At 46.3% G+C, this 144179-nt stretch overlaps 1 protein-coding gene and 1 pseudogene across 1 annotated transcript; both read left to right on the forward strand.

Moving 5' to 3' along the window:
- The first annotated feature begins 9945 nt into the window (after positions 1-9945).
- On the forward strand, positions 9946-29435 carry LOC147689352 (cis-aconitate decarboxylase-like). Its single transcript, XM_086942159.1, has 6 exons — positions 9946-10168; positions 19180-19234; positions 22259-22446; positions 24487-24579; positions 25215-25420; positions 27480-29435. Exons 1-6 carry the CDS (start codon positions 10148-10150, stop codon positions 28399-28401), a joined length of 1485 nt encoding a protein of 494 aa, XP_086798285.1. The 5' UTR covers positions 9946-10147; the 3' UTR covers positions 28402-29435.
- Positions 29436-46879: 17444 nt separating this feature from the next.
- LOC147689353 (uncharacterized) lies at positions 46880-100307 on the forward strand (annotated as a pseudogene).
- Positions 100308-144179: the final 43872 nt, after the last annotated feature.

Below are 144179 nucleotides of genomic sequence, written 5' to 3' on the forward strand. Positions count from 1 at the left end.
TGGAACTGGGAACCAGGTTCAGCCTTAATAACCAGCCAACCAGACCACTCTCCTGCAAGAGCACAATCCCATGCTAGACCTTAGAAGGCTTCGCAACACCTTAGAAGTCCTGGTGTCTTCGTACCAGCAGGTGGACCCTAGCATGACAAGTGTAGGTTAACCTTCAAGACTTGTCTACCACAATCCATACTGAAGTTCACCTTCAGTCTTGCGGGCAGGCCTATGAAGCAGCACACCCTAGAACAACAGTCACTGAGGTCATAGGACCCTTGAGAAGGGACAGCTCTAGGGCGGTGCAACCAGTGTGACCGCACCGGGTGCTGACTTTAGGTGAAGGCATCATGTTTAAAAGTATATTATGGTTTTAAAAACGCTTTCTGCCTCCTTCCTGGCTTCCAGCAATTTTCGGTAACAATAAAAATGTCTTGATGACTCTGGTGATTAATGTTCTTCCTAGAGAGAGATCAGAATTTTGTCTAGTGGAAGTTTTGACTCATGGAAAGGTGGCTCAGAGGGTTAATGTAACGGCTGCAAAGAACATGCGCCATGCAGATCACAAAGTGCACATAATGTAAATAGGTCAGTGGGCTACTGCTTTTGTCAGAGAGATCCTTTTGTTAATTGCAGTTTATAAGTTAAAATCCTACCTTAGAACAGTGAGCTATTAACTGTCATCTAAGAGCTGCATACAAACTGCAAGGTATAAATTTGAGTGTTATGTTTCCCCCTCATCCCCCAGTCTTTGATTATCCTAATGTCCCAAAAAGTGTTCTTTTGGACAGAAATCAATTCTGATTATTAAGGAGAACCCCCAACCATGGTATTACGTTTTAAATTCCGGGTATTGTGTTTCTCCAGATCAATCACTATAAAACTATACGGGCTACTAGTATGGCTGTCATGTGACTCCTACACCTTGTAGTCCTTAGTCTTATGTAACATTTTCTATACAGTGATTTACACACATATTGATTGTCTCTGTGTAATGTGTGTGATGTAAAGTGCTCTGCAATAGTATGAGTGGCGCTGTAAATCAAATTAAATGCATCTGAGAGAGAGTGGTTATGGAGACTTGGGGGGCACAATTAGAGGGGGGTAGTGAGGGAATCCATGGCAGAGGTGGTCATTGGGGGGCACTAATAAACATTAATGCACAGGACACCACCAGTGCTATGGCTGGCCCTGCCCTTGAGGCCAGTCTACTTCACCGATTGGTACCTCCATTGGCCTTGCTTCAGCAGCAGTAGCTGCAACTCACCAGGGATTGGCAATGCGGGATTTGCACGCACACCAAACTAAGTTCACAAACTTCACAGTCTCCCTGCTTCATTCACAAGCACTTTTAACATGTGCTGCCTGCTGTGGGGCCACTGGAATTAATTATGCAGCAAAGGATGATAACATTATGCCGTAGAATTGACTAAATTATGCATTAAAAAAAAAGGCTGCAGCGTAATGCAGTATATTTTCTGATATTTCATTATTTTGACATGTGTACACATGCTAACAGTCTCTGGAAAGATTTTGCCTTATTTGTACCAGTGTAACAATCAAACGCAGCAGTGACAAAGGTGACCAGTCAACCTTTACAATAGGCCATCCATCCACTCCGCAGCAACACAAGTCACCTTTTATATTAACTTTTGATATGTTTGAGCTATAAACAATTTATTAGTTTAAATGGTCAGATCATGCAGCAGATCTTGCATTATGAGGCAAATATGGCAGAGCCATAATTTTAGAGAAAACATTTGCAAACTAGGATATTTTGCTATTCATGTTTGAACTGCTGTTGTTGAAAAGGGGTGAAGTGCTGATGACAGAAACTCCATGGCTCGGAGACAAAGTGCTTGTGTTTCCACATTTTATCATATATGGTACATTCTGGGATTAGAAGCATATCCCACTTCGTGAATATATTTTAATGTCAATAACTCATTATAACCTTAAATAATCATGTGTATCCATTGGTTGATTAAACTGGGCAGTGAAATGCCAAGCAAATACTAAAAATTGGGATGTCTGTGCATTCTAGCCACACCTCTGGCTCCACCCACAGATCCAATCCTTGGGTTATTCCAGCCCTCTGATTCTCCGCCCACTGTTCCCCTACTTTTTTTCCCCCACTTCGATCACTGTGTAAGACTCAGTATCCCTGGACCTGTGATGAGGCGCAGCTGCGGGCGCCGCATGTGCCACACATTTACGGTGCCGGGCTTCCGCATAAGGGAGCTGGCCATTATTGTATCCCTAAAATTGCACACAATGTCAGTTTGACATTGACTACACGTAGAGGGACTCTAAGTTTCTTTTAATAAATATAGCTAACATTTGGACCTATACATTTTATTTTGTATAAATTAATTGCGTGTGTGTAAAATTTAGCAATGCCCGGGGAATTCTAGTAAAGGGAGCACCCACTGTCAAATTACTAGCGTGTGCGATTGCCGCATTATTTATTGCTAACTTTGACGTTGTGCTTTAACTTTGGATAAAAGTTATCATGAATTCTAGCACCAAGAAGCCAATATTGGTATATATGTGTGCTACAAATAATCCCTAACATACACTGTGCATACAGTATATTTAATCTGGTGCTTTAATCATAGGCTGTTTTAAAGTATTCTGATAAAAATCGAATCGTGCTGAAGACAGCCTTGATTGGTGTTGGATCGAGGACCCAGAAGTCTGCACACCTAGCAGACAGAGATAAAGCACCTTGTCAGAAAGTTTCGCGTTTTCCCTACAGGTGGTGTTTGTTGTCCCGTGGCAGGGTCAGTCACATGTCCTGGATTCCTGGCATTTAATTGAGTCTATCCTAGTTCTGCGCGCCAGTGTTTCGTGTGCCCCACCTGGCACACATCATGTCGGAGGATGGTGATGGCGTTAACATTTTGCCCCCCCCCTGGAAAAATTTCTGCGGACGCCCATGAGTCAAAGCGATGCCAAATGGTGGTAAATGAGTCTAGAGGCACTCGCGCTATAGCGCTAAGTAGTAATCAGGCGCTATGCTCGTTTAGGCAATGCTAGAGTAGGAGGCAGGGAGCGCGGGTACGATACCAGCCAGGAGCTCTTGTGGGGGAGCGACCGCTTCTGAAAGCGCCAGAGGGGTCACAGCGCTTGCGAGGCTGAGGAACGGGATGTGTAGTCCGTGGGAGGGAGGGTCAGCCGGGAGGCGGGGCGGGCTGTGGAGGAGGTGCTACGAGTCCACAACAACAACAAAGATGGCGGCCCTCGAGTAAGCTCGAGGTAGGCAGGGTCATCAAATGGACCTGAAAGGCTGCAAACTAATCAGGCAATGCAGCGTGCACTGCTTGCTCGAACACCAAGGGCCTTACAACAACTGGTGGATGGATTTGTCAAGTTTATGGCAGACCTAGATTTATCTGTTAATCTAAATAAATCTTTTGTTATGGTTGCTGGCAAAAAATCCATAGATAAGTGTGTGTTTAAAATAGGGTCACATACCTTGGACAAAGTAAACACTTTTCCCTATCTGGGCCTCCTATTTGATGGTGATATGCAATTCAGCCAACTGGTCGAGGAACACAGTACCAAGCTAGTTTCTTCGAATGGTGCTATATTAAGCTTTGCTCAGAGGCTGGGGCGATGGTGCCCGAACAAGTAATGACCCTTTATCGCTCAATCAGTACGGCAAAGGCCTTGTATGGTGCGGAGGTGTGGGGCTTCAGGGACTGCAGACAATTAAAAGTAGAGGAAGATAAATTTCTCCGCCGAATCCTTAAAATTCCACAATCCACCCCTGCCGAGATTGCTCATGTAGAACTTGGGATGCCACATATTTCAGACTATATTAAACTGAGGCCAATTAAAGCATGGATTAGAATTTGGACCAATCCGGATGCATCATTGAGCGGGGAAATTGTATCAGACTGTTTGCAAAGGGAGAAAAGGCTACAAATCCCTTGGTTAAAGTATGTCAAAAGCTCCTTAGTAAAGATAGACCAATATCACCTCTTTACTGACCCGTCTTTGATCTCTAACAGCTGTAAACCAAGGGTGAAAAAGTTGCTTTTAGAAAATTTTGAATCTGTTAGATGTGGTCTTGGTCCTGTAAAGAGATCAATAGCAGCTCATGGGTTAGTGACCAATGGGGTGGGAATGGAACCCTACCTGTTTCTGATGTATAGCCACTATGATAGATTTTTAATGTGCCGTTTTAGGCTCAATCTGTTACCTAACTTTTTAGCTTCCCCTGCTGGTTGAACTGTAACGATTGAGCAGAAGGGTACCTGCGGCTGCGACAATAGGTCTCCGCAGGACACCCTTCATTTTGTACTTTTATGTTCTTTTTTTAGAAATCCTAGGCGTTTATTTCTGGTTGACATCCTTAGAAAACAGAAATTTTGCCATGCAAGAGCTGCACTGTTTTTCTTACAGAAAGCCAGTGATACTCATACCTTATGTGCCATTTTAAGTTTTTTTAAAGTAGCCGTAAGATTGAGAAACACAAGAAATTAACTAATCGTTGTAAATAATTATCTCTGCTCATGAATTGTATCCTTGCCTCCCTATACTTTTAATTGTATTTTATCAAAATGTTCAGTAATGTAATTTAATGAAATTTTTATTATGCAATGTATTTTTTATGAGGATTTTTTATTCTTCGAAATAAAGATTTACTGAACTGAACTATTAGATGACCTGTACGGCGTGCAAGGTAGAGGGACATATGTGCGTAGGACAGTAGAACAGACATAGAACATATGCAGCAGTGGAGTAACCATGACCTGTGTGTAATACTGCCCTCCTTATAGGGTGAGAATGCGAACTTAGCACACGCCCATTATATACTCTGCTTAGTTCTTCCCTGAGGGTTATTACATCATTGGTATAAATGCATGAAGCCAGGGTTTCAGATCTGAAGAGCAGCTCGTATTCCGGAAGATGTGGACTGGGCCGGACATGAAATCGTGGTATTTGGTGACACCTAGTGGTCATTGGACGTTAGCCGCATTAGGAAGGAGGAAGTCGATCCTTCTTTTATTGTTGAAAAACAAGTTGTAAGAGAGGGGCAGCGTCCCAAAATGAGCAGGTCTAGTGGACCTTGAGAAATAGAGGACGTGGCATGTAATGAACTATGTGAAACCAAGGAAAGACTCCGCACACGTCCGGGCTTTGGGGAGCAAGAGTTTACGTTTACAATATACAGCCGCGTGTTTGTAACTGGTCGTAAAAGAGAGAGTTTTGTGGGGGATTCCTGCGGATATAGGACTGATGTAGACCACCCGCAAACATATTGCTGACTCTGAGTAACAGACTGATCACCCTTGAATATTTAATGCAAATACTGAAAACCTTAAACCCAGCCGGGTAGCCTTACTGGATGGGAGCCGGGATATTATTGTGAAAATGAACGCAGAGTGCTAGATTAAAGTAAATTATCCTCTTTCTTCAACAGGAGACAAATGGAATTATAGATGCAGGCACGATTGGCTCCTGTGAGCCTCCAATGCATGGAAGGAGGGAGATTATGAACCCTTCCTCCTATGGATATATAGATCTTTAATGGACCCTGGAGCAGTGGTGTGCTGGGGTCTTATCCTGCAATCCACTGGTGAGCGGGTTGAGGAACACAACACAACCCTGAATGAACCTGCACAGAAACGGGCTGATTGTGCTGCTGCCCAGTAGACTTTTGCACAATATTCACAAAGACGGGTGGGCGGAGCCTGTGGGGGATCCTGGGGCACCCACTGAGCCTATCGCACCCCTAAGACTTCTCCACACGTCAAACACCGCACACGCGCTGCTGGAGGTCTATGCACCCCAAAATATGTATAAATAACAGCTTCAAACAGGGTGTCCTCTGCCCCATCCTTTACATTATGCCGGAGTGATCAGAGTAGTTTCAGCGCGTTTGCATTACTCTTTTGATGTGAAATTACTGAAAACAATTTGATTACGCCCATTCACATATTTATGAGTAATTTGGCAGGAGAAAAAACCCGTAGTGAGCCGATTGGCTGCTGCTGTTCGTGTTGCATGAAGTGCTGTTTTCATTTCGCAAAGTGCATCTTCTGGCCCATTTTGTACACGTGACGGGAGTGCCTTTTCAGCGAAACCTGGCGTAATTTTGTCATAATCTCTAGTAATTACACTACAGAAAAGTATGTGAGTTACATCAGACCCTATTTTTACGTTTAGAGTTAGCAGATTGACCTCAGGGACTGAAAGGGCAGGGGGGTGTCCCCCCAAGACTGGAGGCCAGAAGATAAATGCATGCATGGATGGGACATTGAAAGGTGACTCTATCAAGCACAATCTGGCCTCCAGGTGAACCTCAGGGAACGTTATCTTTACGGATTGGGGATAAATGACGACAAACAGGGACTCATTGAAGCCGCTGCCGCAGGTGGGGCCCACTGGCTCGCATTTTTCGGGACTAACACTTCCCTTTCCTGATCAGACTTTGACCCAATGCAAGAGAGAGAAAAACACAGGAGGAGAGAGAGAAATAAACACAGAGACAAAGGGAGAAATCAGGGATGCAAAAGAACCTCCAAGAGTGACATATAGGGGCAGATGGTGTATGATGGAGGAGGAAAGAGGCATGAGGTAGAGCCAAGACTGCACAGCCTTGGCATTCTGCAGTCCTGACATTCATCAGCACTGGTTGCAGGTTTCTGAGAAAATGTGGCGGCCCCGGCAGTTATTAAGCAAAAGATTGGTGTGGGTCCTCTCCAAGTAGGGGGTGCAACTTGGGTGGCGCATTCATGGCACGACCTTAGAAGATGTGGGTACAAACATCCATTGTGCCAGGGTATCTACCAGAACACAAAGAGCCTCTTCTCAAGATTTCTATTATTTACGAAGGTAATATCACTGCTTTTAAACCCTGGTTGCACCTGCTGAAATCATGATTCCGTCAGGAAATTGTGAGCAATGAGACGCTGTGTTGAGAACTGCACGAGGAACTAAAGAAAGAAGGGGCATATTTACAATAAGTGGCGCATCCCTGCATACCAGCAGAGATGCGCCACTTATTGTGCGCCATGCCTCCGCCACCATGGATGCGCCGCATTTATAATGCGGCGCACCATGGGGCAAAAACGGCACAGATGCATCACGCATCTGTTCCGTAAAAGTGGTGCGTTGCTGGAGTTGCGTTGCATGCGCGACACAGCTCCAGCAATGCTCTTGGGGGCCCTATCTTGTTAATGCTGCATCAATCCTTACGCCTGCTTCAAGCAGGCGCAGGGTTTTGACGCAGCATGGACCCCAAAGTGACTGAGTGAAATCTTGTAGATTTCGCTCAGCCACTTTTAGGAGGCGTTCCTGCGCCAGAATGCCCCCCCTGCGCAGGAACGCCTCCTTCAGGCGCAGGGCTTTACAACGTGACGCATCTCCCAGATGTGTCACGTTGTAAATACCCCGCACCATGGCACATCTTTTGCGCCGCCGCTGCGTCACAAAAGTGATGCAGCAGCGGCCGATAAGAGGCGCAATGGGCTTGTAAATCTGCCCCGAAATATCTGAGAAGTACTTGATGACACTGGGAAAAAGTGTCAATAGGTTTGGAGAGCTGAACCTTGCCCCACATACGAAGGCAAGTTAAGGAAAGGGTTTTCAATCATGCTGCTCTTTTTAACAGTCGGTATTTAAATGTTTAACTAGAGTTTTGAACAAAATACAATGTAGGATAAATGTTGGAAAAATCCTTTGAATCTTTAGAAAACCTGAGTTAACCAGTCCATTAGACTTGAATATGGCGCCAGGGCTTTAACTATTTAAGCAGACATTGAAGGGGAGGTTGGTACTAGATTGTGAACCTATAAGAAGAGGGCAACATTAGCAGACAATTGTCTGCGTCAATTAATAAAAAGCTAAGCAATTGGACACCATAAGTATGTAAAAGAAATGTATAAATTGTAAATTCAATATTACATTTATTTCTTATGCCGAGCTGAGCCGGAATGACAAATTGAAGCACAGGAAGCAAACAGGAAGTGAGTGAATGCAGCGTCCCTGCGACTGGGATTCATTTTTCCCTTTTGCAAATTATATTGGCGATGATATATGAATTAAGATTGACAAAATGGTAATTGTAATATATAAATTCGTGATTAAGAGGAATGTAGTGGGTTGGCTATGAATGCACCCAGGATATTTCATCTTCTACTTTAGTTGTTACTAAACAAGCCAGGGTAAATATTGGAGTTTGCGAGTCAGATACCTTAGTTAACTATTCCCGGGGTATCAGTGACTGCGGCACTCTGCCTTTTGACAGATACGCAAAAATGTGTAAGAAAGGTAATTGGCCAGAAGACAACAACCTTGGAATAATAATAAATCACGGAGGTGTAAAAACCAGCAGAAAAATCCTCAAACTTATTTAGAAATTGGGGGAGTTGAAAACACTTCTCAGTTGACCTCATCCTGATCACTAAATGGGAAAAACTTTTCAAAGGAAGCTTAACTCCTTTCCAGGTGTCTGCTTTTGTTTCATTGTTGCAGATATATTCATCTAAATACCCCTAGACAGGGGTATTTTACTCTTACATTACATCGCTATTGCTTAGCAAAGCATGACTCGCATTGTTACCTTGATGGGTTTTTTTATTCCTGATTTGCATAAAGCCATGCTTCGTTCTAATCTTCTGATTGGTTCATACTCAGTAGGCAGTCCCTAGTTTAACTGGTGCATGCATTCACTGCAGATAATGACCTGATGCTGTTGTGATGTGTCTTAGGGTTTTGTTTCTTGGCGCTATGCCCAGGATCCCCACAGTTACCTGTCAATCCCCCAGGTTTGTGCCCGGTACCTTGTTATTTCACCCTGGGTATCTCATGATGGAGACCTAAGTGTCTGAATGAGTGTGACCCTTGCCAGATCTGTGCCACTCGCCCGATCTGTGCCACTCGCCCACACGGTGCACCTTCCCTGCCCTAACACTACCCAGCTCCCGGCAGACCCTTTTTGTCCTTCCACAATCTGAGACCCCGTATCCACTCTGACATCACCTTGGCATACACATCAGCCCTTTATGCCCCTTTAACACACTATGCCCCCACCTCCAACATAGGCTTCGCCCATTGCGCCTTCACCAGCTTTGTACCACATGTCCTTTCCTCTCGCCCACCCTTACTCATCCTGTCTCTGTCCCTCCACACACACTCTCCTTGTTTTCACTGTGGTCCCTACAATATTATCTGCCCCTTTCAACCATCTGTGTGGCACCCCACCCGCTGGGTGTCTCTCCTTCACCCACTCTGTGTCCTCTCACATACACTGCGCTTCCTCCTGTGGCCCTTCGCCCACTCTGTTGCCATTCACAAGACACACACACACAAGCTCTCTATCTCCTACATTAAGCCCTTGACACTTGCATATGTGTGTTTTGCTGTGGAGGTATATTGTTGGTGGGCAGCGTTTGTTACTGATGGAAGTCGTTCCCGAGATATGTCACCACAATTGGACTTTTTAAAGCATGTATTTCCAAAGACACTGGCCAGGTTTCTTTACTTTCTCGCACTTCAACTGTTGTATTCCCGTGGGTTTTAGAAAATGATTCCACTGGTTTCCCTGAAGCAGCTCCTTTGTTGAGTTTTGCATCAATGTTGATATTTTTTTAGAAAATGGATTATCTTATAAGAGATTGATTAATGTTTGAAGATTGAACTCAAGTCTAATTATTTTTTGTGCTTTGTAAAACGGTCCGATCATTTCTTTGTTTACATAAAGCAGATTTCAACATAAGTAAAGAAATAAAAACATGTATACAAACGGGTTTTTGGTCCGGGATTTCCTCCAGGAATTTCCCTGTTCTTTCAAGACTGTGGACCCACCATGCCCTGCCCCCTGCCGGTGACGTCACTGGGGATGTCCCTACCCCTAGAGCCATTCACCTGAAGTGAATATAAATCATGGAAGAGGCAGGCAGACACCAAGCATATCTGCCCTCTGCTGGCCCAGAGACATCAGTCTCCTGCTGACCCAGAGACATCTGCCAGAAGCAGAGACAGCAGCCGTCTGCCAGCACCAGAGACATCTACCCTCCAGCCCCAGAGACAGCAGCCGCCTGCCAGCACCAGAGACATCTACCCTCCAGCGCCAGAGACAGCAGCCTTCTGCCAGCACCAGTGACGGGCGCTCTTTCGGGATAAGAAGGCTTCGAGGCGCACGATGCTGCTGTCTACCTTCCAGGTGAGGCTCTGTCCCAACCCGCGTGATCTCGCATCGCTCATTGGCTGTGGTCGCTTGTTTCTCCTGTGCCCCAGAACACTTTAAAACACTTTCATCGTTTGCACTTCTTACCATTGCTGAGAACTAACTGAGGGCGGGCACGTTGTTTCCTTGCCTCACGCACGCGCGTTCCCACATCCCTTTCACTGAGAGTGTGCCTTGCTTCGTGTCCCACCACCGCTAACACTAGGGGTCCGTCAGTTTACACAGACCAGTGCTTGTTTCTATCCCAGCGGACCAGTCCGAATTAGATCTGGTGGCTGAGACCATGACCGGAAGTAGACAAGGCATTCAGCGCTCGGGTTTAGGGCAGAGATTCAAGCGCGCCTCTGTGCTGTCGGTGCGCACTGAAAACGAGGCTCCCGTGAGTCCACAATCATTTTACAATCACCTTCTCTCCCGCGCGCACACTCATACACACTCTTTCCTTCCTTCAGTTCTCACACTTCCTCTTATCCTACTTTCTTATCTCTTGTTGTTATTTCTGTTTCTCTTTCTCTCCCATTTCATAATTCTCTCTCTATTTTCTCTCTTTGTGTTTCCTCTCTTCCAGGCTGTCTCACACAACACCCACGTGAACACAGGTCGAACAGATCTTTCCCGCTTTCACGTGGTCTCGCCCCTCTCCCTCGCACGCACACACAGCACGCGCGTACACACATTTATTTGTTAATTACGCACCTCGCAGAGTAGCGAGACCCAATGCTTTCTCGTATGTTGTGCACAAATCGCACACACAAGCAAACATACCGACATACAAACACATACACACATGCAATAAAAAGCGTTGTTTTAAAAAAAAAAGTCTGCAAGCTGGATAAAACCTCAATTGTTTAAAAAAAAGTTTTTTTCAGTTATTTTATCCAACTACCAATGAATAAATACATGCATTTATTGTCTAAAAACATACGAAAATATTAAGCTCAATAATAAATACCTTGCTTTAATATTTTTTTCATTTTAATTTATATAATATATTTTAATAAAATAAAAGCATTTATTCAACTACCCGGCATGCTATTGTTAATTTGCCTCTTTTGCCAACCAAGAACAATATATATATATAAACAAACAACCCCATGGTTCTATATATAGGTATATTAATTTTCAGTGCTTTAAATGCGCAGGTACTCACCGGTACTGAGTACCGGCACTTCTTCATTTTCTCCCCTTGAGTACCGGCACTTTTTAGGTCTCGCCTGTCGATGCGCATGCGCATTGAGCAAGCAAGACTATGGGGGCTTATCCACTCTTTATCCAACTTGCAAGGAATCGTGGCGATTCCTTGCAGTGCCCGTGACTTTTAAGCTCAATGCGCATGCGCATTGAGCTTAAAAGCGCGTGCACATCAGTTCCCTCATCCGCACGTCGCATTTCTCCTCCCCCCTCGCCCCCTCCCCTGCCCGCCGTGTCGCATTTCTCCTCCCCCTCCCCTTATCTGCCTTCCCTGTCTGTTCCCTCTCCCCGCTCCGCCCCCTCCCCTGCCCGCCGTGTCGCATTTCTCCTCCCCCCTCCCCTTATCTGGCCTTCCCTCCGTCTGTTCCCTCTCCCCGCTCCGCCCCCTCCCCTGCCCGCCGTGTCGCATTTTTTTTTAAATCACCACTTACCCCCTACCCCCCAGCAATGCCAACACTGACGCCGTGCTCGGTGTTTCTCTTGTTATTGCATTGGTTTGAGTGGCAACTGCTATTACATGAGCCCCAGGGATTCCACATGGCGATAGGCCTCAATGGACTTACGCTTCAGTCTGAACCTCCCTGTCAGCCAATATGCCTACTCCGCTAGTGCCCACATATCCTGCCAAACACTGGCGTACGCATTCCTGTAACGAGCAGGGATCTCCTAGCAAGAGCCTTGTGCACACGTGGTGAAGGAAACTCTGCGACAGAGGCCCGACCTCGCAACTTCCAAAATGTTGGCCCCGGGAAATCCTCACGTCACCGGCCCCTGGCGGGCCTCCACAGTAAGTTACTTCACCCTGCAAGCCGGGCTTGGTACCTCTGGAGCGGATCGCTCACTACCTGCTCGCCGGCTCGTGCCCTACCAGATTGCGGGGATCGAGAGCAGGCAAAGCCTTGCATAAAGTGACGCTGTCTGGCCCAAGCAACCCCCGCTGAGCATACTGCGCCCCACGCTACATCAGGGTTACCTCAAGTACGCTTATAAATCCACCTCTTTCATACCCCGAGCTACTCTGCCTGCATCCTTGCCTGAAGCGCACTTTTCCTGTCACTCTGGGCTATCTAGGCCGCTCCGACACCATCGCAATTGTGGCGCTGAGAACTATTCCGCTACCCTGAACTCTGCAGTCTGGCGGGCAAAGTTTGGTGCTGAACGCCCATGGAGTCGTTTCCTCTACTGCGGAGGGGGCTGGGTGCAGCAGTTACACTGCATGTAGGGCATTTCACCAGCACAGTGCCACTTTCCTCTGAGCTTGACGCCCTGGGCCCTCTGCATTGTGGCTGCTGTAAGATATTAGACCTTGCCCCTACGCCATTGGCACTCGTTCGCACGTTTTCCAAGCGCAGTAGCGGATGCATCGTATCCACAACGCATGGGTAATAACTTGTTGAATTGAGACGTCTGATCATTGCTCCAGGGCCTGCGATACTGCACTACATTGTGCTTAGCTGCTCTCATTCTAGGCTGGCATCCCTGCACTGCTCATCTCCTGTGAACTCTACAGTGGTTGTGCATAAATTTAATGTACCTGCTGGACATGGTGGGGCATGTACTCCCTTTGTTTGAGTGGTTCGTACTTTGATCCTTAACGTCATTGTGCGAATCTCCCTTCTTGCAGGTGAGGGCCCCACCTTCCACCCATAGTAAGGACGCAGATACATAAGCACCCTTCACTTGTTGGGCTTGTGAGATGCACCACCGCTGCTGCTGATACTCGGATGCCATTCCACCTTCTGTTTGAGGAGCCAGCACGTGTGCGCTTCCCACTCCTGTTGGACACTTTGTCCCCAGTACTAACTGCTCCTACGATCATGGGTAAGCCAAATGGCCGTCAACCCAAACTTGTTTTCGAAGCCAAAAAAGCTGTTACATGCTCTGACTCTGAAAATTGGGGACAGTCAAGTGTTGAGCCCCTGCCCGCCGTGTCGCATTTCTCCTCCCCCCTCCCCTTATCTGGCCTTCCCTCCGTCTGTTCCCTCTCCCCGCTCCGCCCCCTCCCCTGCCCGCCGTGTCGCATTTTTTTTTAAATCACCACTTACCCCCTACCCCCCAGCAATGCCAACACTGACGCCGTGCTCGGTGTTTCTCTTGTTATTGCATTGGTTTGAGTTCGTTGATTGTTTTGTAAAGCTCTCTGGCGCCCTGTTCGCGCAATGGAAAATCACAAAGATAAATGCATACCCTGCTCCCCCCTACCCCCCCTCCACCCTAGCAGGTTCTCTTCGTGCACTTACTCCTATTTATAGCCCTGAGACAGAATGATGTTGCCGTCTTGTTATTTTTTGTGTGTGCAATTTACAGCAGTATATTAAATAACGCACGTCCATTCGGACCGGCGAATTTTCACCCAGTAAGCTGCTCGCGATAGTCCGAACGCTCACAGGAGGCTCGCGGATCCAGAGAAAGTGAATGTACAATTTGTCCCACAACAATATTTTGGCCTGCTCTAAATAACAGGCACTTTCCGCTTCTCGTGATGTAGTTTCCAGCTACACTATATGCTTTCCTGAGATCCAAATCTTAGATTATATTTTCTCACGGATGGAGAGCCTGTGTTGAAAAAAATATGCTACCGCGCCATTATAACCAGCGAATCCTCCAAGATTAAAAGTTTCAAAAGCCAACGGGCCATGATTTTGCATCGACCACGTGGAGGTGATAAACGTTTTCTTGCAGACAAACCAAAAAAAAAAAAAGAATCATGCCTGTTATATATTACACACGACTTCAAGGTCACATAACAAATCGGTTACCATAAAGTCTACAAACACGCTACGACTGTTCACGTTGCCTGCAAGACACGGCTTCACATACTCAACGTAGTAGATAGATACATTAACATGTATGAAGGTTGTCTAAGCGTGTGAGTGTGCTTGCAGGAAAATAAACATGAATGTAAACATGTATGTACACATATATAAATATATACACAGACACATGCATGCAACCCTAAATTGCATCAATGGGTATGCACGTTAAAAGTCGTGTGAAAAACAGATGTGTAAAGCAATGCATTTCGAAAATTAACTTTTTTATTCTATGTATTTTGCGACTCGTCCCATTTTAAATATTGGATTTTCAAGAAAACTACAGTTTTTCAAATGATAACTGCGTTCAAGAAGAATGAAACCATGCGTATCAGTTTTTGAACAGCTGTGTGGCACATACTTTAAAGTTTTTTTTCGGTCCCGGTTTCTTTCTAGCTTGTGAAAACAGAAAGCTCTCTGCAGAACAAGACACACTATCAACCCCCACAATGTTTGTTGCATTACAATTCGGCCTGGAATAAGACGTGAGTGGTCGGGCCATTACGCGGTTGGCCCGGGCTTTTGATTACAAGTGTGAAAGCACAGATGAACAACGTTTCAGCAGCTGGAAGTGTGTACACTGTGTGTGTGGCGAAGTGGCCTTTCATTTCAGAGCCAATTGGCGCTCCAAGGTCTGAGGGAGCTCTCTGGTTTGCCAGCTGATGCCCTCTTCCCGCCACACTCACCCTCACACACACTCACACCCCCTCACACTCACACACACTCACACACCCTCACTCCCCTCAAAAAATAACACCCCTCACAACAAGCTCACACTCACTACACCGGACAGCCGCACCCACTCACACCCCTCACACTCTCTCACCATCAACACCCCTCAGCCTCACACAGCCTTACCCTCATCCCCTCACCCTCACACACCCTCAATCACCCTCACACCATCACCCTCACACACCCTAACTCTCACCCTCAACAACTCACACACACTCACACTCCCTCGCTCACCCTCACCCTCACACACACACACACCCCCTCACCCTCACACCCCATCACCCTCACACCCCCTCACTCACACTCACTCACACTCAGCCTCACACACCCTCACGCTCACACACCGTCACACACCCTCTGCCTAACAACACCTCTCTCACCCTCAATCACCCTCACACACACTCACACTCACACACCGTCACACACCCGAAACCTCACACCCTCAACCCCTCACCCTCACTCACCCTCACCCTCACCCTCACTCACCCTCAACCCCTCACCCTCACTCACCCTCACCCTCACTCACCCTCAACCCCTCACCCTCAACCACTCACCCTCACTCACCCTCACCCTCACCCGCACTCACCCTCAACCCCTCACCCTCACTCACCCTCAACCCCTCACCCTCACTCACCCTCACTCACCCTCAACCCCTCACCCTCACTCACCCTCACCCTCACTCACCCTCACCCTCACTCACCCTCACTCACCCTCAACCCCCCACCCTCACTCACCCTCACTCACCCTCAACCCCTCACCCTCACTCACCCTCAACCCCTCACCCTCACCCTCACTCACCCTCAACCCCTCACCCTCAACCCATCACTCTCACTCATCCTCACTCACCCTCAACCCCTCACCCTCACTCACCCACCCTCAACCCCTCACCCTCACCCTCACTCACCCTCAACCCCTCACCCTCACTCACCCTCACCCTCACTCACCCTCAACCCCTCACCCTCACTCACCCTCAACCCCTCACCCTCACTCACCCTCACTCACACTCACCCTCACTCACCCTCACCCTCACTCACCCTCACTCACCCTCACTCACCCTCACCCACCCTCAACACCTCATCCTCACTCACCCTCACCCTCACTCACCCTCAACCCCTCACCCTCACTCACCCTCACTCACCCTCACCCTCACTCACCCTCAACCCCTCACCCTCAATCCCTCACCCTCACTCACCCTCACCCTCACTCACCCTCAACCCCTCACCCTCACTCACCCTCAACCCCTCACCCTCACTCACCCTCACCCACCCTCACCCTCACTCACCCTCAACCCTTCACCCTCACTCACCCTCACTCACCCTCACTCACCCTCACTCACCCTCACTCACCCTTACTCACCCTCACTCACCCTCACCCACCCTCACTCACCCTCAACCCCTCACCCACCCTCACTCACCCTCAACCCCTCACCCTCACTCACCCTCAACCCCTCACTCACCCTCACCCTCACTCACCCTCACCCACCCTCACCCTCACTCACCCTCAACCCCTCACCCTCACTCACCCTCACTCACCCTCACTCACCCTCACTCACCCTTACTCACCCTCACTCACCCTCACCCACCCTCACTCACCCTCAACCCCTCACCCACCCTCACTCACCCTCAACCCCTCACCCTCACTCACCCTCACCCTCACTCACCCTCAACCCCTCACCCTCACTCACCCTCAACCCCTCACCCTCACTCACCCTCACTCACACTCACCCTCACCCTCACTCACCCTCACCCTCACTCACCCTCACTCACCCTCACCCTCACTCACCCTCACCCTCACTCACCCTCAACCCCTCACCCTCACTCACCCTCAACCCCTCACCCTCACTCACCCTCACCCACCCTCACCCTCACTCACCCTCAACCCTTCACCCTCACTCACCCTCACTCACCCTCACTCACCCTCACTCACCCTTACTCACCCTCACTCACCCTCACCCACCCTCACTCACCCTCAACCCCTCACCCACCCTCACTCACCCTCAACCCCTCACCCTCACTCACCCTCAACCCCTCACTCACCCTCACCCTCACTCACCCTCACCCACCCTCACCCTCACTCACCCTCAACCCCTCACCCTCACTCACCCTCACTCACCCTCACTCACCCTCACTCACCCTCACTCACCCTTACTCACCCTCACTCACCCTCACCCACCCTCACTCACCCTCAACCCCTCACCCACCCTCACTCACCCTCAACCCCTCACCCTCACTCACCCTCAACCCCTCACTCACCCTCACCCTCACTCACCCTCACCCTCACTCACCCTCACTCAGCGCAACCACAGCATCTTCACTAAATATATTTAATAAACTTTAAGCTATTGGCAATATAAAATAAAATCCATTTTATTTACGTATTAATTATTAATTTTTTTTTAAAGCCATTGATTTTTTTTATATCAATACATATAAGTCACATATAAGTCCCGTTAATACAAAACATGTTGCTTTACAAATGCTAGAGGTGTCACATTTACAAAAATTATAACTATTGGCTTTGTAAAGAAGAAAGCTATTAATTTAGCTATTTAGAAAAAACAACACATAAATAAAAAACAAAAAAATAAATAACACCTATAGCTCAAACTTTACTACTGCGAGACCTATTGCATTTCCAATGCTTGTTTCTAGAAGGAAGAGAGTCATGGGGATCTGACTTTAACCGAGGCAGCCAGCGCGCTCCCTTTATCCCTCAAGTTATACTACGGCAGCACCTTTCAAGCACGTCACCAGGACCCAGCATGAGCTGCTTTGTAAATCGGAGCAGGGGGGTGTCTGCGGAGTCATTTGCTTATCCAAAGATCTTTCCCAGTGGGCGCTAAGAGGGGGCTGTACAATCTAATGGGTGGCGGTGGGAGGCACTATTCAGGACCTAACAAAAAAATGTATCTGAATTGCTTTCTTCCACTTCCCCTTCCACACTCGCTGATCCCTATTTCATCGACCTTGGACAGACCTTAAGACCAATCAAAAAGGTGGAGATACATACCAGGTTCCCCAGTACAGACGTTGCCAGCTCTGGCCCTAACTCGGGTTTACAAACTGTGCCGCCTCTCAGCTGCTGGCGAGCACGTGCAGGGCAGACATGCCAACCCTCCCGATTCAGGCGTGAGACTACCGATTTCAAGGTTAGTCTCCCGCCTCCCGATTCCTGCAAGCAAAAACCCGATTCCTCGGGGGTTTTAGCTGACAGGGTTTGGTATTGTGTAAGGTGCTAATTCTTCCTGCAATATTCAGAGTGGCGATGCAGGGGCTCTCGAAGGGGTGAAAAACCAACAAAGCGTCATTAACAAAGCAATGGTCTTTTAAAGACGTGTGAAGTACTGGGGCGGCTGTGTGTGCGCGGGGAAGCTGTTACAGCCCCGGCTGCCACACAGGAGGGGGAGGAGGAGTGCATGCACTGCAAGCAACCTGCCAGGCCAGTGCACAAAACTTGCATCACCCTCTCTGCCTGCCATTGCGCTCCGTGCATCTGAAAGTTTAAAAAAACACGTGCATTTACGTTTCAAATGTCCGATCCTGCAGCAGCCACTCCCAAAGCCCATACATGCCGTTAACCCGATTCAATGCCCCGTTCTCCCGATTTTTTTTTTAATTCTCCCACTTTGCTCTTCTGAAATGTTGGCATGTATGGTGCAGGGGGCAGCTAAGGACAAGCAGGGGTAGCAGTGGCCACCCCTGGATTCACGACCAAGCCTTGCACTCAGGCGCTAGCGCCAGGAAGACGCCCGTGCGAGGGTCACTTTCCACGCTGTGCGCAGCTCGTCCTCCGTCCTGTCCTCCGTCCTTAGAAAACCACCACTGAAGCCCCGGAAACATTCGTTGTACCCGACGTGCAATGCACACGAGCTGCACTGTCTGTCACTAGAGCATAACGCCCAGCTCGAGCCACCTCTCACGAGCAGCGAAGGGTGGAATCCATCAGGGAAGCAGAGTATTAGCGGCCTGAAAGGATCTGTGAACTGAGCCCTCAGGTGGGAGGGGACTTCCGGTTGGGCGTGGACAAGGAAACGTGACATTATTGTGACACTGTCGGTCCTGCCTCAGGCTGTAAATACAAATGGAATTATGCATGGGGCTCAGTGATGCGCGCGCGCTCCACTGTGTCCATCCGTATGTGTGCACAAAAGAGTTCAGACTCAACATTTGGAAGAGGCGCCCTTGCCTGACCCTCAGGGGTCCACAAACACAAATAAATACCTTTCTAACATCAAACACTTTCTTCTTTCAGAAATCGAAGCCCGTCCTCTCGCTGTCCAGACGGACTCACACTGCGGCCCTGGAAGGTAGGTGTCACGCATGTTCACGCTGGGGCTCAGGGAGGGGGGCTGTGTCCTAGGGTCAGATCACTGTGCCGGGTCCTGTGGTTTAATACATATTCTGTGGAGCCTTGCTAACGATCTGTGGAGGGTTTGTTAATGATCTGCGTCCAAAAGTTTGTTGAATGTTGTGTATCCTCAGCCTGCTAGTCCTTTTCTTCTTGAGTCTGTCCCTTGGCGCCGGGAAACCCACTGCGGGTAGCTGTGCGCCTTACAAGTTTAAATAAATAAATAAATAAATAAATAATGTAACTGGTGCTCATATAAAAGGGCCTCGATACCTTCGGGTGGAGTTCGAGCTGTATAAAACTGCAAAAAACAAAGCTTAGGCTACTTCTCAGTAAACACATTCTCACACGGTGGCAGCGAAAGTCATTTGCAGCTTTAAGGAATAGGCAGAGTGGAGATGCCGGGTCTCTAGAACGGGTAACATCAACTCAAAGCCTCATTTTAATGTAAGGAAGTGGTCTTCAAACTTTTTAATATCCGCCCCCCAGTGGGGGGGAAAAATCATATGCCCCCCCTCAGAATTTTTCACAATTATTTTATTAAATTGGCAATGTTTAAATATGTCTATACATATTTAAACATTGCAGTTATGTTCTGTTACGGAATTAAAAATATCGTTTTTTTAAATGTATTAATAATAATGTAAAAATAATTTTAAAATACATATAATTTTACAAATATTAAATACAAATATTAAAACAAAATTAAAACTAATACATATACATTTAAAATAAATAAAACACTTAATAATTTAATGTAATTAAATTTTTTTTAATGTTATTAAATTGATGTAATGTAATTTTTTTTTGTTTTTACCCTGTACGCCTGTACCCCAAAAACCCATAACTGACGCTGAACCCTAAAAATATCCCTGTACCCCAAAAACCCAAAACTGACCCTGAACCCTAAAAATACCCCTTTACCCAAAAACTGAAAACTGACCCTGAACCCTAAACATACCCCTTTAACCAAAAACTGAAAACTGACCCTGAACCCTAAAAATACCCCTTTACCCAAAAACTGAAAACTGACCCTGAACCCTAAAAATACCCCTTTACCCAAAAACTGAAAACTGACCCTGAACCCTAAAAATACCCCTTTACCCAAAAACTGAAAACTGACCCTGAACCCTAAACATACCCCTTTACCCAAAAACTGAAAACTGACCCTGAACCCTAAAAATACCCCTTTACCCAAGAACTGAAAACTGACCCTGAACCCTAAAAATACCCCTTTACCCAAAAACTGAAAACTGACCCTGAACCCTAAAAATACCCCTTTACCCAAGAACTGAAAACTGACCCTGAACCCTAAAAATACCCCTTTACCCAAAAACTGAAAACTGACCCTGAACCCTAAAAATACTCCTTTATCCAAAATTAATTAATATTATTTAATTACCAATTAATTATTAATTAACAATAACAATAAAGTAAATATATTAGCACATTAGCTGTAATTAATTTAATTTAATAATTAATATTATTTTTCCCAATTAATTAAGAATAACAAAAAATTATATATAAACAAATTACTATAATTAATGCAATTAACTAATTAATATTAATTAATTACCAACTAATTAATTATTAAAAATATGTACAAAATTATATTAATTAATTAACTAATTAATATAAATTAATTACCAATTAATTATTAATTAAAATATGTACAAACATATATTAATTAATTAATTATTATTAAATTACTTCCCACCCTATTCCCCTATAAACCCATAACCCGCTACAGAACATATTTATCAATTAATCAATTAATTAAAATTAATTAAAAATTAATTCTCAATTAATTAATTAATAATTCCTACTAATTAATAATTAATTTAACATAATTAAATTACTTCCCACCCTTTCCCCTATAAACCCACAACCCGCTACAGTAGTAAAAGACAACATTTAATTAAATTACATTAAAAATAAATAATAAAACATAATAAATACAATATAATATACACTAAATTTAATAAAAAATTGATATTAGTAACATCGAAGTTATTTATTTCGATATTATTGACATCGATATTTAAAACTTCGATATTACTGATATCATACTAATATCGATATTAAGACTGTCGATATTACTTACCTTCGATATTTTGTCCCATCGATATTTAAACTTCGATATTATTGTATATCGATATTTAAAAATCGATATTTTGTCTGTGTACCGTTCTCTGTCCTTGGGTTTATTAAATGTTCTGTGTCCTAGGGTTTATTAAATGTTCTCTGTCCTAGGGTTTATTGAATGTTCTCTGTCCTAGGGTTTGTTGAATGTACCCTGTCCTAGGGTTTATTAAATGTTCCGAATCGAAGGGTTTGTTAAATGTTCTGTGTCCTAGAGTTTGCTAAGTGATTTGAGATCTAGGGTTTGTTAAATGTTCCTTGTCGTAGGGTTTGTTACATATCCTGTATTCACAGGTTTGTTGAATGTTCTGTGTCCTAAAGTTTGTTAAATGTTCTATGTCCTAGAGATTGATAAATGATTTGTGAAGTAGGGTTTGTTAAATATTTGTGTCCTACGATTTGTTAAATGTTCCATGCCATAGGTTTTGCTAAATGTTTCATGTGGTAGGGTTTGTTAAATGTTCCATGCCGTCGGTTTTGCTAAAGGTTCCGTGTGGTAGGGTTTGTTAAATGTTCCATGCCGTCGGTTTTGCTAAATGTTTGTGTCGTAGGGTTTATTAAATGTCCATGTCCTAGGGTTTGTTAAATATCTGTGTCCTTGGGTTTGTTAAATGTTCTATGTCCTAGAATTTGGTAAATGATATGTGATCTAGGGTTTGTTATATGTTCCAGTGCCTACTAACCTGACGTAGGTCTTCGTACAGTCTCGTCTCCTTGTCCGCGCGATGCTGACTGAGATCCGCTTGAGCTCGTTCTCTTTCTGGTCCAGATCCGCTGGATTTCTTGTCTTACTCTACCCTGGTGAGCAGTAGGTCTTATCGTCTCTCTTCTTCCTGTGCAGCGCTGGAAGGCTCCCCCCTGGAGAAGGCCGTCACTAGCAGCTTTGCTTCCTTTATCCATGGAGCCCAGTTGGAACACCTGTCCCAAGTGGTGCGACACCGCAGCAAGCGCATGATCCTGGACAGCATCGGGGTTGGACTGGTGGGAAGCACAACGCATGTGTTCAACATCGCCCTGGGATACTGCCAGGTAAGATGAGGCCTGGAACACACCAGGCAAAGCTCGATGGAACAGTCATCCCTTTAGAAGGAACCCCTCGACCACAGGTGGCCAACAACTCCCTGAGATCCCACAATGTGTGATTGGGCTTCGACCAATCAATGGAGCATTGTGTGAAGTGTTTTGGGAGTCCAAGGACAGTCCCTCAAATTTGAGCAGTCAAAGCCTTTTATCACTTGTGTACTGAGTATTAACCCTACTACTGAACGCAAAACTGAACACAAAACAACTGGGCACAAAGTGCACCCCTTTAGCACTTCATCCCATTGGTAGCAAAGTTGTACAGTTTCAAGTCTTACTCAAGGAGGTGGTGTGGGACTGACATTCAAAACTCAATGAAACGTCTAATAGTAATCATTAGATTCATGCCAGCCAGTGTTTTTACTCAAAGAGAAAAAGTGCTTTACCTTAGCCACACAACATAATACTGCACAAACAATAGTAGAGTGCAAGACAAACGTGGTGCACAATAATTAATGTAACAATTTCTGATTGAGGATTTTCAGTCCTGAGACATTGTGTGATCTCTTCAGTGTAAACTCTGGCCCACTGCCCTATCGAGAAGCAAGTCTTTTGGCTCCTCCCATTTCTGGGTTCTCCTCCCCGTCTGCCACTCCTCACCAGAAACATTCCTAGGTTTGTGGCAGCGTCTATCAATTTCTCAAGTGCCAGTTCTGTTAATAATCTTCTCTTGCACTGTAGGAGTCAGTCAGCTCTTCCCCTCAAGGCAGGTCTCAGGCAGCTTCTCCAGGCAGATTTGTAGAACATCCTTGTTCCGGTTCTCAAGCCTTGGCGGAGAGGCGTTAGCAGTCAATGACGACAATCCTCGAGCACAGAAAAGTTTCTCATGAACACTGGTGTGAAACCCTGGCATTCTGGTAGAGAAATCCTCAAACATTGGCTAGAGGGGTCTAACCATTACTTGTTCCAAGTTTGCAGATAGTTTGTGCATTCCACATGTCAAGAGTTTCAGGCAGTTCAGGACTTTTGCACATTCCTCCTAGACATGTGCATATAGTCATTGCCTAAAATAGTGCAAGATAAAAGACGCCACAAATGAATGCAACCAAATACTCAATCATGTGTTAAGTCATATCTGTTTACCATCAGGGTGGGTGTTTGCTATGTCAGGGTATCCAAATTCTATTATGCAGGAGAAATTAGACTTCAATATAAGCAGCAACACCCAACTAAAGGCAGACGAGATGTTTCAGTTGAATATTTATTTGAGATATTACTAATTAAAGAAAATCAGATATTAATTCAACTAACCGGCCATGGGTCAACAATTTCACAACCAGTTTTTGCCGCTATTGATCTATAGACAAAAACGTACTGTCAATTACATCCTGGGCAATACCGTCTACAAAGTAGCACACAAATAGTTTGGTGTTTCATGTTCAACTAACTGGTCATGGGTCACCAGTTTCATATAATGCTTCAGTCTGCCTCCGCGTGATCCACAGACAAAAACGTACTGCCATGGATAGACCAGCTGTCAACTACATACCGTGCAATACCACATGCAAAGTTACGCACAATTACTTCTGTGTTTGAGGTTCTACAGATTAGACTTCATAGTTAGGCAACCTTGTACCATCAGACAACAGAGGTCCCAACAAGCCTAGGTTGGTCAATATGCCAATGGTATTTGGTTTTGTAAGATAAAGATGCATGTAACCTGTCTTTGACTAACTATGTTTAACAAGGTTTCCTGCTCCTTACAATGGGAGGTGAAGACCCCTGTTGGGTTGAGAAGGATGGGCTATTTACAATGTTCTCACCACCCATGGATGGGAGGAGTTTAGAGCTCAGTGCATCTTACGGGATAGTGTCCATAGGCTTTAAGGAGTAAGCCTTGCACTGGGATAGGTTGTTTCCCTGTACTATCCTGTGCATGACTCATGCAGGGGTGTCTATACACCCAAGTGGCTCCTGATAAACCCCACAGGAAGTATCAGTCGGTGCATTGTCCCCTCATAAGAGTTATCTTTCTTTCTCCTCTAACAGGACCTGTATCCCTCTTCTGCAACGAGCTCTGTTTACGGACGACATGGACTGTGGTTCTCCCCTACTCTGGCTGCATTCACCAATGGAGTGGCGGTAAGGCACTGGGCAGCTGCCAACATTCAATCAACTGATTAACCTATGAATCTGTGTGTAATGTCAGTGCAACTGTTAGACTGAGGTGTGAGGGTGGAGATCAGGCAGCTTTACACTTTGCCCGAATCCCCACCCCTGGTTCACATCAATATGGTTCAAGGCCAAAATAACCTTCCAGGTGTGAGCTGTTAGATTCTAGGATGAACATGCACCCTCCATGGACACAGTGATTGGACATGGATCTGGATCCCTACTTGTTGTGTGGCAAATGGACCATTTATTCTCTAAAGGATTCTAGAAGGCGATGACGTGTATTGTCAGCTGAATACTAGACCCTCCTTTCCTCTGCCCTCTTTGGAGAGGGATTCTCTCAGACAAGAGCATATCTGAATGTCCAACTGTGAATTATGAGGTCATCTCCCTTCTTTAAAATGTTTCTATAGGGCAGAGGAATAGTCAATCTTCTGAATGACATCATGTCTCCTCCGCCTTCTGTACTGAGCTCCTATTGGTCAATGGGATTGTTGCTCTGTTGATTGGCAGACCTTGGATCCTCCCTCTTCAGTACTGGGCAGCAGGGCTGTCTCAGAATATTATTTAATGGTCCTCTAACTCTCTCTCTCCTCTCTCCACAGACTCACGCTATGGACTTTGATGATACCTGGCACCCTGCCACCCACCCCTCGGGCGCTCTGCTGCCTGCCCTCTTGGCTACTTCTCAGATGCTGCCTATGGGTTCAAGGCCCAGCGGTGCAGACCTCCTGCTGGCATTCAACGTGGGCATCGAGGTGCAAGGAAGACTCATGAGGTTCTCCAGTGAGGCCAGCAACATCCCAAAGAGGTACGGTCAAGCACACCAAGACGATGTATGTATCGAGGAGCTATGTGCAATGCTAACAGAGGGTTTATGCTTAATTGAGGAGCTATGTGTGATGCCCCCAAATGGTATTTACATGTCAAGCAGTTATGCATGGTGTCTACAGATGGCATTTAGATGCAGAGGGTCCATGCATGATGCCCACAGAGTGTGTTTAAATAACCAGGACATATATATAATAACCACAGAGGACGTCAATCAAATTAACTTGCATGTATGATGCCCTCAAAGGACAGCAGCATCATTAGAGTGCACATATAATGCCCACAGAAGGTACCACTAGCTCTGTGGGATGACCACAGTGGGCATTTATATCCCTGAAAGAATGTGCGATGAGCACAAAGGGCTGCAATGCTGCCAAGGGGTGCATTTGATGTTCCCCAGACACCAAGACAATTTCCATGATGCACGTATGATGACGACCAAATAACACCTGCAAATGGCTCTTAGTAAGTTGTAAACATTTTATGTTCTTAACCCCTTCGCTGCGGCGGCAATTCCAGCGCAGCGCTAAGGGGGAGGGGGGGCCGAGCGGCGCTCGCATGCTCGTGACGGAGCCGCTCCATCACGAGCCGCGGTTGAGCTGTGCTCATGACGGAGCAGTACCGTCATGGTCCCGCCCGCTCAATGGAACGTCCAGCGCAGACGCGGAATTTGCGCCGCGCAGGCACGCCGAGCGCGCCATGACGGAACCGCTCCGTCATGAGCACAGCTCAACCGAGGCTCATGACGGAGCGGCTCCGTCATGAGCATGGAAGGTGTTAATGTGCCAATACCGCACTATATCATTGGTAATACATGTCTGACTTTACTGCATGATATACCTAGCATTTCATATTACATATCTGACATTGCTGTAATTCCTTAGAAATAAATGTCTCACATTAACCTGCATTGGCCACTGTTCACAGTGCATTAATCTCTGTTAACTGCCCACCTCACATGCAAGACACATAATGAAGGCAAAGGGCAACTAAAAGCAGTTAACACTTGAACGTACCTGGACAGGAAAGCTATTAGTAACAGTCCTCTCTAATGCCACATCACAGATAGATAACCACCCCCTGTCCCCTTCTGGGTGATGTTTCCACTTCGCCTCTGACTGAGAAGATGGATAAACAAAAGTAGTGAGAATCAGAATACGCTTTATTCGATTTAGGAAGTATTAAACCATAAAAGCAGAATACATAAAAAAATGAGTTACATTATAATAATTTAAATTAAAAAAATACAGTAGTCAATGCTAACATGCTTGGCATTCTGATTGTCAATCTTATCATTTCATCTATGGCGCAAATACCTCATTTTATCAGTCAGTCAAATATCTTTATTCACTATATTTCCGTACCATAAAAGTACAGCGAATAAATACAAACACAATACACATGCAATTAAATGTCAATGAATATGTCATATACATCGATCCTACCCACCTTGTGTGCTGATTGATAACAGGCACATTACCAGTAACAAATCAGAAACAACAGTAAGAACATCTCGACCCAGCATAAGAACTGAGACTGCTATAAACATTACCTTGCGCGTAACAGCCTTATATTATTGCACGTTTCCTTCATTTTAAAATCTGCCAAATGAAAGAGGCCACGAGCAGCATGTTAGTGGGCTCTGTAGCTGCTGTAAGAACAGCAAGACAGCTCTGTACTCTCTAAAATTAACAACTTTAAAAAGTAGCACCTCATTTTATCATTTTTATTAACCATCTGATATTACAGCTATCATTAAAGGGTCTCTTTAGTAAATGAACTCACGATATATTTAACCACCCGAACACGTTATCAAACAAAGGGACCTTCTGGGACCCTCACTGTTGGCCTCTGTTGATGATGTGTAAGATTGGGTAAGAGGATACTTGTTCTAAGATGGTTCCTTTAATATTCCACCTCTAATGTTACTGCCATACGTCATTACATGCCTGTCATAAACTAGTCGTGTTTTTACTCTTTACATTAATCACATTACTTCACTTGGCATAAATGTCTGATTTTTCTCTCTCCCCTTCCAGGTTCCACCCTCCCTCTGTGGTTGGCACCATGGGCAGTGCTGCTGCGATAGCCAAGCTCCTTTCCTTGAATAAAGACCAATGCGCCCATGCTCTGGCAATTGCCACTTCCTTGGCAGGGGCACCCATGGCCAATGCCGCAACCCTTGCCAAGCCTCTACACATTGGCAATGCCACCCGTCTTGGGATGGAAGCAGCGCTTCTAGCCGCCCGTGGGATGGAGGCCAACCCCCTCATCTTGGATGATGTTCCCGGCTGCTCAGGGTTCAGCGCTTTCTATGGTAACTACCAGCCCTCACCCCTGGAAATGCCAGGTGAAGTCTATAGTTTCCTCCTGGAGAAGCAAGACATCGCCTTCAAGAGGTTCCCTGCACACTTGGGCATGCACTGGGTCGCAGACGCTGCCATGTTAGTACGGAACCGACTCGTCAATCTCATGGGTTGCTTCAATCCCTCCTCCATCCAGAGAATTCTTCTGAGGGTCCCAGTGTCTAAGTACATCAACCGGCCCTTCCCTGAGTCAGAACACCAGGCCCGACACTCCTTCCAGTTCAATGCGTGCACAGCCCTCCTGGACGGAGAACTGGGCATCTCTTCTTTCACTGAGGACAACCTCATGAGACCTGGTCTGATCAACCTGCTGGAGAAGGTGGTGCTGGAGCATCCTGTAGACAATGAAGCCAACTTTGACAAGATGTACGGAGAGGTGGTTCTTCTGCTAGAGGACGGGACTCTCCTGTCGGGGCGGTGTGATACCTTCTATGGGCACTGGAGGAAGCCCCTCAGCCAAAACTCGCTCCGTGAGAAGTTCCGCTCCAATGCTCTCCATGTGCTGCACCAAGACCAGGCTGAGGACATCATTGAGATGGTGGAAGATATAGAGCGCCTGGAAGACAGCTCAAGTCTGGCCTCCTCCCTGCAATAGGCAGCTGTCAATCAGAAATATATGCAACAGCTGTCTTTGCCTTGAACTGTATCCCTTTCAATGCCAGCAGTGAGGTCCATTCCTTCTGGATTCCTGGGAAATGTGAAATATGTTGTTAAACATTCTTGTGTGAATTATGACAGGACTGTCATAGAGATATATTTACCATTTCAGAGAGCCCCCAAACAGATGAACCTTATAGAGCCCTGGCTCCTTGTAAATTCTCATTCGGGGACAGTCTGATGCTGTTTCTGAGTTGACTCCTTCCGACTAATCCGTTTTGAACTGAAGGATTTATAATTCGGTGCACTGCTAATCTAAGAAGCAATTTAGTATTTTATATTACTTATATTTATTTTTCTGTATTTTCTATTAAGTATATTTATTTTTCAATAATAGTGTGATTGACCTCTGTAATGTAACTTTCAATGTTAATATTGTCTGTCATTATTGTGTAGCTCGACTCAGGGCATTGGCTGGTCCAAAGCTTGTATTTTTGTAAATCATGCTGTCCTATTTATAGCGAAGGCCTAACCCATGTGAAGACTCTTAGTCCTGTTTAATTGAGTGATGAACAAATGAAGAATTTCCAAATGAGGGTGCTCATCACTGCTTGAAACCAACTGACCCTGCTAAGATGGGCTGTGGTGATGTGACTGCTGCATCACCAGGTGAAACCTGTTATACTTTACAGCCTCACCATGGGACACCCAGCAATCACATGCTAGCTGGTAGCACCGGGCATCACCCAGCCACAATATTTAATAATTCATTTTTGGGACTTAGGTTTTAGTGAAGCCCTGGAGCTGAGGTTTCTGTGAGCCTGTGTTTATCAGCTGGCCTCAATGAAGTCAATTATGTGACATTGAAGAGGACAAGCATCAAGTCACATGACTTTGCCTGCCAAGGGCAGCTCAATTTCAGCCTCAGAGCAGAAGCGAATCAGAACTGCAATACATTTGATTTGTGTCATCCGTTTGTACCATAGCAAGATTTTTTTGCATAAACTGAATAAACTTTCTATTAACTTTGAACATTTCATCTGTTGCATAAATAACAAGCATAACATCCATAACTGTGACTCGGGACTGACAAACAACACAGGCACCAACATGCATTCTGGTGTGCCTTATACTGAATATTTGTGATTTGCATTTTTCCAGCTATAAGAGGTAAAATGCCCACAGACCAGGAAGCGTTTACAAAGGCGCAGTTTTACCATGCAACTGGGTTAAAGAAATGTGAATTACTCACATGGGCATGTGAAGCCTGTCTGCTTTTCTCACCTTCAAACTGCTCTAGCAGAAGTGTAACTTCCCACCACTCTGACCACCAGGACCTGTTTTTTGTGAGAAGCCACAGAAAAGTCAGTCAGGTGAAGGGCAGCTTAGGGACTATGGGGATCATGGAAAGAGTTAGTCTTGTATGTTGGGTACTGAAGAAACCACCAGAAGGGAAATAGACATGGTTTCAATGTGCCATAAGAATCAAGCTAAACCCTACTGACGAGCCCCAAGTTGGGCAAAGCCATTCTGGGGTTGATTGAGCCCCCTTCCCCGAGGGGATCTTGACTGACAGTTCAGGAATCATTGTTCCCATAAGGAGCAGGCCTGGTACTGATTTGCACATGGTGGGTGTTTGTATAGAGTGGCATTGTGGGTGAAAAATGATGCACTGGAATGCAGCCCTGGTCATTCCATCCTAACCTTTTTGTTGTTGCAGTTGATGCCCTCTGTGCGATGGGGCTGAACCCCTCCCATTTAGTAGTAGATTTCCCCCATTTTCCCACCACACACTCAGTCTCTGCTATATCTATACTAATATAATAAAGAGAGAGCCCAAACCTTTGAGGCTGTTTAATCTCAGGAACCACAGCACCAATCACAACACCCAATACAGCGTTGTAAAGGGCAGTTGCAGCAGAAGGACATAGGCTATACAGGTGCCCACCATATAAATTTAAAAGGTAAAAGAACCGTGCCAGCAAAGTAGTACCTTGTGGGCGTGTCTGCGTTGTGCTGTGGGCGTGTGCTGGGGGCGTGACAAACGCTGGGGGCGTGTGGTATGTTCCGCCCTTCATGCCATGTCTCATATCGGGTGCTGTGGGCGTGTGCTGGGGATGTGGGCTTGTGCAGGGCGCGGGATTACGGAAAAAAAAGCGAGCGTTGTGCCCAATATTTCATTGGTTTTTCTTCCCAGGTTCTGTACATTCCAGCTCCGGGTGTGCTTGCCCCGCACTCCCAGTGACGTGCACCTGCTTTACTGTATGGAGGTCAGGCATGGGGCTATTCCCAAGGGCCAAAAGGAGCGCAAACAGGGGCCATTGTGCAGGAAATGTAATCTCGCATTAACTTCCGGTGATGCCTGAAGCGCACACTGGAGATTTTCCACTTCTGTTGCGCACAGGCCTCACACCACGAACATCCGGACACAAGGCCCACCTCCACGGAAATAGCAAGAAAGGGACAATCCCTCCCCCGGGAATATGTGATGACATTGCGCAAACCAACATCCCGCATACCATCACTCTGCAATTTTTATGACGCAGGACTATTACTCCGCAAAGACATCATTTCTAAAACTTTTACAACGCATATGACTTTATCACGCATGCCATTATAACGCAAATGCATGTCTGGTAAAGTCATATACATTGTAAAAGTACATTATTAAAACATCAAATATATGTTTGTATATGTGTGTACACCCTTAAACACTAACCCATCTTAACCCTATAAATATACCCTGTACCTCAAAACCCAAACCTATCCCTAAACCCTAAAAATACCCCTGTACCCCAAAACCCAAACCTAGCCCTGAACCCTATAAATACCCCTGTACCTCAAAGCCCCAAACCTACCCCTGAACCCTAAAAATACCCCTGTACCCCAAAACCAAAACCTAGCCCTGAACGCTAAAAATACCCCTGTACCCAAACCTACACCTGAACCCTAAAATACCCCTGTACCCCAAAACCCAAACCTAGCCCTGAACCCTTAAAATACCCCTGTACCCCAAAAACCAAACCTACCCCTGAACTCTAAAATACCCCTGTACCCAAAAACCCAAACCTAGCCCTGAACCCTAAAAATACCCCTGTACCCCAAAATCCAAACCTAGCCCTGAACCCTTAAAATACCCCTGTACCCCAAAAGCCAAACCTACCCCTGAACCCTAAAAATACCCCTATACCCAAACCTAGCCCCGAACCCTAAAAATAACCCTGTACCCCAAAACCCATACCTATCCCTAAACCCTAAAATACCCCTGTACCCCATAACCCAAAACTATATCTGAACCCTTAAAATACCCAAACACCCCAAAACATATACCTCAATACCCCAAAACATATACCCCTATACCCATACTTACCTTATCCAAACATAAAAAAAACATGCTTTTACTATTCATGCATTTACAACGAATTTCGTTGTAAATGTATGTGTGGTAAAAGCATATAAAAAGTAATGCCATGCGTTATAATGGCATTGCGGAGTTATGGTACTGTCGTAATGAAAGTATGCGGAATGATGGTATGCGGAAAGAAAGTTGCGGAATAATGAGTGTTTACCCTCCCCGGGTAAGTACATTGGTGGCACGGTGGCCCACATCTCCAGCAACATACTCATATTTTTTCACCACTCATTTGAAAAATGCACAGGTCTCTCTCATTGATGGCCAGCACCGACATACACTTTTAGACACACCTCCCGCCACAAGTTTTAGAATTGCGAACTTTAGAGCTGGGTAGCTACGTTCGAATCTCGGCATCAGCTCAACATCCTGTGATTCCATGCAAATCGCTTTGTCTCCCCGTGCCTTCCACAAATGAATGTGTTTTTCTGTAATGTAAATTGTGCTCATGCCATGTTGTCGAGTTCGCGCTATATAATATTGCAAGGAAAAATAAAGTAGGGAAACTCGAGTTCACACACTACTTAACGCGCACTCTTAAGTGCATCAGTAGTGCACTGTGAATCGGAGCGTTTCACAGGCCTGTCACAGATAAGAAATGCTATCAAAACGAAATCCTACAAAACAATATACTACTGGCCGGCAGCAATTCATACCCGGACAACGTCGGGATGGGCTGCTAGTTTACTACTAATTCATGTAGCTACGTATGTGGAGATCGCCACCACCGTGGAAACGGTCTCTACACTGAAAACACAAGGGAGACAGAGGTGGCGGTCCCTGGCTGCAAGTATGTGAAGTGTATCACTTACAGAGAGAGCCATTCTGGAGTGGCATTACGCCCGATATTAAGAGAATTATCAGGAACCCTATTTGGACCGAGACGGATTCATCGATCATATACCTTTAATACGCCCTGAAGTAGCCCCAGGCCAGATGGCCGTGTAAAGGGGTGAAACCCGTGTTGGCTGCTCTTTCACTCACTCTCACGGATAGAGTGACAACACCATTATAAATACCTAACAAAATGAACCATTGTTTGATTGGGATTTTTCCATAAAAAATACAGGAAACAAATCTTGCCCCGGCAATCCTGTTGAACCTTGTTTATATTAGGAGGCTAGGGGTTTCCACCTGTCAAGGGCAAGTATCACAAAAGAGAACTTTTGCTCAATATACGGCCAGTAAGGGATCAGGACCTTTTCAGCCCTTATCTCATGAAACATGTGAATTGTATGTAGTAACGGATCAGGGGGCATATTACCAACAACTAGCGATAATTTTTGTCTCTAACTTGTTTAGAGACAAAAATTATCGCCGCACATCGGCGATTTTTATCGCAGATAAACCTTGCTATTAGCAAGGTTTATCGCAAACGCGATAAAAAACGGCCGCAATGCATGAATATCGCTGAAAAGTCAGCGATATTCATGCATTATCGAGCAAATGCTCTTAGCCATGTTATCCACCTCCCATTGGATAACATGGCTAAGAACTGCTCAGGGCAGGTGTTAGCTTTTAGAGATATTCGCGCTTAGCGCGAATATCTCCAAAAGTTGGTAATAGGAGATAGCGATGTCAGGGACTGTTTCCAGTCGCTAACATCTTGGCACGCCCACTTTGCATGTCATTAGTGATAAATATCACTGACATGCAAAGCAAGGCCCAAGATGGTCGCTATCTCCTATTAGCTGTCACTAACTGGTGTTAGCGACAGCTTGGTAATAGGGAGATAATTTTATCTCCGCTTTCTTGGCTTTTAAAGCCAAAAAAGCGGAGATAAACCCCCTTGATAATATGCCCCCTGATTCATTGTTTTTCAGTAGGCTACAATCGGGAAACTGCCTGACTGGAGAGATTCCCCACCAGATCGTACACCTGTTCTTAATAATTTACAAGATTAGAAAAGCCCCTTCCAGGAGCTAAGGTTACAGCTGAAATGGCAGATTTGGGCCACGACCTGTTATAGGAAAATGGGTAAAATATAGTGCAGTGCCCTGCACGAGCTGTATACTTTTCACTGACCTATATAGGGAATTTATGACCTGACCTATAGCACCGGAGGAAATTCAAAGTCTGCACCTATAAAGGGATGAGACAAGGATGTGAGCCCATGGACCACCAGACGAGGTAATTCAGGATGTAGACAGTGTTACAAATTCTTATCTGAATATTTTCACTTAGCACATATAGTTGGATAATGCTCATGGTGTTTATATTAAAGTGCAGGAGCAATTGATTAACAAACTCTCTCAAAGTAAGGTTATTATTGACCGTCCCTTAGATGTGTTTTTGGCTCTTTAGAAGGTGTTTGAGACTAAGGATGACACTGTACAGTCTACAGGCACAGGGGTCATCTGTAAATCCTGACTACGGTAAACTAAAAATGGAAATCCAATAATTTAAGTGTGGCGAGGGAGTTCCTACTAAAAACAACCGATAATGCAGCTATTACCTCACTAGAGGCAACATCTGCTGAGAGTGAAAATCAAATAACAGTGTCACAGCTAAAGGAGACTCTTGATCTGTATATAGGGAACGACAAATGGGGGAGGCACAGGAGATGGGTGCCAGTGAGGCACAGCAGACAGGGATGCTGGAGAGGCACAGGAGACAAGGATGCTAGTGAGGCACAGGAGACAAGGATGCTAGTGAGGCACAGGAGACAAGGATGCTAGTGAGGCACAGGAGACAAGGATGCTGGGGAGGCACAGCAGACAGGGATGCTGGGGAGGCACAGGAGACAAGGATGCTAGTGAGGCACAGGAGACAAGGATGCTAGTGAGGCACAGGAGACAAGGATGCTAGTGAGGCACAGGAGACAAGGATGCTAGTGAGGCACAGCAGGCAGAGATGCTGGTAAGGCTTAGCAGACATGGATGCTGGTGAGACAAAGCAGAGAGAGATGCTGGTGAGGCAAAGTAGACAGAGATGCTGGTGAGACACAGCAGACAGAGATGCTGGTGAGGCAAAGTAGACAGAGATGCTGGTGAGACACAGCAGACAGAGATGCTGTTGAGGCAAAGTATCAAAACAATAATGGGTCTTGGCTCTCACTCAGCAAGGCTGAGCCAATACAATAAGAGAACAAAACGATTGCCAATACCGAGACTAACTGTTCAACTATTCAAGATCATTTCATGAAAGAAAACATGAAATTATGCCTTAAGGATTGCAATTTAGTCCAAAGTGCATTATTCAATAAACATTTAATTTTTCAATTGTTTTTTCAAAGAACAACATTTTTAGTTGTGCATTTCAGTACAAATAAATAAACACACATTTGTAAGAGAAAAATAATGAAGGCACGCTACAACAATTACAACACCATACATTTGGCCAATTACACATTCATATCACATTCATGCAAACATTCAACCTAAAGACAAAAAATAGAACAAGGACCCTTTAACACAACCACATGTATGTTTGAACAACCAAAGTATTGTCTGTTTACAGATTTCTATTAATTCAATTTTTCAGGGAAAATGTTTTCCAAAATACACAAAACATTTTTTTATGTGTGCAGGGACCAGGTTGGTCGACGTGTTTCGAACCCCCTCTGGTTTTTGGGTTCTCCTCAGGACCAATAACTATCTACAAAAAACGACAAAACAAAGTCATTTAGACTAACTCAACTGAAACCTGACCAATGGCCTTAGGTCTAATAGACGGCCCCCTTGTCGCTATCCTACCTTCAGTTCTCCAGCTTGTAACTACAGTCCATGTATGTCAAAATCGATGTGTCAAACATAGACAACACTACAAGAAGAGGAGAAGGAGAATAGAGAGTACTTAGTGCTCACAACATATCTAGAGGGAAAATTTCGCTAAATTCCGCATAACACTCCAGTCGAGTGACTTACTGTGAATAATAGGTATTTTGTCCGAATAATTCTTGTGCGGTGTATCATTTGCGGCCCATCAATCGGTTGAAACCATGAGAAGCGATCGTATTCTCAGACCCTGTGGTGTAATTAGATTGGGAATCGTTTAGCAGCGGCTGGTAGACAGGGATTCGCTTTTTTAGAAACTGAACTGTTATCGTGGATAATTTGTACTGAAATGCACAACTAAAAATGTTGTTCTTTGAAAAAACAATTGAAAAATTAAATGTTTATTGAATAATGCACTTTGGACTAAATTGCAATCCTTAAGGCATAATTTCATGTTTTCTTTCATGAAATGATCTTGAATAGTTGAACAGTTAGTCTCGGTATTGGCAATCGTTTTGTTCTCTTGTTGAGGCAAAGTAGACAGAGATGCTGGTGAGGAACAGCAGACAGAGATGCTGGTGAGGCATAGCAGACAGAGATGCTGGTGTGGCATAGTAGATAGAGATGCTGCTGAGGAACAGCAGACAGAGATGCTGGTGATGCACAGCAGACAGAGATGCTGGTGTGGCATAGTAGACAGAGATGTTGGTGAGGCACAGCAGATAGAAATGCTGGTGTGGCAAAGCAGACAGACATGTTGGTGAGGCACAGCAGATAGAGATAATCTTGAGGCACAGCAGACAGAGATGCTGGTGAGGCACAGCAGACAGTGATACTGGCGAGGCACAGCAGACAGAGATGCTGGTGAAACTCAAGCTCTCCAAACAAAACTCAAACACCACAATAATGTAGGTTCCCTGCAACAGTAGGAGGAAAATAGTCATAGAGATTTGAAGGCAGGTGCCATGCTTTGAAAAGAAGCAGAGAGCAGCTTGCTGGTGTAAAAACAAGGGCTCGTTTTAGAAAAATATGTACAAAAGCAATAACAAAATTAGACAAAAAAGAAACACCACTTCAAATCCATTTCCTCAGAAAGTTAAAATTGTAAATCTTTGGGAGGGTTACAGTTATATTGTACTTGATGGCAATTAACAAGTCACAAAGAAAATCTCGCCCTGAATGGGCATTCAGCCCAGAATGTATTAGGCAAATTACATAGATTTGGATAATCTGAGTGCTCACTGATCCTGAACACAGGACAATCACAATCACAGCCTATGGCCATCCATTCATTTGTCAAAACCACTATTAATATATACATATATTAATATATGCATTTTTTCCAATCAGTGAGTGAAATCAAAATGAATGCTATATTTACAATATTTGCAAAGTGACAGGGAACATTTCGGCAATAATTGATAAAAAAAATGATAATGTATCAATGAAGATAAGTGATGAAAGCTTAGTCAGTGAGTAGTTACAATATACTGTAAATGCAGTACCAGAGGACCACTAGCCTGGTTGTATCGCTAGCTCTTCTTCAGCATTACGAAATAGCAGAGCTCTGGTCTGTAGGTCAATAATAAATCTAGATTCCAATCTCCATAATTTTAGTTCTCTGTTCCCACCACGTTCATGTATTGGGACGTGGTCGAGACAATAGCATTTCAGTAGGTTCTATTGCTGTTTTCAAAACGGGCAAAATGCCTGGCTACGGGATAGGTTAGGTCGTTTCTTTCAATGGCCCTTGGATGTTCTAAAATCCTGCGTTTTTTTGGGCGTATAGTGTTGCCTATGTATTGTAGATTACAGGGGCAGACAAGACTATAAACACAGAACGGTATGTCGCATGTAAGAAATTTGCTTATCTTCTTAGGGCCAAACATACCTGGAGCTTGGTATGTTGAGATTTTTATACTGTTCCTATAAGCTTTGCATTTAGAACATGGGAAGAATCCAGTGACATTACTCAATCTGGGATTGTTAGGAATAGAGTCCAAATGACTCTGTACCAATTAGTCTTTCAAAGAGCGAGGACACCTTTATGTTGTTTTAGGGTAATCTAGTATGTTTTGCCCAATGATATAGTCAGATTTGAGAATGTGCCAATTGTGTGTCAGTACATGTTGTAATCTTTCTGAGTTTTTTAAAAGGTCATAATGAATCTGAAGTTATTGATATAATTATCACCTTGTTGCTGCTTATCTATTTAAAGACAGTGTCTGGGTATTTTATTTACTCTGTCAAAAATTTTCTGAAGCAGCTGAATAACCCCCTATCTTGAATCCTTCAATGGCATCATGTGCTGAAGATATGAAGTCACTGTTTCTTGAACAGTTTCTTTTCAAACCCAACAGTTCTCCATATGGGATACTGTTTTTCAGGGATCTGGGATGACTGCTACTAGCCTCAAGAATAGAATTTCCTGCTGTTTCTTTCCAGAACAATGAGGTGCAGATCAGTCCATCCAGAAATGTGACCTCTGTGCAACTAATCTGACCACTGAAATGTAGGATCACTGTATTTACATTGAGAGCTTGTATGTACAATTCTGCCTCTGATTTTGAGCCCTTCCAAAAGATAAAAAGGTTGTCAATGTACCTGTACCAACCATTAATCGAAGATACCCATCGGTTCATGCCTTCGGACCAGGCCATCTGCTTTTCCCACCAGCCCACGAACTAGTTTGTGTAGCTGGGGGCGAAGCAGGTGCCAATCGCTGTTCCTCTGATTTGTCTAAAATACTGTTTTTGAAACAGAAAGATGTTATTTGACAGGCAAATACTTAAGAAATCAATTAGCATTGCATTGTGCTCTGTAAATTTCAAAGAGCTCCCTTTCAGGAAGTATTTCACTGCATTGATGCCATGTTCATGTCCTATACAAGTGTACATGCTAGTCACATCCAGGACTATCATGTATATGTCTGGTTCTCATGTAATGTTTGAGATAATCCGTATAAAATCGGTTGTGTCACGAATGTAAGAAGGTAATGTTTTTACAAAATCAATCAAGAAGAAATCCAGATATTGAGACATTGCCTCTGTCAGACTGCCTTTCGATTAAATGATGGGACGACCTGGTGGTTTTATGGAGTTCTTATTGATCTTGGTTAAATGATAGAATGTAGGTGTCACTGGGTGCGTATTCTTTAGAAATTCAAATTCATTGGGGCACATCATTTCTTTATTCCGCCACTTTTCAATCATTTTATGGTAGTCACAGATGCTGATGTTATATTCATCCTTGTTGATCTAACTGTAACAGGTAGTATCGGACAGTTGTCTTAATGCCTCATTGCAGTAGAACTCTTGTGTCATGAGAACAATGTTACCCCCTTTATCTGAGGGCTTGCAGATTATGTTGGGGTCTGTTCATATGTTTTGCAGGGCTTGTTTCTGTTCGACAGACAAGTTGGGTTCTGATCCTTTGAATTTGACAGATTTTGTTGTCCTCATTTGTATTAGATCTTTCTTCACTGCTTCTTCAAACACGTTGGTTTTCGCTGTTTTTTGTGTTATTCCAAAACTTTTAACATTGGCTATTTGATCATCTTCCTCGTCACCGGGATGGTTAGTTGATTGGCTTGACAGCATTTGAAGCATGTGCAATTCCTCACCAGATAAGACATCTGTCAATTCCCCGGATCCTACCACCATTGGTGTGCTTTCACCTGGGTTCCGCGCATTTCTCATTTTGAAAAATTTTAAGAATTTCAATTTTTGGAGTGAAGTAGGGTGACGAACCGTCCGTAAATTTCACGGACCGTCCGTAAATTGGACCTCACATCCGTTGTCCGTGAGGATCCTTTTTACGGACACCTTTTGTCCGTAATTTTGGCCTTGCAGGGAACAGAGCTGCTCCCTGTGAGAGGCCTCTGCTCCCTGATGGGGCGCCTCGCACTCCACCTCGGAGCACAAGAGCAGCCCCACCCCCCCATTGCCATTCTGTATGAGTCTGATTGCCACATACAGAATGACAATGGGCACGTCTGAAGTGTTACTGCATGGTGGGCCTCCTCCTGCCTTGGTCTAGGGCAGCGTATTTTGTTAGATGATAGGAATGTGCAAACACGCAAATGTGACTACAGAATCCAGTTCATTCAAAGAAGCTGCTATCTGAGGAGGAAGAAACCTCTTTTTTCAGTGCCTTTGAAATGCTAAAAATAGGCTGGAGCCCAGGTGCCAATCGCGTGGGACAGGGCGTGGGGTGCTGATGGGCGGAGGAGGGCAGAGTGCCCTGCTGGGGAGAGAGGAGATCCGGTAATTCCCAGATCACCTTCAGGTACGTGACTCCGCGTCGTTAGATTGTGTATAAAAGCTGCCCAAGAGCACAGGGTGAGGAAGAGGGACACCTGTGTCTGCTGGTACAGACCCAAGGTAAGCTCCCGCCAGAGACAGCAGAGGCACAGCCGAGACATCCGAGCATCTACAAGAGACGACTGGGGCACAGCAGAGACATCTGAGCATCTACAAGAGACGACTGGGGCACAGCAGAGACATCCGAGCATCCACCAGAGACGACAGGGGCACAGCAGAGACATCTGAGCATCCACCAGAGACGACAGGGGCACAGCAGAGACATCCGAGCATCCACCAGAGACGACTGGGGCACAGCAGAGACATCCGAGCATCTACAAGAGACGACTGGGGCACAGCCGAGACATCCGAGCATCTACAAGAGACGACAGGGGCACAGCAGAGACAGAGGGTCCTTAAGACAGAAGGGACGCGACAGGGACATAGGACACAGCCGACATCCGAGCCGCCACCGGAGGCAGCAGAGCCGTAGGACCCACCACCACCCCGAGGCCACATCCTCCAGAGACCGCACAGGCACCGAGAGCTGCTGGCCCAGTCTTGGGGTGCACATCTGGTGTCCCTGCATCGTCCTGCCAGAAGGTGCGTACATTCATTTACATATATATATATATATATATATATATATATATATATATTACGCTCCAAACATCCCAGGATCGTCGGTCCTTCAGGAAAGTAGCACACACAGGGGAGGTTCCACAAAGATTTTATTGCAAGAACCAAACAGCAACGACGCGTTTCGCCTTGGGGCTTCGTCAAGTTGTGCAAAGAGCCGAGGCGCTCGTCTGTTTAAAAAGACGTCATGCAACATGAAGGAAAACAAGGTAGGACTGTGCAATGTATACATGGCCGCCATCTTAGAACGGCCTACAGTACTTGGCGTCTACATGCAAGAAAGTTAAATAACATTTTAACATTGCTGGAATCGCATGTTAAAAATCATGTATAATACATTAATCAAGAAATGCAATTGAAATTAGCAAATAAATCTAACTCAAATAGAGTAAACACAGTCACAGACCTTGTAATATTAACTAATCTAGCCCTGGATGGGCGTGCGTGTGGAACCATATATGGAATTCAAAATACTAGATAGTAGTAATGCAGAGGGACTATCGCGGTGGTATACCGCCACATATAAATGTCCCATGCATATACGTTAAAGTGCATGATGCCTAAGTGAATACATATACAGATATATATGGGACCACACTACAACTCAATCTCGCCCTGGATGGGCAAAAGCATAATGTTGCTTCAAGTTAAGCATGACTAAAACTAATTCATCCAAATGTCGTCAGTACAAAAAAAGTCAATTAAAAATAATTAAAAATAATTATATATGTTAACAATCTCACCAATATTCGTACTGACTAATCATGGTTCCAATAAAACATGGATGATCAAAGATGGGGGATAAGGAAAGATACAAGGTACAGTAAAGATATCAAAGAATTCATGTAATACAGGTGATACAGAAAGTTGATGCCCAGCCAATCAGCCTAAATGTACTGATAGCTCCTCATGCATATTAAGGCCATTAGGGTGCTTACTCTGTAGATCAATTATATATCTTGATTCAAGTCGTCTTAGCTTAAGTAGACGATCACCCCCTCTAATACTAGCTGGTACACTATCTATGCAAACATATGCTAACAGGTCCCTGTTGCTTTTATGCATTTTAGCGAAATGCCTCGCTACTGGGTAGGCATCATCCTTCTTGGCAATCGCACGCATATGCTCTAAAACTCTAAGCTTCACTGCGTTGGTAGTGCTGCCGATGTAGTTCAAGCCGCAAGGGCATGTAAGGCAGTAAATAGCATAGGGTGTGGAGCATGTCAGAAATGTCATGATTCTTTTAGGATTGGCAACGCCCGGTATCTTATAAGTAAGCGTCCGCTTACTATATTTACAGGCCTTGCAGCGACCGCAAGGATAAAAACCATTAAGTACAGGCAAATTGGGGTCCTTTCTGGGGCAGAGTAGTGACTGGAGACTAAGTGATCCCTTAGTGATCTGGCCTTTCTAAAGGTGACAAGAGGGTTAGGTGGTAAGTCTGCCTTAATGGTGTTATCAGACAATAAAATGTTCCAGTTCTTTTTTAGTATTTTCTTAATTTGACCGGCATTGTGGGAGAAAGTAGTGATGAGTCGGAAACTACCAATGTTCGATTTAATAATCTTTTTAGATTTAAGTAGCTCATTCCTTCTCGTCTTCATAGCTCTGCCATAGGCCTTAGATAATACACTGTCACTATAGCCCCTTATTCTGAACCTTTGCATGCTGGCATGAGCCGCTTTCTGAAAGTCACCGTCATTGGAGTTGTTTCTTCTTATTCTTAATAACTCCCCATAAGGGATACTGTCAATTAATTGACGAGGGTGACTGCTGGTAGCAAAGAGCGTGGAGTTACCAGCCGTCTCTTTTCTAAACAGTTTAGTCTGCATTTTACCATGGCTGTCAATATAGACAGTGAGGTCAAGATAGTTAACCGAAGTCTGGCTGATTTGTCCGGAAAATTTTAGATTGATCTCATTATCATTCAGAGCTTCTACAAAAATGTTGGCTGTTTCTATAGGGCATTCTAAGATAATGAAAAGATCGTCTATATAACGATACCACCCTATTATCCAGCTGTCCCATTCTTGATATTTGTCACTCCAGGCTGCCTGCTCCTCCCACCAACCTACGAAAAGGTTTGCAAAGCTGGGGGCGGAGCAGGCACCCATCGCGACTCCGGACATCTGTTTATACAATTGCTTGCCAAATAAAAATATGTTATTGTTCAGGCTGAACATCATAAACTCCATCAACATTTTGTTATGCTCGTAAAATCTTATTGGACGTTTTTCCAAAAAACTGGCCATAGCTTTTAGTCCATCACCATGTGCTATACACGTGTATAAACTGGTGATGTCAAGCACCAGCATACAATACGTATCTTTCCAGACTACTTCGTTAATGCAGTTCAAAGAGTGTTTAGTATCTCTTAAGTATGATTTCAGGGACATGACCAAAGGAGACAAAAACGAGTCCACATAAATAGAAAGATTTTCTGTCAAACTCCCATTGGAAGCTACTATGGGCCTGCCCGGAGGATTCAGTAAATCTTTATGAACCTTAGGTAGGTAGTAGAAAGTGGGGATCACAGGACTCAAACAGCGTAAAAACAGATATTCATCTGTGCTTAACATGTTGATGTTATACCATTTTGATATCATATCGTGATAGTCAACCACACTCTGATTATATGTTCTTTCATTCACAGTCATGTAAGTGTTGGCATCTCCCAATAGGCGACGAGCCTCCGTTTCATATTGGGTAGCTGTGAGTAAAACAATATTTCCCCCCCTTATCAGAGGGCTTACATACCAAGCCTGAATCCTCGCAAAGAGTTGTCAATGCAAGCTGTTGGGTTTTGGTGAAGTTGTCTTTTTTGGGCCCATATTTACTCGTGATCCGTAATCTGGTGAGATCCCTCACTACAGCATCGGAAAAAGTGTCAATGGCATCAGTGCCCATTATTGGCATAAACGTAGAGGCCGGTTTAAAGTCACTGGCCCCGCCTTTTTGTTGCACCTCCCAATTGTCTAGCATTTGGGTATTGGTTACCTCACCATCACCTCCTGTGTTGATTTCTAGGTTATGTTATGTTATGTTATGTTATAACCAATTTATAAAGCGCACTTAGACCAAGGTTTCATGGCGCTGTTTTGAGCAATTGTGAGTTAACTGTTCTGACGTGACTTCTGAAGGGATGGTTACTCATGTGCCTGTATGAACAGCCATGTCTTAAGTTGCTTTCTGAACCGAAGTAGATCGGGGCAAGAACGGATTTCCCATGGGAGTGAGTTCCATAGTTGTGGTGCCAGATGTCCAAAGCGACACCCACCATGTCGTTTGCGTTTGAATTTTGTGCTCACCAGCAAATTCTGATGTTTGGAACGGAGATCACGGGTTGGAACATACCTCAGTATCATATTGTTAATAAAAACTGGACTATAACAATTTAGAGATTTAAATGTGAGGCAGGCGGTTTTAAAGGTGGCCCGCTGAAGCAGTGGGAGCCAATGGAGTTTTTTTATCAGAGCTCTGGCCGATTGCCACTTAGGCTGCTGATAAATCAATCTAGCTGCCTGGTTCTGTACAAGCTGGAGCCTCTTGATCTGATAGGAGGGGAGGCCTAGATAGATTGAGTTTGCATAGTCTAGGTGGGATAAGACTAGGCCAATCACAACTTGTATCAGTGCTGCCTGGGAGAGTAGGTGGTGTATCTTTTGGATCTTCCGCAGCTGGAAAAAGCATTTAGATACAACCGAGCCCACTTGAGTGTTTAGGGACAGATCTTTGTCAATGGTCACCCCTAGGCTTTTTACGGAAGAGGAGGGTTTAGGGAACATCCCTAGTTCTGCTGGCCAATAGTGAGGCCCCCAGGAGATACAACTATCTCCTATCAGCAGTACCTCGGTCTTTCTGGGGTTCAATTTTAGATGGTTGTGATCCATCCAGTTGCGGATGAACACCATGGTGTCCTGAAAGTTGGAGATTGATTCAGTGGAGTTGTCTATGGTAAAGGAAAGCTGCAGATCATCTGCATAGTTGAAAGTCGTTACTTTCCTCTGTTTTAAGGCTTTAATTAGGGGGAGTAAATAGATGTTAAACAAATGTGGGGATAGGGAGGAGCCCTGGGGAACCCCACATGTAATGTTCAGCCCTGGCGCTGTAAAATTTGCCAGGCGAACAGCCTGTGTACGATCCTCCAGGAATGAGGTGATCCAACTTAGGGCCCTACCGTGGATGCCTGCGCGCTCGACACGGTCCAACAAGATCTTATGGTCCACCGCGTCGAACGCGGCAGACAGATCAAGGAGAACCAGAGCCTGGGGGGTACCGGTGTCGGCCTCCCTGCGGAGCTCGTCAAGGACTGCCAAGATGACCATCTCAGTTGAATGCCCTGGGCGAAAGCCAGCTTGATGAGGGTCTAGATGTTCGGTTTGTTCTATAAAGACCTTCTATTGATCTAAGGCCTCCCAGTTCGCTACATCTGAGTTCCGTGCAGTCCAAATCTTTGCTGGCCACATTGTGCTCACCAGGTGGTTTAAGTTTGAAAAATGTATGTAATTTCAATTTTCTGACAAATTTGAAAACGTCAATTCGTGTCTGCGCAAATTCAAAATTTCTGCGCGGACAAAAGGATAAGCCCAGTTTAAGTGTCGAATTTTCCTCATTCGTTAACACTTTATCCGTCAGATTAATGATGGTGAGATTATCGTTGGGATCTATGGGGTCTTGGTCATATCTCAGTTCTTCTTTTTGTAGAACTTTTTCATGCTGCGTGTTACAGGTGGGGAGCCTAATGGATTTCTTCCAGCGGCCCCCCCGCCGCGTCTTCCTCTTGCCGCTTGGTTGTCCGGAGGCTTTCCCCTGCCTCCCTCTAGTTGATTGTTGCGCATGACTTGATATTCCACATGAAAAGAAGAAGCCATCTTCGCTGATTACATCATAAGGATTGGCATCAGACTCTGAGGTAGCCGGTTCAACAGTTGTTGGCCCACTCATCTTTTTTCTTAGTTGCCTTCTAGTGTTATCATATTTTTTAGCGAAGGTCAATACTCTTCCCGTTCGATAATCATTTTCGTCCCTTTCAAATTTTTCTTCTTTTCGTTGTTAGATTTTTTGTTCGTACTTTTTCAAACGCTTTTTGATCAGTTCTCGTTTTTCCCCCAGGGTCACCTGGTCTTCCTCCTTTAATAATTCATCCTCGAGTTCTTTGATCTGTACCAAAGCCTTATCTCTGTCACTCCAGGCAAAGCGTACTTATATTTTCAGACTCCCTTTACATGATGCTGCAGTATGTTCTGCCCATGCATCTAACAACTTAGGGTCCGGGTTCTCGTACGCTGGAATGGTGTATATCCTCAAACCTCTGGGGACATGATCGACATCAATGTAATTTTGTAATGATGTTGCCTCCCACCATTTTCTGATCTCGCGTTCATACAAACGTTCCAGTGAGACCAGTTTGGTTTGTAGAGACATATTGGCCCCGTTGGCTTGACTTGTACCAGCCTTTTGTGTACCATCTGATTTTTTCTTATTCTTGAACATTCCTTGTTCAGCTTCTCTTCTCTCTGCCTCGCAAAACATGATATATATATATATTACGACGCTGATGACCAATGAGGTACTACTACTAGCGTTATTTGATAAATTGGAAAAGCTGCTGAAAAAAGAACTCTCCAAATGGTGGGAGGCGGAGTCTCTTCAGAAGTACATTGACGTGGGTCGTGTTCCAAGAGGTCTTCGTATATATACCATCCTGACGTACGAAGAACCAGACCCAGAGATGTTGGAGGAATGGGCGGGAAATTCAAAAGAAAGTTCGACGGTAATGATGCGCATATTGATTAAATACGCATTGAAAGACATAACAAAGATGGTGGAGGAAATTGAGACTACTATCGAAGAACTGTTGAAATTAACTACCCAGGAAAAATTGGATGCTTTTATGGAGAAGCTTCAAACACGACTCACGAAATTGGAAGAGGAGATTACAGCGCGCAAACAGCGCAAGTTTATAAGAGACTTCAAGGACTACCAAGCGGGAAGAACTTTAACGTTCCATAAGAAGTACGACCACCTGTTCACGACGGCGGAATCAGGTTGCAACAACCAAAAAGCTCAGAAAGCACCGGTGACAACTAAAAGGAATGAGGTGCAAACTGAAGACAGTGAGACATCGGATGGTAATCTGTCTGACATTTCATTGGAGAGATTAAGTCAAAAAGAACCTGTTGCAACCCCGAGCCGCAATAATTTCCTGAAGCAGTTTCAATTGATCAATAAAGCAAAACAGGATCAGTTGAATGCACAAGAGAGGGACCAGGATTTTCGGAGAGGCCGTGGACGAGGACAATACGGCAGAACGCGAGGACCAAAAGGAACAAAAAAGCAAGAACAAGGAGAAAAAAACGCATCGAATGCAGCTTCTCTAATGGTAACAAGAGCCAAGAGGGGAGCCAAATGACTGTCATCAATCTCTCAAACCGTGAGTTAACTAACATAGAGATCAATGTGTTATCATTGGGATTATCCTTCTGTCCAACTAGAAGCATAGATTATGTACAGACTCGCATAGACATTTTTTACTTTCTACAGAAACTCAAGTTAAGAAAGTGGTTTCACTTACATCCAACACCTGTGGGGGGCAACAGTAGGATTGAAAATATACCTCCAATTGCCATATCTGATATTGCAGATTTTCAAACTGTTTGTGAATTAGATGTGAATGTTGCACACCATGAGGACCCACTGCTCAACCTACAGGACACTGATATAGTCATTGATGATGCAGGTTTTAGCGGATTTAAACCCAAATCGAAATGTTTGCCCATGGTACATTGTGATGCTCTGGAAGTATTTGAAAAAAGTGTAACCAAGGAATTGAAAAAGATTCGGTACAAAAGGTTTGGTAGATCCAAATTCAACCTCAAAAAAGAGCAATTGGTGGCCATCGATAAATTAAAAAATGATCCCTCTATTATCATCAAACAATCAGATAAGGGGGGAAATGTGGTGGTCTGGGGAATCAAAGACTATACCAGTGAAGGGTTACAACAGTTATCTGATATTACCTGTTACAAAAGAGTTGACAAGAATGAAATGGTGAAATCTAATATAAAATATGATGCTATGCTGGAGGACTGGAAGGACAAGGGTTTGTTAACTTGGGACGAATTCAATAGCCTAAAATGTAAACACGCTAAAACACCAGTACTATAATTGTTACCCAAGTTGCACAAGGACCCTAAAAAGCCCCCCGGTAGACCCATAGTTTCCTCAATGGGGTCGAAACTGGAGATGACATCAAAATACATTGACTTTTTTTTTAGACCGTTTGTCACTACCTTGCCTGCCTACCTGAGAGATACCATGCATTTTTTAAACATGATTGACGGTATACATTGGGAACCTGATTTTCTATTGATTACACTAGATGTAACTAGCTTGTACACATCTATCAGACATGATTTAGTAATACAAGCCATTAGACACTTTTTGAAGGCTAGATCAATTTCTTTCTTAATGCATACCGAAATGTTGGTGGACATGGTAATGTACTGCTTGTCTAACAATTACTTCCTCTTTGATGAACAACTGTACGTGCAACTACAAGGGACTGCAATGGGCACTTGCTTCGCCCCCAGTTACGCCAACCTCTTTATGGGGTGGTGGGAGGAGCAAGTGTCCATCGAGGTCGAACAGTTCAATGAACATATTGTCCTATGGACAAGATTTATCGACGATATTTTCGTCATTTGGCGTGGAGACCTGAAAAGTGCTAATGAATTTATTCAGACTCTCAACACCAATGACCTGAACATTGAACTGACCTCACAAATTAGTGGTAAGTCCATAGTGTTTCTGGATGTGGAGGTAGAGGTACAAGATGATCAGTTAAAGACCAAACTTCACAGAAAGGCCACGGCGGGAAACAGCCTGCTATGTGCAACAAGTTCACATCCGTTCAGCCTTGTTCAAAGTATACCCTATGGAGAACTGATTCGTGCTAAAAGAAACTGTAGTACAGAGGAAGAATTTTTTAAGGAAAAGAAAATCATGTGTGAGAGATTCAGACAGAGAGGTTATACTCAGGAAATAATAAAGAGAGCAAGCAACAAGGAAGATGAGTTGGACAGAACTGTGCTTTTGAATCCAAAAGTCAGAGAAGATAAGAACAACAATAAAATCAGGTTCATTACTACATACTCTAGCCAAGCCTTTCAGGTGCGCAAAATTATGAAAGACAATTGGCATATACTTAAAACTGATGCCACTCTTGATAAATGCCTACACGAAACCCCTCAAATTACATTCAGGAGAGGTCCGTCACTCAAAGATAAATTAAGCCGTAATCTGACAGTGAAATCTACCATTCAGCAGGGCAGGGAGATGTCAGGGTTTTCTTGCTGTATGCGCTGCAAAGCATGTGCGTACAGCAGTAATTGTTCCAAAATCAAATTACCCACTGGCAAGAGGGAATTTGTGATTAGAGGAGACTTTTACTGTAACACAGAAATGTGTGTTTACTGTCTAATCTGCCCGTGCAACAAATTGTATATTGGCAGCACAAAGAAAAAGGCAAAACTGAGGGTACTAGAACACAAACAAGTTATTAAAAGCAATAATGAATTGTATCCAGTAGCTCGTCATTTCAAAAGATATCACAACCAAAATGATAAACTGTTGTCTTTTGTAGTTCTAGATGCAATCAAACCTCAGTTGAGGGGAGGTGACAGAGAACACCAGTTGAGAGTATTAGAGTCGAAATTTATTATAGATTTCGAAACTCTAATACCTGTGGGCCTGAACTCGAGCGAAGAATTATCAGTCCATTTATGAGAACAGTGTTTTGTGGTTAAAGAAACAAGACTCTTTGTATACAATTTAATGAAACTATCTGGTTTTAATTGTACATAGAATGGTGTAATTTTAAACATTTTTTCCCCTTTTTTTGTAATTGTTTGTGAGCACTGTTTTTTTCTTTCACTTTGTACTAGGATTGTGCTATCTGTATGGTGGCTATAAACTGAAGAAAATCGGCTGTCAAGATCAGAAAATAACATCTGAAACAGAATCAATTGTATATCTGTCGCATATACTTTCTTGTCCATTTGAGATGCAATGTAGTTAAGACAGACGTTGTGTATGTTTAATACATTTTAGCCCACTGGGGCGAGAGTTGAGCACACAATATAAGTATTTGAGCCGCTATGAGTTCAAAACATCAAGTGATTAAAGATATTTACTAGCCACTACAAGATGGCGGTGAAATCCAGGATGCACAAGACGCCAGTCCTACCTTGATTGTTACCACTGGGTGTATGTAAAGGGAAGTGTACATTGCAAACGTTACCGTGACCAAGCCTTACGGCGAAACGCGTCGGCTTTTGTAACCCTTGTTGCTTAATAAATTAATTTGAAGCATACCGGAGTGTCCCGACCCTTTCTGAACCTGGATGGTGTGCAGGAAGCTTGTTGTTATATATATATATATATATATATATAAATATATATATATATATTATATATCCTCGCCAAAGCCCAACGGCGTTGGGCTTTGGCGCGTCGGGCTTTGGCGAGAAGCAGGGCAAAATAAAGCCGCTGGATTAACAAAATTAACAAAATTACACCCGAGTGAGTGCTTTTTTCAACTGCCGACCTTGTGTCGGACCCGAGAAAATATATATATATATATATATATATATATATATATATATATATATATATATATATATATATATATATGTGTGTGATGGAGCGCGCAGGTCGCCCGATTCTTAGTTTTACCAGATTTCACGCACTGGGGCCCATGACGTGTTTATGACAGTATTTTTGTGAATCGGGCGAGTTTACACACCACCATCAGTAATTCAATGTGTTAACACTGTTACCAAGGTACCTGACTTACCACAGGCACATACTTTCCTGATTCAAACTGATCTTAGTCTAACTGCTAATTCAAACCTACATTCTAAACACAAGTGAAATTAGATCACACTAATTAAGTAAACAGTTTCAATAAAGTCCTACAGGTAGGGAGAAAAATGGAACATGGCTAACAAACAGTTTGCTTTGGAGATGACAGAGAGAAATACCATGGGCAAGAATGCTTTATTAAAAAGAGAAGAAGGAAGGAAAATAGATAGACGGACACCCACAATTATATTTACCTAGGACAGGAATGAGGACTAACCCTGGCCACGTGTCAGCTTTGGGAAAGGCGAGGACAAGAACCCTCAAGGACTTAGGATGCCAGTAGGCGAGCAGGTACAGCTCACGGACAATCAGGACAGGATACCCCTCAGGATTTGGGTCAGGACTGGGCTCACCCAAGGGCACGACCAACACCTGCAGCTTCGGATGCAACGCCTGCGCTACTCCCTCTCTGCACGGAATCCGCCAGTAACCCCGATTGGGTTCTCGAATCTCCCAGCAAAGTGCTTCGCCAGCACTTAAGACTATTTCCACCCCTTGGAGTTTGTGGAAAATTTCGGACAGAGTGCTCCGCAGCTCTCTGTATCAATCACCTATAGAGTTCGTAGGGTCGGTGACAGGTCAGCTACTCGGACAAGTCGGACAAATTCTCTAGCTAAAACTAGGCTAGTTATACCATTTTTGGGTCCCCAGACCACCCACAAATGTTGCAAGTGACAGGATCCCCAACTTAGGATTGGTCATACGAGGTGGTTAGGTCATTGTCACCACCTAAAATTCTGTGTTCCCATGATGAATATTTAATTTTCCGTACCCACCCCTTACATTCCAGTTCCCATGTCTACGTGTAGAAGAGACAATGGAGCACACAAACATTATCGTACTACTAGATACATTTTAGGTACAAGTCGAAGTCTTCTCCCAGGCAAAAGGACAGGTTCCCAGGAGCATCTCAGCTTCGGCAGCCAGCTGGCTGAGTTCCACTGTTGTAAGACTTCATTTCTCATGTCACGTGGTGAGTCCCTGTCAGACTTCTAAGATGGAGAGGCTCCCCACTCCCAGGCCCACAGATACGCGGTACATGAAAAGTAAGCGAAAACAAATTAGAAACACAGAAAAAATGAATACACTGTACACCATGATTAGCTACACTACATCCCTTACTTTATAATATCTATAGCATTAGAGTTTTAGGCAGAAATAGATAGATAAGCAGAAGCGGCAGTAGCAAGCGGAGAGCATGTTAAGGACAAAGCAGCCATTTTAGCTGTAATGCGCATGAGCGAAAAATCCCTCCAGAACTGCGAGTGCGTCACATCACATGGGTATGACCGACGCATGCGCAGACTGGATTTCTGCGAAGCAGCGATTCTGTAGTATGCAAGCCTTGTTATGATTAATAGACACATAGGCAAGCGTCTCTGGGACACCCGCGTGTAGTGTGAAAGTGCAATATTAATGACAAAACAGGTTGGTTAATGCTATTACAATTTAAACGAGGCTCTTGAATGTGAGCAAGTCGCTTTACGTGCGAATCCTTGCTCCATCAATCCCCTCTTTGATGATATTTACTATCATCACTATTAATGGAAACAGATGCCAACTTCCTTGCTCACTTTTCATTTATCTCTATTTCTATAAATTTGTTGTTGAGCCTCTTCTCAGCATCCTTATTAGGATGGAAATTCTTGGCCTTTTTGTATATCTGGTTTCTCAATTTCTCTAATTCCAGCTCATCAACATTCCGTTTCACTCCCCTCTTGTTTACTGTGTACTTCTTTCTGCATTTTTGGCATTTACAGCAAATTATTATAATAAACACAATCAAACTCATTTCAGCTATTAGCATCAGTATTTTCCCAACAAGACTTCGACCTATGTTAGAAAACCAACTACCTACAGAAGAGAGACCATCAGTTAGTCTCTTCCAGGCACTATCAACCTCCAGTGGTTTGAGTTCTTTTTCCAAATTAGTTATGTTTCGCACATATTTCTTAATTTCTACGCTTTTATCAGGAATGTAAGTGCAACAATGTTGCGCCTTCAGCATCCTGCAGACTCCGCCCTCTTTTGCCAATAAGGTATCAAGAGCAAATCGATTCTGTAAAACCATTGATCTGATCGCAACCATTTCAGTATTGACCAGTAGGAATCCAGCAGCAGTGTCAGTTGATAACCGATCCACTACTGTAGACAATTTGCAAATTCGGTGAGTATTCAGAACCACTCCCACTCCAGGTATCAGTGCACTAAATATATCACCTATAATTTCTCCCACACTCTCTCGTCTACTACGTACATGCAGCCTGATTCATGTACGGGCCGTTTTGCGTGTCCCTAATAGCGATTCATAGCGAATCGCAATTGAGGACACGCAAAACGGCATTCATGTATTTTCATGTGAAAAAATAGCGACTCGCACGCGGGCGCAAATTCCGTTAGCGACCAACCAAAAACGCAGAAAAATCGCTATTTCCGCCCACCAGCGATCGGGATTGCGACACGCAATCCCGATCACACGGGATAGCGACTCGCAATCCCGTGCGATCGGGATTGCGTGTCGCATTCTCGCGGGATCCGGAAATACGGGATTACGCATTCCGAGCACCGTGATGACATCACAACCAGGAAGCTGCCAAATCGCACCTTCAAACACCACAGTGACGCAGTCATCCGACTCGAGACGACGGAAAGCAGCCGCCTAACCGCCGATTGCGAATCCCGACCCGGCAGAAATTGCGCCCGCCATGGCTGAAGAACCACTGCCCGGCCCCAGCAACAGCGCTAGCCGAAAGCGCAAGTTGAAATTCTCCGAGGCGGAGTTGGAGAGCCTGATTGAAGGGGTGGTGGCCCACCACGCCCAGCTGTTCGGTGCAAACTCGAGGAGGGTCCCCGAGCAGGAGAAGAGGAGGATCTGGGTGGGGATTGCCTCCAGCGTGAACGCAGTTGGCGTAGCGGCAAGGTCAATCGAAGAAATCAAGAAGCGCTGGTACGATCTCCGAGGGCGTGCAAAGGAGAAGGTGGCAGCGCGTCTCGGAGAGTCATCTGGCACCGGAGGTGGGGGACCGACTGTCCCACCCAACACCCCCCTGGAGGACCAGGTCGAGGACACTCTGGAAATGGAGGCGTGTGTCGGTGTGATCCCCCTGGACTCCTCCCGCCCAACCCACAACACCCAAGGTAAGTGGCATGCGACTGCAACCCTGTCCCTTATGACCGTCCCAGCCCAAATAGGCTCACTCATTGGCCCTTAATCATGCCTATGTTGTGCATCAGGAAATGCCCTGAGGCATAGTGGGAGACGTAGTATGTCCACAATGTAGTTGTACCACTATGCGGCCTGAAAGGTGCCTAAGCGCACATCTCCACAGCCATCCAGGGAATCTCACCCAGCATGCATGTAACATCTGCACGTCTGACAGTCACATGCACCTAATGAGTATCCACTTACCCTCACAGGTGCAGACGATAGCAGCGACAGTGAGAGGCTGGTGATCGTCGAGGAGGCCCAGGAGGATGTATCCCTACCCGCCACCCTGCCACCAGCCCCTGCCGCTGCGGCAACACCAGCAGCCAGGCCCACCACCTTACCTGCAGCTAAATCCGCAGGACCACCGCCAGCCAAGGTCAGGCCCCCCACCAATGTGCCTACAGTGCCTGCCGCACCTACAGTGCCTGCCGCACCTGTGACGCCAGCTGCCACTACACCTGCAGCGCGTCCTCCAAGATCTGGCCCAGCCACATCCGTAGCACAGCGGCAAAAGAGCAGGAGGGGCAAAGGGCATCTCCATGCCTGCATGTCGGTGGAGCGGCGAATGCTCCGCCTCCACCAGAGGCAGTCGCAGCAGCAAGGAGCCATCCAGCTCCAGCTGCAGAAGATTGGCCGCAATGTGGCAGGAGTGGGCCAGCGTGTGGACCGCATGACGGCGGCCATTGAGCGCATGGCAGTGGCTATGGAGGCCAACACAGCTGAGCTGAGGAAGCAGCGCAGTGCTGCTCGCAGGCGCCAACACCATCTGGTGAGCCAGATGGCAACCTACAGTCGCTCCAACTATGTGGCAGCAAATGCCACCTCCCAGCTCTCCAGACGCTCAATGACCCAGCAGCACCAGCTGGTGCAGTGCTGCGAAGAGGTCACCCGAGTGCTGGAGCACCTCACCACCGCCGTGGTCCCACTGCTCCAACCTGTGGTACCGGCTGTCGTTGGGGGAGACGATGGGAGTGAGGCTGCCTCCAGTGTGAGCAGCAATTCTGCCACGCAGGCCCCCCCACCTAGGCGCAGCACCAGGGCAACGCCTGGTCCATCTGGCCTGGATGAGGATGAGGAGCCGCAAAGGCGGCTGGGAAATGTGCGCAGGAAGCAGCATTGACATTGAGTCAGGGACACAGCCACAGGCTGAGGATAAGCCTGACAAGCAGTATGCTGGAATACTGTGTTTTTTTTTGTAAATAGTTCATTCCATGTCCCTTTTCTGTTGTGAATCAAACAATTACATTTATTTTGAAGCATACATTTGCCTTGTGTTATCATTATATTTAGCATGCATTTGTGATATGTGGGGTGGGGGAAGGGGGTGGGCTAGTAATAGTTGTCTGTGATTTGGTTGCGACGTCTGTGGCCTTCAGCTGGGTGCTCCCCGCATGCATGGTGCGCATTTGCTGGTGGCCGGTCGTCCCCCTCGGATTCACTGCCTGAGATGTCAACTGGTATCCGCCGCTTGGTAGCAATGTTATGAAGCATTGCACAGACAGCCACAATGCGGCAGCACGCTGCAGGACTGTAATACATGGCCCCACCTGTCTTGTGCAGTATACGGAACCTGCTCTTGAGCAGGCCAAATGTCCTTTCAATACAGTTCCTTGTCCGGATGTGCGCAACATTGTAGCGCCGTTGCTGAGGTGTGGCAGGGTTGAGGTAAGGGGTCAGGAGGTATTCCCGTAGGGCGTAGCCACTGTCACCTGAATGAGAGGAGCAGATGTTGATTGCCTGTGCAGCGCAGTTACTTCATAGCAATGTGACATTGTCGACAAAGTGTACTTACCAAGTAGGTGTCCTTCCCCAAACTCTCCCCTGATCAGTCGTGTGTGGAGTCCGCTGTGCCTGAAGATGAAGGAGTCATGGGTACTCCCTGGGTACTGGGCCACAATGTCAGTGATGATGCTCTTGGCATTGCAGACCATCTGTATGTTGAGGGAGTGGTAGCACTTTCTGTTGCGGTACATATACTCCGTGCCAGCTGGTGGGCAGATGGCGACGTGGGTACAGTCTATGCAGCCGAGGACATGGGGAAAATGGGCAACATTATAAAATTGTAGTTTAGTGAGGTCCAATTCCTGTTGGCTCGTGGGAAATGTGATGTACCGGTGGAGCTGGCTGAGCATGGCGTCAACAAAAGTGTGGAGGCAGCGTGACATGGTGGGCTGGGATATCCCCCCAGCAGTGGCTACTATGCCCTGGAAACTGCCGGAGGCCAGGAGGTGCAGGCTGCACAATACCTGCACATGTGTGGGCACAGAATTGTTTCGCCTTGTTGGGTGCTGCATGATGGGGTCGAGTTCTTGTATCAGCCAGGTGATCATTTCCCCATTCAGCCTGTATTTAGCATAAATCTGTTCTCTGGTTTGGCCCAGCAAGGTGACCCGCAGCCGGTAAATCCTTGCCTGCCTCATGCGTCTCCTCCGTGCTGCTCGCTGTAGCCTTCGCCGCCTCACCACCATGTACATCCCTGGCATTGTGGAAAGCCTCATGCTGCTGCTGCTGAATGTCCTTATGTGTGATTGGTCAGGCCTGGCCCTGTTGGTGATAGGTCAACAGTTTTTTGAATATTTTTTCTATGCCTTTCATGGTTACCACCTGCTTTGAGTTGTCCTTATTTTGCGCCGTGCAAATAGCGATTTTTTGGCTTTTTCGCACATTGCGATTGTTCTTGAATGCCGATGGCGCTATTCTATTGCGAATTCGCTATTATTTTCGCAGATTCCGTGGTGTGTCGCTAATTCCGAATCGCTAATGCTCTGCACCAGGGATTCTGCGATTATTTTAGCGACTTCGCAAATATGTGTTAGCGAATTCGCTATTTTGTTGTTGAATGCCGATTACGGAAATTGCGCCAGCATTTGCGTTTTCGCAGCGATTGCGGGCGCAATTTCACTACATGAATCAGGCTGTAAATCATTAGTATTTTCATTGCTTCCAGCGGCATTGTTCACATGGTATATTTTCGGGAAGACAATGCCAAAATAGCAGCTTCCATACCAGTGATCCGGCAATTTGAAATAAGCCTTGTTTCCACATATAAAATAAATTCCGGGAAACACAGGTTCTGACCCATTTTTGAAACCCCAACTTCCAATTACCTTGTAATTATGTTCGCATTCACTGGAACCGATGAATACATTGTTATAATAACTAGTCTTTTCTCTATGAAGACAGAGTTTCCCTTTCCGTTCAAAGTCCAGCAACAGTGCAGGATTAGCTTCGCCATTTGAGGTGCTTTCCATGTTTTCAGCCCATTCAGGAGTTTTCTGTCTCTTATCATTTGCCTTTCTCTGGAAACTTTCCCTTCTCTTTTCTGCCATTTTCAAGAACATTTTTTCTTGCTCATGTAATGAACAAGTCAAATTATCTCTACGTGCTTCATTTAAATCTATGTCACCTATAGTCAGAAAGTATTCTCCCATGTAACGAGTCACTTCGCTTCTAACATGTACAATGTTCAGGTTTCCCCGAATAGGAAGTTCAGAAAAGATTACGTCAGTGTTTGAGTAGTAGTACTGTAAGGTACTTCTGTAAAATAAGCCTGGTAATATACTACAGGAAATTCCATAGGTCAGGGGTAGATGGTGATAGGTCACACCTTCAGCTACAGAAGTAGGTAGCTTCATGCAGACATAGCAATCTTCTATTTCCATAGCTTCTACATAATGCACTAAAAGATTTGCAAAGACATTTAAATGTGTTCTGTTTTTGATCCTGTGATAATGTAGTCCTTCCTCATCTGGTGCTTCTAAGTCAGGTCTGGTTTGTTTCAGACTAACTGCATTCTCACGTCTTTCTACACTTTGTGGTGTTTCTTCGGTTTGTACAACTTCTGTGTCTGGCGTCATTGTTTTAGTAGGTTACAAGTTAGTATCTTTACTTATCATAAAAGGTATAAAGACTGTTAGTCCTATCCATACTACTAGTACTATTGCTACACTACATAAGCATATTTTACAGCAAGTTTTACAACAATTCCCTCTAGGTCTTCCATTCACATTTGAATCAGACATTTTGGCTCACAGGTGGCTTTCCAACCCCTCTTTGTTTCTTAACACAAGAGGCTTACGCAGTTTCACTTTCAAGTTGGGTCTTCTTCTTCAGGACTCTAATCAGCAATCGAATCTTGGTCGCTTTTATCGCTTATTTCAGGATCATCAATTTCTTCCAACACCAAATAGGTCCATTCAGGACTTCGGTAATTTTTGTTTTGTCTTTTTATTCTGGTACTGCGTCTGTTTTGCTGAGTTCCTGCTCTCTGTCTTTCATTGGCAGCTCGTTTCTGGTCTTCTAATTTCTCTTCGACTGTCTTTAATCTTAGTTTCAGTCTTTTTATGTATCTGGGTTCACTTTTCTTCTTGAGCCTTTTAGCTGTCACTGTAGTTTGGCCCTCCTCGCGAGCCCTTTTATTTTCGTTCTGTTGTGGCACTGTTACTTCGACAGTATCCTTTTCCCTTCCTGTATGACTAGTCCCAGGTCTTTCTTCAGTTTCTTCTGCCTGGTTTCTAAGCTGGCCTTGTTCAGGTATACTTTGGATTTGTCTTTGATTTTCAACTGTTTCTGGCTCTGCCTCCTGAACACGTTCGTCTATGTCTATCTGTTCCTGTTCATGCACTTCGAACCCTTGATTTTCTTCCGCATGAACTTCAGCCCTAATTACTATCTGTCCCTTTTCAGTTTCTGGAGTCTTTGGAGGAGTGTCGATGACTTGGTCTGTCCCTACTTGACCTACCTCCTGATCAGGTCTGATGTGAATCTCGATAACCTGATCGTCTTCTTCTAGTCCTGTCTCATCCTCACTATCCCACTCTCTGTCTAGGTAGGAATACTTTCTGGTTCTTATTGGATCAAGGATCAGATCGTCTGCTTGGAACCATTTGTCTTGACTGGTGCTCGGTAGTATGACATCAGCTAGATCCGGACCCTCGTCTGGAGTCTCCTCAGCTGCACCACCTTCAGCTTCAGTCGCTTTTTCTCCGGTTACCCTCTTGGTATGGCTGGCATGGATCCACTTCGGCATGCCTGCGCACTTTACAGCAGTTGTAGTCACAAGGATCACTTGTCTCGGTTTTCCCCACTTTGGTGCAAGGCAACTCTTCCGGGTGTGTTTCTTCAACACAACCCAATCACCAGGTTTCAGCTTATGGGCTGGAGTTGTAGGCCAGGCGACGGCGTCCTCCCCAATCTGGTGAGAGATAGAACGCACTTGGTCACCCAGCTGCCTGCAGTATTCTAGTACCAAATCATCAGAAATACTTAGCAGTTTGTGTCCAGGTACCCATGCCTGTCGCATCACTCTTCCCATTAGTATTTCATGGGGACTCAGGCCTGTCTTTCGGTTTGGAATGCTCCTCAATCCCATCAAGACAAGAGGCAAGGCTTCTATCAAGTTCAATCTTGTAGAGTTACACATTTTTGCCAATCTTGATTTTATAGTGCCATTCACCTGTTCAACTACTCCAGAAGCCTCTGGATGATATGCACAGTGCAGTTTTGACTCAATCTTGAATGCTTTATAGAGTTCTGCTAGGATTTCGTTGGCAAAATGCCCACCTCTGTTTGTTTCAATTGTCTCTGGAAAACCATACCTAGGTATTAGCTCCCTTAGTAAGAATTTGGCTACAGTAATGGCATCATTTTTCTTTGCTGGGTAGTCCTCCACCCATCTTGAGAATAGGAAGACTATAACTAGGACATACCTATATCCTTTGCACATGGGTAACGGAATAAAGTCTGCAGTAGTCTGACGAAGGGACCGTCTGCCTTTCCAATCGTCCTCTGGTCTACTACGGTTCTTTTCCCTGGGTTAAATTGCTGACAAACCAAGCACCTCTGGCAAAGTGTCTCTGCAATGTTTCTGAACTTTGAATTGTAAAACACTTCTTGGAACATACGGCACATCACATCCCTCCCTATATGTGTGTCTCCATGTATCATTCTGACCATTGGAGCAACCATGGTGTCTGGTAATACAGGCATACCCTCCTTATCAACCATAACACCATCCCTGTCCCTGGGTTGACATCCATCTGTCTCCCATCTTTGCTTTTCCTCCTCCTCTGCTGCTTGCTGCAACTCTTTCAGTTCCCTCCAAGTAGATACATTCTCAAACACCATAAGTTGGCAGCTGTTTCCGCCTCCCCACAATTTGATTTTTAGGGACATTTTGTATCGGGCACAATATTGGGCAATTTGATCAGCATATCGATTTCTGGCTGTCACATCGTCGTTGCCAGATTTATGAGCAGCACATTTGACCACCGCTAAGTATGAGCGGAAAATCCGTTCCGCTCGCGGATTTTGCGAATTTTCGGTAAATTCGCGATCCGCGAACTCCCGCGAATTTACCGAGAATTCGCAAATCCGCGAGCGGCGGATTTTTCCGGGGGCAAAAGTTGAAGCCTGCCTGTTGTAACTATTTTAGGATGGCGCCGGCAAGCTGCCAGCGCCATCCTAAAATAGTTACTAAGTTAGCTTCAACAGGAAGCTCTAATAGATAAAATAAAGCAGGTGCTCGATTTTATCTATTAGAGCTTCCTGTTGAAGCTAATTTAGTAACTATTTTAGGATGGCGCTGGCAGCTTGCCGGTGCCATCCTAAAATATTTACCATGCCCTTCCTGTGACTTCTTCACAATCTACCGTGGAAAATCAGCTGTGATGCTGGATAAAGGCTTTTGCATCCGTGACTTTCACGAGCGCAATACCCGTACTGTTTCTGTGACCAGGAGCTTATTTCTCTTCATCTGCTGAACTGATCTTTCTCTGACCTTTTATACACACTAAAAGCATGTGTGAACTCACATGGTAGCCCTGCCCGTTTGGCCCAGCCCACACACTCGCGGTTTGCACCGTCTTCTCGCCATTCACCCACTATGATGGACAGCTCACTCAAGGGACCCCTGCGCCCTTCGGGGCGATTGCATAGTAACACGCACATGGTCGCTCGAACTAGTTGATGCTCAAAATCAGTGACTCATTCATTAGCCCAAAAACAATCATGAGCGTCTTCGAGGCGGGACAGGTGTGCCTCTTCCCAAATCTACTGTGGAAAATCAGCTGTGATGCTGGGTAGAGGCCTTTGCATCCTTGACTTTCATGAGCGCAATCCCCGTGCTGTTCCTGTGACCAGGAGCTTCTTTCTCTTCATATTATTGTGTTCGCACGGGTTGCTGCAAGTTTTGTACAATTTCGCAATTTGCGAAATTGTACAAAACCCTCGCGAACTTGCAGAAACACGTGCGAACATAAAAAAAAAAATCTGCAAATTCGCGAGAATTCGCGGATTTTGCGGATTGCGAGTTCGCAAATCCGCAAAATCCGCGAACGCGAGATCCGCAAAATTCGCCCATGCCTAACCACCGCCAATTCTTTGGGTAACTGAATTGCTTCCAGTAGGTTTTGTACCACTTTTCCATTTCTGATAGGGGTACCTGAGGAAGTCATGAATTCTCTTTGCAACCATAGCTGGCCGAAGTCATGAACAACCCCGTAACCATATTGACTGTCAGTGTATATGGTTACTCTCTTATTTTTCCCTTGTTTACAAGCTCTTGCCAATGCAATTTATTCGGCTACTTGGGCAGATTTTATTTCACTTAAGTAGGATGCTTCTAGGGTCGTTTCCAATGTGACTACGGCATAGGCAGCACTCAACCCTCCATCCTCATGTCTCAAGCAGGAGCCATCCACAAACATCACAAGGTCTTCTACAGGTAAGGCTGTTTCTTTTATATCAGGACGTGGTTTGGTGCTAAACTCAGTTAAGTCAATACAGTTATGTTCAATTTCACCCTCCACTTCTGCATTTTGGGTAATGGGTAACAAGGTTGCAGGGTTCAGAATATTACATCGGGAAATTATCACATTCTCTGCACCAATAAGAATTCTCTCATACTTAGTCAGCCGACTAGGTGTGAGATACTGGGTCTTTGTTCGGGTAAACAGAATCACAACTGAATGTGGAACATATACTGTTACAGGATGTCCCATGACAATGTTTTCACTTTGTTCTAGACTAGTGCAAGTGGCAGCTACTGCTTTCAGACATCCAGGCAATCCAGCAGCCATTGGATCTAGAGTAGCCGAAAAGTAAGCCACTGGACGTCTGGTCAGACCTTGTTCTTGTGTTAGGACTAAGAGTGCACAATTGTCTCGTGTATCGCAGAACAATTCAAAGTTCTTGGAGTAATCTGGCATTCCTAATGCAGGAGCTGACCACAGACAATTTCGTAATTTTATCCAAGCGGTCATACTTTCGTCATCCCAACTAACTGGATCTTCTACTCCTTTCTTGGTCATTTTTATCAGTGGTTTGGCTAAAACAGCAAATCCCACAATCCACTGTCTGCAGTATCCTACAACTCCTAGGAACATTCTGACTTCCTTCTGGGTTCTAGGTAACTCCATATCTCGAATTATTTTAATTCTTTCTGAAGTGACCCTTCGGATACCCTTTTCTATCTGGTGCCCCAGATATTTCACTGAGTTCTTACAGAACTGCAATTTGTCAGGTGATACTTTATGTCCTCCCTTGCCTAGATGATTCAATAAGGCAATGGCATCAGTGAAGCAGTCGTTTCGACTTATAGACGCCACCAGAAGGTCGTCTATGTACTGGACCAAAACAGATTCTTTTGGCAGGACCAGGGATTCAAGGCATCTTTTTAAAATCTGATTGAAAATGGAAGGACTTTCTGTGTACCCCTGGGGGACACGATTCCAGACGTAGACATGACTGTCGAACTCAAAAGAGAAAATAAATTTGCTGTCTGGATGCAATGGGATGGAAAAGAATGCGTGACATAAGTCAATAACGGTAAACCATTCCGGATTCCATGGAATCTGGTACAAAATCACTGCAGGGTTCGGCACAATAGGACAGCAAGGTACAACAATCTGGTTTACCTTTCGCAGGTCCTGCATTACCCTGTACTTTCCGCTAGGCTTTTTAATTCCAATTATGGGAGAATTACAAGGACTGCTCATTACTTCCTGTATTATGTTTGCCTCTAGCAACCTGTTTACTTTAATTGCGACTCCAGCTTTCACTTCTGCACTCATTTTATACTGTCTGGTTTTCGGGTAAATAGCATTTGTTTTAATGGCTATTTTAACTGGGTCCACATTTGCCATTAATCCTACATCTCTCCCAGTGAAATCCCACACCTTTGGTATCACTTTTTGTTGAAGCTCTTCCGGTAAGTCCTGTATTGTCAGAGTCTTGATTTCTGTATCAGGCCTTAGCAACATTAGTTTGTACAGGCCATCTTCATCTGGGGTCTGAATTTCGACGCCTTTTGGTGTGCAAAAGATGGTACAGTTCATTTTGCACAACAAATCACGTCCCAGTAGATTCACTGGACTAGAATCACAGACAACAAATCTGTGCATTTCTTTGAAGTTCCCTATAGAAATCTCCATTGGTTCAGTTACTGGAGTACTAATTATCTGATTTGACACGCCCACTACTTGAATAGCTTCTCCCGAGAGGGGTAGGTTTGGAACGTCCACTCTTCTCACAGTAGAACGGGTAGCACCAGTGTCCAACAGAAAGGTGACATCATTTCCTTCAACCTTTCCTTCAATGTATGGCCCTGTCTGGTCTACCGGTAAGGAGGTGCCAAGCACGCACTCCTCGTCCTCCCCTCTCAGGCCCCGTCAGTATTGTTCATCACAGAGGAATGTATCATTAACAGGAATTGTGAAGTTGCTGCATTTCTCTCATCCCCTCCTTCCCATACCTCGACCCCCTCATTCTGCTGAGCCTGATTCTTGTAATTAGGTCTAAGAGCTCGAGGCAACGGATGCTGTTTTACCTGTTGCTGATTCTTTCGTGGCCCCTCTTTCTGCACCTGTGGATTTAAACCATTTATGGGGGCATTACCAGCCTGCAAATGTGGACACTCGTCTCTCCAGTGCCCTATCTGACCGCACCCGTGGCAGGGGAACTTTTTCTTTGCCTCTTCTTTACTCATCTTTACTCGGGGCTTCCCTCCTCCCCCAGAATTAGAGTTTTGAGCATTATTATTCATTTTACTTACCTGTTTCTCTTGTTGTTCAGCCAATTTTACCTGTGCCCACATCACTTTCTCCTTCAGGGCTTTTCTTTTGTTCTTCAACTCATCCTCACAGTACTTGGCGTACTTAAGGACCTCATCTATGGGTTTCCCCTGCCAACAGATTTTATTATCTCTAATCCACTGGGATATTTCAGGTCTCAAACCCAACACGAATCGATAAATGAAATGGGTCATATCCTTCATTTCAATATTATCGATTCCACTGTAGGTCTTGAATTCCTGCAGTAGTCTTTCATAGTAGGAGTGCACTGTTTCATCACGATTTGGGTTGTTCTATCTATTCGGGTCCAATCAGTTTCTTTTGCTGGCACTTTCTCTTTTATTATTATTATTATTATTATTATTAACGAATTTTGTACCGCGCACGGTTACCCAGGTACATCCCAGCGCTTATAGAGACCTAGAGCGAGCTGCACATGCAGAGCAAAAGAGCTAAAGTTATACCGGGAATAAATAGGTTTTTAAATGTTTCCGGAACCTGAGAAGATTTGGTTCAGAACGTAGTGAGAGTGGGAGGGAGTTCCAGGCCCGCGCTGTATGGATGGAAAAGCTCCTGCCGCCTGAACGAGCTCTCCTAACTCTCTTCGTCTGAAGGAGGTGTTTGTTGTCAGAGCGTAAAGCTCTTGTAGGCTTGTAAGGCCGGATCATATCCTTCAGGATGGCTGGTCCTGTCGCCTGTATGCTCTTATGGGCAATACAGAGGGCCTTAAAGGTGACTCTCTCTCGGATAGGGAGCCAGTGGAGTGCTTTTAAAGCGGGCCTGGCTGACTGCCTGGCCGGAACGTTCAGCAGCAACCTTGCTGCCGCATTCTGCACTTGTTGCAGGATCTTGAACGTTGACTCCGGCGCTCCGAGGAAGAGCGCATTACTGTAGTCCAGGCGCGAGATGATTAGACCTTGGACTAACAGCTTCCGAGAGAGTTCTGGTAACAGGGGGAGAACCTTACGGGCCGACCGGAGCATTCCATAACACACGCCAGCGGTCTTCTTGGCGTGTGTCCTAAAGGACAAATACGGCTCCAGCCAGACCCCCAGGCTCTTGATCTCCTTCTTTGGGTCAGGCGGGGTGCCCATGCAGTTGGGCCAGCTGCTCGGCGAGAGGGCGAAACTTGACTGGCCCAAGATCATCAGCTCTGTTTTTGAGCCATTCAGTTTGAGCGATGACCTGGACATCCAATCAAACACCTCTCCCAAGCATGAGTGGAGCATCTCAGGCTGTTTCTCCAGCTGTGTCAGACCCACCACTAGCTGGGTGTCATCCGCATAGCTTATGGTCTTGAAGCCAAACGGAGACACCACACCCTCCAGGGGTGCCATATATATGTTGAATAACGTGGGGCTCAAGGATGAGCCCTGGGGCACCCCGCAGTGAAGTGGGAGGGGAGGAGATTTTGCGTTTCCTTCCCAAAACTCGAAGGTACGCCCCTCCAGAAAGGAGGCCAACCATTCCAGGGCCACTCCTGTGACACCTGACTCTGCTAGACGTTGTATCAGCACTCCATGATTGACCGTATCGAAGGCCGCACTAAGGTCCAGGAGGATCACTGCCACTGACCCCCCTGTGTCCAGAGTGCTTCTGGCCTCCTCTACCACTGCTAGCAGAGCTGTGTCTGTTCCATGGCCCGGTATTTTAGGTATTGTATGACCTTGTCATACTTTCGTATTACATCTGGTGACGGAGCTCCGGTTCTGGAGTCTCTCTCATATTCTTCACTGGGCCAATCAACTGTAATCTTGCATTCTGCCCATAGGTCTACAGGAACTACAATGTCAAAGAACCCATCCAGGTCCTTCAGGAGACACTTTTGAACTTTCACGAATCGCTCAACCTGTCTATACCACTCCACTGGTTTCTCTCTTAATTTTGGGAAATCATTGGTAAATGACACTATATCCTGTCGGGACCAGGGGACATGTACATATTTCCCACTCGGTACTTCCCTCATGGGATACAGGTTTTCTGCCTTGCCTACTTCTTTTAGTACATATTCTGAAGTTTTTGGTTTGGCCTTACTGTCTTCCTTTTTCTTTGCCCACCTGGCTTTCCATTTGTCTAGATCTCCCCATTTCTGCAGTATGTTCAGTAATTCTTTTATCTGTATCTTCTTCCCTGACACATTCATATTTTCTAAATCTTTGTCGGAAAATTCGGCTCTGTAGGGTTTCTGTAATACCTTGGATCGACTAACATCTATTCCCATATCCGCAGCTGTGTCCATTAATTTTTCATGGAGCACTCTGGTGTTCCGGGTAAGGCTTTTGCTGATAAACAGCAACTCCTCCTCAATAAGAGTATTCAATCTGTCTAATCCCACATTTCCAGCCATTAGTTCCTCCATTTCTATCCTTAGTCTGTAGATGTCTAACGGTTTGGGTTGGGGAGTTTCTTTTTCTATTTCTCGGGTCCATCGATCTAGTTCCTCCGGAGTCACTACTGTGGCACTCCGAGTCCCTGAAGCTGTTCCAATTAGGGCTTCCTTTGCCTTGGTCTGATGTCCTGACCGCGGTACACTGGTTCCGGGTTCCCCTATGGGCAGGTCCATTAGGGAAATCACGGACTCGCATTCACTTGCCTGATCATCAACTATGAGCGGTTCTTTTCTTGGTGGGGCTACAATGGGTGTAATGACTGGGGTACTTGGACTAGTCTGTCTATCTCCATAAAGAGGAACAACAGGACCAATAGTCACTGGGATTGTTAGGGAGTCAGGAGTGGGATTTATCTGAGCTATGGTCTGAATTAGTTCATTTCGCTGTTTAATCAGTGCTTCTCTTTCTCGTTCATGCAAAACCCTTTCCATAGAGTTGCCATGCATTGCTTGGGGTACTAAAGGAGGGTATATACTCGGGGCAGTTGGGATTGCTAACCCTGGTCTGTCCTCACCAAAAGGTCGGTAATTTGGGACCGCTGTGCCAGGTCTGCAAAATCCGTCACTATCGCTGGCTTTGCTACCAGTACCAACTACATCTGTCTCACTGGCCCTCCTTCTTCTAGGATGTCGTAAAAATGGATCCTTCGAGCTTAGGGGCCCAGACTCTTCAGCATAAGGAGGTGGATTTTTCATTAACAAATCCTCCAGGTATTCATCCTCTGAATCCCCCATGGCCATTAGATGTCGAGTTTTCTCTGCCCTTTTACCTCCCCCTTGTTCAGTTACCCCGAACATTGGAAATAATCCCTCAACCATCATATTCTGTCTCCACTGCTTCATCTTTTTCTCTTTTGTTTCCCGCTGCAATTTTGGATACCATTTGCTCACTCCCTTATCCATTCGGGGTCTGTCTTGCTCTAGAGCCTCAATCTCCCATTCCTCTAAAGCTTCATATTGCGTCAATCTGGGTCGGGGGTGTAATTCATTCATTTGGGTCCTTAAGTTAAACCGGATTCTACCATTAAAGGTACCATCGAGGGGAAATGCTAGGACTCCGTCATCTTCAGTATACTTTACCCAATTTTCCAACCACACACAGGTATGATACCCTTTGTCAAACATCATGAATGATGCGGGAGTATTAGGGGTTGGAATAATCACACCCTCCCTAGTTCTAATGGGCTTGTCTTTCTTGAAATAATTCTTGATCTTTTCGGCAAGGGTCAACTTTCTCTTTCCTCCGTACATATTGTAAGGTCTACCTCTTAGCATCTGCTCCTTATGAAAACCTAGATTTTTCGGATTAGGTAAAAATTCAGGATACCACATACACCTCTCCAAACTATCTTCAAGCTCGGCTTGATTAATTTTGTTTACTTATGTACTTCCAATGTTAGCGCGTCTTTCAATTCACGGCAACCACTCAGCACCGAGGTTGCAGAAAGCTCTTGACCAATGGGTGCGCGGCCCCTTCCTGAGACGCAGTCTCACTCTTCGGCGCTCACCCCTCCCTTACAACTCTGGCTTCGCTACACACCCGAGGGCTCAACCAATACCAGTGCGGCACGGAGTGACGTCAGTGCAGCCTTGCGACCGACTCCCTCCTTCACAAGGTAACGGAAACTTAGAATTTTTCTTAAAGTGCAAGTGCTTAGTTTAGTTAACAACGTATAACATTTGCCGCTGTGCTTGAGGGTTTTAAAAAGAACAAGGGTTTTTCTTTTACTGCAAGTAAACCACTTCTGTCTACTTTTCATTCACTATGGATAGATCTCTTCCGCCTATCCTCTCACACAAGCATTAGAGAACCTGCTACTCTTTTGACTTATCCACTTCTTTCCGGGATATATATTAAGTCAAACTTTCACCAGCGGACTCCTCTGCTATCACTCAAGCTCCAAAGAACCTATTACTCCTTCCGCACGTGACCCTTACTAGGTGATATCACAACGGGAGTTTCAACAGGGTACCGGTAGCTATCATTTATTCAATAATTCATTCAGGAAAATCCTAATTAGCGCTTCCAGTTCTGCCTAACCATGCACTAATCTCCCTCCTAGCCAGTGACCTCACAGCCAAGTGGATTCTACTCACCACTTGCTATTTTATTTCCCCGGGGATCCCCACAACAAGAAACAATCACGAACAATTATGTTAATTACATGCAATAATATAGCAGCAGTTCATAAGATATAATTTCAAACCTTTTATAACATTTAAATGCAATAACAAACTTTTAGCAGCAATAAATTTTAGCAGCACATTTTATTTTTCACAGTTCCTAAACCTATCTTATCTACCTATCTTAACTAGTCCTAACCATCTATCTGCTACCAGAAAATTATTGTTAGAGCGGGCAGGCCGCCCGACTCTTAGTTTTACCAGATTTCACGCACTGGGGCCCATGACTTGTTTATGACATTATTTTTGTGAATCGGGCGAGTTTACACACCACCATCAGTAATTCTGTGTTTTCTTTAACACTGTTACCAAGGTACCTGACTTACCACAGGCACATACTTTCCTGATGGATCAGGAGCTAGCAGTGGACAAGAGATAAGAAGATCCTTAATACTTTATACATTTAATATCACTTCAATATTTTTCATAATGACCACAGACACCTGAAGGGTTTTAAAGATTTCATGTAGTAAGTTTTAAATCAGAATGACATGAGGATAAAACTAATACAGATCAAAACGTCAATAATCAGGATTACAACTATAATATAACTGTGAATGAGGGCAAGCACCATTGAGTGCGAGTGTAAAACTACTGGGTAGGGGTAACAGGGAACATGCTATTCAGTTTCAGGCTTATACTAGGGTAGGTGAGTTTTAAAACATATTAGTCAGTGAATTTTCTAAAGTCCTACAAGTGATTCAAACTGATCTTAGTCTAACTGCTAATTCAAACCTATATTCTAAACACAAGTGAAATTAGATCACACTAATTAAGTAAACAGTTTCAATAAAGTCCTACAGGTAGGGAGAAAAATGGAACATGGCTAACAAACAGTTTGCTTTGGAGATGACAGAGAGAAATACCATGTGCAAGGATGCTTTATTAAAAAGAGAAGAAGGAAGGAAAATAGATAGACGGACACCCACAATTATATTTACCTAGGACAGGAATGAGGACTAACCCTGGCCACAGGTCAGCTTTGGGAAAGGCGAGGACAAGAACCCTCAAGGACTTAGGATGCCAGTAGGCGAGCAGGTACAGCTCACGGACAATCAGGACAGGATACCCCTCAGGATTTGGGTCAGGACTGGGCTCACCAAAGGGCACGACCAACACCTGCAGCTTCGGATGCAACGCCTGCGCTACTCCCTCTCTGCACGGAATCCGCCAGTAACCCCGATTGGGTTCTCGAATCTCCCAGCAAAGTGCTTCGCCAGCACTTAAGACTATTTCCACCCCTTGGAGTTTGTGGAAAATTTCGGACAGAGTGCTCCGCAGCTCTCTGTATCAATCACCTATAGAGTTCGTAGGGTCGGTGACAGGTCAGCTAATCGGACAAGTCGGACAATTTCTCTAGCTAAAACTAGGCTAGTTATACCATTTTTGGGTCCCCAGACCACCCACAAATGTTGCAAGCGACAGGATCCCCAACTTAGGATTGGTCAGACGAGGTGGTTAGGTCATTGTCACCACCTAAAATTCTGTGTTCCCATGATGAATATTTAATTTTCCGTACCCACCCCTTACATTCCAGTTCCCATGTCTACGTGTAGAAGAGACAATGGAGCACACAAACATTATCGTACTACTAGATACAATTTAGGTACAAGTGGAAGTCTTCTCCCAGGCAAAAGGACAGGTTCCCAGGAGCATCTCAGCTTCGGCAGCCAGCTGGCTGAGTTCCACTGTTGTAAGACTTCATTTCTCATGTCACGTGGTGAGTCCCTGTCAGACCTCTAAGATGGAGAGGCTCCCCACTCCCAGGCCCACAGATACGCGGTACATGAAAAGTAAGCGAAAACAAATTAGAAACACAGAAAAAATGAATACACTGTACACCATGATTAGCTACACTACATCCCTTACTTTATAATATCTATAGCATTAGAGTTTTAGGCAGTGATAGAATTCACTTTTCGATGCCCTAATTACCCTATGATGATGTGCGAGTTAGCATCATATGACTAACTAATGCAGTTCGTATATGCATTTATGCTGAATTTCTATTCTCACTCATTGCTTATATTCAAATGTATGTGTGACTATATTAGTTTCTTAGCTTAGCCTGTGTGCCACCATTTTGTGTAACCCTCTGTGTCTGCGGGCTCTGCTCGCTCATGCCCCTCCCGCAGGAATACAGAAATATACTAAGACAGCAGTTTTCGTTTCTCGGCTTACTGTGGCCGAAACTAACAAGTCTCGTTATCAGTAATGTTCTCATGCCCAGAGACGCCGAAGCCTAGCTCCATGGCCTTGAGCAGAGATAATAATGTATCCCTTGCAGGTGCAGATGCCTGCTGTATGAGAGCATTGTCCACTGGTCTGAGGCTCGGTAACTTTCCACAAGGGGCGTACCCCTCGTTACTGTATTGCATTATAATGTATTGCTGTGATGCAGAGACAGGTGCTCCTCACCACGCGCACAGCACTTCGGATCGACGGAAGGAAGGCGTGGACGCATGCCTCTCATGTTAAAAGAGTCCCGCTCCCGTTGCCCTATGACAAATGGGTACAGGATGGCATCGCTGACGAAGAGAATGAGTCAATTCCGAGGTATGTTCCTTTCTCGGATGCTTCACTGATTGGAGAAGAGCGAAGCGGAATAGAGAATTCAGCGAGCTCTACCACTCCTGTTGCTACTAGTGAAGAAACACCAGAGAGTTCAGCATCTGCCACAGATTCACCTGTTTTGTTCACTGACCCCGAAGTGCCAGGGAGCACCCGCTACAATTTGAGGCCCCGAAGAAAATAAGTAACAGTGCTGAAGTATGATGGACTAAACACTGGAAGAAGGGCTTAGTGGACATTTTGAATAAGAAGATTTAGTGGTAGGGATGGACTTGTAAGAGCCCTGGTGTTTAGCCGAAGATTGTGTGTTACGAGACTATAGAGTGGTGCGGGGCCCGAATTAAGTGCTTCCTTTGTTTCCTAAATTGTTGAACAGCGACGTTGGAGCTAGGTATGGACGGTAAAAGCCTGCCTGTGAGGCTTTGAAGGACACAGGGAGAAGATCCCTTTTAAGGGTTGAAGAACCCCTCTGGCCGGTTGAGGATTGTCTGGGACTATTTTTTTTTTTTTAGCAGAAGTGTTTTTTTCATTTTTTATTTTTGATATATTTCGAACGAATATTAAGAATGTATCCCTTTGGGCGGCCCATTCCTGATGAGGAGCAGCCCTTTGCAGCTCCTCCGAGACCTGAGCCTGATTCCCCCTGGTTGGCCCTTTCCCGAAAGGGAAAGATAGTGGTTATAATTATTATTCTGATTGCCTTTCTAGTGACTCTTGGAATATTGTTTTTCCTGGATAAAGTTTACCCCGTTCATGTGTTTGCACCCACACCCACTGCCGTTCCTAAACATAATATGATTACTGTTGATTATGGTGAAAGAATGTTGAGACAGGGCTATAAAGACAATGTTTTTATTAAGACTTTGCACCATGCACACGCCACTACCAACATGACAGATTGCTGGGTATGTGGGTTATTACCTTCTGCTGCCTATAAGAAAGACAGATTTCTTGCCCTCCCTTTGACGCCAGTGAATAGTTGTGTGGGGTGGTATACACTCATAGGCCTTGTTAAATATTTCCAGCAGCCAGATTCCCTGACCCCCCGACTGCAGAATAGGGGGTGGACTATGACAATGCGAGTACGCCCTCTGCCTTCATCATCCCTTGGACGAATATACACTGATGGACGTTTTGATCAGAAATTTATAGAGACATGTGAGAAAAAGTTGGGCCGGTTCCTGACACCAAATGATACTGACAAACTTCGGGAAAGTTTCCTGAAATTGAATGCTTCTCTGTCCTACAGACATCCCCCGAAGGGTAACAACAGTTCCAAGTCTCTGATACCCTTGGCAGTGGTAGGTCCTTCTCCTTATTTCTGTATAGAGGGGAGGGGTCCCATCAAAGTCGGTAATAGCTCCTGTAATGTGACTGCTTCGATACGCTTGCCTCTCAGTCCCTCTTTGATTGCCCCACCTAGCATCTATTTCGTGTGTGGAGATAATGGATACTTATGGTTGCCCGAGGGTTGGGGTGGGGTGTGTTACCTAGCCTACATGATTCCTCCTGTATATGTGGCCCCCTCCGATTACCACAAAACTCATCGTCGATTCCCCAGTCCTCAGGAGCAGCCACAAGAGCAGCGTAAAAGGAGGGACCTTCAGGTAGATGACGTCGATCAGACAGACACCTCGTACCAACAATGGACTGATTTTTCTAAGGGTTTGCTTCCTTTCTGGGGTCCAATATTTAACAGCAGAGCTATTAGACGACTGTCTAGGGTAATGGAAAAGGTAGTTCTCACCGAAGCTGACATTACGACTAACATATCTGTCGAGATTCAGGCCATGAGATTATTTACGATCCAGAACAGGATTAATTAATTAATTAATTAATTGCAAGTTTATATAGCGCTAGGATCGACTCCCGGAGGAGTATCTCCGCGCTTGATGTCATGCTGGCCGATAGGGGCGGGGCCTGTCGCGTCATCGGGACGTCTTGCTGTGTTTATATACCTGACTCAGCCCCGACTGTTAACTTGGCAGTACAAAAATTACATAGATTAGCGACTGAACTACATCAGGATAATGGGACATGGTCCCTACAGGGGTGGCTCTGGGGTGCCTTCTCTTCCTGGGGTTGGAAAATATTGATGGGTTTGGTTGGTGTGGTAAGTGTAATTCTGACTTGCTGCCTTTGCATATATTGCCTCCCTCCATGTTGCTCGATGTGTGCTGCAAATATACGTCCGAAAAAGAAGTTACCTGGTCAATATGCCACTTCTATGATTACTGAAATTCCTGCTGACGCAAGTTGGTTAATGTTTATTGCAGAAGATGTTCTAGACTAAAGAAATAAAGTCCTGCCCCTAGAATGGATGTCGGCACTACCTTTTGCAAATAAATGAGGCTATAGTTAGCCAATGATGCTAAAAGGAGGGTCTGATAGAATTCACTTTTCGATGCCCTAATTACCCTATGATGATGTGCGAGTTAGCATCATATGACTAACTAATGCAGTTCGTATATGCATTTATGCTGAATTTCTATTCTCACTCATTGCTTATATTCAAATGTATGTGTGACTATATTAGTTTCTTAGCTTAGCCTGTGTGCCACCATTTTGTGTAACCCTCTGTGTCTGCGGGCTCTGCTCGCTCATGCCCCTCCCGCAGGAATACAGAAATATACTAAGACAGCAGTTTTCGTTTCTCGGCTTACTGTGGCCGAAACTAACAAGTCTCGTTATCAGTAATGTTCTCATGCCCAGAGACGCCGAAGCCTAGCTCCATGGCCTTGAGCAGAGATAATAATGTATCCCTTGCAGGTGCAGATGCCTGCTGTATGAGAGCATTGTCCACTGGTCTGAGGCTCGGTAACTTTCCACAAGGGGCGTACCCCTCGTTACTGTATTGCATTATAATGTATTGCTGTGATGCAGAGACTCAGTCCTCTCGTTCGCACTCCTAGGAGTGAGGTCGGACAGGGCCCTCTCATATGAGTGTTGTTTGGCCTAATAAAGACTTTTTATTATTCTTCTCCACTGTCCGGCTGACTTCCTATATAGCGATTATAGGTGAGTACGGTAAGTCACTCGGGTGGATTTGAGCCACGCTTATCAGATGGCGCCCGAATAGGGACCCCGCGATAAGGATCTTTCTCACCCGTAAGTGGGTAGCAGAAGACCGGGGACCCCGCTGGTCGGCACGGTGGGCCCGGGTACCCATCTGATGCCGAGCTTGGTTCTCGCAGCGCTGCCCCACCCTGCTGATCGGGAGAGGTCCCGGTTCGGACCTTACGCCGGGGTCCAGAAGGCGGAACTTGAAGCTGACCGTGTTGGTCCTGGCAGCCGGAGGTGGAGAACGGTAGAGGTCGGTGCCGCCTACAGAAGGTGAGTGGTCCACCTGTGATTGTTGGAACGGGAGTGTTCTGGGAGACTAGAGTGTCTCTAATGGTTTGAGGGGCCGGAGTGCTCCTGGGGCTAGTGTGCTCCGGGGAACTCAGAGTACGAGTTGGTGCTCTGACAGACTTAACGAGGTTGGGGACGTATTTAGATGTAATTGTTGGTAGCGATCCGACCGGGTGGTACTGTGGTGAAGGCGTGGCTCATTGCGGGTAGACTCCGGTGCTTACCCTGAACTCCTAGTGTGGTGGTTCAGTGGAGGTGAGATCTGGGTTTCCCGCGGTAAAGTGCGCAGTGATCCATAGTGCCGCACGGGCGGCGGATCTGTTCCCCGTCCTCGGAACAGTTAGTGTACTGTTCGGTCTGCGGTAGAGTCCAGGTTCCCCAGGACTTGGTCGACGGGCCTTGTCCCATTTGGTAACACATGTTTAGAGGTATTGTATATGTGTGTGCGTGGTTTCCTAATGTATGTTTATATGTGTGTATGAACGAGCTCGAGCCAGCGACTCAAGGTAAAGTGGTCTGTGGCAAAGTGTTTCTTTCACACCGAAGTGAAGATGCCGTGTTTTAGTAAGTTACGATGCTTTGGATGCTGTTGTCGACCCTCAGATACTAGACTGGCCGAGAGCCAACCTGCACCCCCTGAAGGGACACCGAGCTTTGATATGTATGTCAAACATGGGTTGGTCCCGATTTTGTTTGGTACTTTGTGGCACCGGTACACTGCTGATAATGTGGATTTACAATGGCCTTTGACGGGTTCTTTCGATGAAGATAAGTTGGACTACTTGCAAGACAAATTGTTTGCTAGGCGTAGTCGTCAGAGTATGTTCGACTCTTTGCGAGTGTGGCAGAAAGAGGCCAGGAAACGCAAGCTGCGAGATGAGAAAGAAGCGTATAAAAAGTCCACCCAGACTATGGCGCAGAAGGCGAGAGAACAGGTTGGAAACGAGAATGCGCTACGTATGGAGCGCTCAGATAGACTTTGTAGGTTGAAAGAAAATAAAAGTTATGTAGTGCGAGAGGACGACCCGGATGAGATGGAAGACCTTTTGAATACCCGACCCCCTCCCCCTTATGCCCCACAGTCCTTGTATCCCTCTTTGCCAATTCCAGCCCCCGCTAGCGGAGTTCCGGGTCCTTCAGCCAGTGCCCCCCAACAATCTTCGCCCTCGACACCCCTCGTTTCCTTACTCCAGACCACCTCACCCGCACCCTCCTAATTTTCTTTGGCACTCCCTAGTGTTTCAGCTAGTACCACCCCCAGTCAAGAGATGCTAACGCCGAGTCGAGGCGCAGGTAGTGGATTACTCTCGCAGGTACGGAAGTTGCTTACACGTTCTACAGTTGGTTTAGATGAAAAGAGCATGGTGGCTAATCAGGCATGTCAGTGGGCCAGGAATAATATTTATTCGTATGAAGATATTTGGTCCACTATGAAGGATTTTGAGCCTCTGATGCAGCAACACGCTTTGTGGCACATGTCAAATGTATTGATACCGTTATGGGAGCAGGGGTATGGAGGTGTGGCTCCAGCGGTTCTACGAGATATACAGGCTGGAGCCTATAGAACGAACACAGGGGTGAAGGAAGTGATGAGTAGTTTGCGTGCACTATTGCAATACAGGAATGAATTACCCTCTGCCGGCGCACCCCATTTCCCAGGTCTCCACCCAATGCGCGAGGTGCACCCTATTTTTCATCCCGAGGTCCCCGAGTTGCTAGATCCAGTAACGAAGGCTGTTACCAGGAACAGGATAGATGCGCATTTCCAGGAGCAATGGGTGTATACGCCATGGAAGAGAAGTGAGGTATTGTCATTGAAGGCCCAGCTACCGGATTCTAGAAAGAACCCGACTGCCTATTACAAAGAGCTTACAGAAGCGGCGTCTTCCACTGTGATGACGTTGGCTGATGTTGAATTGTTTTTCGGGCTTTTGGTCCCGGTTGATGTGTGGCGGCAAGTGAAAGGTACTGACCATACGGAAGAGTTAGGAGGTACGTGGTAGGAGTTGCAGGATTGGGACAAGGAGCGTAAGCCAGGGGAGAAGCCGAAGGCTGAGATATTAGCTTTGCCAGGGCGCATTATAAAGTATATGCATTCTCTCATTCCCCCGAAAAAGGTCGATTGGGACAAGTTGACGGCTTGTAAGCAGAAAAAGGATGAGGCGGTCTCTGATTTCTTTACGAGGTTTGAGGAAACGTTTATAGATTTTAGTGGGCAGGATGTGTCACAAGATGGCGGATTGCGGCTTTTTGTTAATAGGTTCGTCATGAACTTACTGCCTGAAATTTCAGCTAGACTGCAAGCGTCGGAGAGCACGTGGACAACGTCCTCTCCCTCGGGAATACTCAGTATGGCGCAATATTATGAACACAGGGAAAATGAGAGTAAGGACAAGCAGGAAAAGAAGGCTAAGGATCTAAAGACACGAGTTTTGTTGCAGCAAGTGGCTAGAGGCAGAGGAAGGGGTGCAGCGCCGAGTCGGGGCGGCGGCTTTGGGAGAGGTGAGAGTAGGGAAAGGCTGGGACCGAATCAGTGCGCAAAGTGTAAGCAGGAGGGGCATTGGTGGCGAGATTGCCCACTGCTTCAGTCAGGAGGCGGTCCAGGAAGAGGACGAGGACGAGGTAGTGGTGATTTTGGGAGACAGGCTGCGCGGTCAGAAGGAGGCGGGAGACCGGGAGGCAATTACTTTGACAATGGGGCAGACAGACAACAGTTACAGAGGGGCGGTGGTCAGTACTATAACGATGATTACTCAGTGGACGATTTGACAGGGTTTTCCCATAACTAGGACAGCGTAGGACAGAGCATGGGACCAGTACTTATGGAAGTTGATCAGAGGGGACCCTATGTCGAAGCAGACTTATTGGGGTCTCAACAAAAATTTCTAGTGGATACGGGTGCAATGAAAAGTTCAGTGGCTCGTTCTCGGGTCCCAGGGGCGGCTCTGTCTGGCAAAAATAACATCTCTGTGGGTTTTTGCAGGAACTCCGGTGATTAGCCCCATTTCTAAACCTCTTATGTTAACGATTGGCCCTTTTACTGTTGATTCACCGTTTCTATTGACATCAAATTGTGGAGAAAATTTGTTGGGTTTAGATCTATTGAAAAGATTACATGCCACCATCTATTGTTCTCCGGATGGCGTGTACCTTACTTTGGGCCCGAATGTTGCCCGCCCATTGCAGTGTTTTTCGAAAGACGACCCATTACCGCCTGAATTCCAGGGCATACCCGACAGCTTGTGGGCTGTCAATGATACAGATGTAGGTAAAATGGATATTGCCCCAGTGACAATAAGAGTGAAGGTGGGAGTGAAATTACCCAGGATCCCTCAGTACAAGATTCCTAGGGAGGGGGAGAAGGCCCTGTTACAAATTATACAAGATTTGATACGGTCTGGTGTAGTGGAAGAGACAGATTCGAACATATGTAACAGCCCTATTTTACCTATCCTTAAGAGACGATCACCTGAAGCCACTGATAATTCCCCTGATGTTTATAGATTTGTGATCGATTTGCGACATGTAAATAGAGTAGTGGAACCACAGTACCCGGTGGTCTCGGACATCACCACAATATTGACTATGATCCCCCCCTCTGCGAAATATTTCTCTGTCCTAGATTTGAAAAATGCTTTCTTCAGTATTCCGGTACATGAAGAAAGCCGCTATCTCTTCGGATTCTCATTGGCTGGCCGAAGCTTCCGCTTCAAGAGAATTCCTCAGGGGTACACTGAGAGTCCGAGCATATATAGTCAGGCTCTAAAGGCACAATTGGATGAACGTCATGTTGCAGTATGTGGATGATATCCTGATAGCATCGGACGACGAGCAGGGTTGTCGGGATGCTACTGTGAAATTACTGCATCATTTGGCCAAAGGAGGGCATAAAGTGTCCCTTCCAAAATTTCAATACTGTCGAACGGAGGTCACCTACCTCGGTCACCTCCTTTCGAAAGTGGGGAGGAGATTGACGCCAGAGCGCATAAAAGCGATTACTAACATGCAGGTACCTAACACGCAGCGAGAGGTGCGCGCGTTTTTGGGCATAACATCGTATTGTCGCCAATGGATACCTAACTATGCGTTACTAACAAAACCCCTATTGTATCTGACTACCAAGGAAGTGCGCGAGCCCCTACCCTGGACCCCCGCATGTCAGGAAGCGTTCGAGTCACTAAAAACTGCTTTATGTTCTGCACCAGTTCTTGGGACACCTGACTACCAGAAGCCTTTTGTTCTTTACGTACATGAGGCGGAAGGTTGCGCGCTGTCTGTCTTAACACAATGTTTCGGAGGGAAACAGAGACCCTGTGCTTACTTCTCTGCAATGCTTGACAATGTGGCAAGAGCGCTGCCGAGTTGTCTGAGAGCCACGGCGGCTGCTGCGGTTTCTATAAGACAGTCGGCAGGGCTCGTATTGGGATCAGATCTCACAGTCATGGTACCGCATGCTGTGGACATTTTGTTGAACAGGACACAGACGCAGCATTTAACCAGTGCTCGTCTTACGGGTTATGAGATGACTCTTTTTGCACCACATGTGACAGTCAAAAGGTGTGCTACACTGAATCCTGCCACATTGCTACCTATCCCCACAGATACAAAGGATAATGACACACATGACTGTTTGTTTAAGACCGAAGAAGAGACAAAGGGGAGGGTGGATCTGACAGACAGGCCCTTGGACGAACCAGACGGGGAGTTGTATGTGGATGGGTCCTGTTTTAAATTGCCGGATGGCACATCGACAGCAGCATATGCAATAACAACATTACAGACGGTAGTGGAGACTTCTAGGATACCTTACAATTCTGCCCAAGCTGCTGAGATTATAGCCCTATTGAGAGCATGCGAATTGAGTGAGGGGCTAGATGTGAACGTTTATACTGACAGCCAATACGCCTTTGGCGTGGCTCATAATTATGGGCGACTTTGGGCAGAACGGGGATTTCTGACTTCTCACGGACAACGCATACAACATGGCCCACTGATATTACGACTGCTAACGGCATTGACACTACCCAAAAGATTGGCTGTGATAAAATGTAGTGCACACAAGACAATAGTGGATGATGTAGGACGAGGCAATGCCTTCGCCGATGAAACAGCAAAAGAAACTGCTAGGGAAAAATTACCACGAATGTTTGTGGCAGGACCAGCTAGATGGGTCCCAGATATTCACATGTTCGCAGACACTGTACAGAGCGTCAAGAACATACAGGGCAAAGCGACGGAAGAGGAATTGAGAGCATGGAAGGATGGGCAGGGACGATTGGATGCGGATGAATGTTGGACAGATGTGACAGACAAGAGACGGTGGTTGCTCCCAAATGCATATGTTCTTCCAGTAGTGACGATGGCGCACGGTCCTGCCCACGTTAGCGCAAAGGGAATAAGCAAATTGCTAGACCCAGTGTGGAGCAATAAGAATATCTCTAAAGTGGCCATTCATTTGGTTCGTCAGTGCATGGTGTGTTTGAGACACAATCCTGGAAAGGGTACTCCTGTCCCAACTGGAAATTTTGCACCCCCTTCTTTCCCTTTCGAGGTGATCCAGATGGATTACATCGAAATGGAAAGGGTCAATAACTTGAAGTACGTCCTTGTTGTCGTATGTGCTTTTAGTAGGTGGGTGGAGGCGTACGCTACGAAAGATTGCACAGCCATTTCTACCGCAAAAACGTTGATAAAGGAGTATTTCTCCCGTTTCGGATTACCTAGGGTGATCTGGAGTGATAATGGTACGTCCTTTAATGCAGAATTAGTGAAGCAAATATGTAAAGGTCTCCAAATTTCCCAGAAATTCCATTCAGCCTTACATCCCCAGGCAGCAGGACTTGTGGAGCGGTTTAATGGTACGCTTAAGCTAAAGATGGCCAAAATATGTGAGAGCACAGGTCTCCGTTGGCCAGACGCCCTTCCCTTAGCTTTGCTTTCAACGAGAGTCACTGTGAATGCGAAAATGGGCGTCTCCCCCCACGAGGTGGTATTTGGCCGTCCGGCCAATGTCTGGGAAGTGCCCAGGCCAAAATGTTTTTCTGAAGTGCCATACCCTTTGTTGACAGATTATCTGTATGCTTTGACTAAAGATCTTCGTTCTATTCACCAGCAGGTAGCAGACACTCTGAAGCCGTTGCCGGAGGGGCCTGGACACTCCATCAACCCAGGGGACTGGGTTGTCATAAAGAAATATCAGCGGAAGTCCTGTCTGGAGCCGAGGTGGTCGGAACCGCGCCAGGTGCTCCTCACCACGCGCACAGCACTTCGGATCGACGGAAGGAAGGCGTGGACGCATGCCTCTCATGTTAAAAGAGTCCCGCTCCCGTTGCCCTATGACAAATGGGTACAGGATGGCATCGCTGACGAAGAGAATGAGTCAATTCCGAGGTATGTTCCTTTCTCGGATGCTTCACTGATTGGAGAAGAGCGAAGCGGAATAGAGAATTCAGCGAGCTCTACCACTCCTGTTGCTACTAGTGAAGAAACACCAGAGAGTTCAGCATCTGCCACAGATTCACCTGTTTTGTTCACTGACCCCGAAGTGCCAGGGAGCACCCGCTACAATTTGAGGCCCCGAAGAAAATAAGTAACAGTGCTGAAGTATGATGGACTAAACACTGGAAGAAGGGCTTAGTGGACATTTTGAATAAGAAGATTTAGTGGTAGGGATGGACTTGTAAGAGCCCTGGTGTTTAGCCGAAGATTGTGTGTTACGAGACTATAGAGTGGTGCGGGGCCCGAATTAAGTGCTTCCTTTGTTTCCTAAATTGTTGAACAGCGACGTTGGAGCTAGGTATGGACGGTAAAAGCCTGCCTGTGAGGCTTTGAAGGACACAGGGAGAAGATCCCTTTTAAGGGTTGAAGAACCCCTCTGGCCGGTTGAGGATTGTCTGGGACTATTTTTTTTTTTTTTAGCAGAAGTGTTTTTTTCATTTTTTATTTTTGATATATTTCGAACGAATATTAAGAATGTATCCCTTTGGGCGGCCCATTCCTGATGAGGAGCAGCCCTTTGCAGCTCCTCCGAGACCTGAGCCTGATTCCCCATGGTTGGCCCTTTCCCGAAAGGGAAAGATAGTGGTTATAATTATTATTCTGATTGCCTTTCTAGTGACTCTTGGAATATTGTTTTTCCTGGATAAAGTTTACCCCGTTCATGTGTTTGCACCCACACCCACTGCCGTTCCTGAACATAATATGATTACTGTTGATTATGGTGAAAGAATGTTGAGACAGGGCTATAAAGACAATGTTTTTATTAAGACTTTGCACCATGCACACGCCACTACCAACGTGACAGATTGCTGGGTATGTGGGTTATTACCTTCTGCTGCCTATAAGAAAGACAGATTTCTTGCCCTCCCTTTGACGCCAGTGAATAGTTGTGTGGGGTGGTATACACTCATAGGCCTTGTTAAATATTTCCAGCAGCCAGATTCCCTGACCCCCCGACTGCAGAATAGGGGGTGGACTATGACAATGCGAGTACGCCCTCTGCCTTCATCATCCCTTGGACGAATATACACTGATGGACGTTTTGATCAGAAATTTATAGAGACATGTGAGAAAAAGTTGGGCCGGTTCCTGACACCAAATGATACTGACAAACTTCGGGAAAGTTTCCTGAAATTGAATGCTTCTCTGTCCTACAGACATCCCCCGAAGGGTAACAACAGTTCCAAGTCTCTGATACCCTTGGCAGTGGTAGGTCCTTCTCCTTATTTCTGTATAGAGGGGAGGGGTCCCATCAAAGTCGGTAATAGCTCCTGTAATGTGACTGCTTCGATACGCTTGCCTCTCAGTCCCTCTTTGATTGCCCCACCTAGCATCTATTTCGTGTGTGGAGATAATGGATACTTATGGTTGCCCGAGGGTTGGGGTGGGGTGTGTTACCTAGCCTACATGATTCCTCCTGTATATGTGGCCCCCTCCGATTACCACAAAACTCATCGTCGATTCCCCAGTCCTCAGGAGGAGCCACAAGAGCAGCGTAAAAGGAGGGACCTTCAGGTAGATGACGTCGATCAGACAGACACCTCGTATCAACAATGGACTGATTTTTCTAAGGGTTTGCTTCCTTTCTGGGGTCCAATATTTAACAGCAGAGCTATTAGACGACTGTCTAGGGTAATGGAAAAGGTAGTTCTCACCGAAGCTGACATTACGACTAACATATCTGTCGAGATTCAGGCCATGAGATTATTTACGATCCAGAACAGGATTAATTAATTAATTAATTAATTGCAAGTTTATATAGCGCTAGGATCGACTCCCGGAGGAGTATCTCCGCGCTTGATGTCATGCTGGCCGATAGGGGCGGGGCCTGTCGCGTCATCGGGACGTCTTGCTGTGTTTATATACCTGACTCAGCCCCGACTGTTAACTTGGCAGTACAAAAATTACATAGATTAGCGACTGAACTACATCAGGATAATGGGACATGGTCCCTACAGGGGTGGCTCTGGGGTGCCTTCTCTTCCTGGGGTTGGAAAATATTGATGGGTTTGGTTGGTGTGGTAAGTGTAATTCTGACTTGCTGCCTTTGCATATATTGCCTCCCTCCATGTTGCTCGATGTGTGCTGCAAATATACGTCCGAAAAAGAAGTTACCTGGTCAATATGCCACTTCTATGATTACTGAAATTCCTGCTGACGCAAGTTGGTTAATGTTTATTGCAGAAGATGTTCTAGACTAAAGAAATAAAGTCCTGCCCCTAGAATGGATGTCGGCACTACCTTTTGCAAATAAATGAGGCTATAGTTAGCCAATGATGCTAAAAGGAGGGTCTGATAGAATTCACTTTTCGATGCCCTAATTACCCTATGATGATGTGCGAGTTAGCATCATATGACTAACTAATGCAGTTCGTATATGCATTTATGCTGAATTTCTATTCTCACTCATTGCTTATATTCAAATGTATGTGTGACTATATTAGTTTCTTAGCTTAGCCTGTGTGCCACCATTTTGTGTAACCCTCTGTGTCTGCGGGCTCTGCTCGCTCATGCCCCTCCCGCAGGAATACAGAAATATACTAAGACAGCAGTTTTCGTTTCTCGGCTTACTGTGGCCGAAACTAACAAGTCTCGTTATCAGTAATGTTCTCATGCCCAGAGATGCCGAAGCCTAGCTCCATGGCCTTGAGCAGAGATAATAATGTATCCCTTGCAGGTGCAGATGCCTGCTGTATGAGAGCATTGTCCACTGGTCTGAGGCTCGGTAACTTTCCACAAGGGGCGTACCCCTCGTTACTGTATTGCATTATAATGTATTGCTGTGATGCAGAGACTCAGTCCTCTCGTTCGCACTCCTAGGAGTGAGGTCGGACAGGGCCCTCTCATATGAGTGTTGTTTGGCCTAATAAAGACTTTTTATTATTCTTCTCCACTGTCCGGCTGACTTCCTATATAGCGATTATAGGTGAGTGCGGTAAGTCACTCGGGTGGATTTGAGCCACGCTTATTAGCAGAAATAGATAGATAAGCAGAAGCGGCAGTAGCAAGCGGAGAGCATGTTAAGGACAAAGCGGCCATTTTAGCTCTAATGCGCATGAGCGAAAAATCCCCCCAGAACTGCGAGTGCGTCACATCACATGGGTATGACCGACGCATGCGGAGACTGGATTTCTGCGAAGCAGCGATTCTGTAGTATGCAAGCCTTGTTATGATTAATAGACACATAGGCAAGCGTCTCTGGGACACCCGCATGTAGTGTGAAAGTGCAATATTAATGACAAAACAGGTTGGTTAATGCTATTACAAGTTAAACGAGGTTCTTGAATGTGAGCAAGTCGCTTTACGTGCGAATCCTTGCTCCATCATGTGTGTGTGTGTGTGTGTATATGTAATAATCGATTGCATAATTCATTCTCAATTAAAATATCATTATTTACTATATTGATATTCATTATGTACTATATTAAAAATAATTGTAATAATTATTTACTATTTAGCTGTTCTTACTCCTTACTTGCTTTGTAATAATTTCCTTTGTGGACCGTCACCCAGGTGCTTAATTTGTGCCCGTGTTTGCCGGTGCTCGCCCCCAGGACTTATATGAAACACCGGCACTGTATGACAGTTCACTCCGTGGTGGCGCCGCCTGCCCAGTTATTAACAATATAATCGGTAGAGTGCTTAATAATTCAACATAGATTTTAAATAAAAAGCCAGCGAGCCCGTCCCATTATTAACCCGTAAATTTACCTGGAACAGTCCAGAATGCCCTCTTGTGTGAGTGGGATGTCAGCAAGTTAACAGGGTGACTACGACCTGCCCTTTAAGAGGCCCATAAGAGTCTAAATCAGATTTTACTGATGCGGCACAGAATTATCTCCCCTAAAAGAAACAAACAAGTATTGGCAAAACCAATTGGTTTGGGCTAATTTAGGTGAATGTTTCCTTGTACTTAAAGCTGAACTTTGGAGGGCAAAATAAAGTTGGAAGATATATGATCCTCGACCTTGCACAGGACGCGCCAATGCGGAGCCTCCGCACGCACTGGAAGCTAAGCTTAAAGGGTTAAAGCCCTTCTGCTTCCGTTCTTGAGCTTTATGTAGCTCTTCATGCTTTATGTCTGCCATTTCAAAGCACTTTACATAGCCGGTGTTACTGTTACACAGCGTACACTTGTCAGTTTAGCAAAGGATAACACTCCTCAACCCCTTCCTACTGGAACTGCCTGTGCCCCTCTGGTCCCAAACTGCAGCATCCTTTGGCCGGGGCTGCTCCTGTCCGCGTGAACTGATGGTTAAGAGGGCTTCCTGCCAAGTATAGCTGTGACCACTCGCAGTCCGGTTTCCGGTTTCCGAGCCAACCACAGCACCGAGACCGCCCTCATCGCAGCCACTGACGACATCAGATCCCTGCTCGACAATGGGGAAACAGCGGCCCTCATCCTCCTGGACCTCTCCGCACCGTTCAACACTGTCTGTCACCGCACCCTAGTGAAGCGCCTCAGCAACACCAGAATCCAAGACAAGGCACTGGGGTGGATCATCTCGTTCCTCACCGGAAGAACCCAGGGAGTCCGCCTCCCCTCATTCAGATCTGAGGCCACCGAAGTCATCAGCGGCGTACCACGAGGATCATCACTCAGCCCCACCCTCTTCAACGTCTACATGAGCCCCCTCGCAGCCATCGCACGCCAACACAACCCCAACATCATCTCCTACGCCGACGACACCCAGCTGATCCTCTCCCTCACCAACGACCCCGCCACCGCCAGAACCAGCCTACACGAAGGGATGAAAGACGTCGTCGAGTGGATGAAGAACAGCCGCCTGAAACTGAACTCGGACAAGACGGAAGTCCTCATCCTGGGATCATCGCCCTCCGCCTGGGAGTACTCCTGGTGGCCCCCTGCCCTGAGCACCACTCCCAAGCCAACGGACCACGCACGTAACCTGGGCTTCATCCTAGACTCCTCCCTCTCGATGACCAGACAAGTCAACGCCGTCTCATCATTGTGCTTCAACACCCTGCGCATACTCCGAAAGATCTTCCGGTGGATCCCCACCGAAACCAGGAAGACGGTCACCCAGGCTCTCGTCACCAGCCGACTGGACTACGGAAACACCCTCCACGCCGGAACCACGGCCAAACTTCAGAAAAGACTCCAGCGCATCCAGAACGTCTCCGCACCACTCGTCCTGGACATCCCCCGACACAGCCACATCTCCGGCCACCTGAGAGACCTGCACTGGCTCCCTGTCAGCAAGAGACTCACGTTCAGACTCCTCACCCACGCACACAAGGCTCTCCACGACCTGGGCCCCAAGTACCTCAACAACTGCCTGACCTTCTACACTCCCACCCGCCAACTACGATCAACCAGCCTCGCCCTCGCCGCCGTTCCACGCATCCGCAGAGTCACCACCGGAGGAAGATCCTTTTCCTACCTGGCAGCCAAGACATGGAACTCCCTCCCCATCCACCTCCGGCTAACCCAGGACCATCTCTCCTTCAGGAAGCAACTCAAGACCTGGCTTTTCGAGCAGTAACGTACCCCTCTCCCCAAGCGCCTTGAGACCCCTCCGGGTGAGTAGCGCACTATACAAATGTTATGATTGATTGATTGACGTCACACTGGCTTCTCATTCTTTCTCGAGACCCCCTTAGTGCTTGGCATGAACAGCTCAGGAGGGGAGGGAGGGGGGGCATAAGCCAGCTTGCAAATTCAACGTGCAGAGAGATGCGGATAGACACACACACGTGGTCCTGCAGAAGAGGTGGCGTAAAGAACGGTGCTAAAACCGTCTTCTTTTAATGCATGCACAGTTTACACTCACATACTCCAATTAACTACACATTCTGTGCCAATTCAAGCACTCTTCCTGTGGACTTGTCTTCTTTACAGCACACACCTCCTCGGGGGCTTATCATACTCTGATGATGTACATCTGATGGCCCAGTCTACCCTATATTGATATTAAACTCAAGGACTCTCAATTTATCCACCTCAGAAGGATGAAAGATTGAGTGGATTTAAAATTGTGCCCTATTGGTGAGAAGCAGTCGATGAATCCATTGACTCTTTAACAAACCTGCAGCAGGAAGAGAACAAAAGACAGAATTACCAATTACAATATGTACTTTACATACATTATTGTCTTACCTCCTGGCATTTTAGGTCTGTTATCCAAGACCTTTCTGTTTTACTAAAATAAACACATGCTACACTTACTTATAAAGCCTTCCAGTATCTGGTTGTTGCTCCTGTCAGTTGACTCTTAACGTCCAATCAGACCCAGAGATCCATAGTCCTCCTCTTCACGGCTTCTCTTCCCAGGCTTAGCATCTTGTCTTCCATCATAGACATGCGAGGCCTGGCGTCCATTTTACCTCAGGCCTTACCCTCATCTGGAATCCAGTCCTTCGTCCATCTCACCCCTGCCTTTCCTTGGCACATCTCCTGTCTCTACCCTATCTCACCACTCAGCGGTATCCAGACCCTCCCCCGCTCCTTTCTGAAATCCTTTTCTAATCTCATCCTTCCATCCATCCCTACTCTAAACTCAACGCAGGCCCTTCGCAGGTCTACCTTCTCACCCTTTCTCCATCTCAGTTCCTGACCCACCCTACAGTGAACCCGCCGTCCTGGGCTTCCTCGCCAACGTCATCAGCGCTTTCCTGGTGGCGCTACAGAACTTCGCTTCGTTCCACACCAAGGTGAACGCTGAAGGGGTGGAGAACATCCTTACAGGTGAGCATGGGGCTGGCTGTAGGACCAGGGAGGGCTGGGTAAGGACTGCAAGATCCGGGAGGTCAAAGTGAGCACCTGAGGGAGAGCGAGCATCCAGGGAGTGGTGGTAACAAGAAGCAGCTCCAGGCTAATGTCTGCAAGACCCTGGGAGCCGCCTCGGATCTTCTTACTTTGGTTCAAGTTGAGGTTGTTTCCGGGGTTGATTCTGGAAGCTCAGTCCTGGTTGGTTGTCTGAACCCACAGCTTCCTTCTACGACTGCACTTCTTGCGGCTGTCAGAGTCCTAGGGGTGCTTGAAAGACCTACATTGGCCGCATCTTCCAGCTCCTGTACCTGTCATGAGCATTGGTCAGGCCCGCCTTGCAGTGCATGCTGGGACTTCACCCTGATTGGCTGCAATGATCTGGATCTGTGGTGGCAGCACAGGGCTGAGGGGTGGAGAGACGCCAGGGCTGAGGGTCCCTGGGTTTGTCATCATTGAACCTTCAGGTGCTGCTGTCTCAGGTTGGATCCCTCTTCCTCCAGGCTTGAGGTCACCACAGGTCTCTCTCTTTCAAAGAGACATCTAAAAGCCTGGTTCGGATCCTCTCTCATTGGGTTTGGCACTGATGGGATTAGAGTTGGCTGCATTGTTTTAAAATCAGGACGTGATGTATTGTATCTTCTGGTGTATGTTCTCTGTTAACTGTTTGTGTTGGTATTTTTCCTGCAAAGCCATCTTTTGCAGGTGTGTGCTTTGTCCACGATTAACAAAAAAACTATAACAAGTAGTCAAATATTAAAAAGGGTACTGTGGATGTGATCAATGGTTATGAGGTTTAAGGGCATTAGAGTGCAAACAAACATTTTCACCCATGTACACACAAAGATCCAAATACACACACACACAACTCACACACACATAGAGAACCAAACACACACACACACACACACACACACACACACACACACATAACCTCAGATGAACACACAGACAAATACAGAAAGACTAACAGGCACATATACAGACACACTGTGCATACTCATCCACAAACACAAATTAATACAACGACATAGACAGAAATGCAAAAGGTCTGGCAGAAACACACACACTACATACACGGACAGGCACTGCGTCAGACAACACACACACGTAGAACCACTCACTTTGCATGCCAGGAGGTCCCGTTACCGCAAATGAAAATTGTTTTTAATGTCTTTCAATTTCTGCTTTGCAGGAGTTCATCTGATCCTAATTGGAGGACTGACGCAACTGGTTGCAGGCTTTCTCTGCTTCCGGAAGTATGATCACCTGGGAAGCACCGCCTTTGTCTCCTTCGCCGCCCTCTGAAACAGTTACGGGGCCACCCGCATCGTCCTAGGAGCCTACCCCTCCATCGTCAACAGCACACAGGATGCAAACAATTCCATTGACCAATCCATCATGGCCGCCTCTCCTCTCCCAGTCACAGAGAGTGCCGTGGCCGGTCTGGTGGCATATACGGTCATCGCCTTCATCCTCTCCTTCTGCTCGGCCACTGTCAACTACATCATGCCCTTCGTCTTCGGTGCCATCACCATCACGTTGGTCTTCGAGGCCGTTGGGCTCTTCGGTCAGTAGGCGCTAGTCGTGTCCGGGGTCTTTGAGCTTCTCATTGTGCTGCTAGGGTTCTATGGAGCCACTGCCCTGCTCCTGAAGGGCCTAACGCAGAGGTATGTCCTTCCTGGCTTCGGCAATTCGCTGTTCATTCTCTTACTTCTAGGCACCGCCAACAGCAAGACTTCCAGCAGCATCGGGGAGGAGAAGAAGAAGAATTCCAAGTATGCAGAGCCCATGGCCCTGGGACACATCGCGGACACAGTGGCCGCTTTCATCTTTGCCTTTTACGGCTCTGGGTACATGAAGACCTTCTACGTTGGTGCCATATGGGTCAGCATCAATGCCTTCTCCCAGCTCTGCGCGAGCTACTACAGTTACCTGCGTGACAACATCTACAACACCACCAAGTTTGGCCTCCACAGCCTGTTCTGGCTGGTGATATCCTGGGAAGAGTTCACCCTGACTGTTTTCCTCTCGACGGACGATGTGGGCGCGAGCCGAGCGGGCATGGTTGGGAGTTGGCTCTTTCTGGTCACCGCTGGCATCCTCTGTGTCATGTCCTTCAATAGGGACCTTCTGGAGGTGCTTCAAAATGCCGGCTTCCTCCTCCTCACTGTCTCCACCATCCAACAGATCCCCCTCCTTGGCTCCCGTGTCTTCTTCGCGGTGGCCTGCAGCCTCTACACGGCTATCTCCCTCTATGCCGCCTTCGCCAGCCTCATTTACTCTATAGCGGATAAAGCTCTGATCCCTCTTGGCAACCAAGTGATGTCATCAGCGACATTCGGAAGATTGATTCTGGGTCTGAGGCGCGTGACCAGCAGATCCAAAGGACCAGGGCACCAGCAGCCAGCTCCCTGATGCTCTGTTCTTCATCTGCAACGGATTGGCCTCCTTGTCTGCCATCCAGGGCAGCCTCAGTGACCCCACCAGAGACCCACCTCTCCATCCCTTGGGTGCTGATCCCAGGCGCTCTCTTCCAGTTGTACGTCTCCAGGATCGTGGTCCAGAGAGGGCGAAGATTTGGGGCGGTCCTGCCCTTCTGTTACGCCGTGGTGTGGGCCACCTGGTCCTGGCTACGATTCGCAGGTAAATATTTCTTTGTTGTTCTAATGCATGTATGAAAAGGTATTTATGAATCAAGCTACTGGCCTTGACTGTTTTAGGGTCCTTGAGGACATCGTTGTTATTTTATTAAAATCCTAGAGATGCGGGCAGGGCCCATAGTTACACTCATAGTGAGCACACCAAGTGAGCAAACAGTATCTTAGAGTTTTCATCAGACAAAGACAAAATATGCCTTGGAAAGTATATTACGCTAAATATATGTTTACTACAAAATGGTTGGCACTAGACATATTAATTGGGGTATGTTTATTAAATCATCCTCATTTCAAGACTATTAAAGGTGTAGAGAAATATTACTACAGTGCAGTAATAAATACATGTATGTGGCAAAACATACTCTACTTTAACAAGAGAAATTAGTAAAAGATCTAAAACTGTGACATGAAATATAAGATGTTAAATGCACAAGTACTGTGAAGTGCCTCATATTGGTCTAAGTCATACATAAGTCTGATTTCGAAGGAAGATGATGACATGCCCCAATTCATGTGCTGTTGACCGTGAGTTAACACCCTCTTTTCTGTCTTTCCCCCTCCCAGGTCCCTTGTTGAATATCAGCATTGCCAGTCATGGTGAATTCGCCCTTGGTGCCGTCGCCTTCCTCATCGTCAACGCCTTCCTCATGGTTTTGGGTAAGTCTGCTCAGGCGGTGGTTGATGGTCCATCTCCTCACTGCTCGCTGAAGGACCAGCGGCCTCAGGAGATGGATGGTCGTCCAACCTTAGTGAGTTTGGATTGATCCGTACGATTGAATGAATCCATACAATGGTACAGGCCATATTCCAGCTGTCCACCTATAACCCTCTATGGTCCATGCACACCACTTGTGGTGGACCCCCCTTTAATGAGGAAAGAACGTCACTGCAGCACCAGCCAGCCTCTGATGTTTGTTGCTTCTGGTCCCTAAAGCCCTCTCCTTCTTCTTATTCCGCAGTCGCCTACGCCAACGTGGTCTTCTTCCTGCTGGCCCTGCTGATGGAAGCCGCCATCACCTGCTTCCTGCTCTTCACCTTGGAACGACTGCCCCTGCTGCTCGAGAGTAAGTGGTCAACGAAGGAATGGACATGCCCAGGGCTGTGGGTGGCTCTCGTTGGCCATTGTTAGAGGCAGCTCTGGGGTTCAATTGAGTCTCTAGTCCATCACCAAGGCCAACTTCAATTATCAAGACTCTTGTGTGTTTCTGCAGAACTGGAAACATAGAAAAGTCATTATTATAAACAAAGCAAGCGACTTCATTAGAATATCCTTCATTCTTGCATCAGTAATGGTTCCTCCAGAGGTAAACTGGACTGAAGGAAAACGAGGAGGTTCACTGTGAGATGATTGCCTCTGAAATGCCCATTGTGTGATGCACGGTGTCAGGAGCATCTCAGGTGTGGCAAAAGCTCCTTCAATACTACAGCGTTTAGCCGATGAATATTGAATCAGGATGAGGCCATGTGGCCATATAGGACAAAGCTGCTACTCTAAATGTCTTATCACATGACCAGCTGAAAGTAGGCATTGCCTGCGTATCAACTCAGGCCTTCATGCTCTTGAGCATTAGTGGCTTACAGTGATGTACTTGTGGCTCACTGTGATGTACGTGCTCATGGTAAATGTGTTTGGGTTCTGGACTTTGTTCTAAATGTGAGTCTCGGTTGAGTTTGCATGACGTTGCCTCTCTTTGTTCCTCCAGTTGCAGTGTTGGCCGTCTTCAGCTCCATCTGCGTCTACGGGGCAGCGGCATCTCTCGGAAACTGCCTCTTCAACAAGGACCTTATTCCCATGGGACCCCCTCTAGTCAAGGTAAAGTGAGGATGAGAATAATAGGTGCCATGGTAGACCCAAGGATGTACCACATCTATATCACTGGGAATGTCCACCTTAAGGGCAGTGGCCCATTCTACTCTCCATACCTTATAGATGCCACCTGAGGGACAGTGTGTGCCCCCATATTCTACTTGACATAGCCCGTCTGAGGTATGGTGCTCCACCTTAATGTCTTTACCTGACAGAGCTCACCCAGAAATGGTGCCCTACTCCAGTGTCTATACTTGACAGAGCTCACCCAGAAATGGTGCCCTACTCCAGTGTCTACACTTGACAGAGCTCACCCAGGAATGGTGCCCTTCCCCTGTCTGAACCTGAGAGAGCCCACCCAGAGGTGGTACCCTCCGTCCCTGTCTGTACCTGACAGAGCCCACCCAGGGATGCTGCCGTACTCCACTGTCTGTACCTAACAGAGCTCACCCGAGGGATCGTACTACCCATCTCTCTCTGACTGAATCCACCCATAGGCAGCTGCCTACACTCACACTTTCTCCATTCTTAGCAGAGGTGCCCGCTCCCCTGGCAGTGCCTCTGACAGAGCCCACCCAGGGACGGTGCCCTCCCCACTGTCTGTACCTGACAGAGCCCACCCAGGGATGGTGCCCTCCCCACTGTCTGTACCTGACAGAGCCCACCCGTGGATGGTGCCTTCCCCACCCACCGTCTGTACCTGACAGAGCACACCCAAGGGACGGTGCCCTCCCCACTGTCTGTACCTGACAGAGCACACCCGAGGGACGGTGCCCTCCCCACTGTCTGTTCCTGACAGAGCCCACCCGGGGACGGTGCCCTGCCCCACTGTCTGTACCTGACAGAGCCCACCCAGGGACGGTGCCCTCCCCACTGTCTGTACCTGACAGTGCACACCCGAGGGACGGTGCCCTCCCCACTGTCTGTTCCTGACAGAGCCCACCCGGGGACGGTGCCCTGCCCCACTGTCTGTACCTGACAGAGCCCACCCAGGGATGGTGCCCTCCCCACTGTACCTGACAGAGCCCACCCGGGGGATGTTACTCCAGGGGTGTGTGTGTATCTTGCATTGGAGCCGTGGAAGACGCTGCTTCAGTCTGTCTCTGCATCCTTTTAGGAAATGAAGCCCAAGGAGAGAGTTGAAGTGTCCAGCTCTGCGTGTGTCCTGATTCCCGCCGCACCAGCAGTCTCAGGGCCATCGCTGCCCTGCTGGATGATGGTGGGGTGTGTGGGGTCCCCACTGACACAGTGTATGCCCTGGCAGCCTCCTGCAAACACCCACAGGCCATCCAGAAGATTTACACCATCAAGGTAGGCATGCACCACAGCACACAAAGTGTTAGGATCCCTTAAACTGTACAAATGTGAAGCCTATTGACTTTGTCATTGCTATGTTGATGGACACTTTTTGTCAAACCAAGTGATTAGCTTGGTGATCTCTTTGTTGCCCTTGTTTTGTTTCACCCTTTGTTGCATCTAAGAGAACGCATGGCCAGGGTATTATCAAGCCTCATTCTTTCCAGAGAATCTTCTTATTACTATTAACATGTAAATAGAGAAGGGGAGATAGTTCAAGTTCAAGTTCAGGAATTTATATAGCGCGCTACTCACCCAGAGGGTCTCAAGGCACTTGAGGAGGGAGGTGAATTATTTATCGAAAAGCCAGGTTTTTAGTTGTTTTCTGAAGGAGAGGTGGTTCTGTGTAAGGCGGAGGTGAGTGGGGAGAGAGTTCCAGGTCTTGGCCGCTAAGTAGGAGAAGGATCTTCCTCCCATGGTGGATTTGTGGATGCGCGGAATTGCGGCGAGTGCCTGATTGGATGATCGTAGTTGGCGGGTGGGTGTGTAGAAGGACAGTCTTGTGTTGAGGCATTCGGGTCCTAGGTCGTAGAGGGCCTTGTGTGCGTGGGTGAGGAGACGGAACGTTATTCTCTTGTTGATGGGGAGCCAATGAAGGTCTTTCAGGTGACCGGACATGTGAGCTTGACGGGGGATGTCCAGTATGAGTCTGGCTGAGGCGTTTTGGATGCATTGGAGTTTTTTCTGTAGTTTGGTAGTGGTTCCGGCGTAAAGGGTATTTCCGTAGTCCAGTCGGCTAGTGACCAGTGCGTGGGTGACTGTTTTTCTTGTTTCGGTGGGGATCCAACGGAAGATTTTTTTGAGCATGCGTAGGATGTTGAAGCATGAAGATGAGATGGCATTGACTTGTCTGGCCATCGAGAATGAGGAGTCTAGGATGAATCCCAGGTTACGTGCGTGATCTGTAGGTATGGGTGCTGTACCTAGGGCCGGTGGCCACCATGAGTCTTCCCAGGATGAGGGGGATGATCCTAGGATGAGAACTTCCGTTTTGTCTGAATTCAGTTTTAAGCGGCTGTTCTTCATCCATTCGGCTACTTCTTTCATTCCTTCGTGAAGATTGGTTTTGGCGGTGTTTGGGTCTTTGGTAAGGGAGAGGATCAGCTGGGTGTCATCTGCGTAGGAAATGATGTTGAGGATGTGTTGTCTTGCGATGGAAGCGAGGGGACTCATGTAGACGTTGAAGAGGGTGGGACTGAGTGATGATCCTTGTTGTACGCCGCAGATGACTTCGGTGGCCTCTGATTTGAATGGGGGGAGGCGGACTCTTTGGGTTCTCCCGGTGAGGAACGAGATGATCCAATCTAGAGCTTTTCCTTGTATTCCGACGTTGTTGAGGCGTTGTATGAGGGTGCTTTGACAAACTGTGTCAAAGGCGGCGGAGAGGTCGAGTAAGATGAGGGCGACTGTCTCTCCGTTGTCCAGTAGTGTTCTGATGTCGTCTGTAGCTGCGATGAGGGCGGTTTCGGTGCAGTGTTTGGCTCGGAAGACGGACTGTGAGGAGTCGAGGGAATTGTTGGATTCAAGGAAGGCGGCGAGCTGACTGTTGACGGCTTTCTCAATTACTTTGGCAGGGAATGGGAGGAGTGAGATGGGGCGATAGTTCTTGAGTTCTGAGGGGTCTGCTGTGGGTTTCTTCAGAAGTGCGCTGAGTTCGGCATGTTTCCAGTTTTCCGGGAAGGTGGCGGAATCGAAGGAGCAGTTGATGACATCGCGGAGATGGGGTGCGATGATGGAGTCTGCTTTGTTGAAAATGTGGTGGGGACATGGGTCAGTAGGTGATCCAGAGTGGATGGAGTTCATCAGGCGGATGGTGTCTTCAGTAGTGAATGGGTTCCAGGCGCCAAGTTCATTAGAGTGCCGATTTGGTTCGGGGGTGGGTGGAGTGGACTGTTCTTTGGATTGGTTTTCAAAGTTGTTATGTATGTCGACGATTTTGTTGTGGAAGAAGGAGGATAGAGAGTCACAGAGGACTTGAGAGGGAGTGATGTCGTTGGTGCCGGCGGTGGGGTTGGTAAATTCTTTGACGATGTTGAATAATTCCTTACTGTTGTGGGAGTTGTTGTCTAGTCGATCCTTGAATGCCGATTTCTTGGTGGCTCGGATCAGTTGGTGGTGTTTGCGGGTGATGTTCTTGAGGGTGGACAGGTTGTCAGTGGTTGGGTTTTTTCTCCATTTTTTCTCGAAAGTACGACATAGCTTCTTGGATTTCTTAAGGTCATCGTTGAACCAGGGGGCCTTCTTGTTACCTTGTTTGGTCTGGTGGTTTTTCAAGGGTGCTAATTCGTCAGCGCTGTGGGTGATCCACAGTGTGAGTTTGGTGAAGCCTCACACACAGTTTGTGTCATGCATCACCATCCGCAACCTCTCCCCACCCTGGTAGAGCAGTGCCACGAGGGCGGACTGGAACTCCTGGTGGACTTGAAGGAAAGAGGGAGTTTGTAGATAAAGATCTAGTGGACAGATGTCGGGATCCAGATAATTAAAAAATTCATTGGAGTACCCCTGTATATCACCTTTAATATTGGGGACCTCAGGTATATTTAAAAACATCAGTGAGATGGTAAGTGAGAGAAATGGCTCAAATCATCTCCCTATGCCAACATGTTTCTGCCCCTATAGTTAGTCTATATAGGTCTTGGGCATGCTTCAGGGCCATGGATCCCTATTGATCTGACCTATATGCCAAATGTAAAACTTTGTGAAACCAAAAATCCAGGTGAATCCTACTTGAATATAGGTACATGTAATAATATGAAAAATAGTCCAGCCATAGTGGTTTTCATGTAGGTTTATTTTAGTTGAAAGGAAGAGCCCCACCAGGAGCAGCCTCTATGCTGCTCAGGCGTCACCAAATGACTCAAGCACTCCATGATTCCACACGCCAACATTCTCACACACAGTCGTCCAGGCTGAGCAGCATACTACAGCACATTACATCCTAGTTTAGGGGATCCCAGCTCCTCAGTCTGGAAGGGGACAATATCCTCTTTAGTCACACATTCATCAAAAGCCCATCGTGCTTCCAAACCTGAAAAGACTGCACCGTCTCCCAGCCGCTAGACAATTGTATGACTAAAGAGCACATCATCCTTTCCAAGACCAGGGAGCTGGGAGGAGTAGCACCCAGGTTTAATGTTGACTTTAGTGATGGGCTGGTCTGGTAGTTATATGCTCTACAGATACTTTAAGATGATAGCTGAGAACAGCTAAATAGGGATCTTAAGTCTCTGCAAAAAAGCTCAGATTGCAAAGGCCCTACTATTAATTTAAGGTCTCAAAACCAGCCTCAATTATCCATTCAAAAATCACTCCTGTGGTTGTCAGTGGAAAAGTGGGCAAAGTATGACTTGACTTGTCCCAGTTATGTTGTCAGAAAAATGAAAACAAGTGTCTAATCAAAGATCAGGAAAGAACAACCCTCTTCAATGATTGTGAAAACCAAGATTCACATTCACAAGCAACAAAGAGGCCCTTTACCTTTCCATACAAGGTTCAACATTTCACTGATCCTTATCATATTGTGGATGATGTCCACTCCAGTGATCTATTATGGTCATCAGCATCTAGAGACACTTAGATCAATACAAAGCACACACTAATTCTCAGTGACTCAACTAAGGGTACTGTGAGTGCACTTTAACTCTAATGTTTGACTTTTTTAGAGCTTAGTCCACTCCTTATCATGTATAAATGAGCTATTGCTTGGCTAGACAATACTCTGTGTCTCATTTACAGACCGGGGACTGTAGCATTCTAGGAGAAGTTTGTACTGTTCACCAAGTGTCACAGTTGCCCCATGATTCTTTCCCAGGTCTTGTGCTATGATGCTTCAGCAGCGGAGCGCTCCCTCTCCTCATGCTGATCCATCTAAACACCCCCTCTGCTTCTCTCCTGCCTGCTTTAGGACCGACCCTTGGAGAAGCCCATCTGTATCTGCATCTCCCACCTCGGCCAGCTGAGGAACGTGACTGAAGCCCCCATTTAGCCCTCTCCTGTGGGACTTCATGGAGAATGTCTACCCCGGGGGCATCAGCTGCATCGTTCAGAAAGGAGAGTGGCTCAAGAGATTGGGTGAGTATCATCTCTGCCATTTTCCTAGAGGAAGCTCTGTATGGATTTCCTACTCTAGCGACTTGCGGCTTAGGGGTGGAGTCGTGAAATAGAACTGGGTGGGGCATATTTCAGAAGCAATTACTGCTCCACTTCCATACACAAAGTGCTTTGTTATCCCAACTATTGGTCTAATGTACTTATGCACTCACCAATGTCATACACCATAATGGTGTCTATAGACCCTCTTCTCACTTAACCCCGTTTGCAAACCATGATTCATCCTCCCACATAAAGACTCATCTGATATGACTGTAGCATACCTAGCTCAAGTTTCTTGGAGCACAATGCTCTCAAGAACTCCTTACCTCACAGGCATTCCATCCATCATTGATGTGCTCTTCCCCCACTACCTGATTCACTCCACCGTAGTCCAATGCACCCTTCTTGTGTACAGAGCCTCATCTTAACTGACTCCTGAATTTATAGAATATGTTGCATACAATCACGTGGATTCTCCAGACCCTCATCTCACTTAGCATACCAAAAACTTGTCCACATTCTGTAAACCCTCAAATTGTCCACAGAAGTGCTTCTCTCTCAGCTCCTGCCTCCCTATCTCATTGGTGATGCACCCCACTCTAATGAGACATTTTCATATCATCTTCCTATATGATCTTAACCTCAGTTCTATCCACCCTGCCCCATGGCCATTATCATGCATTGCTGTACCCTACTCTAGTGCACCCCCAAGGTTTCCACAGCACTTCCTTTCACCTGGCACCTGCATTTCTAGGTCATGGTCCATAAACGCTCTTGTTATTGATAAACCCTTGCCTCACTGAACTCCTGCATCCTTCAACCACAGCCCATAAACCCCCTGGTGTTTGGCAGGAGACCCTCATTTCCCCCGGCTCCTACTTCCTCATACCATGACCAATGTATCCATGAAGACTAGCGCACAGCCCCTCATCTCATCCTGCTCTTGTACTCCCAGATCAGTGGTCCTGGTGTCTCCGGCCCTTGTCTAGTCTGATCTGTAGACCACGGCTCATACACCCACATGGCTTCTCAGATGCACCTCAGCCAGCCGAGGAAAGTCTTGATCATGACCAATTCAGCTCTACGATCCGCTCTCACCAGAGCCTAGAGGCAAGCTCTGTACGGAGTGCTCTGTATAAATATAGTCAGTCAACCAATGACCACTCATTCACTTGAGTCTGAACTGCTGCTAAAAGATGCCTTTGTTTTCTCTCTTTCCAAGGGTCGGACTGGCATATGACATTGTGGGCACCAAGGACTCCATTATGATCCGAGTGCCAGACCATAGTATCTGTGCACACCTTACGGACATGACCGGCCCCCTGGCTATCACCTCAGCCAACCCAAGCGGGGAGAGTGACAGCACCCACCATGACATGGTCACCTCGTAAGTATCCGTTCAAGACAGAGTTGCTGAAAGCAGAGTGTGGGATTGGCTGTGGGTTGGTTGCTTGCTGGGAGATGAGGTTAGAGCCATGGAGGCGTTGGGAAGGGAATGGATCTCATGAGAATTGATTAGTCTTCTGACTGACATGTGAATAGTAGAGCAGAGTGTAAACGTCAACTGATATAACCCGATTTGTAACCTATTTTGTGATAATACTACAGTATTGAACCACATCTGTATTGTAAAATGCATAAATTCCTAGCTAAATGGAAAATGAAATCGTAAAAAGTTCTTTAATACTCCCCACCTAATGATGGGCATCCTCTGGATATTTATTCTATTTCTCTGTTCCATGAACAGACCAGTCCAACCTGGTGGATTGGAGTGTGTGCAGCTAATGTTTACTCACACATCACTTTCATTCTCTAAATTACCCTATTTGTCATCCACTTTTAATGTGTTTGGGGGTAGTTACATTTGCTGGGCTCATGGTAGACTCTCCTCATGTTGATGATCAGAGCTGGTAGATGTTCTTTGTCAATTCCTATTACAAGAGCTCATACAGAGGTCTGTGTTTCTCTCCATCTTTGCGACAGGCGTTTGAGTCACAAGTTGGAGGGAGTGCTGTGCGATGGGGACTCCAACGAGTTGGTAGGCTCCACCGTGGTGAACTGCCTGAAGATAGACGAAGGTGAGTCTAGTGCTGGTGCTTAATTCTATCCCAATACTGTTCCCCCAGACTCTAATTTGGCTCAGGATACCCAGTCACCAGGCTGGGATTTCTAAGCTGGTGACATGCCTCTGTCCCTCTGCAAAGAGAGTTTTAAACAAACACAAGAATGAAAGAATGAGGGACTCAAGGGAGATATGTTATCTACAGCTATAAGATTCAAGGTTTTCATCAGGAATGGGTTATTGAAATGTGTAGTTTTTAGCTCCAGATGGAGCTTCACAGCATTCTTGGAGAATGCATGCAGCATGAGAATTTACCACATCCCTCCTGTGAATAGGCGCCTTCAACAATGTAATTTGGTTTGCAAAACGTCATGAAAATTATGCAAAATTATGTGAATTTTGTGAAATGGGGTTTGCCAGTATCACGTGAAAAGTATTTGTGAGGTGTGCCTCATATAAAATGAATCTGAGGTATTGGCAGGAGACTGGTTCCACAGACAATGCCTCTTGACAAGATATTTTGTTCATGAACCGTCGTCTCTCTATTTGTGCAAAATGTCATAAATTTTCCATGTGCAATTTCAGTTTTGCACAGATCTAGTCATGATTCCAGCTCTTTCCAAACAAGGCTCTTTTCTTCTCTTCTCTGGAAGATGGAAGAAGACAGGGCTGTTGATTGAGAGCCCTTTCATATCCGAGGAGGGTGATACCCATCCTTTCCCAACCAGCTCACTTGTCTCCATTGGTCGATGCTCAGTGGTCTTTATCTGCTGACACTGTACTTCTTTCTTCACAGGCATCCTGACCATCGTTAGGGAGGGCTGCGTGCCCACTGCCAGTGTCATGCAGACATTTGAGCGGGTGAAGAATGCACTGGCATGAGGATGAGTGGACAACCATTGAACATCGATAAGCCAGTTGTTTCCAGATAAGCACACCAGCAGAATCAGCTCTCAACCTAAGCCAATGTCATTTTACATTTTTGAAATAGTCATATGAGAACATTATTGACTGACTGTCATTTAAAGGAATATATGTCTCCATATAATACGGCCTCATGGAAAAGGATTTCCCGTACCTGCGTGACTTGGGGCAACAGTGTTTGAAATTTCGGTAAACATTTGGAAAAAAGTCTATTTTTGTAATATATCCTACTCACATGGGTGGATCATGTTCTCCAACCTTCCTGGTTCTCAGGGTGATCACCGTCAGTGTCGTTGGCGATGTCTTCTGGAGAAGGCTCCCCCAATCCATGCGCGGTACCAGACGCCGACATTTTGTACAGAATGTGAAATATTTTTTAATGTCTGATCCTATAGTGCATTTTTTCTAATAATGTTATTTATAATCATTTATTATAGTTCAAATCTGATGCAGGCATCAATGATGAATTCTATTTTTTTTGGTACATGAAGGACTCTGATTCTGTGGACTCTCCTGGTGGACTCACAGGTACAATATGAGTAGAGTCGGCTCCACAGGCTGAGCGGCAGCTCTTATGTGTTGGCTCCTCTGATTGGAGGGGTTACCAAGGAGGTGCACTTGAGAGGGTGACTTTATTTTTAAATATATTGTGGCTCAAAGTTTTTGAATATTTATTGAAACGTTTGTCTCTTGCACTAAATCTTACTAATGGAAATAAATAATAGAAGTGTATTTGAGTGATCGATCACGCCTGTAGGGCGGACTTTGCCGCTGTGATGTGTCTGTGTCTAGATAGTCCTCAGACCTACCTTTTGACTCTCACAGGGACACTTACCTTAAGGGGACAGGATTGTTAAAATAAAAAATGGCTTTGGTTTGTACCCCGTCTCTCACCACGATCGATTGGGGAGAGATGAAGGCATATGGGGGCAGAGAGACTGTGTCCTTCCACTCTGTGTAGCCCCCCTTTGGGAGCAATGAGTGCAGGTCGTACTGTGAATTATAAATGTGAAGAAGGCACAGAGACGAAGAGAGATGATTTAAGATGTACACGGTGAACCTATCTATGTGGCAATGCCACTGCAGTGGAACAAATAATTTATTGTGTAACTTTTTACACTATTTAATGTTTCATGAAGATGTTTTTCTTGTGAATCACTTTCAATGGCACTGTTATAAAATATTTAATTTATGTGATCATGTCAGTATACTTTCATTGTCCGTATCTTTTTAAATCACTGTTCATCCATATGTTGTGTACCTTGTTTTGTCAATAAAGCTGTAAAAACAGGAATATCTGAGTTTCTGAGTGTGGTGCATCAATGCTGTGTCCAGTCCAGGTTTTTCTAAGAACACAAACACGCCTCTCAGGACCGAAGGCGGAGCTGGAATCCAAGCGGATAAGCCCATCCCCCAACCACCTAAAGGCTGGCCCCCCTGGCACATACATACAGCAGAGGCACTCGGATCAGGCCTGGGAAAAAGCATAACAGCATAAGGGCATCCTTGTCACCAGGGGGGTGACTAAAACATGACCTCTCCGGCTCCCAGGGTCTGATGCGCTGAGAGGAGTTGACATAAGAACAGGAAGGACCACCCGGGCTCCCATTAAAACTTTTGAATATAAAAAATGAACTCCACACATCCCCCTGAACCACTCACACAAACCCATGAACCACTCACACATACCCCTGAATCACTCACACAGACCCCTGAATCACTCACATATGCTCCTGAAACACTCACACATACCCGAAATCACTCACACATACCCTGAACCACTCAGACATACCCCTGAATCACTCGGGCATACCCCTAAATCACTCAGACATACCCCTGAATCACTCACACATACTCCTGAATCACTCGGACATACCCCTGAATCACTCACACATACCCCTGAATCACTCACACATACCCCTGAACCACTCACACAGACCTCTAAATCACTCAGCTATACCCCTGAAACACTCACACATACCCCTGAATCACTCGGACATACCCCTGAATCACTCACACATACCCCTGAATCACTCACACATACCCCTGAATCACTCACACATACCTCTAAATCACTCACACATACCCCTGAATCACTCACACATACCCCTGAATCACTCACACATACCCTGAATCACTCACACATACCCAAGAATCACTCACACATACCCCTGAATCACTCACACATGCTCCTGAATCACTCACACATACCCCCGAATCACTCACACATACCCTGAATCACTCACACATACCCCTGAATCACTCACACATACCCAAGAATCACTCGGACATACCCCTGAATCACTCACACGTACCCCGAATCACTCACACATACCCCTGAATCACTCACACATACCTCTAAATCACTCACACATACCCCTGAATCACTCACACATACCCCTGAATAACTCACACATACCCTGAATCACTCACACATACCCTTGAATCACTCACACATACCCTGAATCACTCACACATACCTCTGAATCACTCACAAATACTCCTGAAACACTCACACATACCCCTGAAGCACTCACACATACCCCTGAATCACTCACACATACCCCTGAACCACTCACACATAGCCCTGAATCACTCACACATGCTCCTGAATCACTCACACATAGCCCTGAATCACTCACACATGCTCCTGAATCACTCACACATACCCCTGAATCACTCACACATACCCTGAATCACTCACACATACCCCTGAGTCACTCACACATACACTGAATCACTCACACATACCCAAGAATCACTCACACATACCCCTGAATCACTCACATATGCTCCTGAAACACTCACAAATACCCCTGAATCACTCACACATACCCTGAACCACTCACACATACCCCTGAATCACTCGGACATACCCCTAAATCACTCAGACATACCCCTGAATCACTCACACATACCCCTGAATCACTCACACATACCTCTGAATCACTCACACATACCCCTGAATCACTCACACATACCCCTGAATCACTCACACATACCCTGAATCACTCACACATACCCCTGAACCACTCACACATACCCTGAATCACTCACACATACCCAAGAATCACTCACACATACCCCCGAATCACTCACACATGCTCCTGAATCACTCACACATACCCCTGAATCACTCACACATACCCTGAATCACTCACACATACCCCTGAATCACTCACACATACACAAGAATCACTCAGACATACCCCTGAATCACTCACACGTACCCCTGAATCCCTCACACATTTTTCAGTCAACGAAGTAGAGAAGGGCATTCAAGGGTTAACCAGTAATAAGGCTCCTGGCACGGATGGCTTGCCTCCAGACCTTTTAAAATCTTGTATCTCATTATGGGCCCCTGTCCTTACTGCTGTAGTAAATGCAGCTGCGGCCTCTGGATGCCCAAAGTCGTGGGGGATATCGACTATAGTGCCCGTGTTTAAAAAGGGTGATCGTAGTAGCCCGTTATGCTACAGGCCAATATCTCTAATTAACTCTGTAGCCAAAGTGGTGGGGGGCGTAATCCTGAATAGATTAACTGCATGGGCAAATGAGAACAATGTTATATCCCCAATTCAATATGGTTTCAGACCTGGTCACTCGACAGTCACCCAGTGCCTGAACCTGTATTTGATTATAGGTAAATACACCATGGCCCGGCAGGGAACAGTCCACATGGCTTTTATGGACTTATCGTCTGCATTTGATTGTGTGGACAGAGGTAAATTATGGGACACCATTCTAAAGATGGGTGTAGAGCAGAATCTAATTAATTTGCTGGCTGACCTGCACTCCGATACAAGAGCTAACGTTCGATACACCCAAGATCTGAAAGTGACAGGGGATATCAGAATTAATCGGGGTGTTCGACAGGGGTGTATTCTAGCTCCATTCCTCTTTAACTTGTATATTAACGAGTTAGAGGAACATTTGTTAAAAACCGGAGCAGATTACCCCTATGTAGGTCGGAAAGGTGTTCCAGTCCTGCTCTACGCGGACGATGCTGTCCTTATTTCAAGGACAGCAATCATCCTCCAGATACTTTTAAACTCTTTCTTTGCTTTCATGGAGTCTCGAGGCCTAAGTATTAACAATTCTAAGTCTTATGTTATGAAGACAGGCCTGGGGTCACGAAAATCCAACCTTTTTAATATAAATGGGGAAAAAATGCCAACCACCAGAACCTTCTCATACCTCGGGGTCCTTTATGATCACCAATTATCTTGGGGCCCCGCTGTCCTGAGGAAGAAGGGCGAAGTAACCCGCGTCAATGCGGCTATACTTGATTTTGCAAGAAAAATGGGCAATAGTCCGGTGGCTGCCTTGCTTAAATTATACCAGGCAAAGAGCATCGCCGTTGCTTGCTACGGAAGCGAGCTCTGGGGCTATAGCCAGACGCGGTACCTGGAGGTTGTAGAAAATAATTTCCTGAAGCAGATATTGAGGCTCCCAAGGGGAACTGGAAGCTTCTCTGTACATGAGGAGCTAGGTGTGTCCCATTTAAGCGATAGAATAGCAGCTAATCCCCTATTGTGCTGGCTGAATTGCTGGCTAAATAATGACATACCTCTTACCCATGATATATTAAAAGAAGCCTTAACATGGGATGGTAGGTTTAAGGTTCCGTGGCTGAAGTACATTAATGATTGCTTTACTGAAATAGGACGGCCTGATTTGTTTTTAACCCCAGACTCCATCACTAAATTGGATGTCACCTTTGTGAAAAATACATTCATGACAACCAGGTGCTTAGCCTGGGAGGAGGCCGAGCTACAGAAAGACAGTGTTAGGAAACACGTATTACTTAAAACCTGTCTACAAATGGAACCATACTTGTCATGGCCCATGACTGGCTATGAACGTTATCTATTAACAAGGTTCCGTTTTGATTTATTTCATCTTTTACTGGCGGTACCGAGTGGGGCCCATCGAGGTCAAGTGTTGCCAGCTTGCGGCTGCGACGGAAAGTCTCCGCAAGATCTGGCGCACTTTTTATTTATTTGTCCTTATTACATAGTACCCCGGAGGCTATACTTAAAACCACGCCTCAAAGAACTGAAATTTGCACAGATTAAACCAGCACTTTATTACCTTCAACTCCTGAACTGTGACTGCACTTTATTTGTATGCAGTTTTCTGAAATTAGCAATTACATTCAGGAAAAGTATGGAGGGATAACTATGCTGCTGTTGTTAGGTATATTTTTAATTTTTTTTTATGCTGTAACTATTTATATTCTTAAAGTGTTTATTCTGCCTGTTACTCTTGTTTTATATCGTCTATGTAACCTCTCTTCTCACAAATGAAATGGATCACTTGTTTTTAACTGTATGTTTATGAATTGTGCTTTTATGATTGTAATGCTAACAATCGAATAAAGTCATTTGAACTTGAACACTCACACATACCCCTGAATCACTCACACATACCTCTAAATCACTCACACATACTCCTGAATCACTCACACATACCCCTGAATCACTCACACATACCCTGAATCACTCACACATACATCTGAATCACTCACAAATACTCCTGAAACACTCACACATACCCCTGAATCACTCACACATACCCCTGAATCACTCACACATATCCCTGAACCACTCACACATAGCCCCGAATCACTCACACATGCTCCTGAATCACTCACACATACCCCTGAATCACTCACACATGCTTCTGAATCACTAACACATACCACAGAATCACTCAGACAAACCCACGAATCACTCATTCACATACACCCCTGAATCATTCACACATACACCTGAATCACTCGAACATACCCCTGATTCGCTCCCACATTCCCCTGAATCACTCACACATATCCATGAATCACTCACACAGACCCCTGAATCACTCACACAGACCCTTGAACCACTCACACAGACCCATGAATCACTCACACATACCCCTGAATCACTCACACAGACCCCTGAACCACTCACACAGACCCCTGAACCACTCACACATACCCCTGAATCACTCACACATACCCCTGAATCACTCAAACAGACCCCTGAATCACTCACACATACCCCTGAATCACTCACACAGACCCCTGAATCACTCACACATACCCCTGAATCACTCACACATACCCCTGAATCACTCACACATTCCCCGAATCACTCACACATACCCCTGAATCACTCACACATACCACTGAATCACTCAAACATACCACTGAATCACATACCACTGAATCACTCACACAGACCCATAAGTGATTCAGACATACACCTGAATCACTCAGACATACCCCTGAATCACTCACACATACCCCTGAATCACTCGGACATACCTCTGAATCACTCACACATACCCCCGAATCACTCACACATACCCCTGAATCACTCACACATACTTCTGAATCACTCACACATACCCCTGCATCACTCGGACATACCCCTGAATCATTTGCACATACCCCTGAATCACTCACATATACCCCTGAATCACTCACACATACCCCTGAATCACTCACACATACCCCTGAATCACTCACACATACCCCTGAATCACTCACACATACCCCTGAATCACTCACACATACCCCTGCATCACTCGGATATACCCCTGAATCACTCACACATACCCCTGAGTCCCTCACACATACCCCTGAATCACTCGCACATACCCCTGAATCACTCACACATACCCCTGAATCACTCACCCATACCCCTGAATCACCCACACATACCTCTGAATCACTCACACATACCCCTGCATCACTCACACATACCCCTGAATCACTGGCACATACCCCTGAATCGCTCACACTTACCCCTGCATCACTCGGACATACCCCTGAATCACTCACACATACCCCTGAATCACTCGCACATACCCCTGAATCACTCACACATACCCCTGAATCCCTCACACATACCCCTGAATCACTCACACATACCTCTGAATCACTCACACATACCTCTGAATCACTCACACATACCCCTGCATCACTGGGACATACCCCTGAATCACTGGCACATACCCCTGAATCGCTCACACATACCCCTGAATCACTTGCAAATACCCCTGAATCACTCACACATACCCCTGAATCACTCACATATACCCCTGAATCACTCACATATACCCTGAATCACTCAAACATACCCCTGAATCACTCACACATACCCCGAATCACTCACACATACCCCTGAATCACTCACACATACCCCTGAATCACTCACATATGCTCCTGAAACACTCACACATACCCCTGAATCACTCACACATGCATCTGAATCACTAACACATACCACAGAATCACTCAGACAAACCCACGAATCACTCATTCACATACACCCCTGAATCATTCACACATACACCTGAATCACTCGAACATACCCCTGATTCGCTCCCACATTCCCCTGAATCACTCACACATATCCATGAATCACTCACACAGACCCCTGAATCACTCACACAGACCATTGAACCACTCACACAGACCCCTGAATCACTCACACATACCCCTGAATCACTCACACAGACCCCTGAACCACTCACACAGACCCCTGAACCACTCACACATACCCTTGAATCACTCACACAGACCCCTGAATCACTCACACAGACCCCTGAACCACTCACACAGACCTCTGAATAACTCACACATACCCCTGAATCACTCACACAGACCCCTGAATCACTCACACATACCCCTGAATCACTCACACATACCCCGAATCACTCACACATACCCCGAATCACTCACACATACCCCTGAATCACTCACACATACCACTGAATCACATACCACTGAATCACTCACACAGACCCGTAAGTGATTCAGAAATACACCTGAATCACTCAGACATACCCCTGAATCACTCACACATACCCATGAATCACTCGGACATACCTCTGAATCACTCACACATACCCCCGAATCACTCACACATACCCCTGAATCACTCACACATACCCCGAATCACTCACACATACCCCTGAATCACTCATACATACCCCTGAACCACTCACATATGCTCCTGAAACACTCACACATACCCCTGAATCACTCGGACATACCTCTGAATCACTCGGACATACCCCCGAATCACTCACACATACCCCTGAATCACTCACACATACCCCGAATCACTCACACATACCCCTGAATCACTCACACATACCCCGAATCACTCACACATACCCCCGAATCACTCACACATACCCCTGAATCACTCACACATACTTCTGAATCACTCACATACCCCTGTATCACTCGGACATACCCCTGAATCATTCGCACATACCCCTGAATCACTCACACATACCCCTGAATTACTCGCACATACCCCTGAATCACTCACACATACCCCTGAATCACTCACACAACTCTGAATCACTCACACATACCCCTGCATCACTCGGACATACCCCTGAATCACTCGCACATACCCCTGAATCACTCACACATACCTCTGAATCACTCGCACATACACCTGAATCACTCACACATACCCCTGAATCACTCACCCATACCCCTGAATCACTCACACATACCTCTGAATCACTCACACATACCCCTGCATCACTCGGACATACCCCTGAATCACTGGCACATACCCCTGAATCGCTCAGACTTACCCCTGCATCACTCGGACATACCCCTGAATGACTCACACATACCCCTGAATCACTCGCACATACCCCTGAATCACTCACACATACCCCTGAATCCCTCACACATACCCCTGAATCACTCACACATACCTCTGAATCACTCACACATACCCCTGCATCACTGGGACATACCCCTGAATCACTGGCACATACCCCTGAATCGCTCACACATACCCCTGAATCACTTGCACATACCCCTGAATCACTCACACATACCCCTGAATCACTCACACATACCCCTGAATCACTCAAACATACCCTGAATCACTCACACATACCCCTGAATCACTCACACATACCCCGAATCTCTCACACATACCCCTGAATCACTCACACATACCCCTGAATCACTCAGACATACCCCTGAATCACTCACACATACTCCTGAATCACTAGGACATACCCCTGAATCACTCACACATACCCCTGAATCACTCACACATACCCTGAATCACTCACACATACCCCTGAATCACTCACACATACCCCGAATCACTCACACATACCCCTGAATCACTCACACATACCCCATAATCACTCAGACATACCCCATAATCACTCAGACATACCCCTGAATCACTCACACATACCCCTGAATCACTCGGACATACCCCATAATCACTCAGGCATACCCCTGAATCACTCACACATACCCCCGAATCACTCACACATACCCCTGAATCGCTCACACATACCCCTGAATCACTAACACATACCCTGAATCACTCACACATACCCCTGAATCACTCACACATACCCTGAATCACTCACACATACCCAAGAATCACTCACACATACCCCTGAATCACTCACACATGCTCCTGAATCACTCACACATACCCCTGAATCACTCACACAAACCCTGAATCACTCGGACATACCCCTGAATCACTCGCACATACCCCTGAATCACTCACACATACCCCTGAATCACTCGCACATACCCCTGAATCCCACACATACCCCTGAATCACTCACACATACCCCTGAATCACTCACATATACCCAAGAATCACTCACACATACCCCTGAATCACTCACACGTACCTCTAAATCACTCACGCATACCCCTGAATCACTCACACATACCCCTGAATAACTCATACATACCCTGAATCACTCACACATACCCCTGAATCACTCACACATACCCCTGAATCACTCAACCATACCCTGAATCACTCACACACACCTCTGAATCACTCACAAATACTCCTGAAACACTCACACATACCCCTGAATCACTCACACATACCCCTGAATCACTCACACATACCCCTGAACCACTCACACATAGCCCTGAATCACTCACACATGCTCCTGAATCACTCACACATAGCCCTGAATCACTCCACATGCTCCTGAATCACTCACACATACCCCTGAATAACTCACACATACCCTGAATCACTCACACATACCCCTGAGTCACTCACACATACCCTGAATCACTCACACATACCCAAGAATCACTCACACATACCCCTGAATCACTCACATATGCTCCTGAAACACTCACACATACCCCTGAATCACTCACACATACCCTGAACCACTCACACATACCCCTGAATCACTCGGTCATACCCCTAAATCACTCAGACATACCCCTGAATCACTCACACATACCCCTGAATCACTCGGGCATACCCCTGAATCACTCACACATACCCCTGAATCACTCACACATACCCCTGAACCACTCACACAGACCTCTAAATCACTCAGCCATACCCCTGAAACACTCACACATACCCCTGAATCACTCGGACATACCCCTGAATCACTCACACATACCCCTGAATCACTCACACATACCCCTGAATCACTCACATATACCTCTAAATCACTCACACATACCCCTGAATCACTCACACATACCCCTGAATCACTCACACAAACCCTGAATCACTCACACATACCCCTGAATCACTCACACATACCCTGAATCACTCACACATACCCATGAATCACTCACACATACCACTGAATCACTCACATATGCTCCTGAATCACTCACACATACCCCTGAATCACTCACACATACCCTGAACCACTCACACATACCCCTGAATCACTCACACTTACCCAAGAATCACTCACACGTACCCCTGAATCACTCACACATACCCCTGAATCACTCACACATACCTCTAAATCACTCACACATACCCCTGAATCCCTCACACATACCCCTGAATCACTCACACATACCTCTGAATCACTCACACATACCCCTGCATCACTGGGACATACCCCTGAATCACTGGCACATACCCCTGAATCGCTCACACATACCCCTGAATCACTTGCACATACCCCTGAATCACTCACACATACCCCTGAATCACTCACACATACCCCTGAATCACTCACACATACCCTGAATCACTCACACATACCCCTGAATCACTCACACATACCCCGAATCACTCACACATACCCCTGAATCACTCACACATACCCCTGAATCACTCACATATGCTCCTGAAACACTCACACATACCCCTGAATCACTCACACATACCCCTGAATCACTCAAACATACCCTGAACCACTCACACATACCCCTGAATCACTTGGACATACCCCACAATCACTCAGACATACCCCTGAATCACTCACACATACTCCAGAATCACTCGGACATACCCCTGAATCACTCACACATACCCCTGAATCACTCACACATACCTCTAAATCACTCAAACATACCCCTGAAACACTCACACATTCCCCTGAATCACTCACACATACCCCTGAATCACTCACACATACCTCTAAATCACTCAAACATACCCCTGAATCGCTCACACATACCCCTGAATCACTCACACATACCCTGAATCACTCACACATACCCCTGAATCACTCACACATACCCTGAATCACTCACACATACCCAAGAATCACTCACACATACCCAAGAATCACTCACACATGCTCCTGAATCACTCACACATACCCCTGAATCACTCACACATACCCTGAATCACTCGGACATACCCCTGAATCACTCGCACATACCCCTGAATCACTCACACATACCCCTGAATCACTCGCACATACCCCTGAATCCCTCACACATACCCCTGAATCACTCACACATACCCCTGAATCACTCACATATACCCAAGAATCACTCACACATACCCCTGAATCACTCACACGTACCCCTGAATAACTCACACATACCCTGAATCACTCACACATACCCCTGAATCACTCACACATACCCCTGAATCACTCAACCATACCCTGAATCACTCACACACACCTCTGAATCACTCACAAATACTCCTGAAACACTCACACATACCCCTGAATCACTCACACATACCCCTGAATTACTCACACATACCCCTGAACCACTCACACATAGCCCTGAATCACTCACACATGCTCCTGAATCACTCACACATAGCCCTGAATCACTCACACATGCTCCTGAATCACTCACGCATACCCCTGAATAACTCACACATACCCCTGAATCTCTCACACATACCCCTGAGTCACTCACACATACCCTGAATCACTCACACATACCCCTGAATCACTCACATATGCTCCTGAAACACTCACACATACCCCTGAATCACTCACACATACCCTGAATCATTCAAACATACCCCTGAATCACTCACACATACCCTGAATCACTCACACATACCCCTGAATCACTCACACATACCCCTGAATCACTCACACATGCATCTGAATCACTAACACATACCACAGAATCACTCAGACAAACCCACGAATCACTCATTCACATACACCCCTGAATCATTCACACATACACCTGATTCACTCCCACATGCCCCTGAATCACTCACACATATCCATGAATCACTCACACAGACCCCTGAATCACTCACACAGACCCTTGAACCACTCACACAGACCCCTGAATCACACACACATACCCCTGAATCACTGACACAGACCCCTGAACCACTCACACAGACCCCTGAACCACTCACACATACCCCTGAATCACTCACACAGACCCCTGAATCACTCACACAGACCCCTGAACCACTCACACAGACCCCTGAATAACTCACACATACCCCTGAATCACTCACACAGACCCCTGAATCACTCACACATACCCCTGAATCACTCACACATACCCCGAATCACTCACACATACCCCGAATCACTCACACATACCCCTGAATCACTCACACATACCACTGAATCACTCACACATACCACTGAATCACATACCACTGAATCACTCACACGGACCCCTAAGTGATTCAGACATACACCTGAATCACTCAGATATACCCCTGAATCACTCAGACATACCTCTGAATCACTCACACATACCCCTGAATCACTCACACATACCCCTGAATTACTCACACATACCCCTGAACCACTCACACATAGCCCTGAATCACTCACACATGCTCCTGAATCACTCACACATAGCCCTGAATCACTCACACATGCTCCTGAATCACTCACGCATACCCCTGAATAACTCACACATACCCCTGAATCACTCACACATACCCCTGAGTCACTCACACATACCCTGAATCACTCACACATACCCCTGAATCACTCACATATGCTCCTGAAACACTCACACATACCCCTGAATCACTCACACATACCCTGAATCACTCAAACATACCCCTGAATCACTCACACATACCCTGAATCACTCACACATACCCCTGAATCACTCACACATACCCCTGAATCACTCACACATGCATCTGAATCACTAACACATACCACAGAATCACTCAGACAAACCCACGAATCACTCATTCACATACACCCCTGAATCATTCACACATACACCTAATTCACTCCCACATGCCCCTGAATCACTCACACATATCCATGAATCACTCACACAGACCCCTGAATCACTCACACAGACGCTTGAACCACTCACACAGACCCCTGAATCACACACACATACCCCTGAATCACTGACACAGACCCCTGAACCACTCACACAGACCCCTGAACCACTCACACATACCCCTGAATCACTCACACAGACCCCTGAATCACTCACACAGACCCCTGAACCACTCACACAGACCCCTGAATAACTCACACATACCCCTGAATCACTCACACAGACCCCTGAATCACTCACACATACCCCTGAATCACTCACACATACCCCGAATCACTCACACATACCCCGAATCACTCACACATACCCCTGAATCACTCACACATACCACTGAATCACTCACACATACCACTGAATCACATACCACTGAATCACTCACACAGACCCCTAAGTGATTCAGACATACACCTGAATCACTCAGATATACCCCTGAATCACTCAGACATACCTCTGAATCACTCACACATACCCCCGAATCACTCACACATACCCCTGAATCACTCACACATACTTCTGAATCACTCACATACCCCTGCATCACTCGGACATACCCCTGAATCATTCGCACATACCCCTGAATCATTCGCACATACCCCTGAATCACTCGCACATACCCCTGAATTACTCGCACATACCCCTGAATCACTCACACATACCCCTGAATAACTCACACATAACTCTGAATCACTCACACATACCCCTGCATCACTCGGACATACCCCTGAATCACTCGCACATACCCCTGAATCACTCACACATACCTCTGAATCACTCGCACATACACCTGAATCACTCACACATACCCCTGAATCACTCACCCATACCCCTGAATCACTCACACATACCTCTGAATCACTCACACATACCCCTGCATCACTCGGACATACCCCTGAATCACTGGCACATACCCCTGATTCGCTCACACTTACCCCTGCATCACTCGGACATACCCCTGAATGACTCACACATACCCCTGAATCACTCGCACATACCCCTGAATCACTCACACACATACCCCTGAATCACTCACACATAACCCTGAATCACTCACACATACCCTGAATCACTCACACATACCCCTGAATCACTCACACATACCCCGAATCACTCACACATACCCCTGAATCACTCACACATACCCCTGAATCACTCACACATACCCCTGAATCACTCACATATGCTCCTGAAACACTCACACATACCCCTGAATCACTCACACATACCCCTGAATCACTCACACATACCCTGAACCACTCACACATACCCCTGAATTACTCGGACATACCCCATAATCACTCAGACATACCCCTGAATCACTCACACATACTCCTGAATCACTCGGACATACCCCTGAATCACTCACACATACCCCTGAATCACTCACACATACCCCTGAACCATTCACACAGACCTCTAAATCACTCATCCATACCCCTGAAACACTCACACATTCCCCTGAATCACTCACACATACCCCTGAATCACTCACACATACCTCTAAATCACTCAAACATACCCCTGAATCGCTCACACATACCCCTGAATCACTCACACATACCCTAAATCACTCACACATCCCCCTGAATCACTCACACATACTCTGAATCACTCACACATACCCAGGAATCACTCACACATACCCCTGAATCACTCACACATGCTCCTGAATCACTCACACATACCCCTGAATCACTCACACATACCCTGAATCACTCGGACATACCCCTGAATCACTCGCACATACCCCTGAATCACTAACACATACCCCTGAATCACTCGCACATACCCCTGAATCCCTCACACATACCCCTGAATCACTCACACATACCCCTGAATCACTCACATATACCCAAGAATCACTCACACATACCCCTGAATCACTCACACGTACCTCTAAATCACTCACGCATACCCCTGAATCACTCACACATACCCCTGAATAAATCACACATACCCTGAATCACTCACACATACCCCAGAATCACTCACACATACCCCTGAATCACTCAACCATACCCTGAATCACTCACACACACCTCTGAATCACTCACAAATACTCCTGAAACACTCACACATACCCCTGAATCACTCACACATACCCCTGAATCACTCACACATACCCCTGAACCACTCACACATAGCCCTGAATCCCTCACACATGCTCCTGAATCACTCACACATAGCCCTGAATCACTCACACATGCTCCTGAATCACTCACACATACCCCTGAATAACTCACACATACCCTGAATCACTCACACATACCCCTGAGTCACTCACACATACCCTGAATCACTCACACATACCCAAGAATCACTCACACATACCCCTGAATCACTCACATATGCTCCTGAAACACTCACACATACCCCTGAATCACTCACACATACCCTGAAACACTCACACATACCCCTGAATCACTCGGACATACCCCTGAATCACTCACACATACCCCTGAATCACTCACACATACCCCTGAACCACTCACACAGACCTCTAAATCACTCAGCCATACCCCTGAAACACTCAGACATACCCCTGAATCACTCGGACATACCCCTGAATCACTCACACATACCCCTGAATCACTCACACATACCCCTGAATCACTCACACATACCTCTAAATCACTCACACATACCCCTGAATCACTCACACATACCCCTGAACCACTCACACATAGCCCTGAATCACTCACACATGCTCCTGAATCACTCACACATAGCCCTGAATCACTCACACATGCTCCTGAATCACTCACACATACCCCTGAATAACTCACACATACCCTGAATCACTCACACATACACCTGAGTCACTCACACATACCCTGAACCACTTAGACATACCCAAGAATCACTCACACATACCCCTGAATCACTCGGACATACCCCTGAATCACTCACACATACCCCTGAATCACTCACACATACCCCTGAACCACTCACACAGACCTCTAAATCACTCAGCCATACCCCTGAAACACTCACACATACCCCTGAATCACTCGGACATACCCCTGAATCACTCACACCTACTCTTGAATCACTCACACATACCCCTGAATCACTCACACATACCTCTAAATCACTCACACATACCCCTGAATCACTCACACATACCCCTGAATCACTCACACAAACCCTGAATCACTCACACATACCCCTGAATCACTCACACATACCCTGAATCACTCACACATACGCATGAATCACTCACACATACCACTGAATCACTCACATATGCTCCTGAATCACTCACACATACCCCTGAATCACTCACACATACCCCTGAATCACTCACACATACCCCTGAATCACTCACACTTACCCAAGAATCACTCACACGTACCCCTGAATCACTCACACATACCCCTGAATCACTCACACATACCTCTAAATCACTCACACATACCCCTGAATCCCTCACACATACCCCTGAATCACTCACACATACCTCTGAATCACTCACACATACCCCTGCATCACTGGGACATACCCCTGAATCACTTGCACATACCCCTGAATCGCTCACACATACCCCTGAATCACTTGCACATACCCCTGAATCACTCACACATACCCCTGAATCACTCACACATACCCCTGAATCACTCACACATACCCTGAATCACTCACACATACCCCTGAATCACTCACACATACCCCGAATCACTCACACATACCCCTGAATCACTCACACATACCCCTGAATCACTCACATATGCTCCTGAAACACTCACACATACCCCTGAATCACTCACACATACCCCTGAATCACTCACACATACCCTGAACCACTCACACATACCCCTGAATCACTTGGACATACCCCATAATCACTCAGACATACCCCTGAATCACTCACACATACTCCAGAATCACTCGGACATACCCCTGAATCACTCACACATACCCCTGAATCACTCACACATACCCCTGAACCACTCACACAGACCTCTAAATCACTCATCCATACCCCTGAAACACTCACACATTCCCCTGAATCACTCACACATACCCTGAATCACTCACACATACCCCTGAATCACTCACACATACCCTGAATCACTCACACATACCCAAGAATCACTCACACATACCCAAGAATCACTCACACATGCTCCTGAATCACTCACACATACCCCTGAATCACTCACACATACCCTGAATCACTCTGACATACCCCTGAATCACTCGCACATACCCCTGAATCACTCACACATACCCCTGAATCACTCGCACATACCCCTGAATCCCTCACACATACCCCTGAATCACTCACACATACCCCTGAATCACTCACATACACCCAAGAATCACTCACACATACCCCTGAATCACTCACACGTACCCCTGAATAACTCACACATACCCTGAATCCTCACACATACCCCTGAATCACTCGCACATACCCCTGAATCACTCAACCATACCCTGAATCACTCACACACACCTCTGAATCACTCACAAATACTCCTGAAACACTCACACATACCCCTGAATCACTCACACATACCCCTGAATTACTCACACATACCCCTGAACCACTCACACATAGCCCTGAATCACTCACACATGCTCCTGAATCACTCACACATAGCCCTGAATCACTCACACATGCTCCTGAATCACTCACGCATACCCCTGAATAACTCACACATACCCCTGAATAACTCACACATACCCCTGAATCACTCACACATACCCCTGAGTCACTCACACATACCCTGAATCACTCACACATACCCCTGAATCACTCACATATGCTCCTGAAACACTCACACATACCCCTGAATCACTCACACATACCCTGAATCACTCAAACATACCCCTGAATCACTCACACATACCCTGAATCACTCACACATACCCCTGAATCACTCACACATACCCCTGAATCACTCACACATGCATCTGAATCACTAACACATACCACAGAATCACTCAGACAAACCCACGAATCACTCATTCACATACACCCCTGAATCATTCACACATACACCTGATTCACTCCCACATGCCCCTGAATCACTCACACATATCCATGAATCACTCACACAGACCCCTGAATCACTCACACAGACCCTTGAACCACTCACACAGACCCCTGAATCACACACACATACCCCTGAATCACTGACACAGACCCCTGAACCACTCACACAGACCCCTGAACCACTCACACATACCCCTGAATCACTCACACAGACCCCTGAATCACTCACACAGACCCCTGAACCACTCACACAGACCCCTGAATAACTCACACATACCCCTGAATCACTCACACAGACCCCTGAATCACTCACACATACCCCTGAATCACTCACACATACCCCGAATCACTCACACATACCCCGAATCACTCACACATACCCCTGAATCACTCACACATACCACTGAATCACTCACACATACCACTGAATCACATACCACTGAATCACTCACACAGACCCCTAAGTGATTCAGACATACACCTGAATCACTCAGATATACCCCTGAATCACTCAGACATACCTCTGAATCACTCACACATACCCCCGAATCACTCACACATACCCCTGAATCACTCACACATACTTCTGAATCACTCACATACCCCTGCATCACTCGGACATACCCCTGAATCATTCGCACATACCCCTGAATCATTCGCACATACCCCTGAATCACTCACACATACCCCTGAATTACTCGCACATACCCCTGAATCATTCACACATACCCCTGAATCACTCACACATAACTCTGAATCACTCACACATACCCCTGCATCACTCGGACATACCCCTGAATCACTCGCACATACCCCTGAATCACTCACACATACCTCTGAATCACTCGCACATACACCTCAATCACTCACACATACCCCTGAATCACTCACCCATACCCCTGAATCACTCACACATACCTCTGAATCACTCACACATACCCCTGCATCACTCGGACATACCCCTGAATCACTGGCACATACCCCTGAATCGCTCACACTTACCCCTGCATCACTCGGACATACCCCTGAATGACTCACACATACCCCTGAATAACTCACACATACCCCTGAATCACTCACACATACCCCTGAATCACTCACACATACCCCTGAATCACTCACACATACCCTGAATCACTCACACATACCCCTGAATCACTCACACATACCCCGAATCACTCACACATACCCCTGAATCACTCACACATACCCCTGAATCACTCACACATACCCCTGAATCACTCACATATGCTCCTGAAACACTCACACATACCCCTGAATCACTCACACATACCCCTGAATCACTCACACATACCCTGAACCACTCACACATACCCCTGAATTACTCGGACATACCCCATAATCACTCAGACATACCCCTGAATCACTCACACATACTCCTGAATCACTCGGACATACCCCTGAATCACTCACACATACCCCTGAATCGCTCACACATACCCAAGAATCACTCACACATACCCCTGAATCACTCACATATGCTCCTGAAACACTCACACATACCCCTGAATCACTCACACATACCCTGAAACACTCACACATACCCCTGAATCACTCGGACATACCCCTGAATCACTCACACATACCCCTGAATCACTCACACATACCCCTGAACCACTCACACAGACCTCTAAATCACTCAGCCATACCCCTGAAACACTCGGACATACCCCTGAATCACTCGGACATACCCCTGAATCACTCACACATACCCCTGAATCACTCACACATACCCCTGAATCACTCACACATACCTCTAAATCACTCACACATACCCCTGAATCACTCACACATACCCCTGAACCACTCACACATAGCCCTGAATCACTCACACATGCTCCTGAATCACTCACACATACCCTGAATCACTCACACATACCCCTGAGTCACTCACACATACCCTGAATCACTCAGACATACCCAAGAATCACTCACACATACCCCTGAATCACTCGGACATACCCCTGAATCACTCACACATACCCCTGAATCACTCACACATACCCCTGAACCACTCACACAGACCTCTAAATCACTCAGCCATACCCCAGAAACACTCACACATACCCCTGAATCACTCGGACATACCCCTGAATCACTCACACCTACTCCTGAATCACTCACACATACCCCTGAATCACTCACACATACCTCTAAATCACTCACACATACCCCTGAATCACTCACACATACCCCTGAATCACTCACACAAACCCTGAATCACTCACACATACCCCTGAATCACTCACACATACCCTGAATCACTCACACATACGCATGAATCACTCACACATACCACTGAATCACTCACATATGCTCCTGAATCACTCACACATACCCCTGAATCACTCACACATACCCCTGAATCACTCACACATACCCCTGAATCACTCACACTTACCCAAGAATCACTCACACGTACCCCTGAATCACTCACACATACCCCTGAATCACTCACACATACCTCTAAATCACTCACACATACCCCTGAATCCCTCACACATACCCCTGAATCACTCACACATACCTCTGAATCACTCACACATACCCCTGCATCACTGGGACATACCCCTGAATCACTGGCACATACCCCTGAAACGCTCACACATACCCCTGAATCACTTGCACATACCCCTGAATCACTCACACATACCCCTGAATCACTCACACATACCCCTGAATCACTCACACATACCCTGAATCACTCACACATACCCCTGAATCACTCACACATACCCTGAATCACTCACACATACCCCTGAATCACTCACACATACCCCTGAATCACTCACATATGCTCCTGAAACACTCACACATACCCCTGAATCACTCACACATACCCCTGAATCACTCACACATACCCTGAACCACTCACACATACCCCTGAATCACTTGGACATACCCCATAATCACTCAGACATACCCCTGAATCACTCACACATACTCCAGAATCACTCGGACATACCCCTGAATCACTCACACATACCCCTGAATCACTCACACATACCCCTGAACCACTCACACAGACCTCTAAATCACTCATCCATACCCCTGAAACACTCACACATTCCCCTGAATCACTCACACATACCCCTGAATCACTCACACATACCTCTAAATCACTCAAACATACCCCTGAATCGCTCACACATACCCCTGAATCACTCACACATACCCTGAATCACTCACACATACCCCTGAATCACTCACACATACCCTGAATCACTCACACATACCCAAGAATCACTCACACATACCCAAGAATCACTCACACATGCTCCTGAATCACTCACACATACCCCTGAATCACTCACACATACCCTGAATCACTCGGACATACCCCTGAATCACTCGCACATACCCCTGAATCACTCACACATACCCCTGAATCACTCGCACATACCCCTGAATCCCTCACACATACCCCTGAATCACTCACACATACCCCTGAATCACTCACATATACCCAAGAATCACTCACACATACCCCTGAATCACTCACACGTACCCCTGAATAACTCACACATACCCTGAATCACTCACACATACCCCTGAATCACTCACACATACCCCTGAATCACTGAACCATACCCTGAATCACTCACACACACCTCTGAATCACTCACAAATACTCCTGAAACACTCACACATACCCCTGAATCACTCACACATACCCCTGAATTACTCACACATACCCCTGAACCACTCACACATAGCCCTGAATCACTCACACATGCTCCTGAATCACTCACACATAGCCCTGAATCACTCACACATGCTCCTGAATCACTCACGCATACCCCTGAATAACTCACACATACCCCTGAATCACTCACACATACCCCTGAGTCACTCACACATACCCTGAATCACTCACACATACCCCTGAATCACTCACATATGCTCCTGAAACACTCACACATACCCCTGAATCACTCACACATACCCTGAATCACTCAAACATACCCTGAATCACTCACACATACCCCTGAATCACTCACACATACCCCTGAATCACTCACACATGCATCTGAATCACTAACACATACCACAGAATCACTCAGACAAACCCACGAATCACTCATTCACATACACCCCATAATCATTCACACATACACCTGATTCACTCCCACATGCCCCTGAATCACTCACACACATCCATGAATCACTCACACAGACCCCTGAATCACTCACACAGACCCTTGAACCACTCACACAGACCCCTGAATCACACACACATACCCCTGAATCACTGACACAGACCCCTGAACCACTCACACAGACCCCTGAACCACTCACACATACCCCTGAATCACTCACACAGACCCCTGAATCACTCACACAGACCCCTGAACCACTCACACAGACCCCTGAATAACTCACACATACCCCTGAATCACTCACACAGACCCCTGAATCACTCACACATACCCCTGAATCACTCACACATACCCCGAATCACTCACACATACCCCGAATCACTCACACATACCCCTGAATCACTCACACATACCACTGAATCACTCACACATACCACTGAATCACATACCACTGAATCACTCACACAGACCCCTAAGTGATTCAGACATACCTCTGAATCACTCACACATACCACCGAATCACTCACACATACCCCTGAATCACTCACACATACTTCTGAATCACTCACATACCCCTGCATCACTCGGACATACCCCTGAATCATTCGCACATACCCCTGAATCATTCGCACATACCCCTGAATCACTCACACATACCCCTGAATTACTCACACATACCCCTGAATCACTCACACATACCCCTGAATCACTCACACATAACTCTGAATCACTCACACATACCCCTGCATCACTCGGACATACCCCTGAATCACTCGCACATACCCCTGAATCACTCACACATACCTCTGAATCACTCGCACATACACCTGAATCACTCACACATACCCCTGAATCACTCACCCATACCCCTGAATCACTCACACATACCTCTGAATCACTCACACATACCCCTGCATCATTCGGACATACCCCTGAATCACTGGCACATACCCCTGAATCGCTCACACTTACCCCTGCATCACTCGGACATACCCCTGAATGACTCACACATACCCCTGAATCACTCGCACATACCCCTGAATCACTCACACATACCCCTGAATCACTCACACATACCCCTGAATCACTCACACATACCCTGAATGACTCACACATACCCCTGAATCACTCACACATACCCCGAATCACTCACACATACCCCTGAATCACTCACACATACCCCTGAATCACTCACACATATCCCTGAATCACTCACACATACCCTGAACCACTCACACATACCCCTGAATTACTCGGACATACCCCATAATCACTCAGACATACCCCTGAATCACTCACACATACTCCTGAATCACTCGGACATACCCCTGAATCACTCACACATACCCCTGAATCACTCACACATACCCCTGAACCACTCACACAGACCTCTAAATCACTCATCCATACCCCTGAAACACTCACACATTCCCCTGAATCACTCACACATACCCCTGAATCACTCACACATACCTCTAAATCACTCAAACATACCCCTGAATCGCTCACACATACCCCTGAATCACTCACACATACCCTAAATCACTCACACATACCCCTGAATCACTCACACATACCCTGAATCACTCACACATACCCAGGAATCACTCACACATACCCCTGAATCACTCACACATGCTCCTGAATCACTCACACATACCCCTGAATCACTCACACATACCCTGAATCACTCGGACATACCCCTGAATCACTCGCACATACCCCTGAATCACTCACACATACCCCTGAATCACTCGCACATACCCCTGAATCCCTCACACATACCCCTGAATCACTCACACATACCCCTGAATCACTCACATATACCCAAGAATCACTCACACATACCCCTGAATCACTCACACGTACCTCTAAATCACTCACGCATACCCCTGAATCACTCACACATACCCCTGAATAACTCACACATACCCTGAATCACTCACACATACCCCTGAATCACTCACACATACCCCTGAATCACTCAACCATACCCTGAATCACTCACACACACCTCTGAATCACTCACAAATACTCCTGAAACACTCACACATACCCCTGAATCACTCACACATACCCCTGAATCACTCACACATACCCCTGAACCACTCACACATAGCCCTGAATCACTCACACATGCTCCTGAATCACTCACACATAGCCCTGAATCACTCACACATGCTCCTGAATCACTCACACATAGCCCTGAATCACTCCACATGCTCCTGAATCACTCACACATACCCCTGAATAACTCACACATACCCTGAATCACTCACACATACCCCTGAGTCACTCACACATACCCTGAATCACTCACACATACCCAAGAATCACTCACACATACCCCTGAATCACTCACATATGCTCCTGAAACACTCACACATACCCCTGAATCACTCACACATACCCTGAACCACTCACACATACCCCTGAATCACTCGGTCATACCCCTAAATCACTCAGACATACCCCTGAATCACTCACACATACCCCTGAATCACTCGGGCATACCCCTGAATCACTCACACATACCCCTGAATCACTCACACATACCCCTGAATCACTCACACATACCTCTAAATCACTCAAACATACCCCTGAATCGCTCACACATACCCCTGAATCACTCACACATACCCTAAATCACTCACACATACCCCTGAATCACTCACACATACCCTGAATCACTCACACATACCCAGGAATCACTCACACATACCCCTGAATCACTCACACATGCTCCTGAATCACTCACACATACCCCTGAATCACTCACACATACCCTGAATCACTCGGACATACCCCTGAATCACTCGCACATACCCCTGAATCACTCACACATACCCCTGAATCACTCGCACATACCCCTGAATCCCTCACACATACCCCTGAATCACTCACACATACCCCTGAATCACTCACATATACCCAAGAATCACTCACACATACCCCTGAATCACTCACACGTACCTCTAAATCACTCACGCATACCCCTGAATCACTCACAAATACTCCTGAAACACTCACACATACCCCTGAATCACTCACACATACCACTGAATCACTCACACATACCCCTGAACCACTCACACATAGCCCTGAATCACTCACACATGCTCCTGAATCACTCACACATAGCCCTGAATCACTCACACATGCTCCTGAATCACTCACACATACCCCTGAATAACTCACACATACCCTGAATCACTCACACATACCCCTGAGTCACTCACACATACCCTGAATCACTCAGACATACCCAAGAATCACTCACACATACCCCTGAATCACTCGGACATACCCCTGAATCACTCACACATACCCCTGAATCACTCACACATACCCCTGAACCACTCACACAGACCTCTAAATCACTCAGCCATACCCCTGAAACACTCACACATACCCCTGAATCACTCGGACATACCCCTGAATCACTCACACATACCCCTGAATCACTCACACATACCCCTGAATCACTCACACATACCTCTAAATCACTCACACATACCCCTGAATCACTCACACATACCCATGAATCACTCACACAAACCCTGAATCACTCACACATACCCCGGAATCACTCACACATACCCTGAATCACTCACACATACCCATGAATCACTCACACATACCACTGAATCACTCACATATGCTCCTGAATCACTCACACATACCCCGGAATCACTCACACATACCCTGAACCACTCACACATACCCCTGAATCACTCACACTTACCCAAGAATCACTCACACATACCCCTGAATCACTCACACATACCCCTGAATCACTCACACATACCTCTAAATTACTCACACATACCCCTGAATCCCTCACACATACCCCTGAATCACTCACACATACCTCTGAATCACTCACACATACCCCTGCATCACTGGGACATACCCCTGAATCACTGGCACATACCCCTGAATCGCTCACACATACCCCTGAATCACTTGCACATACCCCTGAATCACTCACACATACCCCTGAATCACTCACACATACCCCTGAATCACTCACACATACCCTGAATCACTCACACATACCCCTGAATCACTCACACATACCCCGAATCACTCACAGATACCCCTGAATCACTCACACATACCCCTGAATCACTCACATATGCTCCTGAAACACTCACACATACCCCTGAATCACTCACACATACCCCTGAATCACTCACACATACCCCTGAATCACTCACACATACCCCTGAATAACTCGGACATACCCCATAATCACTCAGACATACCCCTGAATCACTCACACATACTCCTGAATCACTCGGACATACCCCTGAATCACTCACACATACCCCTGAATCACTCACACATACCCCAGAACCACTCACACAGACCTCTAAATCACTCATCCATACCCCTGAAACACTCACACATTCCCCTGAATCACTCACACATACCCCTGAATCACTCACACATACCTCTAAATCACTCAAACATACCCCTGAATCGCTCACACATACCCCTGAATCACTCACACATACCCTGAATCACTCACACATACCCCTGAATCACTCATACATACCCTGAATCACTCACACATACCCAGAAATCACTCACACATACCCCTGAATCACTCACACATGCTCCTGAATCACTCACACATACCCCTGAATCACTCACACATACCCTGAATCACTCGGACATACCCCTGAATCACTCGCACATACCCCTGAATCACTCACACATACCCCTGAATCACTCGCACATACCCCTGAATCCCTCACACATACCCCTGAATCACTCACACATACCCCTGAATCACTCACATATACCCAAGAATCACTCACACATACCCCTGAATCACTCACACGTACCTCTAAATCACTCACGCATACCCCTGAATCACTCACACATACCCCTGAATAAATCACACATACCCTGAATCACTCACACATACCCCTGAATCACTCACACATACCCCTGAATCACTCAACCATACCATGAATCACTCACACACACCTCTGAATCACTCACAAATACTCCTGAAACACTCACACATACCCCTGAATCACTCACACATACCCCTGAATCACTCACACATACCCCTGAACCACTCACACATAGCCCTGAATCACTCACACATGCTCCTGAATAACTCACACATAGCCCTGAATCACTCACACATGCTCTTGAATCACTCACACATACCCCTAAATAACTCACACATACCCTGAATCACTCACACATACCCCTGAGTCACTCACACATACCCTGAATCACTCACACATACCCAAGAATCACTCACACATACCCCTGAATCACTCACATATGCTCCTGAAACACTCACACATACCCCTGAATCACTCACACATACCCTGAAACACTCACACATACCCCTGAATCACTCGGACATACCCCTGAATCACTCACACATACCCCTGAACCACTCACACAGACCTCTAAATCACTCAGCCATACCCCTGAAACACTCGGACATACCCCTGAATCACTCGGACATACCCCTGAATCACTCACACATACCCCTGAATCACTCACACATACCCCTGAATCACTCACACATACCACTGAATCACTCACACATACCCCTGAATCACTCACACATACCTCTAAATCACTCACACATACCCCTGAATCACTCACACATACCCCTGAACCACTCACACATAGCCCTGAATCACTCACACATGCTCCTGAATCACTCACACATAGCCCTGAATCACTCACACATGCTCCTGAATCACTCACACATACCCCTGAATAACTCACACATACCCTGAATCACTCACACATACCCCTGAGTCACTCACACATACCCTGAATCACTCAGACATACCCAAGAATCACTCACACATACCCCTGAATCACTCGGACATACCCCTGAATCACTCACACATACCCCTGAATCACTCACACATACCCCTGAACCACTCACACAGACCTCTAAATCACTCAGCCATACCCCTGAAACACTCACACATACCCCTGAATCACTCGGACATACCCCTGAATCACTCACACCTACTCCTGAATCACTCACACATACCCCTGAATCACTCACACATACCTCTAAATCACTCACACATACCCCTGAATCACTCACACATACCCCTGAATCACTCACACAAACCCTGAATCACTCACACATACCCCTGAATCACTCACACATACCCTGAATCACTCACACATACACATGAATCACTCACACATACCACTGAATCACTCACATATGCTCCTGAATCACTCACACATACCCCTGAATCACTCACACATACCCCTGAATCACTCACACTTACCCAAGAATCACTCACACGTACCCCTGAATCACTCACACATACCCCTGAATCACTCACACATACCTCTAAATCACTCACACATACCCCTGAATCCCTCACACATACCCCTGAATCACTCACACATACCTCTGAATCACTCACACATACCCCTGCATCACTGGGACATACCCCTGAATCACTCACACATACCCCTAAATCACTCACACATACCCCTAAATCACTCACACATACCCCTGAATCACTCACACATACCCCTGAATCACTCACACATACCCCTGCATCACTGGGACATACCCCTGAATCACTCACACATACCCCTAAATCACTCACACATACCCCTAAATCACTCACACATACCCCTGAATCACTCACACATACCCCTGAATCGCTCACACATACCCCTGAATCACTTGCACATACCCCTGAATCACTCACACATACCCCTGAATCACTCACACATACCCCTGAATCACTCACACATACCCTGAATCACTCATGCATACCCCTGAATCACTCACACATACCCCGAATCACTCACACATACCCCTGAATCACTCACACATACCCCTGAATCACTCACATATGCTCCTGAAACACTCACACATACCCCTGAATCACTCACACATACCCCTGAATCACTCACACATACCCTGAACCACTCACACATACCCCTGAATCACTCGGACATACCCCATAATCACTCAGACATACCCCTGAATCACTCACACATACTCCTGAATCACTCGGACATACCCCTGAATCACTCACACATACCCCTGAATCACTCACACATACCCCTGAACCACTCACACAGACCTCTAAATCACTCATCCATACCCCTGAAACACTCACACATTCCCCTGAATCACTCACACATACCCCTGAATCACTCACACATACCTCTAAATCACTCAAACATACCCCTGAATCGCTCACACATACCCCTGAATCACTCACACATACTCTGAATCACTCACACATACCCCTGAATCACTCACACATACCCTGAATCACTCACACATACCCAATAATCACTCACACATACCCCTGAATCACTCACACATGCTCCTGAATCACTCACACATACCCCTGAATCACTCACACATACCCTGAATCACTCGGACATACCCCTGAATCACTCGCACATACCCCTGAATCACTCACACATACCCCTGAATCACTCGCACATACCCCTGAATCCCTCACACATACCCCTGAATCACTCACACATACCCCTGAATCACTCACATATACCCAAGAATCACTCACACATACCCCTGAATCACTCACACGTACCTCTAAATCACTCACGCATACCCCTGAATCACTCACACATACCCCTGAATAACTCACACATACCCTGAATCACTCACACATACCCCTGAATCACTCACACATACCCCTGAATCACTCAACCATACCCTGAATCACTCACACACACCTCTGAATCACTCACAAATACTCCTGAAACACTCACACATACCCCTGAATCACTCACACATACCCCTGAATCACTCACACATACCCCTGAACCACTCACACATAGCCCTGAATCACTCACACATGCTCCTGAATCACTCACACATAGCCCTGAATCACTCACACATACCCCTGAATCACTCACACAAACCCTGAATCACTCACACATACCCCTGAATCACTCACACATACCCTGAATCACTCACACATACCCATGAATCACTCACACATACCACTGAATCACTCACACATAGCCCTGAATCACTCACACATACCCCTGAATCACTCACACAAACCCTGAATCACTCACACATACCCCTGAACCACTCACACATAGCCCTGAATCACTCACATATGCTCCTGAAACACTCACACATGCCCCTGAATCACTCACACAAACCCTGAATCACTCACACATGCTCCTGAATCACTCACACATACCCCTGAATCACTCACACATACCCCTGAATCACTCACACAAACCCTGAATCACTCACACATACCCATGAATCACTCACACATACCACTGAATCACTCACATATGCTCCTGAATCACTCACACATACCCCTGAATCACTCACACATACCCTGAACCACTCACACATACCCCTGAATCACTCACACTTACCCAAGAATCACTCACACGTACCCCTGAATCACTCACACATACCCCTGAATCACTCACACATACCTCTAAATCACTCACACATACCCCTGAATCACTCACACATACCCCGGAATAACTCACACATACCCTGAATCACTCACACATACCCCTGAATCACTCACACATACCCTGAATCACTCACACATACATCTGAATCACTCACAAATACTCCTGAATCACTCACACATACCCCTGAATCACTCACACATACCCCTGAACCACTCACACATAGCCTTGAATCACTCACACATGCATCTGAATCACTAACACATACCACAGAATCACTCAGACAAACCCACGAATCACTCATTCACATACACCCCTGAATCATTCACACATACACCTGAATCACTCGAACATACCCCTGATTTGCTCCCACATTCCCCTGAATCACTCACACATATCCATGAATCACTCACACAGACCCCTGAATCACTCACACAGACCCCTGAATCACTCACACAAACCCCTGAATCACTCACACATACCCCTGAGTCACTCACACGTACCCCTGAATCCCTCACACATACCCTGAATCACTCACACATACCCTAAATCACTCAGACATAACATAACATAACCTGTGTATTTGTAAAGCGCACGTTCACGCTTGGGTATCTTGGCGCTGAATAACAGATGTTTATTGTTACCCAACTCAATGGTACTCAGTTTATCGACCTCAGATGGATGAAAGGCTGAGTGGAGCCCCTGGGATTTGAACCTGTGATCATGAGGTCGAACACAGGCCCCTGCAGTGGACGCATTGCTCCACTGAGCGACCAGACCTGACATATCCCCAGACTCACTCACACATACCCCTGAATCACTCACACATACCCCAGAATCACTCACACATACCCCAGAATCACTCACACATAGCCCTGAATCCCTCACACATATCACAAAATACTCACACATACCCCACACAAACACAAAATGCCTTCTACCAAAATACTTTTCTGTGTACTATTGTGGTCAATTGGGACAGTCAAATTCCAAAGATCTTAAAAATCTGCAGACAGTCACAAAACGCATAACACGCATAAAGACCCGGGAGCTCAGCTGAGCCAAGCCATTTACCCCACAAACATCCATCTAAATCCGTGGGGGCTGCACTCCACCAATAGCGCAGAGTCGGCGCTGTGTAGCGGAGCTGATCGGGCCAACTCCGGTCCCGCTGCCTGTTTCCGGAGCCGTGATACTTCCCTGTCGCCTGGGTCCGGGCGCCGGCGGGAAGCGCTGGTGCGGTGCGAAGGGCCTCGAGCGCCAAGGGAGGCCCCGGCTTTGCGGCCTAGTCAGGGCAGGACGGCGCTCGAGACCAACCGTCCGTAAATTTCACGGACCGTCCGTAAATTGGACCTCACGTCCATTGTCCGTGAGGATCCTTTTTTCGGACGCCTTTTGTCCGTAATTTTGGAAGGTGCAGGGAGCAGCGCTGTTCCCCTGTGAGAGGCCTCTGCTCCCTGCTGGGGCGCCTCACACTCCTCCTGGAGCACTAGAGCAGCCCCACCCGTCCATTGTCATTCTGTATGTGGCTGATTGTCACATACAGAATGACAATGGGGCAGTCTCGGCCTGTATCTCGGCCTGTAAACGTTTTTGGTGGCCTTTTCCTGCCTCAGTGTATCAGGAACAAAATGACGTCTCAAGTGTAATTTGTTTTTGAGACCCCCCTACACTTCTTGAACTATCTTTTTTTGTATGTGCGCTCCCTGCACTTAAAGAACTTTCAACCTGGAGGTTTGAATTATTTCCACCTCTCTAAGGCAGGTTGCACATTGGGCGAATTTGGCAACCAACAGCAACTTTTGCAACACCTGCATGCTTTCATCAATCTAAGGAATAAGCAATCACGTCAAAAATTGGGCCCCTAACAAAGTTGATGAGCCTTCCGGATACAATCACAGAACCCAGTCACAGCCCTGAAGAGAATCCCTTCGATTCAGAAGGGCTTTATAACACATAGGCACTAATTTAACCAATAGGGGATTACGTTTTTAAACTAAGTAGCAATTGACGAAATGTATTCTAAATCTGATGATATTCTCTTGCTAAGACTAAAATGTCCCCGTTGAATGGTACCCTGAGTTTCTCTATATGGTTTCCTGTGCGATGTACTGTTGTTGACTGGTAGCAATTTGAATTTGTACATTTGTGTTTAAGTGTGGATGTTTATAATTTAACAAGTTGTCTCTCTGTGTGAACTTTGTATTGTATTATTGCGTCTAATGTGAATTTGGTAATTTGAATTTATGTAATTTGTGAAGGAAGTTGTGTAATTTAAGTGTTGTCTTTATTGTGTACTAAATATTATTGAAGCCAATCGAAAACAAAAGAAAAAATTCAATGATTGGATCAAATTGTTAAGGATTTTGGTCCGAGTCTGTTTAACTGATGACAGCATATCTAAATGGTCAGCTAGTTATCACTCTGTTCAGTGTACAGCAGGACATTCTGTTAGATGGATGAAAGGTAAAACGCCCATGCTGCAACGTGAGAAAACAGTTTAAAGAAAGAAGCCTGTGAAACAAGTTAGGGTGGATGTAAGGATTAATGAGTGAGTGAAAGGTGGTTAGATGGACAAAAGGATGGATAGATGAGTGAAGAAGTGAAAGGGTGGGTGGATGAGAGAACGGATGGATGAGTGAAAGGATGGACGGATGAGTGAAAGGATGGATGGGTAATGGTGTCAATGGATGGATTCATGAATGGATGAATAGATAGGTGGGTGAAAGGATGGATAAGTGAAAGGGGATGGAGAGAGAGAAAGGGACAATGAATGACTGAAAGGGTGAATGGGTGAAAGGATAAGTGACTGGGTGGATGGATGAGTAAGTGAAAGGATGGCTGGATGGGTGATAGGGTAAATGGCTGGATGGATCAGTGAATAGATGGATGGGTGGAAGAGTGGATGGATGAATAATGAATGGATGATTGAAAGGGTGGCTGGAAGGATACATGGTGGATTGGTTTGCAAATGGTTGAATATGTTTGGATATAGATGAGCACACAGATGGAAGGACAGAATGAATGGCGGAAGACTGAATGATAGATAAAAGCACCCATTATCTTAAGTAACATTTCCTATACATTGACTTTCACGTTTATATGAGTCATCGTCTCTATATGATGTGTGTGTGATGTAACACACTCCGAAACCCTGCCCTACATACTTGGGATGAGTAGCACTATAAAAGAAACTAAATACACATGAGACACGGTCTATGTGAAGATGAGGGGCACCATTGGAGACCGGACTGCCAGACTGGGCATCAGGTGTTTTCCTAGGAGGTTGGAAAGGGGGGGGGGTTATGACTGGGGGCTGGCACTGTAAAGTTCCTTGCATATCCAGTAGTTTTCAATCAACAATAAAAGCGGCCCCACTTGTATTCAGGTGTAGTTCATCATTGTCTGGTGACTAATACCTGCTGTAGTGAGATGCGAGTTTTGATTCGTCTAAAGTAGCAACCTGTGGACATACTGAAAAACCGTGAAGTGCACCATTGTCTCAACCTAATATAAACTTCTTTTGACTTGTACTTCAGTGGTTGTCTATTTACTTGCTTTTATACTATAGCGCGACCTCCTCTGACGTGCCTGCAAAACTTACCTTTTGTCCTGAAGTTTTGTCCTGAATTTTGACCTCCTGTCCTGAATTTTTGTCCTGAATTTTGACCCTCTGTCCTGAATTTTTACACTCACCGTCCTGAATTTGCACCGATGCCAGTTGGTCACCCTAGCTCGAGTAGGCCTGCTCTGGAACCTGCGGCCTAGATCTGGGGGCTCAAGAGGTGTGGCGCTGAAATAGAGGGGCCACAGAAACAGCCCAGTATTACCGCTGGCTCCCGCTGCCAACTGTGGGAGCCGGCGAGGGAAACAGCCTGAGTGCCACCGAGGAGAGCGACCCGGTGGGGGGGGCGGCCCGGCGGAGGGTTTGAAGTGTTCGCGGTGACATTGTCTGGAGGCCCGGCGGCGGCAAGAGTGCTGGGCCAGGTGGGAGGTGTCATCTACAAGCCTTGTAGAGGACTCATATAGTGCAGGAGCCCAACAGAAGACAGGAGGAAGGCCAGGAGTGCAGGAGAGAGCACAGTGACGGCCGGACACGGAGGCCCCGGCGTCTCCTCGGAGAGAGTGTGTGGACCTCATTGCTGGGAGCATTGGCAGACATAGGTCACTGCACTACGGCCATAGCGGGAGCCCAATACGGGTAAGAAGTTGGCTGAGAGCGGTGTGACACGGAGGCTGCGCATCTCCAATGGGGCGGCTGCCTGAAATTAGGTGCCTGGGGTGGCAGCTGAGTGCGACACCTCCCGCGACACGGCAGAGGGAGGAAGACCGACACCGAGGGCCCGGACTGGTGGTGCGGGGGCCCGCCCAGTGGCTTGGTTGCCCGAGCGGGGGGAGTGTGAGACGCCGGTGGTGTGCCACATGAAAACAGTTTGTCGAAAACAGTGAATAAAAGACACACAAAAACACTTCTCTACATTACATATTTACACCAAAATTGTTGTACTTTTCTCTATACAAATGTATTGCAAACTGAGCAAAACAATCAAACGCAAATCAAGAAATAAATCTGGAACAAACAGAACAGTTTGAACATGTGCAACATAAAACAATAAATTTTTTGCAAATGTGAAGAATGAATAAAGCGCAAAAAGGTTTGAAAAAAGGAAAAGGAAAATTAGAAAAAGAACAAAATCAATTTGTGAATCTTTTTGCAACCAGTAAATGCTGGTGTAAAGGAATTGATCGCAGTTAATCCTTTCTAACTGGCTGACGCGTTTCGAATCCAGGTAATAATTTCCTGGAATCTCATCAGGGCGCAATTAATCTGTCTGTTGGGAAAAGGAGAGGGTAGCGAATTTTAGTCTTTGTGACTATAGACTAGATTCCCTATTATGTGACACTCAGAAATTAGAATGAACCTACCAGTGTAGGGAAGAAGCGAATTCATGAAAAAGAGCACGTTGAGTCTGACCGTGCAGAGAAGAACGTTTCGTTGTGCAATCAAGGTGAGGGCGGGGGGCCACCTGAAAACGAATCAATCATTGTAAGACTGCCACCATTTATTTGTACATAGTCGGAATAAAGGGAAAGTGAAACGACATACCGTCAGCTGGTGCATTAAGAGGAGCTGACGGCTGACGCTGAATTGGCGTTGTGTTCCCTGGTGGCCATCAATTTAGGCTGTTGGGCGTTTGCGCTGTGGGGGCAAGGGGGAACAAATAAATAAACCGTGCTTTTATGTGAGCCGTTCACACTCTGCTGAGTGTGAACGGGTCACATCAAAGCACGGTTTATTTAGTCAGCTCCTCTTAATGCACCAGCTGATGATTTGGAGGGGCCTAGCGTGGAACTCTTTCTGGAGGACCTGATCCTAAACCACCTAAAGCCTAAACGCCTGTCCAGCATCTTCACCATTGAACGTGCCCACCGTGCAACTATCCCTAGACCCAAACCAGGGGCTCCGCCCAGGACAATAATCGCAAAAATCCTTAATTATAGGGATAGAGAAGCCATCTTACAGGCAGCCAGGCAGGCAGGGGACCTGCAACACGAAAATGCCACAATTCGTTTTTTTCCGGACTTCACCCTTCAAGTACAGCTAGAGAGGTGTTCCTTCGTAGGCGTGAAGGCAGCACTGAGGGAGAGAGGCATCAAGTATATGATGTTTTTCCCTGCCAAGCTCAAAGTCCTTGCCGGGGGCAAATTCTTGTTCTTCACCTCACCATTGGACGTGCAAGACTGAATTGATCGGGAGTCGTCAAGAGCTCGGGACCGGGCTGGCGGTGAGAACTGGAGAGATAACCAGGCTGTGTCGCCGGAATCGGTGGGCGGGAGGTCAGATGTGGATGGACAGAGTCAACGCTCCTGGAGATCGAGATCTGTGAGTCCCCGCTGGGGGACTCTTCGAGAGCCAGCTGAACATTAAAGGCGATAGACCTGCCGACCTGAACCTCTACTTACTGTAACGTACTGCGGGATTTGAGGCTGAAGGGTGGGTCAAGCATGCTCTTTCTAGTTAATCCTGGTGGGGGGGGGGGGTTGGAAGACATTGCCTCCTGAAGGGTGGGAGCCCATGTTCAGACTGGCAGGAATGGTTGATGGTTCCCTCCTCTCTTAACTGATCTGGCGGCCCATAAAATACCCCGGCGGGCTGGAACATTGACTACCCAGGGTACGGCGCTGACCCTAAATGGATAGAACTTAATCCTTACGGAGTGTAGGCTTTGTGGTACAATGTTATGACTTATGGGGTGGGCATGGGCGGCGGCTGGAGCTGGAGCCAGCGCACGCTCCTCTTGGAGAAGGTATTAACAGGAGGGGAAGAAGGGGTTTTTGTTTGTTTTCTTCCCATTCCAGGTTGGGTACTGGGCGAAAGGCGCTCTGCTAATTGGGGATGTGGGTAGTTCGAAGCCTACGGAGCAGGGAAGCAGGGTGGGGGGGTTGTTTTTGTTGGGGGGTGGGGACAGGAGGGGAGGGTGGGGGGATAGTCGGTGGAGGTCATACAGAGGAGAGTTGGGGGTTAGGTTGTTGAGGTCCCACAGGGGTCGGGCACATATTTTGGAACAGCAGAGCAGGAGGCATGGGAACAAACTGACGAGAAACAATGTCCATGGCTACGAAGTGGGATAAAAGTCTTAAGTTGATTAGCAAGAATGTCAATGGGCTGGGGGCAAATTGATAAGGAGTATTGTGCTACAGTTTGTTAAAAATTTTCAAGGAAACAAAAGGTCCTCAGCATAAATCAATAAATGCAAACAATGTTATATAGACCACAATAGGCTGCTATATATTTCAGTCCCTTGTCCAGCCGGACAGGGAGTTTAATAATCAAACGAATCGTTCAAGGTTAGGGTACATATTAGCGACAAGCATTATGGTTACAGTAGGGCACAGTCTTGTACCGTACAATGGAAAGTGAGAAAGTAGTAGAGTGAAAGGATATCAGGCAAACAAGGTGAGCTAGCAGGCCACTGTCATAAATCAAAATTAGAAGTGTGTCCTGGAGTAAACCATACATACAATGATACAATAAGGTGAAACGTATGTTTACTCAAAGGAGTCGACGTTTCGATCCCGCGCTCAATTTATAAAGGGATCATCTTCAGGACCCCTTCCCATTTGCCAATGCATTACCATCTACTTGAAGTAGGTGGTAATTGTGACTGTTTTGCGACCGCAAACATATGTACATGGTTTTGAGCCTCGCTATTTGGAAGGGAATGCCCCTTCTAAATAGAAAGTTGCAAAACCTATTTAGAGAGTCGCAAACATATTGCGACTTGCGAAATGGGCTATGTACATGGCCCAATAGGTTTTTGCATGCGCAAACAGGTTCGCGAACCCGTTCCCGCATATAAAAACAGAACGTACATCTAGCCCTTAGTATTTTATATTAAAGTAATAGCCCCTCCCATGTATTTTATTTGTTTTATAGCATCTCTCATACCATTGTAGGATGTCAGAGCACTTTACATAACACACATATAGAGACATTGAATCATACATGTAAATGTGTGTATATAAAATGTTTAAAGAGTGCTTGGTCTGGAAAAGCACAATCTCAGGATTCAGAACATAACACAGTGGCTAGCATTGACTTTAAAATTAAAAATGTATTTCCACCCAAATATATCTTTTTAGCAGCATCAGGATAATTAATAACTGGTGCAAAATATAAGTTACTAACTGATACCATGCAGTTTGCAAGCAGCTCTTTGATGACAGTTTATAGGTCCCTCTGCTAGATTACGATTGTCACTTATAAAGTGCACAGTAACAAAAGAATCTCTGGGACAAAAGCAGTAACCACGAACCTAGGCCCATCAAATACTTCTTTTTAAGATGCATGTTACACGTTCTTTGCAGTAGGCACATTAACCCTCTGTGCTACATTAGTTAAATCAAAGCTGCCACTGAACAAAACTCTCCTCACTCTCCAGCAGGTACATTAATCACTGGCATTCTCTTGACACTTTTATTGTTGCTGGAAAGCTGCTAATTATACAAGAAAAATTTCTGTGCTTTTAAAACTGTTGCCTACGGACCCCCAGGAAATGTGTCATGGACCCCTGGGGGTCCGCGGACCACAGTTTGGGAAACACTGCTCTAGGAGAACCGAAAAGTCGGAAAGAGAGTCGGCGGCCTTCCTGGACTACATTATCCTCCCCATCCTCTCCGCGGAGGAACAGGAGACTGTGGAAGCACCCCTGACCGTGGAAGAGATAGTGAAGGTCATTCATGACCTTCGCCCCAGAAAGGCTCTTGGGCCCTATGGTCTACCTGTGGAGCTTTACAAGCTCAAACCTAACAGTCTTGGTACGCACCTGAAACGGATGTTTGAGGAAAGTAGGGAGTTCGGTTGCCTGCCGCAGGATCAGCAGATAGCTACCATCGTTGCTATCCCCAACGTGTGGAAACCCAGGGAGTCCTGTGCCTCTTATAGACCGATATCACTGCTTAATGTAGAGCCAAAACTCTTAGCCAAGGTCCTGGCCAACAGGTTCAAACCGGTCCTTCCCACCCTAGTACACCCGGACCAATCGGGCTTCATGCCTCACTGCAACACAGCACTTAATCCAAGACGTCTCCATGGGGTGCTGGGATGTTGCCACCAGTTGCGCATGGATGCGGTGGTTGTGTCCTTAGACGCAGCGATGGCGTTTGACACATTAGAATGGCCATACATGATAGCAGTACTTCGAAAGTTGGGGTTCGGCTCTAACTTCGTTAGTTGGGTAAAACTCCTGTATACGGAACCATTGCCTCAAGTTGTTGTTAACAACAAACTCTCAGAGGTTTTCCAATTGGAGAGAGGAACGAGGCAGGGATGCCCCCTCTCACCCCTTCTTTTTGCGTTAGCTCTGGAACCATTGGCAGCATGGGTTAGGCAGACCCCCTCGCTGTAGGGGATACAGTGGACTGACGGTTTGGAAAACCGGATTTCGCTATATGCGGATGACATCTTTCTGTATCTTACGGAGACACATGAGTCCCTGGCGGCAGGACTGCTTATTTTTGGGAGTTTTGGAGAATGCTCCGGCTACAGTATTAACTGGGGGAAATCCCTCATTGATGTCCTGCACGGAGCCCCCCGCAGACACCCGAAGATTGCCCGATCAAAATAGTTAGCGACAGCTTTACATATCTCGGTATATACATCTCTAAGGACCGTGCCGCACGATATGAGTGGAACTTTTTACCGCCTCTACAGCAGTTCCAGAGAGACGCAGCCGTCTGGAAGACCCTCCCGCTATCGTTACTTGGCCGAGCTGCACTGTTTAAAATGATGGCGCTGCCACGATTCCTTTATGCCCTCCAGAACCACCCAGACCTAGTCCCACAAAAGTATTTCGCAGCTATTGAAACAACCCAGAGAGACCTTCTCTGGACTGGTGTGCCTCGTATTTCCCTCCAGAATCTCACTTTGGGATGGTTCGACGGGGGGATAGCACTCCCGGACATCCGTAAATATTATTGGGCAGCACATTTATCGGTCATTAAACATGGCACATACTGTGCAGGTAATGAACCAGGGTATGAAATGGATAAATAGATTCTACCAGGCGGAAACTTCGAAGCGGCACTCTACTACAGATCGGGAAGGTACCGGCTAACGGGACCGACCAAGCACTCCGTCCAGCTGTGGCACATTGTCCACAAGAAATGGGCTTTGGCCGGTAGTCTTACCCAGGCAGCCCCACTGTGGGCTTCAGAGAAGCTTGGCACTCCTAGCCGCACAAAAGGATTTAGAAACTGGGATCTCAAAGGCATATCTCGTATTAAGGATTTATGGGGCCCAGAGGGAGTACTAACATTTGACACCCTTCAACACACATATGACTTAGATCAGAAGGAACACTTCCGTTACATGCAGGTCCCACATGTGTTACAGGCCAATATTCCCCTTGGGACACAACTCCCGGAGTCCTCACCACGAGAAGATAGACTGCTGGATGACCTCCTCCAGGAGAAGGCCATATCGCTCACATACAAAAAGCTTGTTAATCATGCCCCTGATCTATTACTGGCCCTCAGAGAGAAGTGGGTGGCAGACGGACTTGAAATTGACGATGAAGAATGGCGCGAGGCGCTAGCATCCCCCAAAGAAATAGCAATATCAGCTAAATTGCGATTGATCCAGCTGAAGATTCTGCTCAGAATATACGTTTCTGGCACTAGGCTAGTCTTGATGGGATACAGCGATGAGGGGCTCTGTCGTAGGGGGAGGAGGGAACCTTTCTGCACATATTGTGGGAATACCGGGAGGTACAGGTCTATTGGATGCGGGTGCTCAACTGTATGAGGGCAGTATGGGGGGTAGAATTGCGACCTGAGGCGAAGAGATGCCTCCTTAACATTTGGGAACCCTCTGACCTTCCTGCGAAGGGCAAATTGTGGGCAACACTGGGCCTGGCGATGGCGAAGAGGAACATTGCGATGCTTTGGGGGGCTGCCGCACCAGCGACACTCGGTGCATGGCAGAAAGACATGGACTTGAGCAAGGTTCAGGAAAAGACGTTGTATGTGGCTAGGGGGTGCCCGAGGAAGTGGGTAGCAGTGTGGTCCAAATGGAATGAATACAGGGGAAACATATGTGAACCCCCCCATGATAACAACTATTGACGTGCTAATTAATTGATGATTGCGGTGATATAAATAATGGACTTTGACCCATGCTGGATACTGATTCGCCAGATTTTAAAGTCCTGTGTATTCCTGAGATGTATGATATGTATTGTTGCCCTGCCATGTATGTGACTCATTTAATGTTGCTTTCTTTACAATAAAAAGATTTATAAAAACAAAGAAAAGGTCAATGTTTGGGCACCCCGTAGTCAATCAAAGCCATTTTCCCAATGGAAAGGTCAGTGATTGAGAGGCGTCATGGTGAGTCCGTTCCTGGCCCCTTTTGATTAGGTCAGTCACTGATTTATTTATTATTTATTTATTTATTTATTATAGAGTTTTGTATAGCGCGAACAAGACCCGTGGGTATCAGAGCGCTTCACATAGGGTAGGTGGAAAACATAACATATATATAGACAGTAAAAAGAGTCACAGATATGAGGTAGATGAGATGCAATCATTCTTGACACATGTGCCAGTGTGATCAAAGTGAGTTGCAGCTCCAATTGTATCAAAAGCAAAGTATATACACATAGGTGAGGTAGATAGTTATAAGTCCCTGAGGGATGCAGTTATAAGGTCATTTAAAGATACCGTTTGGAGGTAAGTTTTGGGCCGTTTCATAACCTAGAATTAGCAAATCTTTATAATATTGATTATACTTCGCCTTTCTGATGTCATAAATGTTCTGAAGTCAAGCAGCAATAGATCAGGGCAGTGATCGATGTTCTTCTCTATTTATTGTATTTGTTCATCAAAAGGCTCTTCACTTCCCGCTTGAATGCTGCCACATTTTTGATCTTCCGAATGGTTGGAGGGAGTGAATTCCAGATTCTGGGGGCAGCTCCTGAGAATGCTCTGTCATAGGTTTTTTTCTTTCTGAAAATGGCTGGTCGTAATAGCAACTCCTCAGCGCTTCTGGCTGGTCGGTTACCTCCAGACAGCTGAATTTTCTTGGCTAGGTATCCAGGGGTGTTGTAGTGGAGCGCTTTATGAGTGATACAGGCTATCTTCATTTGGATTCTGGCTTCGTAAGGTAGCCAGTTTAAGGCTTTCAAGTGAGGGGATATATGATCATATTTCCTAGATCCAGTGATAAGTCTTGCTGCGGCGTTGAGGCAGGCTTTTAGTGGGGCTGTGGATGTTTTTGGTAGGCCAGCTAAGGTGGTGCAGCCATATTCAATCCTAGAGATAACCAAGGATTGGATTGCCAGTTTGAGATCTGGCTCTGAGATGAATGGTTTCAGTTTTCTTAAGTAGTTCAGGTGGAAGCGGGCATTTTTAGCCATTGAGTTAATGTGGGCTTTCATGTCTAGATTCTCGTCTAGAGTTATTCCAAGCGATTTAGCTGAATTGACTAGGGTTGGGGTGCAGTTGAGCGCAGTCACGAGTTTCGTCCATTCCTTTATTTCCGCCTGGCTCCTTGGTGGTGAGATTAGTAGGAACTCTGTTTTGTGAGCATTTAGTTTCAGATGGTTGTTAGTTAGCCATAGTAGTGCCCTTTTTAATGTCTCGTTCATTAGTTCAATGTCTTTAAGGGATGCGATCTTTATGTATATCTGCGTGTCATCCGCATACATGTGATAAGATATCTGTGATTTTTGGAGAATTTCTGTAAGTGGTTCGACGTATAGGTTAAACAGATCTGGGGATAACGTCGATCCTTGAGGGACTCCTATTGAGATAGGGCATGCAGATGAGATAGATTCGTTGACCCGGAATCGCTGTGTTCTGTTTTGTAAGAAGGAGTTGAACCAGTCCAGTACAATTCCCGACAGTCCCATCCTGTCCTGCAGCCTGGTCAGTAGTGCTTCATGGTTTACTGTGTCAAACGCCGATGACAGGTCAAGGAGAATCAGTAGGCATGCTTGATTTTGGTCAAGTGCCTGTATCGCATCGTCGACAATATGGAGAATCGCTGTTTCGGTGCTATGTCCTGTTCTGAATCCTGACTGGCATTCGTCAAGCAAGGAGAACTTGGTGATGTGTTGGCTGAGTTGGTTCTGGACGCATTTCTCAATTAACTTGGCTAGTACAGGGATATTGGTCACTGGGCGAAAGTTGTTTGGATCTGAGGTGTCCGCTGAGGGTTTTTTGATTATGGGTGCGACTTGACCTGTTTTTAGGCAGTCAGGGAGGATCCCTTGT

This window comes from Lissotriton vulgaris, chromosome 10, assembly GCF_964263255.1.
Source record: "Lissotriton vulgaris chromosome 10, aLisVul1.2, whole genome shotgun sequence".
NCBI classification, from domain to species: Eukaryota; Metazoa; Chordata; class Amphibia; order Caudata; family Salamandridae; genus Lissotriton; species Lissotriton vulgaris.

Excerpts from the sequence above, each read along its gene's own strand:
- LOC147689352 (XM_086942159.1), top strand. The coding sequence starts at position 10,148 with ATGCTGCTGTCTACCTTCCAG. Across the intron at positions 19,235-22,258 it reads TCACACTGCGGCCCTGGAAG|CGCTGGAAGGCTCCCCCCTG; the intron begins GTAGGTGTCACG and ends CTTCCTGTGCAG. Across the intron at positions 25,421-27,479 it reads GCCAGCAACATCCCAAAGAG|GTTCCACCCTCCCTCTGTGG; the intron begins GTACGGTCAAGC and ends CTCCCCTTCCAG.